The sequence below is a fragment of the Adiantum capillus-veneris genome, chromosome 17 (genome assembly GCF_014529385.1).
Source record: "Adiantum capillus-veneris isolate H3 chromosome 17, ASM1452938v2, whole genome shotgun sequence".
NCBI classification, from domain to species: domain Eukaryota; kingdom Viridiplantae; phylum Streptophyta; class Polypodiopsida; order Polypodiales; family Pteridaceae; genus Adiantum; species Adiantum capillus-veneris.
Window position 1 is genome coordinate 148,077,291 of NC_140947.1, and position 144,179 is coordinate 148,221,469.

The window sequence follows — 144,179 nt, forward strand, 5'->3', positions numbered from 1 at the left end:
GGTGGACAAGTGTATTGGCAGAAAAATCCTTCATACAATTATGTACCTTTATGGTAGACATGCTCACAGAGCACAGGGCAAATGAACCTAGGATGCTCCTTATTACCATTTATGGTTCTTCCAAAGAGATTAAAACGATTTTGGGTCTTCTAAAGCCTAAATTTGAAGATGATAAGTCCCCTTCACAAAAAAAACCCTGTTGACCGCTGGGTCAACAACACAACATAACTCAAGTTTCGTATCAAAGTCTTATCTTTTGCGAGTTATGAAATGCTGCGGATTATGGCTATAAACGTCATTTGTAATGAGTAGTTATTCTAGTTTCAGAAGCCGGGGTGCAATGGCACTTCCAGATTGTAAATACAAAGCCATTTGACCCTTTCAACCCCATTTTTGGTTAAACCTAAGGTAGCCTTAGTATATAAGGTACCTAGGTCATTTTGTAAAAGGAGTCTTTTTTCATAATCAAAACTTTAGCGCTGCCGTCTACTGTGTGTGAGGGAGAAAGAGAGTGAGCGTGAGCTTTATCCTCTTGCTACACCCGGCTCGCTCAACACATTCGAGATCCGAATGCACCATTGTTGTAGGCTCGAGGAGAGCTACGCGACAACGCCAAGCATTCCACGCGAGACGAAGCGCACATGCCGACGCATCTACTAGCTATTTGTGACCGTAAGTGTATCAAACAATGTCTGTTTTCTGCGTGCTAGTAGTCTATAGAATCGTGGTGACATAAGCTACGCATAGGTACTCATAAATTTCAGTTTTCGGCACTTTCAAAATTCTGCTATGTCATCCTACGCGTTTTCCGTAGATGGGTTTAGAGTGAGGGTTTTGAGTGTAGAAGCTTAGGGACAGGTGTATCCTAGTGAGGGGATGGTGTTCCTTAAGTTTCGTATGAATCTGGCATGATTAGGTGAGTTACCTTCCGTATGTGTGTATGTGGCTAGGTGGTGTAGTTGAGAGTAGTGAGGTTCTTGATTGTGGTTTAGTTGGCCTTCCTGAGTGTTGCATGTGTAGGATAGTCTCAGCTTGACAAGCTAAAGAGATTTCCTCCGTGTGCCTATCGTGTCATTTGTGTCCTCGATTGACATTATGTTGATCTAGGTAGTGTTTGCATGCACTTCATGGGTGTGTGAGTCGCTCCCCCAACATTGGTGCCGTTGCCGGGGACACAAGGACCTAAGTAGGTTTCCTATTACCACTCGTGTGATGGTTGCTTGATTTAGTTTCGGCTAAAGAAAGCGTTTTTCTTAAGTGGATCCGGAAGAGGATATTCCGCAATCAAGTGGATAGCCAGGAAGCGTGTGTCTTGCTGAGGGTCTGCGACTAGATAGGTTTAGTTAGGATCTGTGGATTAGAGTAGTTGTTGGTGGTCGAGTGATTTGTGAGGTGATAAAAGCGTTTACTAGTTCACGTGTGGCAGTGAAGCGTTTTTCTACTCATAGATGCAAAACCCCATATGATTTGTAGGAGTAGCTTTAGGTAAGTGATCTGATTCTGATCTAGAGCTATTCATCACTGAATTATTTGCTAAAGTGCTTGATTGCATTTGAAATCACGGAAAAGTGTGCTTTTGAGGGTAAAAATGCATTAAACAAGCTTTTGTGGATATTTTTTTATGACTGACTGATGTTGTGCATATAAAAGAGCATTTGCAAGGGTTCTGTGAAGAAAACCTACAATTTTTTAAACCTGCAAGGGGGTTTTGAAGACCAAATTTGAAAATTCTGACTGCACCAGTGGGTTCAGAGGGTAGGTTTTACCCTAGTAACATATTGACTTAAGTGTTTTTTCCTATTTTTGTTGACCAAAAGCCAAAAGGTGGAGTCAAAAAACGTAAAATTTCAGAAAAGGCTTAAATTGAGTGATTTTTGCATGTATTTTCAATTGTGAAGCATACTTGCACTTGCTGAGAGCATAAGGAAGCATCAGGGACACTCCAGTCTGAAAAAATAAGCAATAGACATCCTACGTGTAGGATGTCTACAGGGTGATCTGGTGAAAATTTTGAAATTCTGAGTTGACCAATGTGTTCAGAAGGTAGTTTTTACCCTATTTTCACCTAGAAAGGGGAACTTGACCATATCTTGATAGGATAAGACCAAAAGACGAAAATTGCCAGACATCCTACCCAAATTGTGTCCAAGGCCTAATTTTGAGACCAAACCATAGGATGACTTCAAAGGCATGTTCTAAATGTTGTATTGAGTGCATGTGATAAATTTCATCTCATTTGGGTCAGTGAAAGGAAGATTGAACAGACTTTACCATTTTTGAGTGAAAAAGGCAAGGATAGCTAGTTTTGGGGTCTTTTGACATCCAAATTAAAATCTAAGCATAGCATTGGGTTGCTGACATCAAGGGGAAGCTGTGGCTCAAGTTTGGGGCAATTCTTGATTTAGCACTCCAAATCAACCTCTGAGCATACCACAGTGATCAGCACCTTAAGGAGAGTCTGTGGTTCAAATTTTGGGCAATTCTGTCTCCAACTTGATTTAGAGGCCAAATTCAAACTGTGACCATGCCATGTTGTCATATAGCCTTAGATAAGCCTCCTAGGCAAATTTGGTCCAATTTGGAGTTGATTTGACTGGTGAATTCATCAGAACGGACATCAGGATTTTGGAACAGATTCTTGATCATTTGACCAACCCATAGGTGTCAGAATCAAAAAGTAAAAATAGCTGTGAGCTTAGCACATCAAGGGGAAGCTACAGTGCAAGTTTGAGCTGAAACAGAGCAAAAAGACATCCTACGCGTCTCCAGGGTCATAAAGTGGTCAAAATTCTATTGTAGCCATAAAGGGAGGTTCTAAGTGTCTCAAGGATTCCATAACTTTTTTCAAAAGTGAATTTGGACCTAGTTTGGCCTATTAACCAAGCAAAGACAAGAATTGTCAGACATCCTACTCTTGGAGTGCACTAGAAGCTTAAGCAGCCCAAATCTTGACCTATTGGCATCCAAATTCAATTTTAAGCATAGCATTGGGTTGTTGAGCACTAGGAGAATCTTGGGATCAAGTTTGGACAAAATCTGAGCAGTTAGACATCCTACGCGTAGGATGTCTCCAGCTTGATTTAGGACTCCAAACCAACCTATGAGCACACCACTGTGATCAGCACATCAAGGAGAAGCCGGGGTGAAAATTTCAAGTCATTCTGAGCAAAAAGACATCCTACGCGTAGGATGTCTCAAGGCCATGTTTAGATCCAAATGAAATTCTGAGTATACCATTGTGTTGCTGGACTCAAGGGGAGTCTCTGGACCAAATTTAGTTAAATTCTGAGCATATAGACATCCTACGCGTAGGATGTCTCTTGGCCAGTTTTAGGGTCCAACTGTACTTTTGACCATACAGGAGTGTTCACAGTGTCATAGAGATCCCAAATCTTTTTTCAAAATTGAATTTGGACTCATTTTGACCATTCTAAACTGCAATTCACTGTTTTGGCCATAACTTTCACAAACGGTATCAGATCAGAAAAGTTTTTATATCAAAACGTAGACTGAGAGCGACTCTACAGATCTTAGAGCGACTCTACTTTGAAAAAAACGTCGTTTGAGGCCTCAAAATACATCCACAAGTTAGGGGTGTCTGAAAGCGACAATTTGCGAGAATTGTGACGAAACGGTTGAGGTTTTGGACATAGTTTCGACTTTTCCCTAGCCAAAGAACTTGAACACAGTGGACTAAGTCTACTTGAACCAAGCAAAAGCTCTTAAGCCCAGAAATCATGTCTACCCTAGATTCAAACGCAGCTTACACAAGCTTGGAGATCCCGACGATAGAGGAATATCCTCCCACAATGGATCTTCCAAACTTGCAATTGATAAAGATCCATCTTGTTGAGAGAGTTTGGATGATTGGTCATGAGAGTGAAGGACTATATAGATACATTGACGACAATGAGGTCAATCTTTATAGGTGCTCAGATCCATACCTAGAAGAGATAACGTATTACAAGCTCTTATATGTCTACACATACGGAGTCGATTGTCACTGGAGATCTATAGTTGTCCACAAGTATGGACGAGAATACACAGTTGTAGAAAGCACAAATCCACAGACTGTACTAGAAAGAGGTGGATATTTGGTCAATGAAGGACCACAAATGTCTCCACCAAACACGAGAATTCCTATAGGAATTCCAAGAAGAGAGCCACCAGGATTCCCTTCAAGAGCGATAACGAGAGAAGGATTGGGAGAGTCTGTGGTTAGACTTGTAGACAAACGACGAGTTAGACCATCCCAAGTCCATAAATGGGTAAACAGAAAATACTCCGGAGATAAAGATCCGAGAGATCACGTAACAGCTTTTAGAAGAGTGATTAGAGCAGAGGAAGTTTTAGATTTTGTGACATAGTTTGCGGGATTTGGATTGACTCTAGAAGATGATGCAGCTACATGGTTCGACTCGGTGGAAAAATGGGATTTTGAGACCCTAGATGAGCTGTTTGAGGAGTTTATTTGAAGAATTCTTGCCAAAAGGCATTGCTCACAACACGGTCTCGCAAATCCATAGATTCAAACAGAAAGAGAATGAATCAGTACGCAAAGCATCATTACGGCTCAAGAGATATGTTAAGCTCTGTCCGAGAGCAGAATTACCTACGCAAGCACGACTGATGCTGATCTTTATCCAGGGAATGAGACATGCGGGCCTTCAGAAGGATCTGCATATGATAAGGAGGATGACGCTAAACGAGTTGATCAAAGAAGCTCTTTATCTAGTGGATAATTGTGAGGCATACAAAGAAAAGGACTTAAAGAATCAAGGAGATGACACATCCTCTCAGCACAGTGTTTCACAGATAAGTGAGTCCATTGCCAAGCCAACGGCACCTATTGATCAAGAAAAGCTTATCGACGACTTGGTCAAGAGGTTGATTCCTCTTGTAAGGTCTGATTCGGGAGAGCAGAAGTCGTGTGAAATTGAGAGAAAATGGACGAACCATACGGGGGAAGAGTGCTATTATAGCATGGAAAATGCTAGGGAGAGGTATGTACAACCTGTTCTAGAAGCACCTACTCCACCTAGATACATTACGGGGAATGCGCCAGGACCAGTAGGAGTTTTAAGGCCACAGCTTGTCTTAGGACAACAACCTTCGCTGCTAGGTGCTAGAATGCAGGTAGACATGAGATACATGCCAATGATGGAAACATCAAATAAACCAACGCCAATACCAGCTACAATGTGGTATAGCAACCAAAGTGAGTACTACCCTTCGGAGCAACAAAATGTGAGAGAAACACATGGAGTGGTGAGGCCGGTACAACCTCCACCTCTTGGGTTTCAGTCAAAAGAAAGAAGGTATGAAATGGACGAAAGGACATTGCGATTCATTGCAAATAGCGGCTTATCTAGGTCAAAGCTTGCTTATAGCCAAGAGGAAATGCTAAAAGAATCTCCTCAACCAGAGACAGATTGTCACAAAATGTGAGAGAAACACATGGAGTGGTGAGGCCGGTACAACCTCCACCTCCTGGGTTTCAGTCGAAAGAAAGAAGGTATGAAATGGACAAAAGGACATTGCAATTCATTGCAAATAGCGGCTTATCTAGGTCAAAGCTTGCTTATAGCCAAGAGGAAATGCTAAAAGAATCTCCTCAACCAGAGACAGATTGTCACAAAAGTCGTGACAACCACTTGGTCAAACATTGTCCTCATACGGAGATCACTGAAGTAAATGCCGTCTTGAGTGTGGCATCACTCACTTGATCCCCGATTGCCCGAAAAAACCAAACCAAATCAAAAAAATCACGACAAATGTATTAGGGATTGTTCAGCTACCTAGTAGCTCAAAAAATGAAAATGTCGTACCAGTTCAAGTGGTTACGAGAGCACAAGCTCAAAGGAAAGCTGATGAGAATCCAGAGACAAAGAACACGTAAAGTGACACGAATCCAAAGATAGATGATGGACCAAAGACAGACGCACCTAGTCAGAAACCAAGAGCAAACGAAATAGTTGGAAAGCTAGAAAGACTAGGATGAAAGCACGCAGGGAACGAGAGCAAAAATCCCTAGCTGAGAAGCTTACCAAAGCTAAGGAGAAGATAAAACAACATGAGGAAAAGGAGGCACCTTCTCTTACACAGATGGTTAAACCTCTAGAAGAACCATCCACGGATGAGAAACCGAGAAGTGCTAGTTCAGGAGGATCTGTGTTGGCAGAGAAGGTTAATGAAACATTAGATGCCCTCTTGAAAGCCTATGATGTGAGGCTCAAAAAAAACTGAACCCAAGAACATAGGTGGATGACATATCCCTATACGGAACTAGAAAAGCAAAGGTTTGAAATGTGCCAGAAAATGATTCAAACACCCCAAGCTTTACTAGAACCACCAGTTGCAAAACCTGAGGATGTGATCCGTGTCATGCCTACACAAGTAATCCCACCAAACCAAGAACTAAAAGAGCCAGATTCTAGTCATGAGCACAGACCAAACCTCAAAGATCTAGCATTAGAACCAGGGATAGTACTGAATACCACGGATAACTCTTCCGAGGGATTTCACCAAGCTATACCTGAGGATTGTAAAGAGATAGATGGTCTTGACGAATTGTGGAAACAAGTCAGAGAGGCCAATGAAGCCGATGACCTAAGAAGACGAGTAGACAAGACTGGTGATGAACGAGGAGTGTTTCGACCCCCAATAGAGGAATTTGAGACTGGATCTCAAATGAATCTAGATGTGCGATCGTATTGGGGAGACAAAGGATCTTTACACTCTATGGATAGTCAACCCCATTCTCTAAGAACACTACCGTCCTACATGGGAGAGTACGAGACCAAGTCAGATGTGGTTGCAGTCCCATCACAGAGACTGTCTCCCAACAAGGCCATCGATTCAAAGGGGCTAGTAGATATTCTATCTACCCCAATCACCTGTACAATAATGTTAGCCGAGTTGCTCAGAATAAGACCAAACATGTGGGCTAATGTGGGTAAATGTCTAGAGAAATTTGGTGTAAAAACCCAAAGGACTCAAATTGAGGAAGGCATCAAAGAGCTTGAAATGCCTCAACTAAATACTAGGCCAGTTCCATTAAACAAGGTAGGAGAGTATTACGAGGGAGAAGATGGAAACACCACACTTCCTTTGGAATTCAATGGTGTAAAAACCATGGCAATCCTTGACAGTGGAGCTGGTGTGGCCATTGCAACCAAAGAGGTTTGGAAAAAATGGGAAAAACCTGCCTTGATATCCACACGAATGACCCTGCAGCTTGCAGACGGACACAAGGAAAGCCCCTAGGACTGCTAGAAAAATTACTTGTTACTTCTTGTGACATTGAATATGAACACACTTTTGTTGTTGTTGACTTTGGCAAGAAGAACAACTATGACATTATTCTGGGAAGACCATTCATGCGACAATTGAAAATGGTCCAAGATTTGGGTTATGACCATGTATACCTGAGACATATGGAAACCATAACAAAGGTAAACTTGAGGGACCATAGCTATAGGGATGTGATGAGAACACCGGTTGAGGAGTTTGATTCCGCCACAGTAGCAGGATCAGAACTTCCAGCTTGGTTAGGTAAGCCTAAAGAACTGTGGATGTGTGGAGCTTCACAATGTGGTAGCTTGAAACGTGAGGAATGTATCCTAGAGCGGGTTATAGAGGATAAGGACTATATCCCAGAACCATTTCCTAAAGAAGAGTTAAAGCCTTTTGGATGGGAACACATCTTGGCTACTCTGGATGTGTGCGCCGTGGAGGATGCTCCCACAACAAAGTTTTGTGATGAAAATGGCTATGATGTCATTCCTTATTTTGCAGTGAGTGTAATCCAGGAAAACGAAGAGAACCAGACATCAACAAGATCTCGACATAAGGAGCCAACAAAGAAATGTGGAGAATAAAAAGATGAAGAAGACAACGAGTTCTATGACTCTGTAGAACACTTCGAGCTTCAAGAAGATCAACGACCCGGGAATCAATGTCATCGCTACACGAATAAAGTGCATCAAAAGTGGATTCCAAAGTCCTCGGTGAAGACAGCCACCACAAGCATCCTCATACATGGCTCCTAATAAGGATGCAAAGACTCAGCTAGGAGGAATACGACCAGAGCAACGAGCTAACAATGCTCTAATCAACGGGCTAGAAAAGTCCTCCAAGAAACTACCACCCACGAGCAAACAGACGATAACTTTCCACTACCAACCAAAAAATCAAGGGAAAGTACAAGAAGTCAACCTTGCTGAGGATAGTAGCGATAGTAATGAATCTTACGACATCCCCTATCATCAACTCAGGCCATCACTATCACCAACCCCTTCAGCAACAACCATGACAGGTCAAAAGAACAGGACAACAAGTCAAAGCCAAAAAGCTCGACAAATCTAAATACCAAAAAGCCAGATCGGCCAAAAACAGATATGGATCAAGAAGACAAAGATCTCTAATGACAAATCACAAGATCCAACACCAAAACAAAAACAAGGAAAGTGTGCACGAACGGGTAAGAATATCACAAAGTCGCAAGCTTTCACAACTCAGGTTTGGGCTCCAAAGAAGTTGATTCAAGCACAAAAAAGTCAGGAATTCATTTGGATTCCAAAACAACCACAATATCAACTTTCAAATCCTGAATCCCGTCCCCAACCAAGCGTACAAGGGCTGAAGCAAAGACCACTGTTGACTCACACAACAAAAAGGTGGATCCCAAAGAAGTCTCTTCAAACACAAACGAAGCACGCGCAAGTATGGGTTCCCAAATGAGAGCCAGCAACAAAACAGCCAATAATCGCAAAGAAATGGGTTCCAAAGAAGAACAACAAAACTGTTGTCAGTGCATCGCCGCTTGAATTCTTACAATTCTTCCTACGATTACAGTACAGTTAGAAGAGAGCAAGTCGCTTCAATCAAGCAACGATACAGGAGCTTCAAAGACCATTACATTGCTTATAATAGGAAGCCTCGCCAACAAATGCCAATAAGCAAATTGCTTATACCCACATCTTGCACAACATAAATCTTTTCCATGCATTGACTGTGTATGCATAATAGCGCTACATTACAAGGCCTGCATAGGCACAACTTTTAATTGCCCAAGCACAACACATACCCTTTGCGATACCCTGTCATAAAGGATGACTCCAAATAGGAAGGGGGGAGGCATTCTGAATGCGGACCTAACATTATGACTATTAGAGGGCAATGTTTTGTGATATGCATTGAATTTTTACGTTTTATTGTGATAATTTTTTGACGAAATTTAGAGTATATGCCCTCATAGTAGTCTTACAGAGGAGTATGGGGACAAAATCCATATATGAGCCCCTAGGGACATGTGTATAGTGTACATAGCATTTAGATTTCTATTTGAATGATTTTTCTTTTGTTAAGTTTTTTTTAAAGATTTTCTTTGTTTATTATTAAGAAAAAATAAAAAAATCCATAATCCACATGAAGAAAAGACTGATGAGAGGCATGAGCACTACAAAGAGAAGAAGGTACAGGAAAACGATGAAACTTCACGAAGTATGTCTCAGCAGCCACTAAACAGCCGAAGAACTTGTCACAAAGCAGTGTCAACAGGCAACCGACAAGTCATAAAAGTCAGAGTCTAGTAGCTAAGCCACAAAATGAGTGAGGTGTTAGTCCCAAAGCTTCAAGTAATATTCTCTGTGGTCTAAGCGTCTTAGCTATTCTAGGTACTGCTCAAGCTGGAAGAGTTGAGCATATTTACGTTGTGTCGCTCATGTTGGTATAGGTGAGCAAAAGAGTCGAAGTCTAAATACTTAAGTCTGGTGAAGTGAAGGAGAAGGTTTAAAAGACACTCACGTACTGAGCACAGTGAGATACGAGTGGAGAAACTTCTACATCGAAAACCCTTCTTGGAAAGGTGGAAGCTATTGAGACATCTTTTGATGTCACATGTGCTACATTTATTCCTCGAAACACCCATCATCTCCTTCTTTCACATTGCATGCTTTTGGTGACAAATTTCTCATATGCATATAGAGTGTCCCATAATTGGCACTTGCATCAGGCACTCTTTCCATGTTTCACCCAAGCACTCACCTTTCATGAACATGTACTTCACGTTCAACTGCTCAACTCCAATAAGAGCATATACCAAAGGCATTTTTTTCTCACCAGGTTTTTTCCCTTTGGTCATCCAGGTTTTAGACCCTAATCTAAAGACACCTATCACCATCCTCTTGTACATATTCCTTCTACATCAACAATAAGGAAATGCTACTCAAATCAATTGACAAATGAATTGGAGCACCAATTTCAGATCATAGCATACTTCTCCTCAATGGCGAGTCGAAGAATGGCCTACAATGACAAAGCTGCAGACAACACTAACAACATGATTGCACAGGAACAAAGAAGTCCCCAATGAAGAAGAGCAGACATAAAGTAATCAGAGGATCTCAAAAGATGAATTTTTATGATGATAGATGTCCTCTCTAATGGATCATAGTTCTTGTTGTGGTTCGACAAAGTTACAAGCAGTGCAACAGATGAAGCCAAAACGACAGCAAAGACCACATCGCCATCGACAATCAGGTCATGTCGGGGACGACATGAACGTGGAAGGGGGGAGTGTTGACCGCTGGGTCAACAACACAACATAACTCAAGTGACATACCAAAGTCTTATCTTTTGCGAGTTATGAAATGATGCAGATTATGGCTATAAACGTCATTTGTAATGAGTAGTTATTCTAGTTTCAGAAGCCGGGGTGCAATGGCACTTCTAGATTGTAAATACAAAGCCATTTGACCCTTTCAACCCCATTTTTGGTTAAACCTAACGTAGACTTAGTATATAAGGTACCTAGGTTATTTTATAAAAGGAGACTTTTTTCATAATCAAAACTTTAGCGCTGCCGTCTACTATGTGTGAGAGAGAAAGAGAGTGAGCGTGAGCTTTATCCTCTTGCTACACCCGGCTCGCTCAACACATTGGAGATCCTACTGCACCATTGTTGTAGGCTCGAGGAGAGCTACGCGACAACGCCAAGCATTCCACGCAAGACGAAGCGCACACGCCTACGCATCTACGAGCTATTTGTGGCCGTAAGTGTATCAAACGATGTCTGTTTTCTGTGTGCTAGTAGTCTATAGAATCATGGAGACATAAACTATGCATAGGTACTCATAAATTTCAGTTTCGGGCACTTTCAAAATTCTGCTCTGTCATCCTACGTGTTTTTCGCAGATGGGTTTAGAGTGAGGGTTTTGAGTGTAGAAGCTTAGGGACGGGTGTATCCTAGTGAGGGGATGGTGTTCCTTAAGTTTCGTACGAATCTGGCATGATTAGGTGAGTTACCTTCCGTATGTGTGTATGTGGCTAGGTGGTGTAGTTGAGAGCAGTGAGGTTCTTGATTGTGGTTTAGTTGGCCTTCCTGAGTGTTGCATGTGTATGATGGTCTCAGCCTGACAAGCTAAAGAGATTTCCTCCGTGTGCCTATCGTGTCATCTGTGTCCTCGATTGACATTATGTTGATCTAGGTAGTGTTTGCATGCACTTCATGGGTGTGTGAGTCGCTCCCCCAACAGACCCAACACACATTTAACTCCTAACTCCTCGTTTACTTCCTTTCTTACCCCCTCATCTTCAGCTGACTCTAGTTTTGAAAAAGGAAAATCTAGAAACTTTGCAAGAGGAAGGGGTCGTGGGTTACCTATTAAACATCTTTTGGACATGTGACCTTGCAGGTAGAGGTCAATGAGGTCAAGAGGCATTTTTTTACCAAGCAAGACAAGAAATTGTAGTGGAATTTTCATTCATTGTCATTTCATTGATAGAATTTTGGATCTTTTTTCACCAAGATTATTTTTTGTTGAATGCTTTGATTTGGTGTATGGAAATCACTCTGTGATTGAGAGTGTTGTGTTTGGATGGAAATATTCTGATCCTATTAAAAGTTTTTGTGTACTCGAATGAATTTTTGAGGCTTGAACCTAATATGGGTGTAAATGTGAGAATTTGACCTCATACTACAAGGATTTTGGAAAATTGGGATCACGTGTATGTACAACAAACTTAACTATTATAAAGGAATCTTCTCTTCGAGGGTTGCTTGGAATGGGTCTGAATCACATTCCTATGGAGCCTTTAAATCCTCGAATGGCATTATCTGCACTATTGGATTGTCTGGCTGACTTGGCGTTAAAGCTCCAACTGAAGAAACTGATCCTACCGGATCTTGCTGAAAAGCTTAAAACGGTCTTTTTTCAAAGGGTTAGTCTTTTTCCAGTTAAATGGCTCCACATGGAAACAACTTGGGTCACTCCAAAAATTATGCAATACTGCCATGCTCTGACTCGTGATTGGTTTATAGTCGGCCTCGATAAGGCTGCCAACACTGTCTCTGTTATCTATAAAAAACTTGCATATGAAGCTGCCCAGGTAAGGCTGAGTGGTGGTAATGAATTTGAAAAGGCAAGTGAATCACTAGCAAATGTTGTTTTCGCTTTACTAAAGGATTTGAACAATATGGGATACAAAGAAACGTCAAGTAAGCTTCTCGTTTTGTTCCCTACTTTTATAAAACACAAACAAAGTTTTCGTTGGATTTCAAATGCATCGAAAGGTAGTTTTACTTGTGTTACAAAAGATGTTTCTTCCTGCCGTAATCTAGTCATGACAGAGGTTTGCAAACCGTAAAAGATTCAGTGGTATTGATTGTTGTACAATTTGGCTAGCTAAGAATTCATCGGAGGTTTTTATCAACCTACCTACGAAAATCTATTGCATCTTCACGGCTGATATTAACCAATGTTAAGAAAACATTCCTCTCTCAAGTAATGACGGCCTTCTGGGAGTGCTCCATGAGCTTATCAACCTGGCTTTTGCTAACGAAAGGACACAAGGATATGAAAATATCTCAATGGTTAAAAGGCCTTGCTTGGTTAAAACATCAACTAAAAAGCCACCGCTGAGCTTTAACAAAGTAACTCAATTGTGGTTATTAAATGGATATTCCAAAATTGCTTTGTTCAATTAGGGCCAAACTGTTATAGACAAAAGATGGGCATACTTATGGGATTCTCCTGCTCACCAATACTGTGAAATCTATACTTATTATTTTTTTAATACAAATGGCTATGTTCAAAACTAAAGCGCTATGAGGAGACCAAACGGCTTTTGGTCTTCAATAACATGTTTAGATTCATGGATGATTTACTTAGTGTTTACAATCCGACCTTCAAAGACTACCTGGCAGAGATCTACCCACCTTGCTTCATGATAGAATCAACCTCACTAGAGGAGTTGGTGCTTGATGATAAAACTATTGTTAAATAAACTTGCTTTTCAGACATGGAAATTCTAATTCATTCACCCTTTATTGGACAATACACTACACCCTTTATTGGACAATACACTACACCCTTCTTTTGGAAGTGGGATAATTTGATGCTTAATCTTGTCGAATTCGTTAAGAGAAAAAGTAACATACCTATCAAAAATGTGCATAATACCTGCTTAGGTATTCTGTCTCTTATTATATACCCGTCTTTGGATAAATTTTTTGCCTTTGAAGAAATTAACAAACTAATAGACAAGTTTTGTAATAATGGATTTCTCAAGAATGAACTTATTGGCAAAGGAGTTGCTTGCGTTTAGATGGGAAGATGACTCATTACATTACCTATACGACCCTATTTAAAGTGAGGTTTTTCCCTCACTTAGCAGACCTATATACTTTCAGTTTGGAGTTTGTGTTATATTGCATGCATACTTTGAGTGGCTATAATATGTGTGGGATACACTATGGCAAGGGGAAAGAAAAGCTAAAGACATTGGAGGTTCATCTCTGGCTTTGTCTCAGGTGGGAGTTTTTTTCTTGGTGTAAAGATATTGAAGTTGATACTTTTTACATGATAAGTGATGACATGGTTGTCTTCTCTAAATGTAAGTGGTTGTGAGCTTGTGGCATGAGTATGCATGAGAAGTTGGGTGCCTACTCTTTTTTGGCAATGGTTGTTCATGATAGGGAGATTGCAATTGCTCGTAAATACCTAAGGGGGGTGGATCCTCAGTTGGTTGAATGTATCTTGTTGGGACTCTGTTGATTGAATGTTGGGTTCTGTAGTTGGGCTTGCTAGAAATAGCATTGCACTACTTAACGAGGGGATATTTGATATCATGCATCTTTCAGGTTGGTTATGCGAAGGAATTCCTTTTGCTTCATGTACATAGCTTTTTTTTTTTAGTGACCCTAATTTCCTGAGTTTTTTCCTTACCGGTGGCTGCCTTGGTATGGTATGATGTTGTAGGCCAGTATTTGGCTCCCACTTTGGCTGGTATGTGTTAACCTATTTCTAATAACTATGACTCCCTTTTGCTCTCTGGCTAGGAATCAACTTGGATTTATGCGGAGGGATCACTTGACTTAATTAAATATGCACTTTTTGCCAATGTGTTGTTGAAGGGTTGTTGATCTTGTATAGACCGATTACCATGGGTTGTGATGCCTGCTAGTTTTGGTAGACATGGTTCAGCTGTAATTACATTTGTCTGACATTGAATGGTTGTAACAAACAATGCTTTAATATATTGTTTGATATCGTTTTTATGGAAGCCTAATGCAATTTAGCTAACTGGTGATATTTTGGACCCGTGGAAAGATATGGCTAATGTGATATGGTATGTTTGGTTACCTACACTTTGCAGGATTTAGTAGGTTTACTTAATTTCCTAATAGAACTTCCTTCAGAAAAAATCTACAAAATTTGAGCTAGTTGTGTTGACTTTAGTGAGGAGTTGACTGATCTAGTTGAGTTGGTGTTGGTGAGTACTTGGTTGATGATGTTTTTTGGATACTGTATCTTATAGGAGTAGTCTATGCATGATACTTTGTAGAAATGTAGTATATCTCCAACTAGAGTAATATGGCTACTGCCTGTGCAATCTCCTCCTCGAGTAATACTCACAAATATTGCCTTATACTACGTTATCTACTTGTGATTGTTGCACGGTTAATGGGTCCATGTACATGGGTTGTTCTGGCGTATTTCAAAAGACTAATGGGGGGTTGCTTAGTCTCTAGTATTCTACAAGTGGTCAGAGGGATCCATATCAAAGAATATACACGAGCAGCCTGAGGGAGTGATATGTTTATATGAATGCATGTTATTCGATTGATACGTATGTTAGGTGTGGTACATAACGATCTCAGCTAATTGTATCCTACTTTAATATATATGATGAATGCTTACATTGTCTATTTGTTGGGATCACAAGTTCCTTCGACTTTCATTGGAATCCGGCATAAACTTGTTGGAGTTGTTCTCTCTCTCTCTCTCTCTCTCTCTCTCTCTCTCTCTCTCTCTCTCTCTCTCTCTCTCTCACTCACTCACACACACACACACACACACACACACAAACTAAAAGAGAATTCATGGTCAAATGAAAAAAGTACAAAATTTCTTGACAATCTAATCTTAAAAGAAATCCAATAAGAACGGATGCAAAAAACAACAAAGAGAGAACTCATGGCCAAATGAAAGAGTGCGTAACTTTCTCAACAGTATAATCTTAAAATAAATTCAATAAGATCTTTGAAGAAATGACTTTATCATCATCTCATGTATAGAAAACTGAACTTAGCAACCAAAATAAAATTATTATAAAATCTTAAAAGAATTATATCGTGCTATCATGCTTGTTTTTAGAGAACCAATAGAAATCACTTAAACTCATATCAAATATATCATCATCTTGATTTGAGAGGAGACCTCAAATAAAAAACTCATCATCATTTGAAACTTAGAAAAAAATCCCCCCTCCCTCTCCCCCCACATAGTCCTTCCTTCGGCAAGCCAAAAAGGGCTCCTCAATTTGCATCTAATGAAGATAGCCGAGCATTCTTGAACTTGTAAGTATTCACCCATGTCAAAAAAATTCATAACACCACATGCCTTCAAGAACATCTAATGAAGATAGCCAAGCATACTTGACCTTGCAAATATTCATCCACGTCAAATTTTTGCATAACACCACATGCCTTCAAGATGAAAACATAGGTGATTGATTGCATTTGGAGGGAATCCCTCACTTTGCATAGAATTGATTATACTCACAATAACTGATGAATAAAGAAAATTATACAGACAAGGGAGGGAAGAATTGAGAATCGAAAGGATTATGTAATTAGAGATGGGAGCCCAAATTTAACTACAAGAGGGTACCATAGCATATTAGTGCATTAGGTTTGCAATCTTGGTATATATGATGGTTATATTTGATGAGCATGCACTATCAATTCAAGATACGGTCTCCCACCATGAAGTAGGTAGGGATACATGGAGAGCGAATCATACCTACTTCAACCTCTTTCTTCAGTTTTGGACGCACACCAAGAAGATGTTCCTCCCGTGTAAGTTTCATTGGACTAGTGTTCACTCGGCATGCTAGACGAGAGTTGCTACTCTCATGCAAGTATCCTCAAACGAGTTCTCACCTAAAATGCCAATCGAGAATGGTTCTCTTTGCCAAAAGTACCAGTCAACTTCAGTTGCTTCGGCACATATTAGAAAGTTTCTTGAATTTCAGAATTGAGGATACAGTAGATGTATGGGCACACTCGTTGCATTAGAGCTTGAACCTCATGACCGCCCCGGAGCAAAAGATTAGTGGTATTGCTTTTCTTGAGCAAAAATTAGTGATCACAAATACTTGAAATATGCCAAAGAACAAAAAAGAATTATCCACTTGCCTGCCAACCAGCTATCGAAAATAGCCAAAACACATACGAAATACAAAAATGATGTGTGAGTGAAATTAGAAAGGTTGTGAGCGTTAAAGAATGGTGCTTTTGGAAGACCTATAATCAAGAAACAAAAGAGAATTATCCCAAATGTATAAGATATCAAAACACTCATCTCTCAAACTTAACAACTTCCATGAGATGCTCCACAGATAGAATCATGATCCTTTTCTCAAAAATCAGCCTATAGTTTTCAAATTATCTATAAAATAGACTCAAATTATCTCTTAAATGGACTAAAAGTCCACAATTCACAACAACCATTCCCTTTTCAAAAAATGAGCACAAAAAACTTGGAATTAGGAAGCAATCAAAGAGACATTTTTTTTCTACATAACAAGATGAGCATTTCGCCCTCAATTTCTCATTTAAAAGTGCTTAAAACCTGTGCGCAAAAAGGGGGCTCATCATTCATCAAAACCAAACTTTTTCTATGGACCCCAGACATGCTTAATGGTAGAAGCATATTAACATGCTATGCTTTTAATGCTAGTTCACATGTGCCAACAAGCATATCTTGTTACCCTAATTTTTGGCATGTCAATCACTATTATAGAAATTATATTTATATTCCCCTAAAGTGAAAGTGCAATTTAAAAAAATTGACACCATTAGTGAATGTTGTGCATATTGAATAACGAGTTTCATTGTTCTTTGAAGCTGTTTGGCACGAGCGTTAGAGATGCACAGGGCGCTATAGAGAGGTGGGGTGATGAAGCAAAAAGGCAAGGGAGTGTGGTGCTCGTAGGCAAGCTGGTGTTGAGAAGGAGTTGCAAACTCTATAACAGAGTAACGATGTGGATGCATGGCAAAAAATGGAGCTGGAAGTCACAATACACAATGAAAGACGCCATAGAGGTTTGGGGTTTCCTCATAGTGAAGACGAGCCCATTGATAGTGACAGAGACATAACATCTCAACTAGTAAGTGTTTGTAACTTTCATATCTTCACTTTATGTTTGGTACATTTGCTCAGGTTACCCATATACTTACCATGCTCATTTTGTCTTTGTTTTGTAGGTTGAGGTGGACATTTCAAAATCCACTCAACCATGCACTTGGGACCATCCTCTTCCAAGAGAACAAGCTTGGTCCTAGGACCAAGCATTCAACCTTTCAAAGACTTTTGACCAACAATAATTTTCCTTTGGATCAAGGATCCAACCATATCCTTGGGACAAAGACCTTGGGACCAACCATGTCCACCCTTTGCATTCATGCATGTCCTTAGCACCAAGCTGGTATAAGAAGTCACCAATTTTGGCACTCAACTATGCTCCCACTACAAATGGTACACAATTCAAGGTAGATGGATTGTCATACAACAACCCATGTGAGCGATTGGTAGATTCATCATACATTTGCATTCTTAGAACCACACTCACATGCTTGTCTTGCTTGCATACGCTCCTGTTGTTCGCTTCCTTGATTTTCTCTAGTTTCCTACACATGAGCTCCTCTGCCTAAACCTGTTGTTTTGCACGATTGCAAAGGCCCTATGAGCTTCAATTCAAGCTTGCTTCCCAAACCTGCCTGCTACCCGCTCGATCAAATCTCTGTCTGTAGCTTGAGCTTGGCCTTGATATCACCCGGTATAGGTTGCCTCTCGATGCCTTTGCCTGATTCAAAACCCTTCAAATGTTGCCCTCATGCGACTTGCATATGCAATTCCCCACCTGCTATGGTTGCCCCGATTTGACTCGCGATACCCATACTTGTTGGCAAGCTAACACACTCTGTGTGTGTGTGTGTGTGTGTGTGTGTGTGTGTGTGTGTGTGTGTGTGTGTGTGTGTGTGTGTGTGTGTGTGTGTGTGTGTGTGTGTGTGTGTGTGTGTGTGTGTGTGTGTGTGTGTGTGTGTGTGTGTGTGTGTGTTTCAATAACATAATAACATATACACCAACGATCTTTGACAAGATACAAAAGACACCTAGCTACTATGTCAGTGAACAAGGTGTATAAATCCAATTCATAAAATAGAAAAGGTCTTATACAAAGTAGAAGAGAGAACTAAGAGCCTCTCAGTAGGGTGAAGAAACACAAGTCCGCCTTCTTCATCCAAAAAGCAAACTTTGACAACCAGAGTTGAGAAGGTAACCCTCACCTGCATCCATAGAAACAATACAACACGTAGTTAGCATTGGGACCGTATGCAGGTGATGTGTGGGTATCCCACATGTTATAGATGTCACCCAACTAGATTGCAGTCAAAGTTTTTATTAAAAAATCATCATTGTACCAAAGTTTCAAATGCACAAGTGAGAAGAAATCAACAAAGTTTAACTGTTCATTCCATGGAAAGTTGGTGGAATATTCTTAGCTTTACATGCCCTAAAGAGAAAGGGTCGGAGCCGAGTTTTAGGGACCATCTTTGCCCGAAAGTGGGCAACATATTCTTGTTTCTTAATCTTGCAAAGTTTGGCATTAATGGCAGCTACTTTTACCGGATCAGTGATGGTACTCATACGTGCCGTCAATCTAAACCTTGGTGTCTCCTAAAGCACGCAGATAAGTAAGTCAAATAAGTGTACTATCATTAGAGAACAAAGGGAACACCAGCAGTATAAGCACCCTTATAAGCATTTGTGAGGCTTCCAACAGAGTTTTATTGAAAAATAATTCTACTATAGCTGAAAGCATATTCAGCATATATAGAGATCACCACACCTTGTAGCAAGTTAAGTGTCTCTAAACCACTATTATATCTTAGTATGATCACAATGAGACCTATGTATGCATCAGTATCCAAGACTAGCAACAATAAGCCTAAAATGCATATGAAATTATCATTCCAATTACCCAGCAAGCTATCAAAGGTTTCAAGAGTTTACCAACCAATTTTAACACCAAACCATAAGGTAAACACAATTTCAGCAGCCTAGTTCTCGGCCAAAAATACAAGGAAATAAGCCTAGCATATCAATACCATAAGCTCAGCACCTATATGTATATCTTATGATGCAAATATAACATAAAAAATGTAAAAGAAATTGATATATGAAGTATTGCTACAACATCAAAGGAGGCCAACAAACGAGCCAGTGGAATTGAAAAACACTAGTAAAGAGCTCCTTTTAGTGTTTAAATCATCACAAAGGCATCAGTCACAAGGCTGATGTCAGGAGAACAACCTAATAAGCCAATCATTGGTTAGTCACAGAGAACATAACACTAAGCAACAGCACTTGTAAGATTCATAACCTGTCCAGGGACAACAAAGTATACCAACCACTATCCAGTATGTTCCAATGTATCCACAATAAACCAAGTAGCAGCCAAAAAATCCAATCTGATGTGTCACCATAGAAGTTCCACTTGCATAAAAAAGATTGCCGTTGTTACAGTATCTACAGGGCTATAACCAAACCCTTCACCATCAAACTAGGCACCACACATCAGAGAATAGATCATCCAACCATCCAATAGCCACCAAAGGCTAGATGGCAGTGAGAGATTTTGGCAGCAAAACAATATGATATACTCATCCATATAGCAATTAGACAGCTAGAGTTTATGAGAGAAATTCACAGCCATATAATGCAGGTTATTTCCAAGCTAAAGTCCCATACAATATCAGAACAGTATGAGCAACCAAGAACCATGGCTTCATAATGACAGAACCAATTAGCATAGTCCTTTTAAGCCATAAAAGTAAAAAAAGGTACATCTTCCATCAGATTCAGAACTTCAGCTATCTGAGATTGAGTTGGAGTTGATAACTCTACAATGGCCTGCTTGTCCTTTCCTTTAGCCATTTTCTTATAACACAGTGAACCTTCTCTCTATATGACAAGATACATACACAAGCAGATGCAAAGGTAGCAATGCTAAGTGAGTCTGAAGACTCACCAGTTATATAGAGGAAGACCATTCACTAGAGAGCATCCCTTTCTGCTCCATGGGTCCGCAGTTGTGAATGGCTCGCCGTCTCAGAGCCACCTCCGCATCAGTATTGTCGGGTGGAGCCCAAACAAGCAAATGTGTAATGTGCATCAGACAAACACGCCGCGAGAGCCCGGCATGGCAGAGAGTCCACACCCAAATGCAAGTGGCCACCAACCCTTCAGTGGCTAATAAAAACTTAAAAAGACCCCACCAAACCCAATAGAAGAAAGTATCTAATTTTAAAGGTAGTGACTGAGGGAACCCCAAATGGGCTGAGTACAAAGGATCAAGTAAGTAGGTTCAGTTTCAGAGTAGCCGAAATGAGAAAAGGGAGTCAAATTGACTCATACATCTTCCACATGGAATTCACCAAGATTATGCCAACAAAGGGTAGTTTTAACCCTACTTAGATAAAGTGAACCTTTAGGTTGGAACTAGGGGTTTAGTAGCATTCAATGTTCCAAAGAGACCTTATTACAAATCAAATCAATCTTACCTCATTTACAGGGGAAAGAAGTAAAACCAAAAGACTTAGACAGAACCAGAGGATGGTTTTTCCAAGGGAGGCTCTTTTAGGGGTCTAACTAGAGCATCAGAACCAACTGTAAGGAGACCAAGCATAGGTAGAACAATTGAATTAGAGTAGAAGTGCCTCAGTGGAAGTAAGTGTGGGATTTCATTAGCCAAACCCACTAAATGAGCAACCAAGAGTGTGTGTGTGTGTGTGTGTGTGTGTGTGTGTGTGTGTGTGTGTGTGTGTGTGTGTGTGTGTGTTTCAATAACAATATAACATATCCACCAAAGAATCCTTTCAAATTACAAAAGACACTAGAAACTATGCAATGAAAAGGAGGTATAATTCCCATTCATAGTACAGAACAGTCTTATACACAAATGCTGAAATAAAGAGCTAGAAGATATAATAGTCCGTATCTTCAAGCCAAGGAACTTTGAAAACCATAGTTGAGAAGGTAACCCTCACCTGCACCCATGGAAACAACACAACATTTAGTTAGCATTGGTATCGTATGCAGGTGAGGCATGGGTATCCCACATGTTATAGATGTCACCCAACTAGATTGCTTTCAAAGATAAATAATAAGAAAGGTCAAGCTAATCATATATTCATAGATGAAATCATTTACAAGGGAAAAAACGATACGAAGCCCCTTGTGCTTTACAAGCTCTCATGAGATAAAGTTCAGCAGAAGAAGTTATTCAAGTGCCTCTACCGGCATATACATGAGGGATACTCACAACCATCACATAGTTCGGACAGCATTCCATTTCAATGCCAAAAGTCACATGAGAATGAGTTGGAGCAGCCAACTCCACAATAGCTTGCTTCTCATTGCCCTTTGCCATAGATCCGACATTTAACACTACACCTTTGCAGGTAAAATCCTCACAATCCTAATGTACATACACTTCTCCCAAATGCACACACCACTAATGCTAAGTAAGTATGTAAAGCTCACCTTTTTATAGGTTTTGGAGCAAGTGGCCACCTTCCTTCTTAGCCGTATGGCGTGCTCGGCTTCAAGAGGGGGATGGTGTAGCAGCACACAAAAAAACATAGGAATTTCAGAAATTCTCCTACACATAAATTGCAAGGTTGAAGCAATCCATATGTATAGGGTTTCCATGGCTAGAGGGTTATACCTTTGCTTAGCCATGATGGGAGGGAGAGCAAAACGACAAAGAGAGGGTGTGAGAGATCTTTGAGAGCATATGAAGGCAAAAAAAAAACTCTATATTCAATTGATTGAACCCTTACATATATAGACTGCTAGGCTAACAATAGATGTTGCTTTTCTCCCATAAAAACTTCCACAAAAGGGTGGCGTATATCAATGATTTGTTATGGCCATTTCCCACAGATTAGATCAAATAGGGCTTGAACCCAATAATCCCCCCCTCAACCCCAAACCACTGACAATGGGATTTGAAATAGACCATGAAAGAGTTCAATAGACCACCTCAAACAATAAATAGAAGCACACCCCTTGATAAGACCATCGGTGTGTGTACTTCCCTCGAACAACAATCAGAGTGGAAACAACAAGAACTCAAACCAAACAAACAAATGGGAGGTCTTACTAACTTTTATTGTGTGGTAGTGTCTATAACTATACAAATTTATTGGACAATAATCGAAAATAAAGAAAACTAAAACAAACATGACATGAAAAAAAAAACATTTTTTTGAACGCTACATACATTGATGTACCAGCTTGTTGTAGCAAACCTTCAATTTTTGTGCTCTTCATCTTGAGAACCGACTCTAAATGTTTCTTCTAATCTTCTTTCAAAAGCTCTGAGTAACATTAGATTCCAATACGTGGAGTTAATGAGAGAGGTCTCCAGTAGCAACACAAAATAGACATGTAATCACTACATGCACGTCTATATACTTGATTTTGTAGAAGAAATCAACAATTTGGTGTCATGAGATGAGAACCAAATCACCAGTGTTGGCCAATTTGACGGTCAAAATTTGTCGTTTGTAGTGTTGTAACATACAGTAATAAGCGTATGCAAATCCTTAATTGCAATTGATTACGATACCACTTGTTGGGGTTTCCATGACCACCACCATCCAGCCTTTTGAGATGTTGCATAAACAAGCTCACCCACCGTCGACTGGCTGCAGCATTTCAACATGCAAGAGAACCTTTGTCGTTGCCACTACGTAATGAGGCACCCAATAGCAACGTTTTGAAATGTCCTCGCTGGCCTTGGGTGACTGCAACATTTTAAAAAGTTCATTCACAGAGGTCCTTGCCACCCTTGTCATCGTCGTATTTTAGAACTCCTAGGCTTGCTAAGGAAGACATCTTGATAAGCTCCCCTTATTGCCTCGGTGCTCTAATACCACTGTAGAGTTTCCACAACTATGGAGGGCGACACCTTTGCTTAGCCATGGTGGGAGGGAGAGTAGACTGACGGAGAGAGGCCGGGAGAGAGTTTCATTGAAGGCCAAAAAAACTACATGCTATATTCAATTGATTGAACCCTTACAAATATATAGATTGGCTAAGCTAAAAATAGCCACTGCTGTACTTCCACGCAAACTTCCACAAAAGGGTGGCCTATATCTATGCTTTTTTATGGCCATTTCCCACATGTTAGATCAAATAGGGCTTGAACCCAACAATGTGTTCTCTTGAAATCGGGGTTTCAAGCAAGGCATGCATGCCTCTTGGTTGAAGCAGCACAAGTTTTATGTTGCCAATATTGTTATGTGCTAAAGTCACCGATCAAGGGATTCTGGACATTCGACAAGACAAGTCAAGCATGGGCAAAGGCCATCAGCCACTTCGCATGTACAACCATACAAATATTGGAGCACGGGATTGGAAATAATTGCACGGCGGGATTCAAGTCAATTGGTTCAACTCCACAGACTATTGAAGAGCTGAGCTAAGCTTGTGGAGAAGCTAAACACTTGAGCAACAACTTCGATAACGGAAATTGCATACAGCAAGGCCAATTGAATCCCATAGCTTTCCTTTTTCCATATGCAAGCAACCCACTTGAAATCAAGCAAAGGCTACGAGCTGACACAGAGGTGCAAAGGCAAGAAAATTTTGGACAGGCAAAGATCAAGTCCAAGAATTCAAGCAAATTGGATTGAACAAGGTTTCATTATTTTGTAAACTCTCAGTTTTCTCTTTCTAAATTTTTCCAAATTTTATAGTAATGGAATATGGATTTCCAAAAGGAAGTCTACACATGGACTTAAAATGCATGACAAAGGTCAGCAAGCCCACATCCAATAGAGGCAGTGGAAAACCTCATTGGTCAACAAGATCAGAGGTTATCAAGTTTATTTATTTATACCTCAATAGTGAGTTTCTTTCGTAGACAAAGGATCCACACTTTTTGCACTTAGTAGGGCTATTTGTACAGATGTTTCCTGACACTTTTGAGGCCTAATCATTTTTCCTTTACCTTTGTTAGGATACACACATTGCATGTGATCATGTTCGGGGGCTATGGAGCAAGGCTCCATACGAAGCTGCTCAAGCGCAAGACTTGTGCATTAAGTGGCCATAGATTTTATTGAACTTTAACCGCATTCAAGTCTTAGTCAACCAAGTACATTGCATTATCTGTATTTTTTTTGAAATTGCAAGTTTTGCAGGACAGTCTAAAGCATTAAAAGGTTTCACAACCTTTGAATGTCAAGTTAGCAAAGATAGCAAACCAAGGTTGCGTATAATATGGCTATCATGGCTTGGCCCTTGAGAGTTTTATCATGCATGGCATGTGAATGTCTGATGACATTCTCTAAAGCACTGCTTTAGTTTTATGAATATGGAATGGTAGCTTCCAAAGTTTGAAATATGCTATCAACATACTGACTTAGGGGCTTTACAAATGTATATGAACATTCATCAATTGGTGCCGGCATGAACCAAGCCAAGGGGCTCACAAGGTACATAAGCCGAGCTATAGGTATATCAGAATCCACAGCTATAAGCCGATTTGGTACTTGTTACAGCATTGCAAGGATTAATCCATGTGAAATTCATTCTCAAGCTAGCATTTGCTTCTGGATCTTGAGACATAGACTATGAGTCTATAAAAGGAGACAGGTTGGGTGGAGAATAGCATGCATAGTTCCCCCTAATCTTTCATTTGCATACTTCAAGGCCTTGTTATTTTCCTTTTTAGATTTCTTCACAATTTTTGCAAATGCATATTTAGGCTTGGTAGGTGATGACTAGCCTTACCCTTTCTCCTATGGTTTGTAGTTGTTTGTAGCTAATGCAAGATCTTCAACAAGATATTAGACTAACATCAATTATCGTAACAAAATGGGGACTTGAAAATCCATCCAAATTACACATTTATACTTTATGTAAGAGAAACAAATTGTGTAGAAACTATAGTGACAAAAGGGGTACTAGAGAAATTAAGCATAGTATAAATTCATATTTTGTGTATATTAGTCTACATATTACTTGTTCACCGTAGATAAACTTCAAAACTCTGCAGAATGAACCACAAAAACGTAACATTAAGCATGTGTTGCATAAGGTAGGCCCATAATGCATGGTTGATTCTAGGGTGAATGCATAGCATGGTGGTAGAAAAATACCTATTTAAGATATCACTAAAGGTAGCTAGTAATGGTTAGAAAGAAATCTTACCTAGACCCCTTGAAATTTGACTATTGATTTTCTAAAGAAGGTAGTGATGTTCCCTCTGGTTTTGGAGTGGTGGATGCCACCAACCTCGTGTGTGTGTGTGTGTGTGTGTGTGTGTGTGTGTGTGTGTGTGTGTGTGTGTGTGTGTGTGTGTGTGTGTGTGTGTGTGTGTGTGTGTGTGTGTGTGTGCGCGTGCGTGTGTGTGTGTCACAAATTTTTGTGTATGTGTCTTTGTAATCCAATTTAATGATACTACCAACCCTCTGTAGATTATGGGGAGCCTTTGATCTTCATACTTGTTGACAAGGAAGAACAAGTTTTCAACGAACATAATGCAATGGAGAAGACATGCATCAAACAATATGAACCAAAGAGGAAGAGAGAATATATAACAAAAGTTACAAAGACAAGGCTACATTAATTGTCTGATATAGTCAACGTGGACAGTGTATCTAGATGCTTTGAGAAAAAAAGACATTTGGGATAGCATGATGTTCCCAGATGAGTTCACATATTTTTTCAACTTTCTTTCTATGTAGAAGTTCATGAATGGTGTTTTCATAAATGATGTTAGAGAAAATGAAGTAATCATATCAAGAGTATAATCTCGCTTAAGAGTGATACAACCAAGGTTTTCTATCGACTTATTTATAAAGATCGAGCATTCTTATGTTGATGAATTCCATGGCTAACAATGCTAAGGTTCCACCACTAAGAATTTAATTAACATCTTGAGCTTTAATATGCCCGTGTTATCGCTAAATAAATTATAAGTGGGTCACCAATACATGAGTGGCCCCTAACAAGAAGGATGTACACAAAAAACACATTGGAGGGAAATTGCAACAGAAACATGTTGTTCAACATCTTGAGATGTCACAAGTAACTTCTCCATGAGCGAATGCAAGTCGACTAAATTCTTGCTATGTTCATCTTTATGTCAGAAGAATGATGTATGTAGTCCCTTTATATTCAATACCTAACTAACGCAACAAGTAATTTTAATTTAGTAACCTTCTTATTATCTAGCTATTCTCTTGGCCTACTTTCTTGTAGTTACACCTCTTGGCTATCTTATGAAACTACATAGATGATGGTAATCATTGGCAGCTCTAGTTTCCTCCTTCGAAACTCCTCTTTTTGTGGACTTGATCTTGCCTTTCAAGTACGCAATTATTGACTAAAAAATATGAATCAAAGTTAAAAGAGTGAAAAAAAATGTTTTTGCACAATTAGTGTTAATTAAGTTAGCCACTAAATGAGCAAGACACATGTGTCTTACTAAACCTTGTGCTAAAGGCCATAGTTAATAGGCTTCCACTCAAGCTAAAAGAGTTTAGCACATGTATGTCATGTTGCTCATGTTGGCATAGGCATAAGAGTCAAAATCTATTACCTATATCAGTGGATTAGCATATATTCCTACACCCACGCAATGTGCCGCAGTAATATGAGAGCATGTATTCATGACTAAAGGTGCCAATTTGTAAAGCCTTTCTATTTTGCTTTCATACCAACATGGTGGATTTATTCAAACATTGTCGTGGTTTTGGGACTTGTTTTTTTACTACCTCCTCTACCCCAAGCAAGCCAAATTCCAAACTTGAGATAGTACGAATTTCCATCCATTTTCTTGGCATCTCAGAATTCTCAACAAGAGTATATCACTAATGTACCTTAATAACATTCCATATGCCTAAATTGGAAGTACTACTACATACATGTATACTGAAGGTACTTTTCCATGGATTTTTCCCTTGGGTTATCCCAAGTATTCAAGGCTCTAGTCTAGTTCCATATTTTTACCCAGCGGTTTAAACTTCTATGCATTCCTCCCTTATAACAAATGAACATGAGCATTTTACAATATTGATACAAGAAAAAATGCTTCCAATCCAACATTTCATGCAAATCAATGAACAATGTGCACCTCAAAACATTTCACATTGGTAGGAACCACTCAAATCTCAAGTTGCACAACTTTAGGGGGTTTTGTTCATTGACAAAGGGGATCATTTTATCATAAAGACATGTTATATGAGGAGTTTTATAGAATCCTTCAAACAAAAAGTATAATCTAGTTTTGTTAATAGTGCACCCCTCAAGGTCTAGTGCCATAGCTCTACCCTCTACCTTCTTTTCGTTTCAAAAGAACTAGGGGTGCCTACTAGATTTACCGCTAGTTTAATACTATTAGGTCTCCCCAACCTCAAAAAATTAAAAATTCTTTCAAAACATAATAAGTGCATAAGTGACGGGTGAGTTTAGGAAATGAAAAGACACATGAAGATGGAAAGTTAAAAGACGAATGAAGAAGGAAAGTAAAAAGACCTTTTGTGTCCATATAAAAAAGTGTTTCTCTGTTCTTTCATGTTTCCTTTAACGTTTTCTTCTAAGTTTTCTTTAGCGTTTTCCTCTCTCTCTCTCTCTCTCTCTCTCTCTCTCTCTCTCTTTGTTGTATTCATCTTTCTTAGATAATATTGTTGCAAATCTATGTACTTCGTCATTGCCTATCATTACGTGCTATAGATTAACGCGTGATTTATTTTTTTTGAGTGGAATCTTTGAATTAGTAATACCTTTTATTTTTGTTTGAAGCCATTAGTATGGTACACACCCCCACTAATGTTACATAATTTTACAAGTTTTCAAGACTCTTGTGACAAGAATACCATACACAATTTCCTTACATACGTCGTAAAGAGAGTAAAGCATGTTACTTTGTTTGAAGACATTAGTTATAATGCATTCCAAAATCCAAATTATGATGGGTCAAATCTGATGATTCATTAAAGTTTTGCTCTTATACTTAGTGTCATTAGCTAGAATAGCCACAACCAGTTTGTGAATATCAATAAATTACAGCTAGCCCCCTTGACAAGCACACAATTTGGGCATATCTATAATTTCATGTACATGGGTTGTGAGGGATATTTTTGCAGAAGTCTTTTGTCTTATAACTGACAGATTAAAGCCCCAAAAATATAATTTACTTTAGTTAATCCTATTTTATTAACATATATTGAGCCTTTATTTTGATAGGAGAATAAATTCCACGATATCTATCCTATAGCTTTACAAAATAACAAGTGGGCGGAATTAGAGCAAGCCACATGCAATCACGATTGCACAAGATAGCAAAAGAAAAAGGTTTCCCTCTTTCTCCCACCCTCCTCATCAATCGCTGCACGCATCTCTCTCTCTCCCCCTCTCTCTCTCTCTCCTTCCTGCCATGTCTGTGCACTGAGCTGCAAGATTGCTCAAAGCAATAGAGCCCTCTGTCGTCCCCTTTCTCAGCGCGCTCCTCGCAATGCCTTTGTCCGAATGGAGACGGACGTCTTCATCTTCGTTAGAATAATCTTTCTCCCTACCTAGTCTTTTCCCACAGTGCACACACATGGCACCCCTCTTTCTCTCCTTCCTACCTCCACGTCTCACCACCTCCTTTATTCCCCCCTAAAGCCAAGGAAGAATCTGTGTAGATTCCTCTTAATAAGCCTTAAAACAAAAATTGGCAGGCCTACTTTGATCTTCCTAGTTGGCAACAGTGTAGGTGTAGAGAGATTATACCTTGTTAAATCTTCTGGTCAAAGGTTGATACAAAGGTTCCACGTGGGGCTTTTGTAATCTTGAAGATTAGCATTCTTTCCCGACTTTGCAGAGCCTGGAGACGCTGCCTGGTTTTTCGTACCTTGATTCTGATGTACAACCTTGGCAAGTTTAGGAGACCACATTCACAGTGCGCACGAGCGTGTGCGCACACAGAGAGAGAGAGAGAGAGAGAGAGAGAGAGAGAGAGAGAGAGAGAGAGATTCCTGCCTTTCTGAGAATTCTAGCAGAAATCTGAATCCTACTTTCTTGCTTTTGGTGGAATTGGTCATGGTCAATTTATATTTGTAGATTGCACTTGATTTTACCTTGTCAACGGGGCTTTCCGATAGGGATGGACTTGGGCTCCTTCTTGAGCTCAAAGTATGCAGCGCACGATAACTGTTCGCTTGCTTTGTCTGCTATTCACAACAAGATTAGAAGAGTGAATCGTTATGAAAGTATCCGATTGAGCGTCTACATAATGGCAAGGTCAAACCACACCATTCTTGCCCTCTTAATTTCTAAAGAAAACTCTGCTCTTGACCGTCACAACTGCGTAATTTTACTCCTTGCTAGTGCATTAGTCGAACCAAAACAGCAATTACCTGAAATTCTCTGTATGTAAAAGATTGACCCTGACATGGAATGGATTGTCCTGGGAAGCGGGAGGTGCTAGAAAGTCCTCCATTGCTACTCCGCTTAAGGTCGTTCTTTGCATATCACCAAGGAAGAAAGGATTCACAAACCGCAACAAAACTTTAACACTACTTGTTCTAGAAATAATTAAGGGGGCTCTTGAAAATGCATGGCAAACTGAGCGATTTCCGTGCTTGAGATCGAGATGGGTTCAACACGTCAGTCTGAACCCATCTGCCACAACTTTGCATGGCCCGTGCTTTAGATTGAGTTCGCTCACAGATGGGTTCAACACGTCAGTCTGAACCTCTTCATTAAACTTCAATTTACGATATCAAGGTAATTAAATGCCAAAGCAAGCTTTGGGGCAGGATTAAGATTAGTACCTTCGTGAACGTTCTGAGAGAAGCTCTATTGGATGGAACCTTGCTGAAGGAAGTTGTGAGTAATTTGATGCTACCCTATTGTCATTTCGTTTGTCAATGCCCATATTTCTCGATGCACAAACACATGCACACCAACAAGCATACATGCTTATCCTCTCACAGATGAATGCCCACAGTACCTCACATACAAATAAGCTAAAGCCTCAAAACATAACGTTTTGTGCAAGTAGATTTTTAATGGTTTAAGATGCACATCCCTTCCCTCCCTCTTAGCCTCTATAGATATGCCTTCATCCCATCCCTCACAGCTAACAATGCAAGCTTTAATTCTTAAGCAGGAAGATAGACAAGTACGTATAAAGAGCCACTATGCACAAGTATCTCCCAGTACACTATTCCAAAGAGTAACACATTGCAAACATGTGTCCCTCCAAGTTCCCTTCTTCAAAGAAATTCCTGAGTGCACTAAATTTGTTCCTCCCTGAGTCTCCCTTTTCTCCTTCACTCCTGCCTCAATCCCTCTTCCAATCAGCTTATGCAGGCTACAGAAGAAGCACAGGTTTTTTGACAAAAGCTTGCTGAGGGCTTTTCTGGACCAACCCTACAATTTACCGTAAAGTCTATAGCTATCTTCTCCAGCATTGCTTTCCTTGTAGGCCAGTTTGGTACACTCCAAGAAAGCAGCAATATAATCTGCAACACCAAAAGAACTTCTTAACTAAAGCCACTTCCAGCTTTTCAGTTGAATACAACCATCTGTGTTCTCCTTCCACAAAGTTGAAACTCATGATTTTCCCTCGACGTTAGTCGATTACAAGGAAAATTCAAATTTTTTATTGCATTCACAGCACATTTTTGTAAATTTAATACTTAGCAACTTACCTTCTTATCAACAGCGCACAAAACGGAATTCTCCGCCACCGCACTTACAAAAGAATTGCCGAACTTTGATGAGATTAGAGGTTCCAGCAAACGCAACTCGATTAATTCCTCGCACCTTGGCATCACATATAACAAGCTTGATATTGCCTCTTGTGCCTCTAGCGAGCACTCTTTCCTACAAAGAAAAGATTCCACAAAGCAAGCATATGCTTTACATCCGCATGAAATAACAACTCAATAAAACAATTCCCTTGTACCATTCGAAATCCATTGACTGGCCTGTAAGAAGATATCTCAATGTTTGTGTGTCCCTATTGAGTTTCATCCCTGTGTTGTAGGAAACGCCATCCCCAAGGCTGGAAACGGCGTTTCTGCGTTTCCAGGCAGGGGAGGCCTTTCGATGTTGTGTGAAACGGGGGGAAACGCCAGTTGATTGCTGGCTCGTATCAAAATTTTAATATTTCAACCTATTCAAGTATTCAAGTTGCTACTTTAGCCTACAGGTGGCATTTCTATTTGAAACTAATAGAACTGGGTATGTATGGGCAAGCATGCCTTCTCTTTTTTTTTTTGAGAAGAAAAGGAGCTTTATTCTGTGTACTTTGGACCTCTTGGATGCTCGACAGGCCGATCTCCAAGAGAAAAACTACACAGGACTAAAGCCCAAGAGCCTAAAGGCTATATGTACCATAGTTACCCGGAACGCGGAACGCGGAACGGCGACGGGATCCCCGCGGAACGGGGGAACAGCTAGGGGTCCGGAACGGGAACGGCGCGGAACGGGAGGTTAAAAAACACCCAAATAGTGCATTTTTTAGCTCCTTGTGTTTAAATACAAGGAGTATTAGAGTGCTTTGACTCTAATACTCACAAAAAACTCGTTTTGAAGACCATTCAACCTTGCTATGACTAGATGAAGATGAGAGAGAGAGAGAGAGAGCTTGAGAGAGTGAGAGGGAGAGACTCGAGAGAGTGAGAGGGAGAGGGAGAGATTTGAGAGAGTGGGAGGGAGAGGAAGAGAGCTTGAAGGCTTGAAGGCTTGAAGCCTTGACCCTTGAGAGAGTGAGTCTTGAGAGGGAGAGATCTTGAGAGTGTGAGAGGGAGAGAGCTTGACCCTTGAGGATTAGCTTGTGGAGAGAAAGGGGGAGGGGGGTGCATTTTATGAGTCCTTGAGGCCTTGCACACTTCAAAAAGAAGCCCAAACATTTACTTCAATTTTTTCAATTTTTGCCAAATTTGTTTGTAGCCGTTGGTTGTTCCAGGGGCATTCCGGAACATTCCGGGGGCGTTCCGGAACGTTCCGGAATGGCCATTCCGGTTTGCACTGGCCACCTGGAACGTCAGACGTTCCGGGACGTTTCGGAACGTTCGGGAAGGGAACTGCCCCCCGGAACGCCGGAACGGAGGCTAGGGGGCGTTCCTCGCTAACTCTGATATGTACATGATGTGTGTGTGTGTGTGTGTGTGTGTGTGTGTGTGTGTGTGTGTGTGTGTATGTGTGTGTGTGTGTGTGTGTGTGTGTGTGTGTGTGTGTGTGTGTGAGAGAGAGAGAGAGAGAGAGAGAGAGAGAGAGAGAGCAAAAATGGGGTTTTTAGCCCTTTGCATTACATAAAATGCACCATAGGTCCATATACAAGAGATATGGGAAAACCCTTATAGATATACAACGAGATCATGGGCAATAATCCCAAAACAAGCCATAGGATACACCTGGGGATAAAGACACTCTAATCAGGAAGTGAAATGTAGCTACCTGGGTTGTGATTGGACTACACAAATCTGCCCAAAGCTCTGTCCACCTCAAGCGATGTAGCAACAACCACAACATCGAGCGCTGTGTATCTTACTGATATAAAGCATCCACTACAAAAATTTCTTGTAGCAGCTCACAAAAGCGAAGGGACTCTGAAAGCCCTAGGCTGTGCCTCCAAAATCATCTGCATCCGGTACCCCGAAAAAGGATGCAGATCTACACCACATCCATATTGTGAGAGAGGCAGGAGGGACCCAATCATCGTCCACCACAAAAGCCAAGGGAAGGCAAGATGCACATCTGTCTGACCAAACCAACTTCCCAGAGGCCCTACTAAACTGACTCTCAAACAAATCTGCAACCTATCTAATATCCATGAAGTGGTTGGCATCAACCATTGTCTGCTCCTGAATGGTTTCATAAACAACCTCCTCCCTTGTACAAACAGATCCCTCATGTAAAACCTGCACTCTGAATCTGATCATGGGAGCAGTCTCTGGACCAAGAAAAATGTGACGTCCTCCTGACAACTGCATGAAAAAAATGTCAACACATAGTGGCCCATTCCTTAAACCATGGACCAACCACAAAGAATTGTGTAGGCAAGATCTCAAATAGGACATCTGCTGGTGATGCTAAACCTGTTGATTAGTCAAAATCCTCTACAAACTGAGGAGAATCACTCTCCTGCTCACCCTCATTATTCCCTACTGTAAGTAAGAGGCACCTACCACTGAATCTTCAAGGGATCCAAAGCCTATTGAATTGACCTATCTTGGGGCAACTCACGCTGCTCCTAAATTGCCACCGACTGCTAGTCCTCATGCTCAATCCCTCTGTCCAGCTGCTTTAAAACATCCTCTCGTGGCAACTTCTCCTCGGGGAGTCTATCTAGACTCTAGGGGCTGCTCTGCCTTATCCAACCTCTGTCTCACTAGCCGTCTATAAACAAGGATAGGCTATGCCTACCCCTACCTGTCTTTGCCTTTGTCTTTGTCTCTGTCTTTGTCTTTGTCTTTGTCTTTGTATCTGATCAACATTGTGTTGCTGCTGAGCACTCTACTGCTGCTGACTCTCACTGGTGTAGATCTCAGTTGGGTCTGCTATGGCTATGAGCTCTCTCTCTCTCTCTCTCTCTCTCTCTCTCTCTCTCTCTCTCTCTCTCTCTCTCTCTCGGGCGAGGGCAGCCTTGTGGGGGGGCGTTAATGTGCCCCTCCCTGTGCTCAAGCTACAACCTCCCCCAGCCCTTCCTGCCTAGCCAACCACAGCCACTTTTGCCAACGTGCAGATCCGACACTCATGGCGATCGATTTCAGACCCCCCCCTCCCTGTGCTCAAGCTACAACCTCCCCCAGCCCTTCCTGCCTAGCCAACCACAGCCACTTTTGCCAACGTGCAGATCCGACACTCATGGCGATCGATTTCAGACCCCTCGTTGCCGACTTAAGCGCCCAGCCTATCGATTTCAGACTCCTCGCTGCTGACTTCAACGCCCGTTGCTCTCTACTCCGTGGGCTACCTGCTACTTACTGAGTTAAATCCCCCGTCACAACCACGTTGAAGTTCATGGTGAAACCCTACAGATCGTGTCACAAACACTCATCCAATCTTTTGAAGGATTGAGAACTCCAAGAGTCATTCAGCCTCAATGTCTTCCTTTGGCACTCCGATCTCACGCAAGAGCTTCCTCGCGGTGGCTGCAGCACTAAGAAAGGATCCCTTCGCTCACCAAGAAGCAAGAATTACCGCCCTCAAGGCTCAAATACAGGAACTCATTAAAGAGAATGAGAAACTCAAGCAACACTTGCTTAAGCTAGAGGAGACGATGGAAGTAGAGAGCCAAGCTCTACTTGCAAAATCCCACGAAGTTAAAGCCTCGTCACGTGCGCACTGCAATTGCGCCACGTGGACAAGCTTCTGCTATAGTCTAGCGTCAATCTTAGTTTAGCTTAGGACTAGCCTAGTAGCCTAGCACTTTGTGAGCCTCTAGCAAGACGTGCATGTCCAGGCAGGTCATAGTTGCATACCCTCTCTTGCACAGTGCAAGTCATTTTAGCATTTAGGCGTGTGAACAGTCTCTTAAGTTATAATATTTAGCCCATTTTCATCGAGGTCGTGGGGCTAGATTTATGCATTGCTCGACCCAGATTTGCTCGAGTATATACACCTGGGGGTCTCTCCTCTAAAGGCAAGAAGAAGCAGAACCAGCAGCACCCGTAGCACCAGCACCAGAAGGACCTGGCCCTTAGCCTAATCGCCAACGTTACCACCTCAGCACTCCAGCATTTTCCTCATCAGCACCTCAGCGATTTCAGCCCTTTCACCCAGCAGATTCAGCACTTCAGATAAGCATTTTCAGCCTGCTACACCAACGTTTTTAGCATTAGCATCAGTTTCAGCATCATCAGATTTCAGTCTTGTCGCATCTAGTAGCAGATCTCAATCTTTTTTTTTCCGAGAAAAAGATCCTTCTATTAGTTAATGAAACTGCCAGAGGGCTACAACAATCATAAGGGGGAGACTCTCCCAATGAAAAACAACATATGTACAATGAGGCTAAATCAAGAGATGGGAGGAGGGAAAAGTCACACGGGTGGATGGTAGTGCCATCTCAGCACACCCTGGACCATGGTGAAGAAAGGCCGAGGGTGCCAAAGTCGAAGAAAAGCCTCTCTACGCTCCCGCATGCACCTGGAGTCTCTCGAACTGTCCTCTGAGAGTATGGACCAGCTCTAGCCAAAGATCATGAACACTCTCTGCTGGTGTACAAGGCGAGCTTCACAGATGCGGAAGCAGCGGGCCCGCCAAATGAACCAGAGTGTCAGGCCGCAGATGAGCTCCCAACACTCCTCTCTCTCACTGCACCACTCCTGTGGAGTAAGCTTTGTAGCAGACCGGAGTGAAGGTTGACCCCCCTGCATCGCTATCATCCTGTTGGTAGAGGATAGCTCAAACTGAAGTGCCGGGCCCGTGAGAGTGGACCAAGCAGCTGCCCCCCAAGTGTACTGCCGTGCCGTGGAAAGAGCTGGCATCAACCAAAGGACACGAAGCCAAACCTGTTGTGCCAAAGGACAATCCCAAAGACAATGGCGCTAACTCTCCACAAGATGGTCACAAGCTGCGCATGCTGTCGAGAGACCACTATGTACAAGCCAGCTCCCAACTTCTGTAGCTCGATGTGCAACCAGCCAAGTGACTCGCCGCGGTTGTCTGAAGTCCCACAACCTCGCCCAGAAAGCTGACAAGAACTCAGCTGTGAGACCCTCCTCCTGCCAATGAGGTGCTGCAGCAGGACGAGCCTCTCTCCGTGCTACTAGTATGTTTGACGTCCCAGTCAAACAGTGTACTGAAAGAAAGGGAAACCTGGATGGTTGGCTGAGAAGAAAGGGTCCTTCCAAAACCACTCTCCAGGATCCCACTGCACTCGTGCCAGTGGACAACACTCCCAAGCCCACAGCCTCCAGTGGCCAGTCTCAAGAGCTGATGGGTCGGGATCTATGACACAAGTCCTACCACAGATGCCCACAACTCGGATCCTCTGAAAACAGAACTTTGCCACCTGTGGGGCCTCTACTGAGACTCGATGTAAACGACCCTCACCCTATAGCTCAAAAAACAGGGAGGGTACAGTCTCTGAGAAAGCCCGAACTGCGATGAGAACCTCCAGTCGCGTCAAGGCCCCCATTCATCTGGGTGCGGGTGATGCTGACTCGAGAGGTGTGAGCCACGCAGCTGGTACTGTCTCTGTGATGTCCTGACACATGCACTGCACCCCTCTCATGCCCTGTAACTAATGCTCTGAAGATCCTCTGATAAGCCTGAAAGCTGTCGCCAGTCACCTAAATTGCGTGCTGGACCCTCTGCCATGGGACCCCAAGAAACATGAGGCCTACTACCAATCAAGTGGCCTCTCTGAGTGCTAACGATGGGGTTCCAAACAAGGGACTGTTTCAGGCGCTCCTCCGTGCAAGTAGGCTGATGCTGCTCCAGGCCTCTCCGCAGCTGCTCCCAGGAGCGGAGCAAACTCACAGCGAAACGGTCCTCCAGTCTCCTGCTCAAGCCAGCTCTGCATATCTCTATGAAAATCCATCTGGTCGAAGGTCGCCAGGGGCCTCCATCCTGAGGCACCCTAGCACTAAGCCGCTGAAGCAAAAAATCCTTCCAGGGCTCCTCCCTTGGAAGTAATCCTCTGACAACAAACTTCCCAAGAAGGGCTCTAGTCTGCTGTGCTGGGTCTATGATCTCCAACCCTCCCTGAGAACAAGGAAGAGTGATGACCTGTCAGGCCACTTTGGCCCGGGCTATCTGAGTGTCACGCCCTGACCAAAGGAAGTTCCTCATCAGCCTCTCTACCTGGCTGATGTAGGAACTCGAAAAGATCCAACAAGAAGTGATGTACCACATAGCAGCCAACAATACATGGTTGGCCACTACAACTCTGTCTACCACAGAAAGTCGTGCAGAACTCCAATGTAACAACTTCCTCCTCATGGACAGAAGGAGGGGAGCAATCTACTGCTCAGGAGACAAGTCCAAGCCAACCTGACAGCCCAAGTATCGAACTGCAGTCCTTGGGGGCATCCATCTGAAGCCCTCACCTGACAGCCAAATCAGGCGTAGAAGCACTACCAACCGAGAAAGCCACTGTCTTTCTCCAGTTGATCAGTGCATCTGATGCACAACAAAAGGTCTCAAGAGCCTGCTCTCACTTGTGAAGGTTGGCCTCCTGGCCCTCCAAGTACAAGGCTGAGTCATCTGCAAACTCAGCATCCAGTAGCTCATCTCCCCGAATAGGGAGCGCTGAGCCACGTAACCAACCTGCTGTGAAACCAAAAACCTGCTCATCGCCTCAGGATAGAACAAAAAGAGGAAGGGGGCAAGAGGACAGCCTTGTCTGACCGAACGTGTGAGCATGAAACGATCTCCTCTACCACTTGACAAAAGTACGTGACTATGTGCTTGTCTGTAAAGAGCTAACACACCTCTGATCCATGCATCTGAGAAGCCCATCCTACGTAGAGTGCCCTCCAAAAAGTCTCAGTCAACTCTATCGTAGGCCTTCTCAAAATCGAGAAGAAGTATCACCAGATCCTCACCACGGAGGCACACAAGGGCAGAATCCTCCCAAAAAGTAAAGATGTTGTCAAGGATACTACGCTCCTTGCCTTCTGCGTCCCATGTATGATACTCTCTAGAAGAAGCTGAATCCTCAAACTCAGAGCCTTGGCGAGAATTTTGTAGGTTGAGTTGATGATGGTGATGGGCCGTCACTGTCGAATCTCATCCAAGGAGCCACCCTCCTTGGGAATGAGATAAATCAAGCCCTCACTCATGCTGTTAGGCATCTCTCCTGTGTGTAGGATGTACTGAAAAGCGCTGCAGAGATCTGAGCCAAGCAAGTCCCAGTACTCTAAGAAAAAGCTGGGAGTCAAACCATCCTCACCCGGACAGCTACCACGGGGAAGTGCACTAGGGCCGGGTGGAGCTCCTCTAGCTGAAGAGGCAGCTCAAGCCTCTGGCGTCTCCTCAGTCACAAGACAAGGCATTTGTGCGCACACTTGCTCTCTGCATGCATCATGATGCTCTGACTGATACTCTGCTGACAGCAGGTCACAGTAAAAGTCGATGGCAATTGCACACATGTCCTTTGGCTTTAAAGCAACTGACTTGTCAGGCCTCCTCACCCGGCTGACCCTGGCATGCGCATATCGGGGCCCCACTCTCTCAAAGAAAGCCCATGTCACTCTGTCACCCACTTGGGTCCACTGAGATGCCTGTCGATGGAAAGCAAACTCCCGGTGCCTCTCCTTTGTGTTGGCAAGCTCTTGACGAGCCTACTGCAACTACTCCTCCAACCAAGGACTGTTTGGATGCTGCTCCTGCATCCTCTGCAAGGAAGCAACGCCCTGTCAGAGACGCTCCTGCTCCTCTCTCGCTGCAGCCAGGCGGACCGTAGACTCTTGGAGAAATAGCCGACTAAGCTGAGCAAGTCCAGAGGCCACTTTGTCAGGAGGAGATTCCTACATGTCTAAGCCCTCTGTCCAAAGAGCCACCACTCGCTCTCTGAGCTAGTAAGACCCTCTCAGGGATGCGAAGCATCGTGCTCCCCCTCCTCTGTCTATCTGTCACTGCGAGGATCACTGGTGCATGGTTCGAAAAAGAAGTCCCACCTAGAATGCAAACTGACCCACCCAGGTCACAGAAATGGTCACTAGTATAGAAGTGATCTATCCGAGATAGATTCACTCCTCCCACTCTGCAGTCCGAATGAGAGAAGGCCAGGCTATCTGGAGGCCTCACAAAGCTAGAATGTTGCCACACATCTGAAACCCGCAAAGTCATACATAACCTCTCCCAAGCTGCCAACTCAACTCCATGCACAGTAGTATGGCTACCTCCAATCCTGTCAGAGGATTGGAGGTCACCCCCAATGCACCATTGCTCTGCCTGCGGCAAAGACTCTACAATATGGGACCAAAACTCTGCACGTGCACTCACCACATTGGGCACGTAGATGTTCAGGAAGCCCATGAGGCAACCCTAAACCTGCATAGTAATCCACTGAGCCCTGCCTGGCACAATAATCCCTCTGCCTACAATGGCCTGCTGCAAAGAATCCCCAATAGTCATACATACCCCACCCTGGATGCCTCCAGGTCAAGATGCAGCGGACCAAAACGTCTCATAGCGACCACGCAAAATCTGACCACACCGTCTAATGCGACTCTCACACAGATGATGCTCCTGTGGCATAAGAATGTCAATCTCACCACCCACAAGGCATCTCTGAAGCTCCTGACGCAGCCGGCCCCTCTGACGTTAACATTGGGGCCCTCCTAATCCCGGCACATTCCATGAAATGATTCTCATGGAGTCAGTGGGAGAAAACAGATGCTTCCACAGCAACCAACCTTGCTATCTTTGAGGCCGGTTTGGATGGGGAGTAAGCCACATCCGAACGACCTCTAGACAAGCGCGAAAGAAGTGATTGTCCCGCCCAAGCCCAAGATTAGCGTGCAGCCCGAAGGGCTACATCCTCTGTCTAAGAATCCTCATCTACAAATACATAACAAGGAGGGCTCTGAGTGTCAGCAAACAAATGCACCACAATGTGCCTGCAACCAGCTGCATCCGGAGGCGTCACGCTAAACTTGGCAAGAGGGACCCGTCAGCTCAAGTTATGGGCTTGGGAGAGCCGCCCTCTGCTGCGAGTGCAATGGGACTTGGGGGAGTGGTTTTGGTGGGATCCTTTTACTCCAGCCCATCACCCGGGGACCCCCTTTTTTCAGTACACAGCACGACTAGGACATCACATACTAGCAACGCGGAGAGGCTCATCCTGCTACAACAGACCATTGGCAAGAGGAGAGTCTCACAACTGAGTTCTTGGTAGATATTTGGGAACGCCTGTGGGACAATAGACAACCGAGAAGAGTCACTATGTCATCAAGCTACTGCAGTTGGGAGTTGGTTAGTGCACAGTGGTCACTATGCGATTTGTTTAGTCTATGGCCATCCACTTGAGACACAGTGTCACTTTCTATGGGACTACCCCATGGTGCAGTAGGTTTGGCTTTAGGTTCTTCGGTTGATGCCTACACTATCCACAGCTAGCCAGTACACTTGGGGTGTTGTAGCCAGGTCCACCCTCATGGGCCAGCACTTCATTTTGAGATGGCTTTAGTCAGCAGGGTGATTGTGATACACGAGGGCCGGCCTACACTCCAACCGGCCACAAAGCTTGTACCTCAGGAGTCCAGTAGAAATAGAGAGTGTTGTTGGTAGCTCATCTGCAGCCTCACACTTTGGTTCATCTAGAGAGCCCAATGCTTCCGCATCTTCGAGGCTTGACCCGTCCCACCAGCGGAAACTACACATGACATCTAGCTGGAGCTAACCCATACACTCAAGGGACAGTTTGAGAGACTTCAGGGCAACTCCGACTGCATGCAAGAGCGCCGTGAGGCCTTCTTGCAACTTTGGCGACGAGGGCCCTTCTTCATCAAGGTTCATGGGGCGCCTAGATGGGAGTACCGCCCACCAGTGTGGTTGTTTCCTCCTCCCATTTCTTGATTTAGCCATCATTGTACATATCTTTTCATTGGGAGATTTTGATGTAGCTCTCTCTAGTGGGGACAAGTTGTAGCCCATTGGACAGTTTTCTTAACTAGATTTGTTTCTTGCAAAAAAAAAGGCAGTAGTTAAAATTACCAGCGCCCCAATCTTTTGTTCGCGCTATGGGACACATTGCCCTAAAAACCCGCCGTAAAATAGGTGCCACATCAGCCCTAAAATCTAGGATGTTCCACCGCATTTCGTTGGCTGTCTCACGTCATCAATCCATACGATGGTGCCATGCCTCACTAGAAATCACTTTCTTTCTCTTCTCTTCTACGGAGGGTGTAACTAAGTGAAGACTTTGTAAATAATTAATTTATTTACGACCAAAGAATTATCTAATTAGTTGTGTGCACACCAGAATAGACCTAGCAGTTCTAAGGCCTCAGGTGAGCCTAAATGCGGGCCACAACACCTCAGAGGGACCTTAGCAGAAATTACCCTGAAGCCCTAGTGATTGGGAAATCGGGTCTTCAGAAAGGGGTAAGCAGTAGCCTCAGATTTTAGGCTCGGGAAAAATACGCGCGTCAATACAAGCACATGAATGAGATGGGGTCCTTAGAACAGTGACCCTAAGGCTAATAAAGCCTTAGGGTAAGTTTCGTTAAATTAAATTTAACGGTCCGTGCCCGGGCAGGCGGCCGAACAAGTGTGAACAGGTAAAGGCGGTGCAGTGCAAGTGCGGCATTGCGCCGACAGACCTTTGGTGTTCTCATAAAAGAATCATTGGTAGCATTTGTTAGTTAGTTGCACATTTTTAATTAATGAGCTAGAAGTTTTTAAAGTCAAAAGTTGAATGGTTTTTAAGTTTTTAAAGTAAGTGTGCCAAGTGGCACACTTACCAATGCAAACTAACTCTCTCTCACTCTCACTCTCACCCTCTCTCTCTTCCTAGCGCCCCCTCTCCCTGATGGCTATTTAGGAGCCCCCCTCCCCCATTTTCAGGGCTGGCAGTGCACCTACCCCCCCTAATGTGAGCGTGCTCTACACGGTGGAGCCCTCCATTGAAGCTTGAGAGCAGCCCCTTGCGACATATGTGGTAGCCTTGTGCTCCCATTGTCAAGAACAAGGGATCTCACAGTCATAGACACCTTCTGGTGAAGTTTCATCGCGAGAAGCTGCCGTAAACGCTCTCTTAGCAGAGTGCGGCTGCTGTAATTCTCTGTTTTCAGCCCCTAATCACCTCGATTAGGGCTGTTTTCAGCAGATCAGCCATAGAAATTCTCTTCTCTCTCCTTATCCTAAGTCTACATCAAGTTTGGCGCGATTCCATCGCGAAGAAGACCTCTGTTTCGGCATAGGGGTGTGCACAGGTAAGAATTTCAGGTTATGTGCAGAAAATTACAGCAAGCATGTGCGTGTGCATTTTGCTTGTTTCTCTTTTGTGTTCGATGCATGAATGAATGAGCATGAAGGCAACACATAACGGAAGATGGACTCTCCTCTGTGAGAGCTTCCGATGAGCTGTTTTGGAAGATAGACTCTCTTTTCGAGAGCTTCCAACCAGTCTCGCAGAAGATGGGAAATCCCCTAAGCAGAAAGAAAGTGGAAACACTTTCTCAGTCAGTAGTCAGAACAGAACAGAAGAAAGAATAGAGGACGGGCGTATGCCCTGTTCCTGTGCTTGTAAAGATTCTTCCTTAGTAATAAAGATATTCTCTTTATGGGGGGGGACCAGCCCATCTTCTGGTCCCCAATGGAGTGTCAAGTTTTCTCTCTCCCTCTAATTCTCTTGAGTATTTGAAGTGCAATTAAACGTCAGTTTACGCTTCCGTATTTTTGTGACAGTGGTATCAGAGCAAGGTCCTCTCTCTCTTCCTGAAGGGATTGACGACTCTTGGCAGACTGCAGAAATGGGAGGACGCGAGATAGAGTTCTCTCTCCTTCAAAAGCAGGTGGAAGAGTTGGAGAAAGCTCTCTCCCATCCAGAAGTCCAAAAGATTCTCCATACTCTTGAAAAAGGGAAGGAGAAAATGCCGATGGGGTCGGGAGAAATCCCGCAGAACCCAAAGGCGCCACAACCAAGGAAAGATCCTCTGATTGGAACCTCCCACATGCACGAGAGGCAGAAGAAACCTCCAGAACGTCATGTGCGGTTTAATCCAAAAGTTCAAAAGCAGGATCCCCCTCATTCCCCTCAGTTCTCTTTCATGAAGGATCTGGAAGACATAGTTTCTCCGGAAGACATGTTTCTCGACGATCCGTCGCAGCAAGAAGTACATTCAAGGGAAAGGACTCCTGTCCCCAAGGAGTCTAAGCATAGAAAGAAGGAGCACCATAAGAAGAAGCACCACAGGCAGAAAACATTCAAGTCGGGAGATAGAGATGTGAAATTCGACACCTACAATGGACGGCGTGATAATGACAAAGCTTTGGCTTTCATCCGCCAATTTGAAGTTGCATTTGCTGAAGGGAATTTTAAAGAAAGATCCAAGCTTCGCCATGTTAGTTTGTACCTGAAAGGCACCGCCAGCAATTGGTGGTTAACCCTTATCCTGGAAGATCGCAAACCCCAAGATTGGACCGCTTTCAAGAAGGAGTTCTACGCACAGTTCCTTCCTCCAGACTATGAGGAAGAGGTAAAGAAAGAATGGGATCGACTTTCACAGTCAGAGAACGAAACTGTTCCACGCTATGTGGATAGGTTTTGGGACGTTCTCTTGAAAGTCACTCCATTCAAGAAGATTGACGATTCGGAGAAGATGCGCAAGTTTGAAGCAGGTTTGCATGAAGCCTTGCAAAAGGCTATGAAGCTTTACCCTCGAGGTAACTTGCAGATACTTATGGAATCAGCCCGCATAGCTGATGGAATACATGACAAGGGTACTCCTAGGAAGATGGAGCAAAGCACTTACCATGCCAAGCAGAAGGCTCTCCATGAGCAGCCTACCTCTTCTACTTCTTCTCAAAAGAAGAAAAGAACCACCTCCGAAGCAGAAGCAAAGCCAAATCAGCCCAAGAAAGGGAGATATCTCTCTCCTGCTGAGTTGCGAACCTACATTAGTGAAGGAAGATGCTTCAAGTGCGGACAAGTTGGTCATATGAAGGGTGACTGTCCAACCAAACCTCCACAACCACCCTCTTCCAATGCAGTCCCAGATGTACAGAGAAATACAATCAAGGATGGAAAAGAAAGAGCTCTTCTCAAAGCATGGGGTAGTATCAACAACCAGCGGGCTCTTATTTTGTTTGACCCTGGTAGTACAGACAACTTCATCTCTACCAAGCTAGCTGACGACCTGAACTTGCAGCCCAATCGTTTTGGAGTCTCTATTCAAGCGTAATCTGCTTTCAAAGGACAGAACTCAAACTCTACTCCAATCATAGGGAAGTTGAATCTAAAGGTCGACGACTACAAGGATCAAGAGTCTTTCTTACTAGCTTCACTTGAAGGATGCGATGTTATCTTGGGAATGCCTTGGCACTACAAGATGCATCCCATTCCTGACTATGTTCAGAAAACCTTATCTTTTGCTCATGAAGGAAAGGAGTATCTTGTACTTGCAGATGCAGGTGATTGGCATATTCCTATCGCCAATCACATTGCCATCAAGAAAGAAATGAAAAAGTGTGTTCCTCATGATGTGCATAAGACTTCATTTAGAACAACCTTCGGGTTGTATGAATTTCTAGTGATGCCTTTTGGGCTCACTAATGCACCAGCTACATTCAACAGAATGATGGATAGAATCTTCCACTCATACAGAAGCTTTACAGGCGTTTTCTTTGATGACGTCTTAATCTTCTCAGAGACGGATGACGAACACTATAAGCATCTCGCCTTAGTGTTTGAAGAATTACACAAACACAAATTATTTGTGAATGCTAAGAAGAGTGAGTTCTTTCTAAAAGAAATCCACTATTTAGGCCATATAGTATCTCACAACCAGGTGAGAATAGACCCTGATAAGATTCAAGCAGTTGTAGAATGGCTTACGCCAACTACAGTACATGATGTACAAAGTTTCCTTGGCCTCTGTTCTTATTATCGGCGTTTCATTCGAGCTTTTGCCGCGATAGCAGGTCCCCTCCATGACCTGACAAAGAAGCGGATTCCATTCCATTGGGGGTCTAGACAAAAACAAGCTTTCGAAAAGCTTAAGTATCTACTCAATCACGGACCTGTTCTCACCGTCCCTGATCTTCGCAAACCTTTCGAGGTATACTGAGATGCATCTGGAGATTGTGTAGGAGCAGTTTTGAACCAAGAGGGTCACGCGATAGCCTATGAAAGTCGGCGCCTTAAAGATGCAGAGTTGCATGCCTCCATATACGAAAAAGAGCTAATGGCAGTCATTCATGCTCTTTCCATTTGGAAACACTATCTATTAGGAGCTGATTTTATTATCAAGACAGATCATCAAAGTCTTCGCTACTTTCTCACACAGAGAAAGTTATCAGAAAAGCAGATGAGATGGGTCAACTTTCTTTCAATGTTTCATTTTCAGATTTTACACACTTCTGGAACAAAGAATGCATTTGCAGATGCTCTCTCCAGGCGTCCAAAGATCAATGCACTAACAACAATTTATCATGAGGAACTAGAATCTCTCAGCGAGATGTATCCTCAAGATCCAGACTTCGCCACAATTTGGGCAGATCTTCAAGCTGGTCACTCAAAGCCACCTTATTCTATCAGGGATAATACACTCTATCGTCAACAAGCAATATGCATAGCTCAGCCCTTACAACAAAAGGTGATGGATGAAGCACATAATTCTCCTTATGCCGGGCATCGGGGAATTGCTTCCACCACTAGTGCCCTCGAAAGGTATTTCTTTTGGCCAACACTCCGTGCGGACATTGAAAAATATGTACGTGAGTGTTTAGTATGCCAAAAGGTAAAATATGACAGACATAAAGTTTATGGCAAGCTTCAGCCGCTCCCTGTGCCTAACACGCCATGGGAAAGTATTGCCATGGATTTTATTACGGATCTTCCTCGATCCAAGAATGGAAATGATGCAATCTGGACTATAGTAGACAGATTCAGTAAGCAAGCCCATTTTCTTCCAGTAAAGAAGACGATCAAAGCTGATCACATGGCTAGAATATTTCTAGCTCAGATTTTTAAACACCATGGATTGCCAAAGACTATTGTCAGCGATAGAGATCCCCGCATGACTAGTCTATTTTGGCAGGCATTGTTTGAAAACTTGGGAACTAAGCTTGATTTTTCATCAGCTTATCACCCTCAAACAGATGGTCAAAGCGAAGTCGCTAATGCCACTGTTTTAGATCTCCTCAAGTGCTATGTTTCGGAACAACAATCCGAATGGGAACAGTACTTACCAATAGTTGAGTTTGCGTATAATAATACCATACATTCCTCAACTGGTAAAGCCCCCTTCGAAATTATTTACGGGAAGCCACTCTTACTTCCTATTATGGTGACCAAAGAAAACATCTTCGCCGCAGATGAATTTGTGCGCAATATTGATATTGCCCATCAACAAGTAAAGCAAGCGATTCTTCGTACTCAAGAGCAACAGAAGAGAAAAGCAGACAAGCACAGAAGGAATCTCAATCTTAAAAAAGGACAATATGTCCTACTTCGGTTTGAGAAAGCTAGATTGAAAAAGCAGGTCGGCATAGGGTAAGTTGTCAAACTTTCCCATAGATTTTACGGCCCTTTCAAAATTACAGATAAAGTCAATGATGTGACTTTCAGATTGGATTTGCCTTCTAACTGGCGCATCCACAATGCTTTTCATGTCAGTCTCCTCCGACCATATGTTGGACCTCCTCCAGTGGCGCCCGTACAAGAAGATCCTCCAGAAGTCGAAGAGACTGAGGAAATCCTTCAACCTGAATAGATAATACACCACTCGGAGAGACAACTCAAGTCGGGGAGTCTACATTGGAAGTATTTAGTCAAGTTCAAGAATTACACTCCTTTAGATGCAAAGTGGATGATTGAGTCCGATCTCAAGGACTACCCTGACATCTTGCACAGTTATGTTGACGCTCTACAGTTGAGGTCAACTGTTTAGAACCAAGAGGGATGTAACTAAGTCAGACTTTGTAAATAATTAATTTATTTACGAGAAAAGAATTATCTAATTAGTTGTGTGCACACCAGAATAGACCTAGCAGTTCTAAGGCCTCAGGTGAGCCTAAATGCGGGTCACAACACCTCACAGGGACCTTAGCAGAAATTACCCTGAAGCCCTAGTGATTGGGAAATCGGGTCTTCAGAAAGAGGTAAGCAGTAGCCTCAGATTTTAGGCTCGGAAAAAATATGCGCGTCAGTACAAGCACATGAATGAGATGGGGTCCTTAGAACAGTGACCCTAAGGCTAATAAAGCCTTAGGATAAGTTTCGTTAAATTAAATTTAACGGTCCGTGCCCGAGCAGACGGCCGGACAAGTGTGAACAGGTAAAGGCGGTGCAGTGCAAGTGCGGCATTGCGCCGACAGACCTTTGGTGTTCTCATAAAAGAATCATTGGTAGCATTTGTTAGTTAGTTGCACATTTTTAATTAATGAGCTAGAAGTTTTTAAAGTCAAAAGTTGAATGGTTTTTAAGTTTTTAAAGTAAGTGTGCCAAGTGGCACACTTACCAATGCAAACTAACTCTCTCTCACTCTCTCTCTCACCCTCTCTCTCTTCCTAGCGCCCCCTCTCCCTGATGGCTATTTAGGAGCCCCCCTCCCCCATTTTCAGGGCTGGCAGTGCACCTACCCCCCCTAATGTGAGCGTGCTCTACGCGGTGGAGCCCTCCATTGAAGCTTGAGAGCAGCCCCTTGCGACATATGTGGTAGCCTTGTGCTCCCATTGTCAAGAACAAGGGATCTCACAGTCATAGACACCTTCTGGTGAAGTTTCATCGCGAGAAGCTGCCGTAAACGCTCTCTTAGCAGAGTGCGGCTGCTGTAATTCTCTGTTTTCAGCCCCTAATCACCTCGATTAGGGCTGTTTTCAGCAGATCAGCCATAGAAATTCTCTTCTCTCTCCTTATCCTAAGTCTACATCAAGTTTGGCGCGATTCCATCGCGAAGAAGACCTCTGTTTCGGCATAGGGGTGTGCACAGGTAAGAATTTCAGGTTATGTGCAGAAAATTACAGCAAGCATGTGCGTGTGCATTTTGCTTGTTTCTCTTTTGTGTTCGATGCATGAATGAATGAGCATGAAGGCAACACATAACGGAAGATGGACTCTCCTCTGTGAGAGCTTCCGATGAGCTGTTTTGGAAGATAGACTCTCTTTTCGAGAGCTTCCAACCAGTCTCGCAGAAGATGGGAAATCCCCTAAGCAGAAAGAAAGTGGAAACACTTTCTCAGTCAGTAGTCAGAACAGAACAGAAGAAAGAATAGAGGACGGGCGTATGCCCCGTTCCTGTGCTTGTAAAGATTCTCCCTTAGTAATAAAGATATTCTCTTTATGGGGGGGGACCAGCCCATCTTCTGGTCCCCAATGGAGTGTCAAGTTTTCTCTCTCCCTCTAATTCTCTTGAGTATTTGAAGTGCAATTAAACGTCAGTTTACGCTTCCGTATTTTTGTGACAGAGGGCATAGGCACGTCATCACTTTGTGACAAACATTGGACAACTCAAACCATGCACTAGCACAAAGACACGTCACTTAACAAGCATAATCACATTCACACAACTATCGCTATTGAGATTTTAGACGTGCACTGTGATTATTATAACTTATTTAGCCATCACATCTAGATTGCACTCATCTCTCATTGTTGCCTTGTTGCACTATATCTTGTCACTCCACATTGACATCAACAAGATACAATGCTACAGACATTTCACCTTTGACACATACTCAAACAAAACAACAATTGTAAGGGTACATGAATCATTCAGTTATTAAGGAATTCCAAACCGCAATCCCGCATATTATGGCCAAATTTTTAAGAACGTATCATAAAGCCACTCAGCAAAGTACTATCAGCAATTCATCACCTCTAAAATCTTAAGAGAGAAATTGATTGACTCTTTTCTTTTCTAGGCAATCTGCGACGAAGGAGTGGAGTGGCCATTGGCTCCCCTCTTGTGCAGCACGCACCGCACCAGATTCAACCCGTTGATTCGACGTACACTTTTGGAATAGTTAGAGCTAAACCAAAAGCCTCAAGGTAAAGCTCTGGCATTTGAGGAGTGTCTGCCAGGTCCTCCATCCACTTTACATCGTCAGATGATTCTTAAACTTGATCAAATATTTGCGGACTAGCTTTCCCTTCACTTTCCTTGCCTTGTGTGCCAGGACTTGCTCAGGTATAAGAATCTCCTTGTTTTCTTCTACCTCTCATTGCTCCTTGGCAAGTTTCACAAGTTTCAAGGTTTCGGAGTTCCAAATCCATGAAACGGGTTGCAAAAGTCTTTTAAGGTTTACTATGATGCTTATGGTTTCTTCTACCTTTGGTTGCTCCTTAAGAGAGCACGAGTATTGAAGTTACCATACTTCCAAACACCATCAAGCCCACTCTGAGTTTTGAGAAGATAAAAAATAAAGTCCATTGATATAATTTCCCATGGTCGATCGGAATTCAATAAAGGCTTGAAAGGTCCTATCACTTTTTGTATGTCATACTACACTTTCCGACATACCAAACAAGTACGCACAAACTCATCTACATCATTCTTGAGCTTTGATCAATAGAAGTATCTCTCAACACCCTTAGGTGTCACCTCTATGCCTCTGTTCCAACAAAAGGAATATTGTGACACTTCATTAACACCTTTTGCCATAGACCACAAGTGACACACAACATGTCCTTTTGCATCACAAATCCTTCTTTCAAAGAGTACCCTAAAACCGTCTCCCCACTCCGTATCGAAGATCTCATCAAAATCCGGGTCTGTAGCATACTGCTCTCCCATTTCATCAAAGTCCCAATGATGCACTAAAGGGGGATATTTGTAGCTTGCAAGACAACGCATCTACCACTACATTCTTCTTTCCCTTGAGATATACTATCTAGAAATGAAATTTCCATAAAATCTTTGCCCATCTCATATGTTTCTCTAAAAGCTTATTCTGGGACAAGAAATATCTCAAACTCTTATGAACCGTATAAATTGTAGAATGCGTACCGAGCAAGTAATGCCTCCACCGAGTCAAAGAGAGTACGAATGCTAAGAGCTCCTTTTCATATATCTGAGAGAGAGAGAGAGAGAGAGAGAGAGAGAGAGAGAGAGAGAGAGAGAGACGAGCTACTAACCCCTCACAATTTTCTATGTCTATTAGGTGGTTGATCGCCTGCTCACAGTATTGCTGAATCAGAATGTATGCAAGGTACAATTTCTGTCCTCTTGAAGCTAAAGCAACCTGCAAAAAAGATTTAAGTACTTCCTTTTTAGTCCATGTAGCCTGCTTATCTAATGACTTCTTGCTTGTGCATTGTCTTCAAGCACATTATCTTTAAAGGTCCCATTTAAAGCAGGGTGCAGTTGCCAAAAATAAGACCAGATGGCTAGATTGTGACACATTTAGTGTCTGCCAGTCTAGGTAGCAATGCACTTCATTGACTAGTCATATTTAGCATTCTCATACAAGACTGTCACAAACAACTCGAGACCAAACGTGCAAATAACATTACATGTTCGCCAAAGCAGCACAATCAGCTTTCTATTCATTTAAAGAGGTATTATAAAGCAAAGTATTAGGGTGGGGCGGGGGGGGGGGGGGGGGGGGGGGGGAGGGGGGGATGTTCATAGCTCTTCATACACTACTCCAATCACCAATCTGCCTCCGCAAATATTCTTTAGAGAGTCGAATAAAAATTCTTATGGAGCCATACTGCAACTCATCAACTACACGCACCATAATTTGGTCATCTATGAGCATTTAGTGTTGTACTTGTTTCTGTACCAGATGGAAAACTGCAGTAATATTTGACATGACGAGACATCAGATACTTTCTACACCACATGGAAAATACAATAACATAAACTTCAAATAGAATAGAAAAGAGTAGCTTGGCAACGCACAAACAACTATAAATATAGTGAAAATGAAGGTAAAAACAAAGCGTGAGAGAAAGAGAAAAAGAGAAGACAAGCCTTGAAGATGCACACATGGAGATCCTTGATTTGGGTTGGTCCTTGCTTCACATGAATTCTTGAGGATCGTGCGGTTCTTGAGTTCTTGAGGTTCTTGAGGTTGCGATTTGCGTTTGAGAAGGCTTTTCTCTTACCCAAACTCAACTCCTTCCTACGGGTGCGCCCCTTGGCGGCCTTGCGCTCACACCAAGGTTGCATTTTTCCACCTCACATCGATTGGCCTACCGCTAAGTGCAAGGTCCGCTCTCAATGAGTGGAAAAGAGGAGCGAGGGGAGGCTGGACAAGCCCTTCTTTCTTGGGTTACCTGCCGCTCTTCAAAAACACAGATTAGGGATCGACACGCCCAAGTGGTCTTGGGTTACCTGCGACCACAACAAGCAAAAAAAAAAGTATGGCTCTGTGTGCCACGTGGACATGCTTCATCGACTTTCAGAGCCAATTTTCCCCTTCTTCCTAGATAGGGATGTCTAGTATCCTAGGAGGATTAGTACCAACAATTTTGTGAGCCTGTTCACAGGACCTGCATGTCCGCACAAGTCCATTAGATTAGGTTTACAAGTTTGCAACCCTCTTGCATAAATGGTTTGTATACGCGTTTTGACAGATGTTATTACACTACGGTAGGCATCTGGCATGACGAGAATGTAGTTCTAGGTTAGAGGAATCCAACGTGCCAGACCGCGCCGCGCGTCAATCAGATTCCCAGGTGGGCGGATGTGCGACATTTGCACCCAAATTTGGACCCCCCTGGACCTATTTTTAATAAATCATTTTGATGATTTATTTGTTGGAATTGGTGGACGGTTTGCCCGACCCAGATAATAACCAAATACTTAAGCAGTAAGAGCCTGGCCTTTTGAGGCAAGTGAAGAAGCGCAAGTGGGAGAAATCAGCCAACGTTTTCCAGATCTGCAGCCATCGCCATCAGCCAAGTTGCAATCAGCAAGCGTTTTTCCCTCCACTCAGCCCTGGCGTTTTGGACAGCAGCCAACGACTAGCGTTTTTTGCTTTTCAGCCCTAGTGCGAGTGCAACCAACAGATCAGTCCAGCGTTTTCAGAATTCAGCCCACTTCCTCGCGACGGACGGGCTTGGATCTGCAATCCGCGTGTTTCCCGTTGCGGTCCAGTACTTCGGCAGCCCATCGAGCCTCCCCTCTGCCATTCTCTCACCGGCATCGAGTGCTCCATTGCTGTCCATCATCGACCTCGTCGAGATCTGCGTTTTCAGTCCATCATACTTCTCACAACGGGAGTACAAATCAGCCCGTGGTTGTCATCCGCAATTCCCACATCGAGAAGGATCCAAGGTGTATCAAATCAGCCCCGGAGGTGCCTCTTCCCAAGGAGTTACTGCAGTGATTTGTCATTGTCAAGCCAGTAGAGTCTGCATTGAGGTATTGCATTGTATATACATTCCATTTACGCAATCTACAGCAAATACCACATAGGTAACGGTGTGGGGACCCTTGAGAGGGTTGGTTGGGACCCCTTCGGGTATTGCTCTTCTCTTCTCTCTCTTTCTCTCTCCCTCTACACATCTCTATTGCATTCTCTCAACCCCTCTCTTCAGGGGAACATAAAAGGAACATTCATTGAAGCATAAAGCATTCACTAATGCAAGGAAAGAAGTTGAAGGATTTGTGGAAGTGTAAAACTAGATCTTCACCATATTCAATTCCGCTACACCTGACAAATTATGTGGTTCTTTGTGCTTCTTTCCTCGACTGATGATATCGAACACTGCCAAAGAGCTCTGATACCAATGTAATGTGCAGCGGAAGTGAATGATGGTGTAAGCTCAGGATGAGTGATCAATGAGTGCTCAAGGTTCCTTTCACTTAGCTAAAGGAAGAGCCTTAGAGAGAGAATGTGCAATGACCAAAACAAAGAGAGCGTGGGAAACTGTGAGTGCAAAGTGCATGAGAGTGCTAGAGAGAGAGAGAGAAGACACGACACCTGATGGGGTCCCAAACCCCGCACCCTTCTCTATTGCTAGAGAGGTATTTGCTTTAGATACAAGGTCTGATACAATGCTTCTAGATGCTGTGGTACTTGACAACGACGACGAAGATGTCGACGACGGCTAAGGGCTGAAAACGACAAACGCTGAGGCTGATGCTGGCTGAAAACTGATCGCTGGTTTAGGGCTGAATCTACAACTCTGCCAGTGGCGACGACGACGACGACGACGACGACGAAAAAATGCTGGTGGCTGAAATATGACGGCGAGGGCTGATTTTGAAGATTTTCGGTGAGTAACTGGTGCGGGAAATGGGTGGATCTGCAAGGCTAAACGGCTGAAACCGTTGGGGATCTGGCGTTTTGCACAAGGCTGAAAACATTGGGCTGATCCTTGCAAAAATGCTAGGGCTGATGCTGAGAAAATGCCAGAGGTGTTGGTCCTGTGGTGCACTGCTTGCCTGTGCTCCTTGGTCTTCTGACTGTGTCTTCTACCTCCAAATGGCACCCCCTGGCCTCCTTATATAGCTGCAGCAAGCTGGGTCGAGCAGCCCTATAAATCCCCCACGATTTGGTAGACAAAAAGTCACTTATTAATAAATAAGTGCCAGATAAGAGGTAGGTCATATGCAATTGCAAAAAGGGGTTCATGCGGTAAAATATGCTCATGCTGGGTACTGGGTATTGATGCTAATGACATGGGTTGTGCCATCAGAGGGTATGCAGCTACTCTAAGTGGCTGGACATGCACGTCTTGCGTACACGCTCACAAGGGTGCCAGAACACTTCCTAAGCCACCTAAACCCTAGAAGTAGGTATAGCTTGTCCACATGCACATAGGGTTCGATGTGCACTTGACATTCCTATTCTTCGCAGTCCGAGTTTACCGATGGTGTGATTTTCTTTGAGTCTTGAGTTCCATGAGATTCAGGTAATCAATTACAGAGGAAGCAGTTTCACTCCAAGTTGTCTCACATTTCTTTTTGGTGTGGTACTCATTTTCTTTTCCCAAGATTGAGCAGGAGAGGGACTTCCTATTTTGGGAAGAGTTCTCGGCTTCAGCTCTTGAGCTTTCAGTGACAATGTTTGCTCTATTCCGACATGGGTTGCGACAGTTGTTACCTCAGAGCATACTTTTGAGGATACTTCTCTTCAGAGGGAGCTTCCAAGTTATTATCTTCGGTTGACTTCCGATGCTCCATTCGGCGGAGTACCATGCATGGTGTCTTCCGGTCTTGGTTTCCTTACCCATTTCTTGCAGCTTAGGATGGTGTGCTTAAAGCCCACAGTGCAGTTAGTATCTTCACGGATGTTCTTCTTTAGCCATTTCGGTGGTTGCCTCGTCTTCGGATTTGTGCTGTGACAGTTGCTCTTCTCAATGCATCCAAGTAGTAGTTCCTATGCCTCGTCTTCTAGATTGACCCCTGGAGACTATACCATTCAGGACACACCTACTTCCCTTATCCTTAGACTAGCACGTTATTTCGTACAGGTGGATAGTGGTCCTTCTCGTACTAGGAACCAATTACAATTAGCTCGAGGATTCTTTATAGTGGGGAGATAGTTTTCTTGATTCTCCCAAGTCTGGTTCCACGTTCCATAGGTATATTTTCCGTTAGGATTCCCCTCCCTTGGTGATCCACTTACACACGCAGAGACTGTTCGAGATTTATGACAATTATCCGTGGTTCGGTGTTCTCCCTTCAGAGGGGGATGTGGAGCCAGTCTGGGAGTCAGTGTTCGAGACTACTTCCTTGCATGTGCAACGGACATGCATGGAGTTTTTGTGGCTCCATGTGCAATGGACAAGATTGACAATCTAGTTGGTGGCTTTCTAGCACACCTTGTTCTTCTCTTATAAAGCTTGGGAGCAAGGTCCCTTGATCTTGCCATGTTAGATACAATCTTAGTATTGATGTGTATTTCTTTCTGCTGGATGTTTATTCCCAATTCACTCTGAGAGTGGGGTGACATTTTCTCGGGTGGTGTTCCAGACAGATGAAGATCAGTTCCGATGAAGCTCCTCTAGATACAGTTTGCAGTTAATCATTTTACATGGTGGTTGGTGCAATTCTTTGGTTCTTCCTCATCGGACATATAATTCCTTAGTAGCCTTGGTTATCCCTTTCCTTGGACTTCCCCTAGCAGCTTGGAGATTCAAGCATGTGGTATATGACCGGAGGTACAGTTTTCCGACTCTTTCCTCGAAGGTGGATCACTTTAGAGTTGGGAAATGATCCGGATACTCGTATTTACCCTCAGTATTGATGCATTCTATTGGAGCGGTCAACAGCTATACCTTTTGCAAATGCTGGTTGTGCGACTAGTGAGTCTGTTGGCTTGAGGAGATTCTTAATAGAGCTGGATTTATTTTCAGCAGACAGCATTTTACTTCCCGGACGTCTTTCAAGGGTAGCACTTGGATTGTATGTACTACAAGATACTCTCACTGCGGAGTTTGTAGCAGATATCCTCGTCCACGAAACCCTCTCTTTACAACTGCAGATTGTTCACTCCAACTTCTAGGTCCGACTTCCTTTCCAGGAGCTGAGAGGGGGTGTTAAGAGTTCCTACATCTCTCTTGGTTCATCCAGTTGTCACAGGGACAGGCACCACGTGCCAACGAAAAAGAACAGAATGAACAACTTTAAGCACTTCAAATAACAACTGAACTGAAAGAGATGCACAACACGAGATGGGGAGTGGGCGGAGTTCCACCCCAAGAGAACACTGACCCCTAACACTGACGCCTCTTTCGGTATTTCTTTATTATTGCTGATTCGCAAAGTACAACAACCGGGGAGCGCCTCCTTTGCAATCTACCCGGTGAAGAGTTCTGGAGAGGGTCCCCAAGGCTCATATTTAAAGGCCCAAAGCCTAAAAGCATCAAATATGAAAAGATGCCCCCAAAAAAAACACTTTCATAAAATTTTGAGATTTCCCTAAAAATTCGCCGCGAATTTTGGAATGTCTGTACATGTGTCACGTTATAATATTTTGAGGTTATAAACTTGTCTCGCTTCATTTCGGTCACTTTCGGGCGCTTTAAACAAGTTTTCTTTGACTTTTAGGGTTCTTAGGTCCCTCGGCCGCTGATCTGTGAGTTGGTCGGGGATTCCTTCTGTTTCTTCTTCTTCTTCTAGGTTTTAGGCCCCTCGGCCAAGATCTATTCCATTGGTCGAAACTTGCTGGGAACTCTTCTTTAAAAATAGGCCACTCAGCACGGCTTTATAAGTTGGTAAAACATCTTTTGCTTCTTTTGCTGCTGCTTTTTAGGGTTTAGGCCTCTCGGCAGGGATCTGCAAGTTGGCTCCGTTCTTTAGTGGTTTGACACGTCAGCAATTTGTGACACCAGTTGGTCCAAGTTTCTCCCAGGACAGGTGCTAGGGAGTGAGGGCTGTTTTGTGGCTGTGCCCGGCCAGTGTGAGGTAGGTTTCTCATGTCGGGTTGTGTCTAGCCATGTTTGGCCCTGGGTTTTGGCTCTGTTCCATGGCCATTAGGCTCCTACAAGCAAGAGGTATTTACTATTTTCCCCAGCCTTGCCGGTGTTTTTTCCCTAGAGTCCACAAGGCCTTTTGGTGCCATTTCTCCTATTTTCTCCCATTTCCCAGGTCGTGGGGTCTGGTGGACAATTGGCCGACCTAGTCATATGGAGGTATATAGGTGAGGGCAGGGCACTACGAGAGGAATATAGTGCACATGCTTTGGGGTCAAAAGGCAGCCCTAGGAGGGGCAGTGGGCAGAGGGTGCATTCAGCCCTAGCGTTTTTCCCATGCAGCCCTAGCGTTTTTCTCTCCCAACAGTGGGACAGCACCACAGACGTGCAGTGGGGCAGCACCACAGACATTCCTTCCTTGCGTTTTCTCCTCAGGGCAGCCAGAGCATCTCCAATGCAGGCATAGGAGAGCAGAGGATTCCTTTTTCCTCTAGAGGGCAGCCATACAACAGCATCCTTGAGCCTTGATTCCTCTCTCTCCACATCCACCTTGTTTCCGAGAGGAGATGCAATTCGGTATAGCCCATGATGGGACCGTGTCAGTAGTCTTGTGCGGGAGCAGTTGGCAATGTCAGCAGCAATCGCAATTGTGTGTACCTCGGGTCTATCCATTGGGCATGTCAATTCTCTGTCGGACCACCCTTGGTCACTTGTATGAGCAGATTGTTATCAGCATGGAGTGAAACCGGCCCGTAGGGCAATAGACTTTGGCTTTCACCCAAAACTTTACTTTAGACTTTAGGACACACAGAAACTTTGCAAATAAAACCTGTGACTGGAATTAACACTTCAAATGAACACGGCCTGGAAGCTAGAGTGCTCCAAGCAGACGCCGACAACCAGTTGGCCTCAAAAACTCGCACCCCTTTCGGTATTTCTTTATTCTTATTGCAAAAACCGATCCGAACACTTTCACCTAACTCTCAGCAAGCTGCCCAAACTTGTCCATGGCTGTAATTGCAGGTTTTTGACCCAATTTCGCCAGCATAACGGCGCAAAACCCCTGTAGGTCAAAAGTACACGTCAAGGACACTTTCCCTTGCGGTTTGGAAGCTTTCCAGTGAGCTGCAAGTCAATTTCAACGTGCTGTAATTCCCTGTTTTGTCACTGTCAGATGTGCAAAGCCCTGTTTACGCATCCGAAGGCTTTCCCGAGGCTCCCCTGGCATTGCCCTGCGGTTTAGGTGCAAAACCCTAAACCTGCAGAAAAACACAGCAGGCTGTAATTCTCTGTTTTGAATCGTTTTGGGCGGAGCAAGCATGCCTATGCGTGTCTCAGGTGCTCCTGCACGCAATGGGACAATTCCCCTTTGAAACGGACGAGTTTTCACGCGAGAAAACTCTTCGTTTTCGCAATCCCTCGCGATGGAGTTGTGCATACCTGTGGGGGATTAGCAATTAGCTAATCCGGTTCCTGGCTCTTGCCTTGGCAAACGCGCATAAAACCCCAGAACTATACATGGTCATCTGAGAAGCTCAACTAGTGGGGCATTACTATATGTGCGAAGGGGAGAGAGAGATGCGCGAGAGTAAATAGTCACGCTAGATAGAGCAAGGGAGAAGGCAAGCTTTCCATTAAAGCTGTGATCACTTGCACCCACTACTCACACACACACACACACACACACACACACACACACACACACTGTAGCACACTATGGAGCAAAAAACAGCCCCCTCTCTCAAAATAGGCACCCCCAGCTGGGATGAGCTTAACAAGTGTACCTGGAGCTACCAAGTGTCCAGTTTGCCTCTTTTGAATTAATTTCCTAGTACCCACCAACTTATAAGTGTAGTGACGGGCCTAAATGACTTTAAATTGAGCCTAGACACCCTTTTACTGCTCGGATTCTAGTGACGATTGGCCGGATCATCTCGTGGTGACCTGCCCTTCCCAACTGCAGGTGAAACTCTCGGCCGTCGGCTGTTTCACACTGGCCACACAATGTCTGGCCATTTATGACTTCAAAAAGACAATCCCAAGAATTAAATAAAAATAATCGGAAAGAAACCAACAACTAAGGTTAGCAGTTGCCACGCCCTCGTGACATACCCCCCTCTTGAAATCACAAACGTCCTCGATTGCATGCCATATATACATGCCATTGATGATCTTGTGTTGTTAGCACCCTTTTATCATCGCATGTACCCGCAAGAAAGGTCATAACACATAAATATGAATGACTTAATGAGACCTTCACTTTTGTCATTCCATCTATGATAGAAGTGAGCATAATATCTTTAACACTTGAAGAGCGATGCACACTTCTATTGCGTTGAATCCGTATGTACATTTGATGTGCTAGCTCTATCATTACCCCTCCTTTAAACACATTGGGTTGGGGCATACGTGGGCTGTAACCCAAAGGCCTCAAGGTAAAGTTGCAATACATTCGGTGACTCTAGCAATTCAGACTCTTTCATCCACTTTGCATCCATAGGTGGATAGTTCTTGAACTTCACCAAATACCGTCTTGCAACTTTTTTTTAACTTTTCTTTCTTTTGGCATGTGCTCCAAAATACTTGGATGAATCTTCAGCTTTCTCTTCTCTTTCAGACTCCTGGGAAGCTTCAGGGGTCGCTTTTGCAAAGGACCTCTTTACTGGTCTTTTCTTTGACATACCCCCTTTCGCGTTGCCCTAAAACCCACTGTCTTCTCCCTTCAACAAGGTATGACTAGTGTTGGCAACTTCCATAAGTTGAATAAGGGTAGCCACTTTGTTCTTTGTACAGTAATTTCTGAGCCCTTTAGGCAGCCCACAACAATACTTCTCAATCTGCTCTGTCAATGGCACAAACCTGTAGGAGGTTACTGAGAGCAACACTTTACAGAACTTCCGATTGTACTCCTTCAAGCTCTTGCAAGTAGCGGCAGTAAGTTGGTGCCAATTCGTCATGACATTGGCTTCAAATTCATTTGATAGCCATGCATTTGCAAACATTTTCTTGAAACCCTGATGAGGCTAGGACTGAAGTCGATGGCGATCATGGCTGAAAACGCTGGTGAGAAAACGCCAAGGCTGGATGGTGTTGTAGGTGTTGCTTGGTACTTCTACTGCCCTGGGACTTCTGCCTTCTCCAAGCGTCCAAAGTCTGCCTTCATAGGTGCATAAGGCTGGGTCGAGCAGCCTCCAAATCAGCCCCCACGACCACGGGAAAATGAAGAGTCACTTAATAAATAAATGCAAGCTAAGAGGCGATTCACACACGGAAATGCGGTACTGTGCAAGAGAGGGTATGCAAACTATGACCGGCCTGGACATGCACGTCCTGCTAGAGGATCACAAAGGTGCCAGGCTAGGTCCTAAGCTAAGACTGATGCTAGACTGTAGCAGAAGCTTGTCAACGTAGCGGAAGTGTAAGGTGCAACGGAATGAATGTTTGCGCTTTGCTCAAGATGAGTGCTCCGAACTGTGCTCAAGGTTCCTTTTGTTCTTATGGAAGGTAGAGCCTTCCGTTTTTAATGAGAGAATGTTATGATCACAACCAAAGTGAATGGACACTGTGCGTGCAAGTGTATGAGACTGAGAGATAGAGAGAGAAGAGAGATACGACACCAGAGACGTTGTAAAACCCTCCTCCGAAGGCCCCACTCTCGTCGGTGAGAGTGGTCTACTTATGATTGCAGAATCTGGTACAACGGTATGCATGAGACTGATGCAAGTCTAGGCTATGTCGACGATGACGACGGTGATGGCGACACCGACCTAAGGGCTGAAATCTGCAATCTTTTATCTACTGTCCAAAAACGCTATGGGCTGAAATCTGCTACAATCCAAAAACACTGATTTTGGGGCTGTTTCTATAGGTCTTTGTGGCTGAAAATCTGCAGGTTTAGGGCTGGAAACTGAGGTTCTTAAGGGAAGAAAGCTGATGGTCTTTCTGGGCTGAATCCTCATGAAAACACCAGGGCTGCAATCTGTCAAAAAAGCTAGGCTGATGGGAACAAAAACGCTAGGTATGCTGGTCTCTACTGGTGATCCTTGCTGATGCAAAACGCTAGGCAAGGCTTGATGCGGTGAAGATCTCCTTGATGAGAAAACGCTAGGGAGATGGGAGTTCTTGCTTGGAGGGGGAAACCGCCAAGGGGTCTTGTTGAGAAGTTGCCTGCTGAGCTTGGCTCCTGTTGCCTCTACTGCCGTTTAGTGCTAGTATAGGTTTGCTTATATACAAACTTACTCAATTTGCCCTACCTACTTTCCAACAAAAGTCACTTAAAAATAATAAGCAAAAAATGTCAAAAATAGGTAAAATAGGCTAAATGCAATGGAAAATTCCCCTGAAGGATTCTAATGGATTCTGATGGGAATGCTTATGATCATGCGGTGTGCAACCAGAGGATATGCATCTACATCAAGTGATTGGGCATGCATGGTCTACGAATAGACTCACAAAAGTGCCAGATCATTTCTAATCTAGACTGATTGGACTGACTGAACCCTTGTCGTGTTGTAGCTTGTCCACGGACACATAGGGTTGGATGTGTCACATGACATCCCCTCCTTTTCAAAGTGAGGTACTGGTACCGAACTGTATGGCGTCGAGGGAGATCGCCAATAACATCCGGAATCCTGGAAGGGACTCTTCGTTGGCCCACTCTAATGTGTGGCTCGTGCGATAATTGGAACTTCATAAAGGTATGCAACGCTTGCTTCTTTGGGACGCGCCGAAAGCAGCAGTTTTCTGTGGCTCCTTCGATGCTTCAACTTCGTCTAGAGTCATGCTTCTTTCTTCGTCAAGAATCTCCATGGCTGAAAATTCCTGAAACCACTTCCAACACAACAACAAGAACATACCTATTCTATGTAAAGTGAATGGAAAAACTCGTCTTCTTCAAAGACTGTGCAAGCAATGTAGATGAACCAATACACGGAGTGACAAACCGTTCATCAAACATATACAAACAATAAGATCGAATCTTTCTCTTATGATCTAGAGCAATCAACTGTGGCAATTCACAACGGAAATGCCCATGCTTGGTGCTCATACTTTCATGTGCTCGTACTACAACTGTGTCGTGCCAAGGAAGAGACATGGAATGTGACGTCCTTGAATGCATACTTTTCAGCTTTTCATGAACAATCCGTATACATTCGTGCTCATTCATGAGTGAAACGTGCTCAACGTACAATATGTCATGCCTGGGAAAAGGGATCACATAAAGACGCTGACTAAAATACAGGAAACGATCACGAATGAAACACTCGAACAATGTGTGTGTATCAATCATGCGAACACATAATACTTCCTGTGAGGGTTCTTTGGACCTAGGCTCGAAAGCCAAGATCGGTTCTTCCTGAATGATCTAATCGTCCTGTGGGGGTTCTTTGGACCTCGACTCGAAAGCCAAGATCGGTTCGTGATTGATCGAATCTACAACGAGGTTAGCTTTGCTAGAAAAAGCATCCACGAACACATCATCCTTGTGAACAATCACATCATCTTCATGCAAATCATCATGCTTGTGAGAAATCACATCTTGATCATGCAAATCATTGTCATTCAAATCATCATGCTCATCATTTTCAATCAACTCATCATGCTTCTCATAATCATGCAAATCCTGTGTGTCATCCTTTGGAGAAGAAGAGACTAAGAGAGTCTCCTTTTCCCGAATCTCTTGCATCTGGGCCTGAACTTGAGAAAAGAGTCGCAAGAACTCTTTTATGTGTTGGTCGCTCTTTTCTTTGATGGCTTTGTTCTCGCGATCAAATTCTGCTTGTCTTGCTTTGTTCTCGCGATCAAATTTGGCTTGCCTTTCTTTTTCTTCCAAGTCATACTGACGCTCTATGGCGTCCTTTCTTGCATCGTATTCACGATCTATGGCGGCCCATCTTTCTTCGTAGTCACGATCTACGGCTGCCCTTCTTTCTTCGTGTTCTAACTTCCTGTCCATAAACAACTGCGGCAACTCCTTCATAGGAGTTAGTGCAATCCTTGTCGTAGATGGAGAAGCGTCAGAAAAATTCTTCTGGTGGGGAAAATTCTTCTTCGCCTCTCTCATGCTCATCACCTCCGAGCGAAGTATCCATTCCGCTTTGAGTGATAACCATTCTGAAGTCGTGGGTTCTTATGGATTCTTGTGGTCTTGGGTTCTTAAGTTCACTAGGAACTTGGGTTCTTGCGGCCCTTGAGGTTCTTGAGGTTTTCTTTTGCTTGCAATCTGTGTTTGAGAAGGATCTTCTCTTCACCCGAGTTCTACTCTTTTCCGCGGGCGCACCCCTTGGCGGCCTTGCGCTCACACCAAGGTTGCTTTTTTCCACCTCACGTCGATTAGCCGGCTGCTAAGTGCACAGTCCGCTCTCAATGAGTGAAAAGAGACACAAGGGGAGGCTGGACAAGCCCTTCTTTCCTCAGATTCCTGTCACTCTTCAAAAACACGATTAGGAATCGACACGCCCAAGCGAACTTGGGTTCGTGCGACCTCAACAAGCAAAAAAAAATTATGTGATTCTTGTGGTTCTTTCCTTGAGTGATACAGAACACTGCCAAAGCTCTGATACCAATGTTAGGTACAGCGGAATGAATGTTTGCGCTTTTGCTCAAGATGAGTGCTCCGAACTGTGCTCAAGGTTTCTTTTGTTCTTATGGAAGGTAGAGCCTTCCGTTCTTAATGAGAGAATACTATGATCACAAACAAAGTGAATGGACATTGTGCATGCAAGTGTATGAGACTGAGAGATAGAGACAGAAGAGAGATACGACACCAGAGACGTTGTAAAACCCTCCTCCGAAGGCCCCACTCTTGTCGGTGAGAGTGGTCTACTTATGATTGCACAATCTGGTACAAACGGTATGCATGAGATTGATGCAACTCTAGGCTATGTCGACGATGACGACAGGAATGGCGACACCGACCTAAGGGCTGAAATCTACAATCTTTTATTTGCTGTCCAAAAACGCTATGGGCTGAAATCTGCTACAATCCAAAAACGCTGATTTTGGGGCTATTTCTATAGGTAAAGCTTTGTCGCTGAAAATCTGCAGGTTTAGGGCTAGAAACTGAGGTTCTTAAAGGCTGAAAATTGATGGTCTTTCTGGGCTGAATCTGCTATTCTTTAGGGGCTGAATCCTCATGAAAACGCCAGGGCTGCAATCTGTCAAAAACGCTAGGCTGATGGGAACAAAAACGCTAGGTATGCTGGTCTCTGTTGGTGATCCTTGCTGATGCAAAACGCTAGGCAAGGCTTGATGCAGTGAAGGTCTCCTTGATGAGAAAACGCTAGGGAGATGGGAGTTCTTGCTTGGAGGGGGAAACCGCCAAGGGGTCTTGTTGAGAAGTTGCCTGCTGAGCTTGGCTCCTGTTGCCTCTTCTGCCGTTTAGTGCTAGTCTAGGTTTGCTTATATACAAACTTACTCAATTTGCCCTACCTACTTTCCAACAAAAGTCACTTAAAAATAATAAGTGAAAATGTCAAAAATAGGTAAAATAGGCTAAATGCACTGGAAAATTCCCCTGAAGGATTCTGATGGATTATGATGGGAATGCCTATGATCATGCGGTGTGCGAACAGAGGATATGCATCTACACTAAGTGATTGGGCATGCACGGTCTACGAATAGACTCACAAAAGTGCAAAATCACTTCTAATCTAGATTGATTGGACTGACTGAACCCTTGTCGTGTTGTAGCTTGTCCACAGACACATAGAGTTGGATGTGTCACATGACAGTGAGTGAAGTGCGCACGTGACAGTTGGTGGGAACTCTTCTTTAATAAACTGCCCCACTCGGCGAGGTTATGTAAGTTGGTGGGAACTCCTGCTTCTTCTTCAACAGCTTCTAGGGTTTAGGCCCCTCAGCCGAGATCTGCAAGTCATGTTACGAGACTGGGCACCCTCCTGTTGTAGTCGTTAACTGCAATTGGGATAGCTGGGCGTAATGGTTAATTATGTGCTGTCTATTTATTTTACTAATTGAGTTGATGATGATTTTGTAGAGTGGAATGCGGGGAGTTGATGAAGAGGCGACGACAATTATTCTTGGCCATTTTATAGTTGCACAGTATCTTAGAATCTCATTTCAATAAGCCACTATGGCTCTGTAAATATTTGTAGTGGGAACTCCCCTTATGGGTCATGCAAGAACTAATGAGCTTCACTCATTTACAAAAGTGAAGGCTCAGGTCTTCGATGGCTTGACAGATCTTTGGTGACTTGACAAGTCAACCGTGTGTGACATCCCCCATTCTTGAAAGAAGTAATCATCCGCGATTACAGTATATCTGCAAAACAACTCAAAAGAAATTTCCTGAGGGTCATTCTAAGGGACAGTCCAAGGGACAATCAGTTTTCTCATTCCAGATCGAAGCTCTTGATATTCCGGCTTAGCAAAATTAGCCATCACACCCAGACCACGTTGATCTATAACAAGTGTCTTGATGCGCTAAAATTACATACCCAGGCAATCTCACCCATGAGGAATATTTGGTGGTTGGCACATCACAATGCAACACAAATGCTCGCATATGCATTAGCTCGTCCTTCTGCATCACGATAATGGTACGCTTCCGAGTTCATGATGTGGAAACGGCTTTTCCATGGTATCCTTGTGTGGTCACTGGAAGCGCATCGATGAGAGGTACCACCTTCTCGGTCCGACCGGTGGCTAACTTGGCTTCAATTTCTCATCCCTCTGCATCATAATAAAAGTCCATCTGCTTCAAGAATTCTGGATGGATGAAGTTCTATGTAGCTCCGAAGTCAAAGAAGATTAGGGCTTTTAAGCCGTTGAATTTGCCATAAGCTTTGCACAATTCGTTTATACTCTCAAGGTTTATGCCATAAATATCAAGTACTACTCCAATAGCGGGTCTAGCTCTCTTAGCCGGAGGTGGTCCTTGGGATCTTTTAGCCATTGGAGCGAAAGGTTGCTCTGAAGACGTCGAGGCTGGTTGGAGACATGTATTGAATGTATGCCCTATTTGAAAACATTCGAAACATCAACCTTCTTGTAACACTGCTCGTTGACGCTGTGTAAGACGAGGCCTTTGAGGTTGGGTTTCACGAGACTCCCAAGGATTTGTTCGTTGTTGCCGGAATTCTGGTTAGTGACTGGAGTTACTTCTCTGGTAAACTCCAACTTTCCTTTCATCAATTTGTAGCCGACCGTGGCATGGTCCATAAGCTCTTGCATGGTTGAGACTTGCTTGGACAAACAATAGCCTTGTAATGGTGATGGCAATCCAATGGTGTGCCGCTCGCACTGGTCCTCCAAGGGAATGAACTTAAAGGACACTGGAAGGTAGACGTCGAAAAGCCTTTGGTTGTAGTCGTCCATGGTCTCTATGGCAAGCATTTTAAGTTGCCCCATTTTGACAAGATATGGAATTCAAAGAGAGAAGTCATGTAACTGCATGCAAATATTGTCTTGAAAGCTTGCCAGGTCCATGGAGCATGCGGTTGCGTTGCAATTGAGCTCCACCACTACATAGCATTATCTTTAAGAAATACACTGCTCAAGAAATCATGGATTCTTCTGAATAGTTCCTCGAAGCATAGAGTGGCTAAGGGTGGAGTGGCTAGTAAGTCCGGGACAGGGATACGAATATTCTTTGATAGCTTGCTCTGTCTGCTCTTGAAGGACCGATATGCTTTGAGAAAAGCACACGCCTAAAGCTCTAATACCACTGTAACGAGACGCGCACCACGTGCCAACACAAAAGACCAGACGAGACGACTTTGAGTACTTCAAATAACAACTGAACTGAGAGTGTACGACACACGAGATGGGGTGCTAGGTGCAGCGGAATGATGTTTGCGCTTTGCTCAAGATGAGTGCTCCGAACTGTACTCAAGGTTCCTTTTGTTCTTATGGAAGGGATAGCCTTCCGTTCTTAATGAGAGAATGCTATGATCACAAACAAAGTGAATGGTCACTGTGTGTGAAAGTGTATGAGACTGAGAGGGAGAGAGAGAGAAGAGAGATATGACACCAGAGTAGTAAAACCCTCCTCCGAAGGCCCCACTCTCGTCGGCGAGAGTGGTCTACTTACGATTGCACAATCTGGTACAAATGGAATGCATGGGACTGATGCAAGTCTAGGCTATGTTGACGACGACAACGGGGATGACGAGGTCGACACTAGGGCTGAAATCTGCAATCTTTCTAATGCTGTCCAAAAACGCTATGGGCTGGAATCTGCGACTAGTCCAAAAATGCTGTTTTGGGGGCTGTTTTCGGTGGTCGCTGAAATTCTGCAGGTTTAGGGCTGAAAACTGAGGTCTTTCCGGGCTGAATCTGCTACTCCTTTTAGGGCTGATCTTGATGGTTTTCCTACTGCTGAAATCGATGCATGCTGTGGCTGAAAACGCTACAATCTGCAAACGCTGTGACAATCCAAAAATGCTAGACTGATTTGTTTTCCAAAAACGCTAGCTCTTGTGGGATGCTGCGGGAGGATCTGATGCAAAAACGCCAAGGATGAGGCTTGCTGGCGGTTGTGTAGATGCTGAAAACGCTAGACAATGGCTGATGCAGAAAACGCTAGCATGGGGGGGAATCTACTGCTTGAGGGAAGGTCCACCAAGGGGTCTTGCTGAGAAGTTGCCTACTGAGCTTGGCTCCTGTTGCCTCTTCTACCATTTAGTGCTAGTCTAGGTTTGCTTATATACAACTTACTCAATTTACCCTACCTACTTTCCAACAAAAGTCACTTAAAAATAATAAGTGAAAAATGTCAAAAATAGGTAAAATAGGCTAAATGCACTGAAAAATTCCCCTGACTGATTCTAATGGATTCTGATGGGAATGCTTATGATCATGCTATGTGCAACCAAAGGATATGCATCTACACTAAGTGACTGGGCATGCACGGTCTACGAATAGACTCACAAAAGTGCCAGATCAATTAAAATCTAGACTGATTGGACTGACTGAACCTTTGTCATGCTATAGCTTGTCCACGGACACAGAGTTGGATGTGTCACGTAACATCCCCTCCTTTTCAAAGTGAGGTATTGGTACCGAATTGTATGGCGTCGAGGGAGATCGCCAATAGCATCCGGAATCCTAAAAGGGACTCTTCGCCGGCCCACTTTGATATGTGGGTCGCGCGGTACTTGAACTTCATAAAGGTCCGCAACGCTTGCTTCTTTGGGCCGCACCGAAGGCGACACAAAGTCTTTTATGGCTCCTTCAATGCTTCAACTCCGTCTAGAGTCATGCTTCTTTCTTCTTCAAGAATCTCCATGGCTGAAAATTCCTGAAACCATTTCCAACACAAAACCATGAACATACCATTCTATGTAAAGTGAATGAAAAAAATCTTATATTCGCTAAAGACTGTGTATGCAATGTAGATGAACATAGAGACGGAGTGATAAACCGTTCACCACGCATATGCAAACAATGAGATCGAATCTTTCTCTTTTGATCTAGAGCAATCAACTGTGGCAATTCACAATGGAAATGCCCATGCTTAGTGCTCATACTTTTATGTGCTCTTTCTACAAATGTGTCATGCCAAGGAAGAGACATGGAATGTGACTTCCTTGAATGCATACTTTTCAGCTTCTCATGAAAAATCCGCATTCATTTGTGCTCATTCATGAGTGAAACATACTCAAAGTACAATATGTCATGCCTAGGAAAAGGGATCACATAAAGACGCTGATTAAAATACAGGAAACGATCACAAATGAAACACTCGAACAATCCGTGCGTATCAATCATGCGAACACATAATACTTCCTGTGAGGGTTCTTGAATCTTTGGACCTAGGCTCGAGAGCCAAGATCGGTTCTTCCTGAAGGGGTTCTTTCTGAGGGGGTTCTTTAGACCTCGACTCGAAAGCCAAGATCGGTTCTTCGTGACTGATAGAACCTACAACGAGATTAGCTTCGCTAGAAAAAGCATCCACTAACACATCATCCTTGTGAACAATCACATCATCTTCATGCAAATCATCATGCTTGTGAGAAATCACATCTTGATCATGCAAATCATCATGCTTGTCATTGTCATCCAAATCATCATGCTCAATCATTATCATTCAAATCATCATGCAAATCATCATCATGCTTCTCATAATCATGCAAATCCTGTGTGTCATGCTTTGGAGAAGAAGAGACTGAGAGAGTCTCATTTTCCCGAATCTCTCGCATCTGTGCCTGCATTTGAGAAAAGAGTCGCAACATCTCTTTCATTCTTGCTTTGGTCTCGCGATCAAATCTTGCTTGACGTTCTTTTTCTTCCAAGTCGTACTGACGATCTATGGCTGCCATTTCTTCTACGTAGGCCTTTCTTTCTGCTTCTCTTTGTTGGTCCAACTCCTCCATAGGAGTTAGCGCAATCCTTGACGTAGATGGGGAAGGGGGAGGGTCCGAAAAACCTCATGGTGGGGAAAATTCTTCTTCGCCTCTCTCATCTCATCACCTCCAAGCGAAGTATCCATTCCGCTTCGAGTGATGACCATTCTAAAGTCGTTGGTTCTTGTGGTCTTGGGTTCTTAAGTTCACGAGGAACTTGGGTTCTTGGGGGTCTTGGTTCTTGAGGTTTTCTTTCGCTTGTAAACCGCGTTTGAGAAGGATCTTCTCTTCACCCGCGTTCTACTCCTTTCTGCGGACACACCCCTTGGCGGCCTTGCGCTCACACCAAGTTTTCTTTTTTCCACCTCACGTCAATTGGCTGGCCGCTAAGTGCACGGTCCGCTCTCAATGAGTGAAAAGAGACACAAGGGGAGGCTGGACAAGCCCTTCTTTCCTGAGATTCTTGTCACTCTTTAAAAACACAATTAGGAATCGACACGCCCAAGCGAACTTGGGTTCGTGCGACCTCAACAAGCAAAAAAAAACTTGTGATTCTTGTGGTTCTTTCCTTGAGTGATACAGAACATTGCCAAAGCTTTGATACCAATGTTAGGTACAGCGGAATGAATGTTTGCGCTTTGCTCAAGATGAGTGCTCCGAACTGTGCTCAAGGTTCCTTTTGTTCTTATGGCAGGGAGAGCCTTCCGTTCTTAATGAGAGAATGCTATGATCACAAACAAAGTGAATGGACACTGTGTGTGAAAGTGTATGAGACTGAGAGATAGAGAGAGAAGAGAGATACGACACCACAGACATAGTAAAACCCTCCTCCGAAGGCCCCACTCTCGTCGGCGAGAGTGGACTACTTATGATTGCACAATCTGGTACAAATGGAATGCATGGGACTGATGCAAGTCTAGGCTATGTTGACGACGACGACGGGGATGACGAGGCTGACGCTAGGGTTGAAATCTACAATCTTTCTACTGCTGTCCAAAAACGCTATGGGCTGAAATCTGCGACTAGTCCAAAAACGCTGATTTAGGGGCTGTTTTCGGTGGGTCTTTGTCGCTGAAATTCTGCAGGTTTAGGGCTGAAAACTGAGATTCATTAAGGCTGAAAACTGAGGTCTTTCCGACTGAATCTGCTACTCCTTTTAGAGCTGATCTTGATGGTTTTCCTACTGCTGAAATCGATGCATGTTGTGGCTGAAAACGCTGCAATCTGCAAACGCTGTGGCAATCCAAAAAAGCTAGACTGATGTGTTTTCCAAAAATGCTAGCTCCTGTGGGATGCTGCGGGAGGATCTGATGCAAAAACACCAAGGCTGAGGCTTGCTGGCGGTTGTGCAGATGCTGAAAACGCTAGACAATGGCTGATGCTCAAAACGATAGCATGGGGGGAATCTGCTGCTTGGAGGGAAGGTCCACCAAGGGGTCTTGCTGAGAAGTTGTCTGCTGAGCTTGGCTCATGTTGCCTCTTCTGCCATTTAGTGCTAGTCTAGATTTGCTTATATACAAACTTACTCAATTTGCCCTACCTACTTTCCAACAAAAGTCACTTAAAAATAATAAGTGAAAAATGTCAAAAATAGGTAAAATAGGCTAAATGCACTGGAAAATTCCACTGAGTGATTCTGATGGATTCTTATGGGAATGCTTATGATCGTGTTGTGTGCAACCACAGGATATGCATCTACACTAAGTGACTGGGCATGCACGGTCTACGAATAGACTCACAAAAGTGCCAGATTACTTCTAAATCTAAACTGACTGGACTGACTGAACCCTTGTCATGTTGTAGCTTGTCCACGGACACATAGGGTTGGATGTGTCACGTGACACGGGGAGTGGTTGTGTTCCACCCCAAGAGAGCACTGGCCCCAAACCCTCGTGCCCCTTTTAGTATTTCTTTATGTTGCTACAACACAACACAAGCCGGTACTCTGTCCTTTGCACTCATAGGCAAAAACGTGCCAGAGAATGAGCTCATGGCATATATTTAAAGGCCCTTGACCTTGGAAAAGCAGTACATGAAAATCATCTGGTCTAAAAGCACCCAGGCTCCCAAAAGCTAGCGCTGGGAAGTTGTCCATACAATCTACTACATCAGCAGCAATCAAGGCAGAATGCAAAAATCCGTACAATGACACGTCAACAATCAGCGCAGAATGCGGAAATCCGTATAGTCTGTCGGCGTGAATTGCGAAATCTGTCCATACAACCTTTTCGTCATCTCCTTTACGTTGAATACCTTTGAGTGTGTGTTGGCTTATTTATTTTAATGTTTTTAAAGTACTAGGGACTTGGGCCCCATCGGACGGGGTCCCATAAGTTGGTGGAAACTCTTCTTTGATAAATTGCCCCACTCGACGCGGTTATGTAAGTTGAAGGAAACTCCTTTTTCTTCTTCTCCAGCTTCTAGGGTTTAGGCTCCTCGGTCGAGATCTGCAAGTCGGCTAAAGTCTTCAGTGGCTTGATACGTCAAGAGTCTGTGACATCCCCTTGAGCATCATTGATCCCTCTATTTAATTTTACTCCCCCCTTTACATGTATGTTTATCTTATCCTAATCCCTAGATTTTTTCCCTTAGCTATGTTTCCTCGGAAGATCTTGAGGTGTTTTTTCACCTACGGTTGTAACTTGTTATTTGGCTTCAGTCTTGTTTTGTAACTAAGCAATTTTTTCTTTATGTAAATATCAAGGGTACTCTCCGAGAGAGAGAGAGAGAGAGAGAGAGAGAGTTCTATTATCGTCCTCGGAGGTCAAATATGACCAATGGGACCAAATGAACATGTCACGTGGTGTGAGTGGAGGTCATAAGTGACTCGATGCTCAAAAATGGCTGAAATGAGCGTCGCAATAGAGAGTTCATATCGTGGTAGGGAGAGGCAGGTATGTAGGAAAAACTCATGGCTGAATATATGGGGAAAAGAGGACCTAATGTGTTCAAAAGCTGAGCACTCAAGTAGTGTGTGGTACTCACTCTCTCGCAGTTGACGAGGGTATAAGGTGCAAAGTCAATGAGACTCCTCGCCAGTGCCATAACGTCCTATCTCACAGCGTAGAGAATGGGAGCTAAGACGAATGGAGGCAATGGTGCGGATCGTACTCAACGGGATGGGCTCAAGGATGTAGGGATGGGTTCGGTTACCTCGTTCAGAGAAAAAGAGAGATTTGTAGTTTGCGACAATATGTGTGGTGTAATGACTGAAGCAAGAACCTTCGAATTTCTCCCAAGCCGTGATACATTAGCGTTGTAAGAAGGCCTCATTAACTTGGGAGTCGATCGACACATCCTTGACCAAGTGACATGCATCCCATCTTCCAAACCATTCCTTGATGTCAAGCATCCACCCCGAACTTAATATTTTGCTCTTGCATGTCTTTTGGACCTTTCAACTTGCTTCATACGCAATTCTAGGAAGTCGATACAAAGGGCTACGTTGTGTCCTAAGCATGTACTCCACAACCCTTTGCATGCCCAAGACCTCAATGGGAAGCGATCCGGACTCAAGAAGTAAGAGCATGTAGGGTGTTTGTATCTTGACTTGGAGAAAGTTGGTGAGAAAATGCTTTTGGACATTCTCAAACTCTTTCCAAGTAGACTTCCCGATGCTACCACCCCACACCTCCACTTCATAAAGAAACACCAATGTCACCAATGTGTAAAAGAGGTACTTCTTAAGAGCCCAACACTTGATCTCTCCAGCATTGCACATGTTCTCAAATGCATAATAAGCCCTCTTTCCGGCTTCCAAGCGACACATCGCGCAATCCTTTTATTTATGATTGGATGGAACCTCAAGGCCAAGGTACTTGAAGCTATCTACCACTTCAAGTTGCTCATTGTTGTATACAATACATGGATTTTCGTCATTGAGGGTCTTTATAAGCATAACCTTGGTTTTGGATATATTCACAATCAGCCCGCTATATAGACAAAAGCGTTCCAAGACACTCATAAGCTTTTGTGCATCTTCTAATGTATGTGCCAAGAGCACTACATCATCGACATAAAGCAAAAGCATGATCACCGCATTTCCAACCTTAACCTCTTCTATGTCTTCTTGTTGTATAAAATCAAGAACCATGCATTCCAATTTATCAATGAGTAGCCCAAAGAGAGTTGGGGAAAGTGGACAGCCTTGTTTGACACCAATGGTGATTGCAAAAAATTTTGAAATTCCATCTCCCATACGTAGTCGACATATCACTTTTTGGTAGATGCGAAAGACTGCATGCATAAATTCTCTCGACACTTGAAGGCTTTGCATACATCTCCAAAGATTTCCTCGCGGTGCCATGTCAAAAGCTTTCTTGGAATCCATAAAGCAAAAATACAACTTTTTTTCTTTCAATCGAGACGCTTCTATAAGAACTCGAAGAGTGACAAAGTGATCAATAGTGCTATGATGCTTTCGAAAACCTGCTTGGCCAAGCGCACGTTTGTCATTCTTTCCAGCCCATTCACTTATCTTCATCTCCATGATACATCCAAATAGCTTTGCCATCAAAGAACCAACCATTATAGTGCGATAGTTGTTCACATTGTTTACATCTCCTCCTTTGTGCAAAGGTTTGATCCAATTTGCACTCCAATCATCAGGCATGCCATACTGAAGTGCAAGGCTAAACATATCGCGTATCCAATATCTTGTTCTCTTGCTTGTCCATTTAATCATTTCAGCCTTGATACCTTAAAGGTCCCCTGCCTTGCGAGTAGCAAGTTTCTCAAGCGCGCGGCTTACATCCTCAATGGTAAAGGAAGGAGGCATAAACGCAAGGAAGCTACAACCACTCCATCTTATCAACATTGGGTTGCTCATAGAGGTTCTTGCAATGCGTATACATATCCTCAAGAGTCAAGTCACCAAAACTCTCAACACGCTTGCCTTTTAGATTTTGCCAAAACTTGCCACATGCATTCCATGTCAAGCCATTTCTTCTCGGTGCTACTCTTCTTAGACCTTTTGCAAGACATGTTTCACCGAAAAGCATTCCTTCGCATAAGAGAAAATTACTTCTTTGAAAACTTTCCACTTGCATTCTAATGTTGGACTCTCTTTATGCTCTGTCATGCTTAACATTTGGTCCACCATATCAACATATATAAGTGCTCGTTTGAAGTCTAGACGTAGGTACAAATGATTCACATCATAATTGGAGGCTACATTCTCGGGTCTTTTACCACACTTGAGGTCAATACATAATATCTTGTGATCCAATTCCGGATTTCATTCACCAAGTATAAAGCATTCTAGAGTGGCTTCCGAAAACAACATATAGTCAATCACACTATCACCATTGTGATTTCTACATGTAAAGTCATTGGTGCCTTGCCATAGAGATACAACATTTACAATGAGCATTCCGATACTATTGCACATATGTAAAAGTGATTTTCCATAGTGATTTAATTCTTTTGCATCATTAGAACTTCGATTATACATGTATGAGTCATCCATTCTTCTTGAGACATGCGGCATGTCGACTTGTGTGTCGTGTTGTAACGTATTTATGCGAGCATTCATGTCTCCAAAGACAATGACTTCACCTTGGTCCTTGTAATGAGCAATGTCTTCCTCTAGTTCAACAAAGGGCTGATCTCTATCCATATCCAAGCGAGCATAAAAGTTGAAGTCATAGTGAGGAATGTAGCAACCAGCCATAAACATGACTTGACCATTTGGTGGCTGATTTTCAGCCATAAGTAACGTTTATGTTTATCTTCTTTGACAATGAACACATTTTTCAAACCTTTTTTGGTCATACATGCTATGCCTCCTTTGCCTCTACATTGCTTTGCATTTTTGGCCCACATCAAAGAATATACATCGTATTTGTCAAAATCCAAGAATTCACTGTGCATCATGCTCCCATGTTTCAACAAGAAGTATCATATCGGAGTCATTAGTAAGGTCATTAATGCCAATTCCCCCATTCTATAGATACCCGTTATAATTCCAAAAGCTTATTCGCAAGCGTGAGTTGGTCTCATAGATCATGTGTCCCTATTTGTTGGGTGGACTTGCATCCTCCTCAAGTGACTTTTTTTCTTAAGATCACACCTTCACCTTCTTGCTTCTTTCCTCGTATGCTTTGCGACGTACATTTTGTTGCATAAGAGTACGATCCTTATATACATTACAACTCGTTCCTTTGAGATAGATCCAACTATTGTCAAGGATGATCTTTCTCTTTACCTCATCAGCCATGGTACATACAATAGGTCTTTCTCTCGAGCGAGGGACTCCTTGTTTTCCAACTCGATGTGCACCATAAGCCATGATTCCAAACATGCAAAAGTATGTAGCAAAAAACTCTTCAATAGCAACCGCATACTTTCCTCCTTGATTCCACGAATGACAATGTTCTTTGAGTGTTTTTGCCGTTCTTGCAATTCTTGAGTGTCACGTTCTCTACATTCTTTGCTTGGACAACGTCTTACATGATAGGAGATGTAGAAACCACATTATGCTTACATATATCAACCCATGATTTGGATACATTTTTCATCTCACATACATCGTGTCATATTGTATCTATTGTTTCCTCTTTCAATACATGATCACTCTCAACTTTACTCAAGCGCTCTTTCAATACATTCATGTCAACAAGAGAGCGCTTACATTCTTGAACTTCATTCTCAAGATGTATCAAGCGTGTTGTTTGCATTTTAAGAATCTTTTTGAGGTACTCATTCTCCACAACAAGAACTCTTAAAGTACCATTCTCCATTGCAAGTGTGTGTAGCTCTTCACCTTGCTTGTTGACGATTTTTTGTAATGAGACCAAGTAAGCCATGATCATTGCTTCTGTTGTTGTAGACGATGTGGTTGGATTAGCATCCAGATTCCTTGGAGATTTTGCATCATTCTCCATAACGAGTGTGGATTTTTCACCCTTGCGAGATTTGTCCGACATTGCTTTCAAGTTAGCAACAAAAATACAAAGTTTTGACAGTTTTTCCAATTCTGAGATGTTACAACAAAGTCTTTCATTGCTCAAAAAAAAAAGTCTTTACATCAATGTGTAGAGGGCTTCGTACTCTTCGATTGAGACTATAGATCACCTAAATTATAGTTCAAATGAAAGAGTTATGATCAAAAGAGTGAACTGCTATCTACTAGGTCAAAATACGGCTGAGAGAGAGAGAGAGAGAGAGAGAGAGAGAGAGAGAGAGAGAGAGAGAGCATTGGTCAAGAAGAAGAGAAGAGAATTCTGTAACATTAAAGGAGGCTGGAGCAATGCCACAAGATCTATTCAGACAAGTTCTACTTCAAGCAAAAAGAACAATCTTCCACACCACATCCATTTCTAGCACACATCGACCTTAAGTACAAAGTATTCCCTTCATTTCACAATGGAAAAGGCTTTAACGTGCCACACAAAAACAATCCTACATCTACCTATGTTCATAAAGAGCTAAATTATAGCAATGCAGCCTACATGCTTATGGTCTTATATGGATAAAAGATTTATCTCAACTCCTCTTTTTCGCATCAAGTCTCTGTGAGATTATACCGGCTTCAATATCCTCATTTGACAATATATGTGGACTAAGCATTTCTATATCCCCTAAGATTATGCCGGCTTCTATATCCTCATTTGACAATATATGTGGACTAAGGACTTCTATATCCTCATTCAACAATATGTATGGGCTAAGGACTGGCAGTATCAAAACTAAAATGCCAGTAATGGTGCTAGGATTCTGTTTAGACAAGGAGCAATTGCCTGCTTTTTTACTTCTTAACAAGGATAAGGTGGAGAAGGGGTTCAACTTCTCATCTGCTCGGTGGAGGAGGCCAATGTAAAGGAATTCAGTAGCCTCAGCACGAAGCTGCGCAATTGCCTGCTTTTCTACTTCTTAACACGGAAAAGGTGGAGAAGGGGTTCACCTTCTCATCTGCTCGGTGGAGGAGGCCAATGTAAAGGTATTCAGCAGCCTCGGCGCGAAGCTGCGCGACTTCTCGTTCAACCTGTTTGCGAAGAGCAACACATCGGGCGAGCGTCTGTCCAAGTAGGCTTCTCCTGCATACACGTTGCAAGACGCTCGCACCTCCCACATACATATTACGTACATAATGCAAGCGCGCACAACGTAAGCATTACCACTGTGCCGCTGGGAAATCATGGCGGTGCCCCCACCGCAAAAACAGAGATTTCGTCAGTCTTAAGCGCTGTGTGCTGCTCCCGCAGCGGGTCGCACATCTCTTCATCAATGCAGGACTTGGCACGATGAGAAGTCCCTTTGAATCATTAAGGAACTTTTATTTTTGCGTTTTAACTTGGGGTGTAAAAAAGAAAAACATTCATTGGTGGATAAGTTACAACTACGGGACTTGCAGTCTTGCAGGGGCCGAGAACCTAGGAGCTGCTCAAATATAGTTATTTTTGCAGCGTCTATTGCAAAGCGCGCTGGAACTTTAGCCCATTTTTGCAAACGTTATGGGGGTTAGAGTGCTTCAACAAGCCCCTGTAACCATTGCATACACACCACGACACATAACCATTGCACACACACCCCGAGACCATAACCTTTACTAGCCCGAACCCCCATAGCCCCTGCAACTATTGGGCGGGATGGGGCTCCTAGTGGTCACTCATTGAGGCAAAACGCTATCAAGAAAATGGTAAAGCATCGTGATCTTGAGAGTCAAAGAGAGAGAGAGAGAGAGAGAGAGAGAGATGGAGAGTAACTTATAGCAGCCTTCTAATTATTATACTCCTCTTGCGTCCATAATGCAATGTTACCATGATGTGTCATACTAGGTTCCCCCCCACACGGAGGAAGGTAATCGTAATAAGAGAGGGATGGGACTGATGTGACGTGCCTTGTCTCACACGCGTGCATCTGGGTTGGGGGTAATACCTTTGTTTTGCAAGGTGCAGTTAGTGGAGGAGGCAAGGGGTAACTCAAAACAGTTATCGCCCTTCGTGTGGAGGTCTTTAAGGTCCAATCACCTCGTGTTACGCACACGTGCACACACGTCCTACCCTACCTACACCTATGGATACGTCTCTTGCTCCCCCAGCAGCTCAAACCCAAACATTCCTGAGTTTATCTTACAAGATTCCTTCTCTTGTGGTCTATGGCGAGCCTTTGACAAGGTACATTTTTTTTTCATGAGGGATGGGAACAGAGTGAGCTTTAGAGAGAGCTTTTTTTGAGACTTTCTGTCAAATGTTATTTACAGTGAAAATGCTTCCTTAAGAGCCTACTGGAGAGATCTTTTAGGAGGGATCTTTTTTCATTGTTTTTTTATTTCAAGAGAGCCTCAAATGGTACAATAATTAGCTTTGGTTGACAAATTAATCTCTCTCTCTCTCTCTCTCTCTCTCTCTCTCTCTCTCTCTCTCTCTCTCTCTCTCTCAATATATATATATATAAATATATATCCGGAAAATTTGTCGACCATTGTCTCTACAACCTCTCAACATAATGCCCTCTATGTTTGGTAAATAAGATTTTCTTTAGTCAACACCATTTAGTTAAAAAACAATCAAATACAAGCCACCATCATGTACGCGAAATAATTTTTTAAAATTTCTCAAAAAAGAATTACAATGTTAAAAAAAAGTTTCCTGGGGGCCAAGAGATTCTTGGGATACAATTAGTACACTTCACTCTTTACTCAAGTGGTACGACAACAATTGAACAGTCGAAGTAGATCCTCATGTGTTAGCTTGCTCTAATGGATAAACATATTTTGGTTCGCATCTAAGCCAAAGTAGCAAAGAAAGATAAAGTAAATATTCTTGCAAGTCATGTATGGTTTTCTCTATGCTACTCGCTCTGCAAAGTCTCCACATGTACACATCGGGCTACCGATATGAATCTCATACCTCTCGCCTTCAAACCTATGAGCTAGTTGTTTCTACCACGAATTTCTCATGCATGTTTGTTTCAACAATAGTGTGCTACACAATTTGAGCTTCCATGGTTACAGTTGAGTCAATTCTCTTGGAGTCTTGAATTGAAACTCCTTGTCGATAGCGCGCATTGTGTGTTTCCTTAATTGCAATCTTCTTTATTGTGAACCCTCCTGAGTCCAAATTTTGCAACTTAGAAGCAATCAAGTTTGTTTCCTTTTCCACTAGCCATATGTTGGGTACTCTAGCCGGGCATTGAGTGATTGTGTTACAAATATGCCACGTGTGATCCACACTATCATTGCAGAACCACATGAATTGTGTCTTTGAACCTTTACCATGAGCAATCTCTGTCCCACTTTCCCAAGTTTTGATACCCCAAAAGGATGGTGCAAGAGTGCTTATACCTGTGTTTTTTATGTTCTTTTTGCATTTTTCGGCTCTAGACCCTAGCCACCCTTGACATTGACCTATACTACCCCTTGGTATATGACAAATTACCCACATTGTCTTGTGGATGTCGGTCTCCTCAAACACCAGTGCACCCTCCTATTCATTGCCTTCTTGATTGGCCACCCTAACAGCTACCTCCACGATTAAGTGGAATGTTTTGTGTCAGAAACTCAAGTCAATGTGAAGCATTTTCTTCCTCATAGTTGACATGCCTAGCCTTTTTCCACTTCATAGGTATTGTAATATTATCCCCTTCAACTGTTGGTTGTTGATAGGGACGTGTACCTCCGAGTTGATCCTCAATCTCTCTTGCCAATAGTTATATACTCATCATCTAGTGGGCGTCTCCCTAAAAGTGATCTTTGTCTTTCATGTTGAATAGAGTGAGGCTTAAACTGCATGATGTGTTTTAAGATTTAGCTTTTGAAAATCCTCAAAATACTGACAAACTATGGTATTGGAGATTATTGCGAATAGTAATGGTGGTTGTATTCAGATTGCACATTTCAGTTTAGAAAATACAGAGAAAGAAACAAAAGATGCCTTGTTGAGCATTGTCAAGCCACACATTGTCGAGAAATGCCTTTGTCCATTTTGTGATGGGGAGATCTGTGAGTCTGCATTGAATGCATCGATTTTATTTCAACTGCCAATAATCTTTACTCAAGTGGTACGACAACAATTGAACAGTCGAAGTAGATCCTCATGTGTTAGCTTGCTCTAATGGATAAACATATTTTGGTTCGCATCTAAGCCAAAGTAGCAAAGAAAGATAAAGTAAATATTCTTGCAAGTCATGTATGGTTTTCTCTATGCTACTCGCTCTGCAAAGTCTCCACATGTACACATCGGGCTACCGATATGAATCTCATACCTCTCGCCTTCAAACCTATGAGCTAGTTGTTTCTACCACGAATTTCTCATGCATGTTTGTTTCAACAATAGTGTGCTACACAATTTGAGCTTCCATGTTACAGTTGAGTCAATTCTCTTGGAGTCTTGAATTGAAACTCCTTGTCGATAGCGCGCATTGTGTGTTTCCTTAATTGCAATCTTCTTTATTGTGAACCCTCCTGAGTCCAAATTTTGCAACTTAGAAGCAATCAAGTTTGTTTCCTTTTCCACTAGCCATATGTTGGGTACTCTAGCCGGGCATTGAGTGATTGTGTTACAAATATGCCACGTGTGATCCACACTATCATTGCAGAACCACATGAATTGTGTCTTTGAACCTTTACCATGAGCAATCTTTGTCCCACTTTCCCAAGTTTTGATACCCCAAAAGGATGGTGCAAGAGTGCTTATACCTGTGTTTTTTATGTTCTTTTTGCATTTTTCGGCTCTAGACCCTAGCCACCCTTGACATTGACCTATACTACCCCTTGGTATATGACAAATTACCCACATTGTCTTGTGGATGTCGGTCTCCTCAAACACCAGTGCACCCTCCTATTCATTGCCTTCTTGATTGGCCACCCTAACAGCTACCTCCACGATTAAGTGGAATGTTTTGTGTCAGAAACTCAGGTCAATGTGAAGCATTTTCTTCCTCATAGTTGACATGCCTAGCCTTTTTCCACTTCATAGGTATTGTAATATTATCCCCTTCAACTGTTGGTTGTTGATAGGGACGTGTACCTCCGAGTTGATCCTCAATCTCTCTTGCCAATAGTTATATACTCATCATCTAGTGGGCGTCTCCCTAAAAGTGATCTTTGTCTTTCATGTTGAATAGAGTGAGGCTTAAACTGCATGATGTGTTTTAAGATTTAGCTTTTGAAAATCCTCAAAATACTGACAAACTATGGTATTGGAGATTATTGCGAATAGTAATGGTGGTTGTATTCAGATTGCACATTTCAGTTTAGAAAATACAGAGAAAGAAACAAAAGATGCCTTGTTGAGCATTGTCAAGCCACACATTGTCGAGAAATGCCTTTGTCCATTTTGTGATGGGGAGATCTGTGAGTCTGCATTGAATGCATCGATTTTATTTCAACTGCCAATAATCCTGTGCATGGACTTTCATAATTTGAGGTACCAAAGTGGAACAAAATGGAAGTATGCCAGTTCGGATGACTCATTCGACTCGCATATGCAACGGTCAAAGACAAAGGCGTGTTTATGGTTGTCTATCAAGATGATAACTATGCCATGGTTCATGTCAACTCGGGTGTTGTCGGATGGCATGAGGACCGCACAAACATAGTGGTTTGCAAGACATCAATATGCAAGAAACAGACCAGGATTGTGCGCTCTTTGTTAGTATTCGTAATGAGGAAAGAGCTTCCATCACTAACCCAAGCCATAGAGTTTCCACAAGACGACAATTGGTTTGATACACTGGAAGAGGACGATTGGACAAAATAGGAAGATGGCACATTGTTAAGAGGTATAATTTGACATTTTGAAACTAGGAAATAGTATCACAACAATGTTTTGCAAGAGTATGGAATGTGGGCATGGCTTTGTTTGGAAATTGCTAGCACAGTACACAAACGAGCATGACATTGTGGTGCAATACGAAGGAGACTCTAGGGCATTGGCATTGCCGGGAGCTAGATGGGTCAAATGGTTACAATATTTGAGGACAACGAGGAATTTACCACCAAACTTTGTTCCATTTTGGATCTACAAGTCCTTCGCCTCACAGAGATGCAGGAGCGTGGGAAGAGGCATGCGGAGGAGACGGATCCTACAACAGGGGAGGCATCGTTGGTGGGATAGAAGCCAAGCATCATAGAGTTAGAATGACCAGCCCATGCTTTATAGTAGGAATGTTAGCCTAAGCCCAACAACATGTAAAATGAGAACTTTTTGTAACCCAATGCAAACGGCCAATTTTTACTTGTGATGTAATGGAGATATATTTTTGTCATATTATCTACATTTGCAATTAGTTGGGTTTCTAGTCTTCAAATAAGCTTGTTGAAAATGCTCAGAAAGAGAGGGTGGGGAAGAGATAAAGGGAGGGAGAAATTTAGACAGGACAGAGAGAGAGAGAGAGAGAGAGGGTGGGAGGGAGAGATTGCTCAACTTCCTAAACTGGTACAAACAAGTGGTAGATTTTGTTGAATTGGTATTATAGATGCACATAGCTAGATAGACATAAATTTAGGAAAAAAAACGGTTTGTAACAAATAAGGGGGAGAGTCAAGATAATGAGGAGAGCACCTCTAGAGAGCTTTACAGAATTATTAATTTGAGCAAGCTTTTTTAAGAGAGATTTTTCAAGTTAATAATATGGGGCGAGCTTTTTGGAGATATCCTTTTTGAATAGTTTACCATTTGGTTCAATATCCAAAAAAAAGCTCTCTCTAAAGCTCGCTACAAATGCTCACTCGATATCTCACCTATGCCTCCTTCTCCTATTAGCATAGTCCCTTTGTAATGCCAGTGATCCACCATGCAGCATCCGGCCCATGAACTATGAGACTCAAATTTTATGCAATCAAATATCTATTTTCCAAGTGTTTGACAGTTGGTGTATGCTTGTATCTAAGCACTCAAAAGGTTTATCATGCTTGTGAGGTGTGCCTGTGTGCTCTTTATTGTGCATCATAGCTTGGATGTAAGCTTCCTTGTTGCAATGTAATTGATATTCTTGTTTGATCCTTTCAAAGCAGTGCATCTTGGATAAGGTTGGGAAGAGTGATACAAAAAGGGACCAAATACTTATGTTGCTACAATCTAATGCAAGCTCATTCACTAATTCTCTCTCTCTCTCTCTCTCTCTCTCTCTCTCTCTCTCTCTCTCTCTCTCTCTCTCTCTCTCTCTCTCTCTCTCTCTCTCTCTCTCTCTCTCTCTCTCTCTCTCTCTCTCTCTCTCTCTCTCTCTCTCTCTCTCTCTCTGTGAATCTTAATGATGTTCACGTAGGTGGGCCTCTTGATCTATTGCATGTGTTTCTTAACACAATCGTCTAACATTCTAACTGACATGAATCATTAGGGAGCTGACCAGTTGATTGCTCAAAGTGGAAGCATCACATTTCATACTGCTTGGTTAAGCCCAAGTGTTCTCCCGTGTGAGGATCAGCAAGTGTCTCAATTGTGGACAAGTAGAGGGCTAGACATGGTGTGTGCCCATGACTAAAGGGGGATTCAATAGGTAGCAAGGGTGTAGGGATGTTCCCAATGACAAAGGCATGGGAGAGTATGTGGAACTAATTTCCATGATGATGTTGAGGCATTCAACATATAGGAGTTCGATCCATGACCAATTGGGTCAGTAACAACGTTAGAGTCATAGAAGAAATTCGTGGGTGTGGGCATTGGTCTTGACATCCAGACGAAGGACAAATCGTATGTTGATGAAGCCAAATTTTGAGATGTGCAAAGCAAGGACTTCATAGTAGTGGATCCAACTTCTGAGACGTGCCATAAGCAACGGCTTCATAGTAGTGGAACTACTGCACTTAGTTGCATTTTAAGAGTATTGAAGGGATTCAAAGGTTTTAACAACGAGAATCACACTTGTTGGGGAGGATGATGAGGGAGGGATGAAGTTGTTGCCAGGGTAGCATGTCTAATTTTCAAAGGAGCAGTCCATGGGGATGTGGGAAGGTGAGGCTAGGAGGTGGTAATTGGAAACATTCAACCCTTCCTTGCAATTGTGGAAGGCTCTAATCAAGGGCTCGTATTTCATGACATGCTTGCGATTATGAGGGGTGGATTGTGAAGATTGCTTAAGTGCCCATTCAAACATGGATCAAAGGCTCAAGCATCCACATCTTACACGTGGTCTGTTGCACCAGTGATTGACAGGTTTCTTCCTTAGACGAGAGAGTCAAGTGCTTGATCTCAAAATTTATTGAAGGTTCTGCTTCTACTGAGGCTTTGTTCACTTGCCCATTTAAGGGGGTCAGAGGCATCCTGCGGAGGGGAAATAGGTAGGTTGTTATGTGATGTAGAAAATAGAGTAGCTTGCTCGCTTAGTTGATGGCATGAGTCAAGGGTTGCTTGTGCAAGGCTGGTGCTCAAAGGAAGCCAATGTTCAGGGTGCTTAAAGAAGGTTAAATCCAAGCATGGGGCAACAAGATCCTCCATTAACTTAGCCGGATACCATGTAGAAGTCTTATTTCTAGCTTGAATGTGCATTTTTCGTATGCACTAATTTCATTGTGGTTCATCATGAATTTGCATCTGCAAACAATGGAAGCTTATTCAATCAGCGAAATGGAACTCGAACAAAAGCCCTCATGGCTCCCTTGATGACAACTTATCTAGCATGGTGGAGTGTGAGCTTATGGGTAGCCATGCCCTCACTCTTGAAAGGATTCATCTATGGGAGAAGAAAGGATTCACTCTTGAAAGGATTCATCTATGGGAGAAGAAATTGTTTTATGGAGTGAAAATAAGAATTCCATGCCCTCAACTACTCTCTATATCCCTCAAGGTGGGTTTAAATCGTGATGTCACGTTATTTAGGAATATGTGGTGTAGGTTGCAGAGACCTTGAGGAGAGAATACCAAAAGAAGTGCAATTTGTTGAGGTAGTAGAAGGCGAAGTGAGAGGATGCAAGCATCATTGATAAGACACGATTTTCCATGAATCATGACCATTCTCAAATGCTTGTTGCCTGCCAAGTGATTGAGTCCACCTCTGTGGCCATTATAAAAGTGTGTGATGACAAGTTCTACCCTCAGCTAGTGGAGCTCTCCGAAGGGTATGTATGCTATCATTTATGTGCTAGCTCTCCTTCAAGGCCTATCCCCTTTATTGTGGTGAATATGATCTTGCCTTGGATTAAGGGCCTAATTAGATTGCGGTGTTGTGATGATTACCTTTGGGTTGTAGATTATAGATGAAAAATATCATAAATTTGTATTTGGTTTGCTTAGTTATGGATGGGATGTCTTGCATTTGGTCGATTTTGGCATTAGTTTTCACTCATGTAGTTGTAACATGGCAAGGAGTGCATTGTGTGATATGGATTATTATATTGATGTACATGTGGAGGATGATGCACGAGTGCCATGTACTCCAAAGCAAGTGGTGCTGCAATTCAAAAGCTTAGAGTTGACGTGGGTCACTGAGGAGGCCACCTCGTAGTACCACCACCATGCCACAATAGTGCTAGAGAAGGAGCTCAATAGTTGGCATGAGTTTTTCTGCAAACTTGCGTGCTCTCATCGTGACTACATTATGGCCCTCAAAGGCTGGGCCCATCTTGGCCTCTTGCACATTGGGGATGTTAATGATCTTCCCAATAAAGAGAACCTCCATGTTACTGTGCAAATGAATACTTCTTAGTACCATTTCCCTTGCAATGAAAGCTCCTACTCTGTCGATTGTTTCTCTATGAGAGAAGTGGCAAAAGGCTCTTGATTGCTTACCTGGTAAGGTTGCATCTGAAGCTATCAAGAGCTAGGTTGTTGTTGTTGTTCATGCTCTTATAGTTCAGCAATTTGATGAACATAAGCAAAAGAGTAAATTTGAGAGGCTAAGCAAGAATCTGGATAAGAAGACTCAAAGCCTTCACCTGGAAGAGAGGAAGCAAGTGGAAGTGGCTGCTTGTACACCCCCACATGTCTCCACAAGTGATGAAAGTTGAGCACGAATTCAGGGTGCACAAGTGATAAGTACCCTACATTTTCATCGATGATTTTGGCAAAGTATCCATTGAAAGAGAATAAGACTATAAAGGAGGCTTTGAGAAAGAAATTGGAGAGCTAGAGTGTGAAGCATAACAAATGTGTTGCTAATACAAGAATGCTTACTATCAACTATTTGCAGACAAGTTAAACACTAGTGTGCCCACATAATGTTTATCTTGGACGCTACCATGCATGTAGATGTGGTGAAATCAAGCTTTGATAGATTCAGTAAATATTTGTTTTTTTAATAGTCTTTGTCAACCTCCCAATATCCCTATCATGAATACATGTTTTTTATTCTGTTGATCAAATATTGGCCATGGGTTTCTATATCGTCAAAAAGTGGCAAAGAAGTGCGAGAGGCTCCATAGAGGTGGCACCATAAGTTTGTGAAATTCTATGATGTTAGACATGCAGCATTAGCATTGCACATATTGGAGGGTGTGGAGTAAGAAGGAAAGAAATGGAAGATTGAGTTTAGTAGGCCAAGTGGGAATACAAAAAGCATGGTGCAATCGTGAGCATTGTGCCATGAATGGCATCATCACAATCATCACTCATAATATTTTGATAATCGATCATTGTGGTGGAAAGTTTAAGACGACAAGAGCTCAACAATCACTCCCCTCATGTTGCTACTTGCTTTGAGGCCGCTATTTTGTGCCACAGAGGATTTCAACAAGAGCCCTCTTCAACTCTGCAAAGTTGTTGCCTTCTTCTTCTCTTGTAGTGCTACTAATGACGTTGTGTTGTGTTTCTTTTTCCCTTGAGCTATTTGTAATCAGAGTGAATGAGCAACCACCCATGAAAAGGAGAGAACTTTTGCATCTTTTTTCCATCACTACAACAACTACTGATGCGTTTGAGTTGCAAATATTTACTCTATGATATTTTGGATGCTTGACCTGCTATTTGATTGCGACCACTATAGCTTCACATGTTGTGTGTAACTAGATGCTATCACAATTTCTCTAGAGAGCAGTTTGAAAGTGACCTAGCACATTCTAGACTATGTGTAACCAAATGCTATCGCAAGTTTGCTAGAGAGCAGTTCATAGGTGACCTAGCCCATTGTAGGCTACGTAACTAGATGCTATCACAATATCGCTAGAGAGCAGTTTGCGAGTGAGCTAGCCCATTCTCTTTCTATTTGTCTTGTCCGTTCTGCAACAAAAAGGAGAACAATGGTTTTCTCGCTACCATCACATAGCATAACAAGCACTGGTCTACGACTTCACTACACTACTAACATATTTGCTGCCATTTGATTGTTCTAAATGATTGCATTGTTCAACCTTCATGCTCTACAGTTTCATTGCACTTGCACAACACTACCCTAGCAACATAGGCTTTTGAAGCCCTTTGATGGTAGCATTGTGACTTCATCTACAATAGTGGTTGAGAGCACAAGATCATTTGTAATCTAGCATCATCAAATCAACAAGCCATATTTGAGTAATTAGACTTTACCTCGGGTCGTGCATGTTTTAACAGCATTCTTCAGTGGTGCTTGTGACCTTCAAGTTTTTTAGTGCATGTGAGAGGATCAAGGAGGTGAGTGCTTCCGTGTCCTTACATTGTATAATTTTCATAGAGCAAGCACTTTGCAAGCACGACAATGGAATCTGATGCAATGGATTGGTACAATATGAAGTTCCTCTTTCATGACACTTTTCATGACACTCAAGAAGCTTTTTAAAAGAGGGAGCTTGCCTACATTTTGACAAGAAGTTTACCACTAATGAGTTGGAGAATCCTCATTAATGCAAACAACAATGTTCCTATGTTCTGGTAATCTACCTATTAAGCATGTTGTTTGTGCAACTGCTAAAATTGTTCCAATATTCAAGGCTGCTTAATTGGCTGTATGCTCAAATCAAAGTTCCACAATCAAGGATTGTTAATGAAGCATACACATGAACATGGAAAATAATACCCTTAGAAGGATCGACTTCATACTAGTGGCATCCTTGAGAGACTGAAAATTGGCCTCGCATTCTAGGGTCCATATAAATTTAACTCCCTTCTGGGTTAATTCATATTTTGAAATGGCCTTTGTTGTGAGCATATGAATAAACCTTCAATAAAAGTTGATGTACCCCAAGCATTAACTCAATTCAGACACGTTCATTAGTATTCTAGCTTGCTTGACACTTCTGGATCTTGTCTTTGGTGATCTCTATGTTATTTTTGAACACAATATGTCCCAATAGCTACCCCTTTTAGACCATGTATATTGATCTAAAAAATTCAAACAGATTCTTTTCTCTCTACATCTCTCAAATACCATCTCCAAAAATAGGAGAGCATGTCTTCAAATGAGAAAATTGTGAAATCATCCATAAATATTACCAAAAATTTGTGCAAAAACTCATTGAAGATCTCCATCATACATCGTTGAAAGGTGGCCGGAGCATTAGATAAGTCAAATGGAATTAGTAAAGCATGAAAGCTCCCCATTCAATGATGAGCATTGTTTTAGCACGATCTTCTGGTGCTATTTCCAGCTGGTTGTATCCACTATACCCATCCATGAAACTATACATTTCATGCCTTGCTATCTCATCTAACATCATATATGTGAATGGCAAAGGAAATGGATCTTCAATTTTCTGAGCATTTTTCTTCCTATAAACCATATAGACCCTTAGTTTCCCATTCTTTTTTGGAACTACCACTATAGGAAACAAGTGGTCGCTACTTGCCACCTCAGGTATTTGATGCTCCCATGCAAAAACATCTCGATACTTGTGAAACAACTGCCTGAATTTTTCCTTAATTTTTGATTTAGATGTTTATTGAGTTTTACCATTTTAGGATTTGATTTTGAACCTAGATTCCACTCCTCTATTTCTTGGTTGTATGATAGTAACTGGTTTGCCAATGATTCAACTTTCTTCTTTGTACTTATGCCTATCACATATTCATTGACATAATTATCCATGTCAATTGAGTCCCCCTCTTGATAAGATGGTACCTTATTATGCCCAGTATTATCCATGTGCTCTTCATCTGGCCTGGCCTCTTTAGTAGCCTGGCTTTACTGTTCTCTAGACGGCCTACCATCTAGATTCATTAGTCTTTCACCTAGATTTGACTTAGTGAAGTTGTTTGGATACTATTGTCTTTGCCGTTCTGCCCTTTTGCGATGTAGAAGCACTACATTTAAATCTATCTCAACTATGAAAGTTATATTCATTGATGTTAACATTCTTTTGATCTTCTTGGTTCCATATTTTCTACATAGCTCTTATGGCTGCATTGCCCTTCTCCAATTTCTTGTATTGTTTGTCTTTATCTAAATTATTTTAATGGGCCCTTGTATTGTTACTTTGGCCTGCATAGTTGTGTATGACTCCTGCACTCTTGAGCCACGGCCTTCCCAATCTCATGTTGTATGCCATGTGAAAATCTGATAGACGACTCACCTGGACTATATCATGGTCTACCATTTTGATTTTGTAAGGAATGGGTTTCATTTCTTGAATTCCCAATCTTTGTCTGACATGCTCCCCTAGAATGTTGACCCCAATACCACCATCCAATATGACTCTCGATAGTGGTTCCCATTGTTTCTTGATCTTATAGTCAATCTGGATGATTGATACTTCATTATAGACAGGTCCATTGCAACTGCATTTGACTCTTTCTTCCTTTATGTCTTCATAAAACTCGCATCCCAGGTGACATTCTTTAGATGTCATCTAGTTCAATAGTCAACCTCTAGATTCACTCACAGAGCATGACATAAGTCTAGTCATGTTCATTTCTAAAGCTACTATTTGAGCTCAATGATCTGGATCGTTGTCCTCGTGCCATGCCTTTGTTGGCCTCTTACATCTCTAATGGATCCCTTTGTGAGGAATCACATTGTTGCTTCTGAACATTTTTTGTTCCCGTATCCAATTTATCAGCCTTTGCTGCGTCCACCTTGACTTGTCGGAAATCCTTCTTTAAGTGCTTCTCTTAGCCCTTTGCTAGTTAAAAAACTTCTTTCCCAGCATTGTCCCTACCAGATTCTTTATCTGAGGTTTCCTTCTCTAGAGCCTATGAACCCTTCGACAAAGTCGCTGAATGGTTCTGGCATGTAAGCATTTTTTTAGCATCTTCTTTGCCGAATCCTCCATGATCTTAGCCGCTAGTGTCCTCTGCTCTTGTCGTTCATCTACCTCTTTGGCCTTTTTGTTGGCCTTCAAGATAGCCCTTTGCTTCTCCCACTTCTCTTCACATTCCTTGTTTGATTGGACGGCTCATCTGATAGCTCCTCAATGACAACTCCAACACTCTTGGTGATCACACGCACTGAAACTGGCTATGCCATCTTACCTTTGGCCACTTCAACTTTTACATTGTCTAGCCACTGAGCTATAAAGCATCAATATTTATTGCAAGTATAGCAATTGAAGTTACATCGAGTAAAATCAGTTCTACCCTAATCTCTACCAACAAAATTTTAATCACATTCTCTTCTTGCCATGTTGTTGGTACTTGCCCCATTATCCATATTCTTTGGCATTCTCTCTTGCTTCACTGGCTTTGGATTCATTAGAGCTATCATGGACACATCCTTGCCTTCTTTAAAATGGTGCATTCTTTACTTCACTAATGTCCAATTGCTTTACAATAGGTACATTGGCAACCCTCATCCAACCTATGCTCTTTCAATCTACATTTTGTACATTAGGTCTCTATCTTCCCATTGCAGCTTTGGTCTTGGATATTTTAGAGATTTACTTGGATAGTTGCTCAATCTTCTTCATCTAAGATCCCTTCTTATTCTTGGATTGATCCTCTCGCTCACTGTTTGAGGAACTGGAGTTGGTACTTGACGCCTCAATGGATGATTCACTATCACTTGAACTCCCTCTACCTTTGCGTCCCTTCTCCTTCTTGGCATGCTGCTCCAATTTTAGAGCTCTCTACACCAGATCATTGAATTTCCTAGTTGGCGTCGGTACCTCTTGCTCCCATAGTTTCTTACTTTTGAATCCACTAAAAAACCATGCTCGCATTATTTTCTCTGATGATGGTTCATTCAAGTGCTTGGTTAACTCCTTGATCTTCTCCACATAACTTCTAACAGACAACTTACCCTGCTTGATTTTATCTAGCTCGCAGAGGATATCTTCATCCACACGATTCTCATTGTACTCTAGTAGAAATGCCTTTTTCAACTTGCTATAGGCACAAAGCTTGCATGTTGGATAGTGGTAATCCCACTTCCTTGCTGCATCCTCTAGAGTTTGTGGGAAGTATTCTCCTCAATCATCTTCATCAATATCCTTTAGGTCATCATATCGTTCAAAGGCTTGAATATGTACGTCTAGATCGTCCTTTTTACTACATTTGAATGTTGGAAAAGCATTTTTTAGATCACTAAATTGTCACACATACTTGGATCTATGATGATCTGATTCTCTTTGCTTGTGTCTCTTTTCCTTGTGGTTTTATTTCTTTTCTCTATTTCTGTGCTTGTTGTTATGATCTGTATGAGCCTCCCAACTGTCATTATAATAATCATTGGTTTCTATGACAATATCATGTTCCTCCCTCTTATTGCCTTTTGTCTGTGATGAGTGTGCGACCTTTCTCTTCTATTATGCCTACTAGCATCACTTCCATGAGTATGTACTTTTGCTTTGCCCTTTTGCTCTGAATAACGAGACCCATGGGAATGAGAGCAGCTCTCAACTCTCTTTGAATGACATCTCCTTGATTTACTAAATGTTGAGAATCCTTTGCCCGACAATCTCTTCTCCCTGGATTGGCATCAGTTTCCTCATTCTAAGAACATGGTTCGCCATCAAAGCTCTACTTTGACTCTTTAACAACTATGTTGATGTGGTCCTTGCCCTCAACAAACGCTATAGTGGGCCTTCTTCCTCTTGATGAATGTCTTGGCACCATTGGGAATAGTTGATTGACTTTGAATTATTGTCATGTAGCTTGTAATGGTGGTGACTAGGTTGACCGCCTCCTAGCTGTAGAGTTGGAAAAGCGAAGTTCAATTGTAGTGCCCATTTGGCCGGACCTATGTGGATGACATGCCACACTTATATAAAGCATTTAGGATGAGGGACATTCCTCATTATCTCACACGCTAGGTGGTGAGCTTGGTATCTACCTCCTTGTGGTGGAATACCTATAGTGGTATTACAACAATGTAATGTTGGTATCAGAGCTTGGGTCACCATGTGTGAACGGGCTTGCATAACCTTAATCCAATGATCATTGGCTTAAGGGGATTTTGGGGTGGGATAAGGTATCTGGTGTTGTGAGGAAGGAGAAGCTACATAGAGCTCAAGCATCATAGCTCAAGGGGAGAGGGGTCTTTTTCTCTCGCACATTCTCTCTCTCTCTCTCTCTCTCTCTCTCTCTCTCTCTCTCTCTCTCTCTCACACACACACACACACACACACACACACACACACCAACAATTGACTTTCTCTCTCTTTCGACTATTGTCAACATGACTCCCACTCATCAATTTCTCGCTTAGCACGAACGGCCCCCCACTTGTTGTTTGTTTGCATCCTGCAGGTGTGCTACTTGCCACCATGCACCACTGCTCACTTGTACTGCACCCTTCTTGCTGCCTGTACCACCCTACACTATCATCCTCTTGCTAACAATCCATCTACAGGCTTGCCATCGGATGCCTGTCACACCGGTCATTGCCGATCGCCTGTCGTTGCTCGTCGCCAACCGTCGTCCACCTACTACTACTTGCCATTGTTGTTCTCCTGTGCTGATCTCCCTCGTTGCCACCATTCAGAAGCTCAATCGATTTGGCTCTCCTCATGCTATTCATCGAAGCAGCAAGGCTTAAAATTCATTTTTTTAAAAGCTTATGTTTTTCCTTATTACTTTAAGAGGCCAATCTCGCAAGGCATTTACATCTACACTCAAGGCGATTGGGAGAAATTGGGCCATGAAATGGAGCAGTCACCTGCTCAAATGGACAAAAATGACAACACGAAGACAACGCGTAGACGTTCCTCATTGATTGTACGTGTGATCGAATGCCACAATGTGCCCCCATCAATTTCTCGTCATTCAATCACCTAGATCGATTTTGGCTATATTGGTTTGGATTTCTTAGCACAGACTCCCGCAGTGGATTTTGTGACTCACTGTCGACTCCTATGCCAAATCGCTACTCGAGAGGGGGGTGATTATTTTACTTCTTTCTCATTTTTAAAGCATTGTGTGAGAAAATATTCATTTTTTTGTGTGTTTATTTTTCAAAACCATAAAATAAAAATGTATGTGTGTTGTATAGTGTCCCCACTGCCCTCTACCTCTCTAGGCTTTTTGAGTTTGTTATCATTGGCTAAAGGCTTAACCCCGATTGAGCTATCTAGCCATAGATGACAGGTTCTTTCTAGCTTGAGAGGACATTTGCCGATCACTTCACGTGAGCCACCAATGCCCTCCATAAATGTAGACCCTACCATTGGACCCGGGGAGCTCGTAGAGGTTGGTGACCTTGATGACCCACTTTTGGATGATGAGCCAAATTTTATGGAGATTGACATTGCCTTGGGGGACGATGAAAAACCCTTGGATGATGATGACGAGGAGCATGACCTGGCCATCCTGTTGATATCCTGACAAAGATGGAACTCTTTAGTAGGATATTCATATATTGCAATGCAAAATTGACCACCCTAGAAAAAATGTAGGGTGATGTAGTCATAATTCTTTAGAGCATCTCCACACGTCTAGACGCATTGAAAACCACTTCAATTGTCTCTCTTCTTCCTTGTTATAGGAGGATACCCACAACATGAGTGAGTGTAGCCTCATTTGTAGTTATGCGAGTCCAAACCGATGCACTTCTGGGGCATTGTGTAGAGAAATCCTCATCTCTAATCAAGAATTTCTAATTGCCTAGATTTGGAAGCGAGGAAAGAGAGCAGAACAAAGATTTTGTGAACATGTTCCTAGAAAATTGGTTAGAGGCTCATGTGCTGCACAAGCACTCTCATAGAGGCTAACTTCTTGCTGATTGACAAGGCATACAAGTGTGGGATGAGCTTGACCACTTATCTTGCCATTTGGGCAGAGCTCAAAGATTTTGTGAACATGTTCCTAGCAAAGTGGTCAGAGGTTGATGTGCTGCAGAAGCATTCTAGTTGTGTGCAACCCATAGAGGCTAACTTCTTGTGATTGACAAGGCATACAAGTGTGGGATGAGCTTGACAACTTATCTTGCCATTTGGGCAGAGTTCAAAGGATTTTTTCAAAGGAGTTCTTGCCAGGCAGTAGTGAAGAAGAGAGAAACTAGAAGTTATGGGTCAAGTGTTCAATGGAGAACAAGTCCCTAGCTCAGAAATCTCAAACTATAGAGAAATAGTAAAGTTAGAAGAAATTGATGCATTCCAAACTTTGCGGGGCTTCAAGAGGGGCCTCACAAATGATTATCTTGACTACATCGAGCCTCTTCAACTGAAAGATTTATCTAAGGGGACCAAATATGCACAAATCTATGATGACATCAAGCATCATGGTGCACGGGGGATGGGGCAGGTAGGGCTGGGGATAAAGAAAAAAGGGGCCAGGGTTCAAGAGAAAGGGGTTGTGTAGTGAGGGGTAGGGGGAGAGGACTGACCAGGGAGGTCGGAATGGTTTCCGGCTCAAAAATCGCAACCATTTAAAAAGAAAAGAGAGTAAAGAGAGAGCTATGTTGAAGCATGAAGGAAAAATTAATGCTTTAGTTGCAATGAGGTAGGGCACACCAAGGGAAAATGCCCAAAGCTGAAAGCTAGCACTAGTGGCAGTGAGCCTAAGAGAGATGGTAAATCCTCTAGGCAGTTGCACATGGTGCAGAGGCTTCCTCTCGATTTCAGAGAGTTCAGGGAGGTGATGATATGTCATTGTGATTATCGTCATGCTTGTTAAGTGACACCAGCTATATGACAACCTAGCATAGGTCCTCATGACATGGTGCACATGTATGACACCATAGGTGGCCATGGAGTCATTGTTTTCATAGACGATGGATTCTAGCCATATTTTCTTAAACTACTCATTGGTTAAGGTTGATCGAGATTGTGAGCGATTGTGAGTACATTATTGACTTGGCCAATGGTTATGACAAGATGGTATGGAATATTGTAGTCTTGGGAGTCTACTAGCCATGCATGACTACAAGGCTTTGCTTCACTTTCAAGTCATGTACTTGGCTAGACAAGACATGTACAAGAATAGAGTGGTTGTACAACTTGGGCCCTAGTCTAGTGAGGAGTTCTTTGCACAACATGCTACAACTTGAGCATGGTGGTAGGGTCATCACCCTACAAGGTGACTGTAGTGTCCCCTCTTGTCCTTCTCATCTCTTCTATGGAGCTACATAGAGCATCCTACAGAGGCAAGATTGTAGAGGTATTTGCTTGTTAGCCTCTTTTAAATTCTATTGTTTTAAATGGCAGTAATAAAAGAGTTTCCATAGTTGAAACTGTAAGTAATGTTTGTGTATACAAACACACTAGCGATGACCTTGGACGAGATCCACGATTCGAGAACCCTGCATGGCATGCATGCGACTTTAAAACAAAAAAATCAAAGGCAAAAGAGGCCTTCTACAAACAAGTACGTAGATGCTTTAATGAATTTGTTAGAGGAGTTTCAGAATGTATTTCCTTGTGATTTATTGGATGGTTTGCCACCATCTTGGAAGGTAGAACATGGTATCAATATTGTTTTAGGTTCAAAACCTATAAGTAAGAAGTGGAAAAATAGTTAACGAAATACTTTAAAAAAAGTTTTATGAGGCCTAGGTCTAGTCCATAGGCATCACTTATTCTTTTGGTTGAGGAGAAGGACAAATTTATGCAGATGTGCATAGATTAGACTCTGAATCAGATAATAATTAAGAACAAGAACCTAATACTACGTACAAATGAGTTGTTTGATCAACTCTTTGGGTCAAAGTATTTTTTAAAGATAGACCTGGGATTTGGTTATCATCAAGTTAGAATTAGACTAGAAGATGTTGAGAAAATAGTATTTAGGACCCGTTTTGGGCATTTTGAGTTCTTGGTTATGCCACTTGGGGTAATCGATCCACCAACAACATTTATGATGCTTATGGAAAACATTTTATGTCCATACTCAGGAAAATTCATAGTAGTTCTACTCTATAGTAAATCTCAAAAAGAATAAGTCCATTTATGTTTAGTGTTCAAGCTATTGAAAGAACATAAATTATTTGCGAAGAAAAGCAAACGTGATTTCTTTAAAACCGAGATTCATTATCTAGGTCACATTATATTCGCAAAGGAAATGCGGATGGAAGTTGAGAAAGTGGAAGCTATTCTCAGGTGGCCAACACCAAAAAATCTTAAAGAACTATAGATTTTTCTTAGTATGTTGGGGTTTTACTGACAGTACATGAAGGAATACACAAAGATCAAAGTCCCACTGAAAAATCAGTTTAGGTCAACAAGTAAGAGTATAAGTTGGAAGTCCAATAGAAAAGCTTTGAAAAGCTTCAAGTGGCTATAGCACGTGCACCTATGTTGACTACAATGGATCCAAATGAGCCATTTGTCTTGGAGACATATGAAAGTAATGAGGCCATTGGAGCCATGGTTATGCAAAAGGGACGCCCAACTGCATTTGAGAGTAAAAAGTTAGATCATGTCAAGCGTAACTACTCGGCCTACGAGTGAGAGTTACTAGCTAGAGTACATGCACTTAAAAAGTGGAGACACTATTCATATGGTGCCATTTTTGAGGTTCAAATGGACCATTAAAGTCTAAAATGGCTTTCAAGTTAGAATGAATTGAAGGGTAGAAAAGTTTGATGGACAAAGATTCTACAGGAGTTTGACCCTTATATATATTACCAAAGAGGTAAATATAACATAGTGGCGGATGCACTTAGTCACAAGCCGCAAATTAATGAATTAAGCATCACAACCTTCAAGAATGAGATCTTGGAGTTACTATGTGGCTTATGTGTGCATGATCCATCCTTTACAGAGGTCTAATGTGATGTGCACAATCGCACTACTTCGCAGACACAACCATCTCCCTCATCGACACATAGTGCTAGTCCAGAGAGACAAGCCTATGTGCGATGAACAAGGAAGCAAGAGTTAGTACAAAGAGAATAACTAAGACTTCTGAATATATTTTGGGGTCATAGAGCTCTAACACAGACCCTTCATCACCTTTTGACAATTACCACTTCAAAGGGGGGTGATAAACTTCATCGAGGGGAGAAGTATATACTAGCTACTCCATTAACGATGGGTACTTACTCTACAAGGCTAGAGTGTGCGTACCAACTATTAGTGACTTTTGGGCCTGCATCCTTAAATAAAGTCATAGTAGTCCATCTCGGGATTGAAAAGATGTATATGCACTAGTTAAAAGACAATTCTATTGGCCTATTTTGTTTGAGGACACCCAAACTTATGTGCTGAAATGCAATAAGTGTTAGGTTAGTAAACATGAATGTCTCAAGGTTTCGGGACTACTCTATCCTTTGGAGGTTCCTAAAGGGAAATGGAAAAGCATTTCCATGGACTTCATTACCAGCTAAAATGCAATAAGTGTTAGGTCAGTTAACATGAAGGTCCTAAGGTTTGGGGACTACTCTATCCTTTGGAGGTTCCTCAAGGGAAATGGAAAAGCACTTCCATGGACTTCATTATGAGTATAGCCAAGACTAGTTGAGGGAATGACTCAATGTAAGTGGTAGTGGATAGGTTAATCAAAATGCCAAAGTTTATTGCCATGAAGAAAATTATTAAAACTCCAGAGTTGGCAAAACTCTTTATTGAACATCTCTACAAGCTATATGGCCTACCCTCATATATAGTATCAGATAGAGATAGGATTTGAAGGGAAGTCTTCAAAAAGCTGAATACTACTCTGAGCATGAGTACACCATATCATTCACAATATCATGGTCAAACCAAAAGGGTTAACCAAATCCTAGAGGACATGTTGCGTTCTTATGTAAGTAAGAAGCAATCTAACTAGAAAGAGGACTTACCCATTTTGGATTTTGCTTACAATAGTTCCAAACGTTCAACAACTGGTTTTACACCATTCATGTTGATGTATGGTTTCTTCTACTCAAGATCTCCTATAATTGTAGGCCTAGAAGATTCAATCTAACAAGGATTTCCGTGAAGATATGAATGATATGTTGAGGCAAAAAATGAATGCATTTGTAGTGCACAGGATCATGAAAAGATGTATGCTGATAAAGGACGAAGAAAAGTTGCCTTTGTAGAAGGTGATTTTGTATTCCTAAAGGTTTTTGCAAAGTCAAAAACCATGAAAATGGGAAAGTGCGACAAACTTCCTCCTAGATACTATGGTCCCTTCAAAGTTATTAAAAATATTGGGGATGTAGCATATAAACTTGAGTTACTAGAGAGTTATGAAGTTCACCTTGTCGTCCATGTTAGTAAACTAAAGAAATCAATTCATGATTTGGAGAATGTAAATTCTCTAGAGAATTTGGTTGACTTGATAGAGCCACCAAAGGTATCACATGAACCAAAAAGGATTCTAGGGTATCAAGATAGACAAACCTGTCATAAAGTATACTGAGAGATACTAGGTACGTGGACAGACTTAGACAAAGAAGCGACAACTTGGGAATGTCGTAGTGCAATTTCCAAAAGATTTTTCCATGTTTTTTTTGAAGACAAAAAAACTTCAGAAGGGGGGATAATGTCAAGTAGCCTTTCATGGTGGTGACTAGATCAACCGCCTTTTGGCCATAGAGTCAGGGAAGGTAGAGGTTTGGGAGAACGCTTGATCGTAGTGCCCGAGCAGCCGACGGATCTATGTGGACAATGACCACACTTCTGTATAGGGTCTAGGATGAGGTGCATTCCTCATTATCTTACAGCATGAGTGGTGAGCATGGTGACCTAAAATCCTTGTGGCAGAATACCTGTATTGGTATTACAACGATGTAATATTTCTAAGTAGGAGATTGGTTCCTGCCAATTGCTTTAGTTCACCGTTGTGATCATCAAAATGGAATGAGCTAGTCATTTGTTGGTTTAGAGTATTAAAGTCAAATGTCAGATATGAGGTTAGATAGAAGGAATAAAACCAGACTTTATATGACCAAATGGAAAGATAAGACATACAATTGAAGTGAACTATGAGAATAGAATTAGATGGTGGACATTGTGACAACTAGAATTGAGATATTGAGATTACCGTGTTAGAAGTACAAATGATATTTCACTGAGTGCTAGATTACAAGAAGGTACAAGAGTTCTAAAGACTTATGGATACAATAGAGCTTTGCTCAAGACCAACTGATTGAAGATAGATCTCCAAAATGAAAGTAGCGAGTCTTATTTATAGGTACCTATACCGGGTTTTGACTGATTCGGCCGTATAGTTATCGATCGATAAATACTAGATCTACTATTGGTAATTTTAGAATGTACAAGTCACTTCTAGAGATGGTTCTTCCAACCATCTAAAACTCATGATATATTTTCAAGGGTATTGTACGCAAGAGTGAGTACTAACTTATGTAGGGTTTGTTTTGTGTTTGCCTCACTACAATTATAGTTCATTGTGGTGATACTAAAATCAAAACCCTCTCGTACATTCATCACTACCCACTAATCTCTTTCCATTTTTTAATGAACAAGTCCCTCTTTCCCACTTGGTTTGACATTTTGGTGGCATGTTATCAACATCATGACTTGCAAGATATACACATACATTCTCTCTCCTTAAAATGCATGTGTCCTGATTTTATCATTTTTATTCTAGAGGCCCACGGGCTCATTCTTGAAACAAATTAATCAAATATCAAAAGGGCATGCCATGGAAGCTTGGTAGTGGAAAGGTCGGTGTGCTTGTTCCAATATTCTACATGAAGCTAATGTTATATTCTATTATATGGAGGAAATTAATGTGACTAATCCATGGGAAGGGAATAGGTATGGTTGGTGATGGGATCACAACCACCATCTAGGTAACAATGTTTACAAGGTTGCAAAGATATCACACTAAGTTTCTCCAATTAGTCATGTTTGAGGCAACAAGATGCTGCCTTTGAAAGAAAATGATAGGCAGGGAGCAAGAAAAACATTTTTCCTAATCGAAGAATACAAGAGAACACTTAAAAGTAATCTGGTTTTTAGGGAAAAATTTGAAGCATATGTCGGTGTTTACACTAAAGCTTGTAAAATTTTGTCGGTTTTCTTCAAGGCAAGCTCAAAATCTAGCCAAGATTTTGCAATTTGAGCTAGTTAAAAATACACTAAGCCTAGTTTTTGGTGAACACTTGTAGGGAGAGTTGTTTGTGGGTTTTTTTTTTTTTTTTTTTGGGGGGGGGGGGGGGGGGGGGGGGGGGGGACACATAGGAAATTCCTATGGTGGATATGGAGATAGCGTGTAGATAGTGGAATGGTCATACCAAAAAGAGTAATTTTTTCATAAATTGTACTAGGTCAAAATCTAGCCAAGATTTTGCAATTTGAGCTAGTAAAAAATACACTAAACCCTAGTTTTTGGTGAACAATTGCAGGGAGAATTTTTTGTGGGTTTTTTTTTTTGGGGGGGGGGGGGGGAGGGGGACACATAGGCAATTCCTATGGTGGATATGGAGATAGCGCATAGATAGTGGAATGGTCATACCAAAAAGAGTATTTTTTTCATAAATTGTACCTAGTGAATCTATTGACCACAAAAGGTTTGTAAGGTGTTGTTGCATTCCATAAGATGCACACAAATTACAAAGCTTTTTATAATGATGTTTTGCTAGCTACGCATCTATGTTGAAATAATCACCAATGACAATAACATTGTGGAAATTGCTAATATTTCAGGGAAGAGCAAATGAAGCATTTCAAAGAGAGAAGAGATTGGCCAAGGATGTGCATAGTAAATTGTGGCTAATTTATGTTTTTGACCTTCTTGGTTGTGAGATCAACAAACAATATTTTGATTTTGTTGGTTTGTTTGATGGTATATGATATGTGCATGAAGGTTTCATTGCAGTAAATTGCTATTGCATGAGTTCCATTTGAAAAGACAAGTTTAAACGCATTCAATGAGATTGTTTCTCTTGCTTATAATCTTGTTTATTGCAGGCACAAGATGTCGGATGATATCAAGGGCATGTTAGCAAGAATATTTTGGGCGACGTACCTATGCAAAGATGCCATGTTTAATGATTCAGTGATCATGTGTGTTCTTTTTGCCACCATCATGTCTCTTTGCAAGCAATGCCATGATGCCTCTTGCCATAGCCGTCGAGATTCTTGCTAGACAATGCTAACAACTTTGATATGCTTTTGTTCAAGCTTTTCAAGTAAGTATAGGCTGTTTGGGTCTTTAATTCATGAGAGGATAGTGTAAACCAAACCATAGCCATCTATGTTGCGTGGACTAAATGCAAGGCTTGTCATTGTAAAGCCTTGAGACCTATGGATGGATCTTACTAATGCAGGATGGATAATAAATTGTTTCCTTGTTACAAAAGAGCATTTTTCCTATTTGAAATCCTTGGTTGTTCTTTGCAATCTTTGTATCTTGTTTTTTTTCCCAATTTTAGGCAAATAAGATTATATCCAAATATAATCTTTAGCATGGTTTGAAGACATTCCCATGAACTCTCCTTATGATTAAAAAGGCCATCGACACTGTTGTGATTTCTAACACACAACTCTATTGTCACATTTAGACATAGCTGGAGTATTGCATGAAATCCACATGTTGATTGGGGAACTTATTATATTTGCATAGTCCTTCCGCAATTTAGTGACTTAATGTCAATGTCTATTTGCTTTCCTACTTAGATTCTATTAAGAATAGAAATGTAGCCAAGATTCACGTTGGCACATGGTGATCTTAAGTTCATAGCATTTTGTTATGGATTGCCAATAGCCAAAATCAATGTCTTGTAGCAAGTGTGGTTGCTCTATGAAAATCCATGCATCTTACACATGGATTATTTAATGCAAATAATCGCACATTATTACTTCAAGGGCACTGAAGGGCTTATCACATGTGTTTGATACATCACAATTGACTATCTACCAAATCAAGGTTCTCAAACTGACCAAGGAAACTTCATAAAAAAACAACCAAGCATAGTTCTTTGTAGTGTGTTGACAACATGTTTAGCTTCTCTATTGATAACAATGTTGGTGCTGTTGTCAACAATGGTAAGTGTAAAGCCATGTAAATAGTGGTGGCCCCTATATTGAAAGTTTCTTTACCTGTGTAATCCATTAGCAAGGCAATAGGGGCATTGCCATGCTATTGGGAATCTCTAGTACAGTGCCATAAGAGACCTTACACTATCAGCAACAAAGTCAATGTGCACCTCACAATCATTGTATCAAGATTCCAAGAGGACCATTGTATTAGCCTCAAGGAGTTCTATGAGTGGATATCAACTTTGCAAGCATTTTGCAAAATTTGAGTATCAACTCCCATGACCTTCCAAGTGACATCTTTAATTACAAGTGTTGTTTCACAGATCCAATTGTTGAGTCAGTGTCCTGATGCTTAGGAGTGCCTGTTAGGTGCGAAAAACTTCACATTTAGTGACCTGTAATTTGTATATGTAGAAAATCGTGATTTTTTTCCACATTGCAAATTTAAGATTTTAGGGTCTAGGACTGTTTTTGACCTTGCAAGGATAGTACCTAATAAGTTTGGTGTTTGGCATTGATTTGCTATTGGTTCTGCATGTTGATGCGTGAATGGATTATAGGGAGAATAACCAGGCTTTTTGTGGATAGAGCGCACATAGACAATTTTAATGGAGTGTATTGTGTACAAACAAGAGATTGACAACCTCTTGGCATGCCTACATTCCCTAATCAAGTCACCTGCTTCCTGGGATTGATATTATAGTCTTGGGTATATCTCTTTATGGATATGTGATAGGTGATGATAGAGACCCCCCCCTCCCCCCCCCCCCCCCCCCCCCCCCCCCCCCCCTCCCCAAAGACACTGGCATCTTTGTTGGGGAGCGGAGTACCTAAACTAGTGTGGAAACATACAAAACAAGCAGATTTTCTTGAGTTAGACTAGCTAGATAAGGTAGATTAAGAGTAGAGATCGAGGTATCCTTGGTCTTTGTGGTTTCAAAGGTGAGTTTGTCACCATAAAACTGATAAAGAAATAGAGTAGAGTATTGAGAGTAAGTGTGAGGCTTGGTGCATAGCTTTATTGGTTATAAGAGCAACGAAGTTTGAATTAGGCTAAAAAATGCGAGAAAACGTAAATTTTAGAGTTTTGTGTAGTAAGTTGTTGATTTATATTGTTTTGTATGTTCTTTTCATTTGTCATAGGAATAGGATAAGTAGAACAATTTTGACAAGTACTCTTATCATTTTGGATCTAAATTAAGCTTGAGAAATCATCATTACAGTTTTGAATCCAGAGTACGGTGAATGTGCAAGAAGAGAAACGTATCATTGCAAGTTGTAATTGAGGGTATATATTATATGCACATGAGTGTATGAGTGCACAACATCAAACAGAATAAGAAGTGCCTCTGTCCCAGATTATGAAGTGCCTCTATCCCAAATTTTGGCATCAAAGTATAATGGATCAAGGGATCCCCATGCACCATATCACATTGTTTAAATAGGAGTTGAGAGCAGAACTTGCCACAAATTTCCACATTCAATTTGAAGGTTTTGGGTTTTGGAAGAAGGCATTGGCCTTACATGGTTCGAGCCTTTGAAAAAGGAAGACTGTGGGAACATAGAAGCGCTATTGCAAGACTTCGTGCTGTGACGTATGCGTATTCAAACCAATGCCCGGAAGAGGACACCTTAGTGCTGATAGAATCTTATTAGAAAGAGGAAAGCTATGGGTATCACCATGCATACAATCCTAGCCCAATGATCATGGAGCCGTATGACCATGAGAATATTGCTTCATCCTCTAGTAATTCTCAGTCAAGAATAAGTAGCATATCTCAAAGTGAAGGTTTACTTTGAGTCGTGGAACACTAATGCTTGTAGCTAATCAAGGAGAGGCTAGACAAAATGCATATCCCTAGAGGCCATATGCCTAGAAATCGAGACACCAGAGAACCCTAAGACCTTGTTTCAAGTGTAAGGAGACCATTCAATGATCACCAACCAAGATAATGCTACAAACAATATCCCTAATGTGAATGGTAATGCTATGCAAGCAGTAGGAAATGCTTCGCATGGACATTGTAGTGATTGTGGACAAAAATATTTGTACCATGATTTTCCTCAGCGCCCATATAAGAAAGGAAAATCATTGGTGAACATTATAGAGGTCATACCCTCTTCAAGTGATTCAAATTCAAAAGTAAAAGTGCCATTGAAAGTGATAATGAGAGTGCAAACGAGATAGAAAGCGATAAGTGAGAAAGGTAGTGACGACTCTAACAAATCCATGAATGTAAAGCTAGCAAGGAAGGCTACAAGAGATAGAGCTAGAGCCTAGTATCATTATAAGTTAAAGGCTATTATAGCTAAGTTTTCACAAGCTCAAGAGCACTACAACAATCAAAAAGATCTTTATAAAGTGTGATGCTAAAAGAAATACCCAAAGCTGAACAAAATTTAAGCGGATTAGAGCCAAAAGATGCTAGTTCAGGAGACTGAACAAAATTTGAGAGTGGATTAGAGCCAAAAGATGCTAGTTCAGTCTTAGTGGGTAGACAACTCAAGCCTTTGGAAGAAATTCTAAAGGTGTATGAAGCAAGAGTAGAGAACCGCCACAGTCAACAAAGCATAGAGGGATGACTTATCCTTATGTGGAGTTGAAAAACCTAAGGTTGGAGATGTATAAAAAGTTGATTGAGATTACTCAGGTGCTTATGAAACCTCCACAAGCTATGTTAGCTTAGGATATGATATACCTCAACCACCTGCAAACTCTAAAGAAGAAAACGACAAAAAGGAAGTGGATTTGAGGGACACACTTGTGCTAGAACCTGTGAAGAAAGCTGAGATTTCAGTTGACGATGAGTTTCACAAAACGAGCTGAAATGAGAGATATGAGAAAGAAGGTAATTACGGATCCAAGATCCTTAAAAAATGGAGAAGGCGCATACATGCGGAGAAGGAGCATATGAATAAGTGGTAGAGAACACAAATGATGAATTTGTTTACCATATACCTCCTACTATGCCACAAGTTAATGGTAATTGGCCTTAATTGAAAAAAAATGGTAGTATGTATTGATCAAAGAAACTCATGGATGCTGCATGCGAGCACTGACCTCAAAATTGAAAGACATAGAGCTATCAAAAGGGATCAACCATCCATGTTATTAGGCTAACCCACTAATCGACAAAAGCAAGTCACTAGGCATAGGTCCAATTTGGATTAGCTGAACCCTATTGGTAGCTACAAAGGCAAGACTCTAGACACACATTTAGGCATTCACATAATGATTTGAATGTAACATTCATCCTTGAGTACACTGTTGGGGGTTCATCGTAGCATCGGCCTAATCGCAACCCCATCGCAACCCACAACCAACAAAATTATCAATCTGTGGCATGATAACTCGGCTAGGGCTTAGAGGTATAAATGTCATTAGATGCATCAAAACAAAGGATTCAAGGGATCCTTCTACCCATCATAGAGAGAATCCATGGAAAGGGTTCCTCTATCTAATCAAACACGCAATCCTCATTATTAATCACTTTACACATAATTATGCGATTGAAATTAGCCTTCCCATCAATCACCCTAATGAAAAAGTTTAATCACACACATACACTATCATGCAATTAACTTGCCTACTCTGCATTAGTGTGACCATTTTGGCCCATCCTCTCAATGCTACTATGCATGCACACACACTAATTACACACTTTGTAGAGAGAGAAAGAGAAGGAAGGGACAAGGAAGGCATTGCCCTCACACACCATGGCCAATGGTGTGGATAGAAGAGATATAATTAAAAAGGGATTAGAGATCTAGAATCACACTACTACCAACAAGAGCCTAGTGGAGCTATTTGAAATTGACCTTTTCTTGACTTCTTGGGAAGAGGAGAGCAAAATTTGAGCCTAAAATGGAGCAAGAATACAAGGAGGGGGATGAGAGAGAACACCCACACACTCACTCAAGGCAAGCTTGGTACAAAGAAAGAAAAAGGGAAACTTGTCATGTTCCTCCTCATGTTGCACTCATGGTGTGCCTGAAGCCTATTGGTTGGCCACCCAAGGGGTCCAATAATAATTTAGAAGATTTAATTAATTGTTTTTGCATTTATCAAGTCCTATCTCTCAAAGGGAAAAGGGGGAAACTTGTCCCAAGACTAGTATTGGTGTAAGACTCCTGCTTGTGATTGGCTAGGTCTGAGGGGTCCAATGAGCTTCAAGCATGAGCTACAAGGGGGGGGGTCGACCAAAGCAAGTAGGGGGCTTGAGGGGTATACTCTCCCACACACACACACCCTCATTATGTGAAGTACAAAGTGCAAGAGCTCCCTCTCCTTCTCTAAGCAAGTAGAGAGGTTGAGAGCCTGCACCAACACTCTTGGCTATGGAATGCAAATCCAACCAAGAGCCATGCTTCAATGCTTAAACTTGCCATCTTCTCCATCTTTATTACTATGCTATTATGTATGCTAGCAAGAGGAGTGATGATAAGTGAGTAACTAATTCTTTCTCTTATAAAATGTTTCTTCTTCGTCTGCCCTACCCTCATTCCCTGCTAGCTCTCTCCACCTTTGGAGGTGTTTGAGGTCTTGGGACTGAGGCTTGGGATAGTTAATGCTTTCTTCAAAGTTTATGTTATGCTCATGATGCATGAAGCTTTCCATCTTCATTGCATCAGCTAGGTCACAAGGAACACAAAGATTGTATTGTAGCAAGTCTCTCTTGATGGGAGAATCATAATACAAATGCCTATTGGAGGGAGGACCGGCTCCACACAAATCCGGTCCTCAATTGTTGTCATGTTCTCTAAATTCTATCTCTTGAAAAATTATTGTTCATGCCCAGTTAATTGAATGCTATGTTTATGTTGCTAACTTCAATTATGTTCACCTGCTATGCTCACAAAGTAAGTTCTGAAAAGTACTCTCTCTTATTTCCGCTACTCTCAAGTTAATAGGCCAATTCGATTACAGTCTATGAGCATTTAATTCTCCTCTTATTTACTCTCTTGATTAGGATCCTCTTCTTGCATGTTCTCTTGAATCCATGCCTCAATGCACAACCAAGTTTAGATCCATCGGATTGACATTATGTTCTTTAGTTTGAGCTATGCTACAACGGCCCAACATTGGCATTATTGTTGAGGATGCTTATGATGTAAAGGCAAGTGCATGTACTTTTTGAATGAACATGAGGGTGTGCTTCACTACATTGTAAGACTCACACATCTTTCATACTTTTTTTCTCCCTCTCCACATTGACCTCTTCTAGTGCTTGTTGTTGCACTTGTACCTTTGTGTTGGCTTCAATTTGTCTTTATAAATTTGAGCAGATGCTTGCAACATCTTCTTTCTCTCTCTTTAGAGTGTCTTGGAGCCTCTCTTTCTCTACCTGTAGACCATTGGCTTGTAGCTTTAGTCATTTATCTCCATGTTGGATTTTTGTGTTTTGGCCTTGGCATCCTCCACATCCTGTATTCACAGTGCACTAGTTACCTTTTCGCACCTAAACTAGAGTTCAATTATCTCCAGGTGTTCTTTGAGATCAAAGTCCCTAGGAATTCTTTTCGTTGTCACTGTATCTTCTTGTGTGAGAGGTGGTAATTCTCTTATTTCTTGTGTTTCCCTTTGTGGAGAGGTTTTAATAACTTGATTAGTCTTTAGAGGATCTTCTTTGCTTTGCTCTTTGGGGTGTCTTGGCCATTTCTCATTGCGGTTTTGATCTTCTCTGCCAGTCTAAGTCTCTTTCTTCTCTTGTTGTTGGTCTATGGGAGGAGGGGATGGTGGTTTTGGAGAAACATGTTGCTCCGTCTCCTCGACATCTTTGGTGGTTGTAGCCGTGCCTTTTTTATTTTCTTTGTGATGTGATTGCTGGCTATGAGGAGAGTCCGAGTGTGATTCTAAATCCATCATCTTCTATCTTTGGAATCTTTCTCTTCCCTTTGGCCAGCTTTCCTTTTTAGAACATAGTGGATTCTTTAGCGTCTAAATCATGCCAACCTAACATCTACCCGGGCCTTTTTTTCCTTGTCCTCTTTCTTTTTGAGCTTTTTGTCTAGCTCTACATCATCTTCACCTAATGCTGGTGCTCCTGCTCAGTATCTTCCACTTTCTTTTTGTCCTTAGCTAGCTTTTCCAACCTCTCCTCCCTTAGTCTTTGGGCTTATTCAATGGAGTGTTGTGCCTCAAATTTTGGAATCTAATCTATTTGTTGTGTTCTCTTTCTGATCAATGATACTTCCACATTTTCCCCTTCAAATGACTACTATTCATATGGGACATCTTCTTTCCCTTTGATTTCACCTTGGAGATCAAAGTCTTGACTCGGTGGCCTCACTGTCAGGAATTTGTGATCTAGAGCTTTGACCTCTTGTTCTTCTCTTTGTTAGAGTGGTTGATGAGCTCCTCACTGTCCTCACTGCATGCTTGACCTTGTGTAGTAGATTGAGCTAAGAGTCAGCCTCAAGAAAATCATCGATCATTCCCAAAAGGCTTGGTAAGCATAGGCCCTGCATTCATGTATGTCTTGTTCTTGTTGTTGCCTTTTAGGTTTGCTTCCACTAATTCCCCAAGGTATAACTTCCCAGACCATTTGACTCGTCTTCTTTTTGCTAACCCTATGGACATCACCATTGCCACATGGAGTATTGGCTCTATATATCGGTGTAGATTTTGGACCTTTAAGTGTTGTGAGATCAATTGCAAGGGAATTTTATTTTTGAGTATATGAGGTTCTTGTAGGTAAGATTATACCCTTGTTGCTTTATGAAGGCTTTGCCATTATCTATGGCCTTCATCTTGTGTAGCAGGTTGCAGCTTCCTACTGGTAGGTGAAGAGCCTGATATATCAAATCACTGATAATCTTGACTCTTACTGTAGCTCCACCTTTGTCGATTAAGGTGGCTTCTCCATTGTACAGAATAGAACTCATGAGCTTGCGTGCCCTCTGGAAGTTTGTCCCCCATGGAGGTAGCTTAAAAAAATTGTCAAGCTAGAGGCTCCTTGCACTGTTTAGGACTATTGGTTTCATATGCAATGTCCATAGCTCCTTTGGAAAGATAATGGTATCATACTAGAGGGATTGAGTAAATCTAGGAGGAGGTACATTCGAGCCAAAGCATAAAGCTACATGATAATTGAAGACCATCTCTACAAGCATAGAAAGGATAACCATTTGCAAATATGTACCACAAAAAGCAAATGTATACCAATTCTTGAGCAAGCTCATGCCAGACATGTAGGCATACATTTTTTTTGCAAATAAAATTGTGAAGGAAATTCTTGTTGTTGCAGGAATTTGGTGGCCTACCTTGCTTATGGAACTAAAAGATTTATGAAGAGTTGTGATGAATGCCAATGTACCAAATCATGATAAGGCAAGACGAAATGCCATTACGACCTATGATGGGGGCAATGGATTTTTCTAGTCGGGGAATTGACTTTGTCGTGCCTATCACATCCCTTGTATGTAGAGCGCATGCTCAATATATCATTGTGGCCACATAATGTCTAACCAAATGGATCAAAGCCAAAGGGACACAAAGAAATGGTGCAAGAATGATAGCACGGTTCTTGTACAACAATGTCTCTACAAGATATGGGCTACATATTAAAATAGTGAGTGACAAAGGGACTCACTTCATAAACAAAATGATTGAATTCTTGTTGAAAGAGTTCATGGTAATTCAATGTAAATCAATAACATAACACCCTTAAGCAAACAAACAAGTAGAGAGCAAAGACCAAATTCTATGCACAATGCTCACAAAAATAGTAAATGAATTAAGAACAGACTGGAAACAAAAGTTACATTTAGCTCTTTGGGTGTATCAAGTTGTTCACAAAATAAAAATAGGAACAACAACTTTCAATATGGTGGTCGTGCTTAATGCCATACTATCCATAAAATTCTTGATTCCTACACTTTGAGTAGCCAAGGACTTAGAGTGGATAGGAATAAACTGTTAGAAAACATAAACAAGCTAGAAAAGCTAGATGAACTATATGTACAAGCTATTGCTTCCATTTACATCCAAAAATGGCTCATGAAAAAATTCCATGATCAACATGTGATTAGCAAGATGTTTAAAAAGGGGGACTATGTATTAGTCTATACCTTACTCCAGAAAATTTAAAAAGTGAGGTAATGGCCCATTTATGATAAAAAACATATAATGTAATGGTGCCATAAAATTACAACATTAAAGAGAGAAGAGATGCCCAAGTGGATTAGTGGTTGCAGGTTGAAGAAATATCATCTACTATTGACTAAAAAATGATAAAAAAGATTCATATAGCAGTAGAATGAGGCAAAACACTCAAGCTATTCAAGCACGGGTTCAGGAGGAAGTGAAGTTACGAATTTTAAAGCGTAGACAATGACATAGTCCCAATTCAACAACTTGCAACGCCACCTCTTCCTATCAAAGCGATTCAGATAGAGCCAAATTTTCTTGGAGGTATGGATGTACGCACCCATATACAACTGGCGAATGGAGAAACTGAGTAAGCACTTGTTGATACTGGAGTGTGACTAAATGCCATGAAGTACCAACATACCTAAAGATGTCAGGTGTACATTCAAGTGGAGCTCAAAATAGCCAACAAAGGCACTATGGTCAATTTACGTCAAGCCAATGTGTCAATCAATATAGATGGCCATCAATGGCCATACCAGTTCATTGATGCCCATTTGAGTGGAGCTCAAAATAGCAAACAAAGGCATGGTGGTAAATTTAGGTCAAGCTAATGTGTCAATCAATTTAGATGGCCATCAATGCACACACCAATTCCATGTAATGGCAGATACTGATCTTAATGAAGAAATCATCTTGGGTGTTTCATAGATGTGCATGTACAAAGCTCTTCTAATTGGCAAGCGAAAACCTTAAAATTCAACCTTAATGGAACTACTTATGTCACTCCCTTAGCACAAACTGATCACATTTGGGACATACAGCCCATTACTACCAAATCACAATAGGCAGTGCATCCTAAACTCATGCGGCATTCTAGTAGACAACAAATCAGGCAAGTATGGATGAAGAAGTCCATCATGGCAGACCAACCACCAAAGCAGATATGGTTACCAAAGCCACAAGTTTTGTAGGGGCCTTCCATCTCAAAGGAGCACAAACCAAAAACATCCCCAACCTACAAATAAGTTATACTTGATAGTGGTAACCCAAACCATTAGGCAAAATTTGGACTCACAAAGGGGCCCTTTAAGGAGTTTGACTTTACCTCTCTCTACCGAAATGGGCGCATGGATAAATTTTTGCAAACAAACTCCAAAGTTGGCGGAGGTTTGACAGTTAGAATGTCCTCTTCAAGCTCTATCCTACTGATATATAGCACGCCACGAGATTCCTCATATTTTAGAAGATTCTTTTTTTGATTCACCTATGATGTGACAACTCTGTCGGAATCTAAGTGAATCAAAAAACTAATCTTCTAAAATATGAGGAATCTCATGGCGTGCTATATATCAGTAGATAGAGCTTGAAGAGGACATTCTAACTGCTGTCAAACCTCCGCCAACTTTGGACTTTGTTTGCAAAAATTTATCCATGCGCCCGTTTTGGTAGAGAGAGGTAAAGTCAAACTCCTTAAAGGGCCCCTTTGTGAGTCCAAATTTTGCCTAATGAGTGGACCAAATCTATACCAACCCAACCCAAGTATAAGTGGGTTCCAAAGCACAAATCAGAGCCCAAACCACAACCTCCCAAAACCACTTGGCAATGGAGACCCAAGCATATAATGCAACAAAAAGCTCATCTATGTCTCCGCCCAAAACACAAGTTGGTACCAAAGCAGCCACCAACCACAGACATCAAGACATTGCTACTAGCCAAACCAACAATCAAGGATAGAGCATGCCATCTTCAAAAGCTTTCATTTGGACAATGTAGTCTAGATGGGCCTCACCAGTGAAAGCCACTGAACAATCCATTCAGTATCCACATCTTGCATAGCGTAATGTTAATCCCATGCATCTCTTCCCTTGGAATAATAGGGCCTCATTACATGGCCTTCCATAGACACACTGCTCACGCCCATGCACAATGCACACACCTTCGTTTGGGATGACTCAAAATGGGAAGGGGGGAGTAGTAATAGCTTTGGCAGCCTATCACCAGGTATTAAGTGTCAAGAATTTATGTACAAAGAGGTGTTGTTTTGCTTAAATTTTTGCTTTTTAGTTGATTTTTGTCAAGATTTATCTCTTATCAGGTGGAATAATAAGGTGTATCAACAATTTTCAACAAACATGATGCATAGAGTGAAACTATCTATATATGCGTGTATAAAATATTTTGGCTAATTTTTGGCCAAATAATAATAATTTTCTTTAGCTTTTAAGATAATAAGGATAAAATCAATAAAGTGAGCGAAAAATGTCAAAATTAAGCTCTAAAAGCAAACGCCAGATCAACAAAGCAAGAGCTTCAAGCATGCCAAGTTTGGAATAATTTGGCACAAATAAATTTTTGGGCCAACTTACAATGGATCAAAATTGTAAAATCAAGGTAAATTAGCAACCGGGCATCCAAATGATGAGCTGTCTGAGCCATAGGTGATATACTATGAGAAATTGGGGCAAGCAAGGTAAAATGCACTTATCACTCTGCGTAGGTTGGACACATATAGGCAAAATGGGGCAAATTAAAGCTCATTTCCAATTTTCAGAGCCAGAGAGAGAGAGAGAGAGAGAGAGAGAGAGAGAGAGAGAGAGAGAGAGAGAGAGAGAGAGAGAGAGAGAGAGAGAGAGAGAGAGAGAGAGAGAGAGAGAGAGAGAGAGAGAGAGAGAGAGAGAGAGAGAGAGAGAGAGAGCTGCACAACCATGTTTTTGTCAGCCGCAAGTACTCAAAGCCACCACATCCCACTAGATTCAATAGGTATGCTCCTCTACTATTCACAGAAAAATGTATATAGCTCACAATGTACAAAAAACACCAAATCGATCACACGGAAAAAAAAAACCGATTGTTTGCAAATTAACATGGGTTATAAGGAGCATCAAATTTTGTCCAAACACAAAAAGATTTCACCAGGGAACTTTGAAGCAGGACAAAACCCAACCATGTAATCACAATACAATTTTGGGGTGAAACATGGATCGCAATCTATGTTCCTCCACCTCCAAATCCAGAGAGATTTCACCAAAAGACACCCCCTAGCTGTGCATATACACTGATGTGATTACAATTGCAAAATTTTTCCCAACATGGATCGCAATCCATGTACCCTACAATGCCAAAATCTTGCAAAAATTTGACCAACAGCAAGATCTCAGCTTGGGGATATCACCATGAAATTTTGGGCAAAAATGGAGTTCAATATAGACCCTAAAACCCCAAAATTTGGAAAGCTAGTCTGCAAATGGTCATTTTAACCTAGGCAACGAAAATTTGATCCAAACTTTAAAATAGTGTGACCAATTAGGGGACTTGTCAGAAAACTTCCCCTCAAGTTTTGTAATTTGGCTCCAAAACATGGATCTCGATCCATGTACCTAAGAGACAAGTTTGATAGAGTCAAAGTGCATAGTGTTTGTAGGGTTGAAGGCTATCAAGCTATCAAGAAATGAATGCAAGATTTTTTCAATTCTAGCAGTTGTGCAATTGCAAAGTAGTCAATACAAAGTTAGTGCATCTTTCAAAAACAAAGAAAAATGAAATTGGTGTGCTTATATGATTTAAAAGGGATCTAAAAATGCTTATCAAGTGGGCAGAACTTCCCAGCTTAGTTAGAAGGGTCAAACATACTAAAATTGGACACTTAGTTAGCCATGAACTTCAACCTCAAAGCTTCAGATCAATCAAATTCAACATACTCTAGCCACATGGATCAATCCAACTTGGCCCCATGAAACTAATATGGCAAAGCCGGAAAAAAACTACGCCATAGAGTGGGAAATTCGATATACTTAGAAAAAACAAATCCAAATTTGAAAAGATTTCACTAGTGTGCTAGGATAGGCTATGGGAACATGTCCTCAAAGTTTCATCTCCAGATGTGACCAAACATGGATTGCAACCTTTTCCACATTTCCAAATTAAAATCTAGCCATCAGCTTCCAAATGTTCAAAAAATCCCAACCCTGAATTTCCAAGCCATCTGGACATCAAAACCCTTGCAAAGATGCCAAAATTCTCTAAGTGTGTGGAAAATTTTCAAATTTTGGCTTAGATCCCAAATCAATGATCGAAATCACAAAAGTTTTGAACTATAGCATCCCCATAACATACCAAATCAGATGGTGCAAGCAGATCTTCAAAATGTCTTCTAACATGGATTGTGATCCATGTACCTATAACAATTTGACCTAGTGCCTATTGTTGTCCTAGTCATAGAGGTGAAGTTTGGTCAAATTTAGAATTGTTTTGCATCAACTTATGCTCATTTTTCATTTTATGGTCAATAATTTTGACTTCTTTTACAACAATAGTTTCATTTTCACTTTTTTATGTTGTCCTTGCATCCTTATGTAGATGCTTGCTACTTTTGAGGCTAGGGAGTAAAATTTTGAACTCAATAGAGAAATAAAGGGTAAAAAGCATGACATTCCTTCATAATATCAGTCTACTAAAGAAGACAAAGACATCACCATCCCCTTGGCTCAAAACTTGTGTCTATTCATTCATGAAATGAGCTTTAAGTAACTCTACAGCCTTGCACCACTGGATGTGGGATAATTCCACTCTTCTCTCCTTGACTCACACTATAGGACAAAGCTGACACTTTACAATTCTCCCCTTGAGGTTTGGAATAGGAAGGAACTAAATAAAACTAACATCTTTGGAACACTCCAATCCATGAGAAAAAAAAACATCTCCAATCTAGGAGACCATCCCCAATCTAGAAGACAAACTACCTCTAATCCAAGAGACACTCAAACACCTCCCCTTAAATAGATGTATAAAGCTGAGACCAAGCTAGTCCAAGCTATCTTCAAACAAATACAAATGAAAGGGAAATGCCAAGACAAAAGTTAGAGAATGTCATCATAGACTAGAAGGCTATTGCCACCTTCTTCTTCATTTTCATCTTTGTCTTGTTCTGCCAAATAGACTTTGGGCCTTGGATTTTTGTTGGTGCTTCCTCTGTCCCTTTTTAAACACTTGGAAGGGAGGTGACCCTTCTTCCCACAAATGTTGCAAGTCTTTGATGCTAGACAATCCTTTGCTATGCGCCCTTCTTTGCCACACTTGAAACAAGTTTTGTTACTAGAGCCAATTGCAAAAGCTCCTCCCCCTAAAGAAGCATTCCTCCCTTGCTTATTCTCCTCGCACATCAAAGAGTTGATGACATATTGAAAATTTGGTGTTCGATCCTTCTCCTCAATGGTGGTCATGATCTGGTCAAAGCTAGATGGTAAGGGTGCTAGAAGAACCATGATTTTGTCCTCCTCTGGTACTGCAATGTTTAGATAAGCTAGTTGTGTGGTCATGCTTTTGAGGCGATTGACCAAGCTTGCAATATCTTTGTTATGTTCCATTTGAAATTTGTATAGATCTTTCTTTAAGCCTACTTTGATTTTCTTTTTCCTAGCTCCAAAGTTTTTTCTAGTGTTTCCCATATAGCTGATGAGGTATCACAATCATCAATAAAGTGTACATAATTGTCATGTAGTGCATTGATTATGATTCCTAATGCCTGCTCGTCCTTGGCTTGATTTTGTGCACTCATAGCTCGTGTTAGAACTTGTGCACGAGTAGTAGATGTCGGATCAGTGAGTGATGGCTTGACTATTCTCCACAATTTCTTTTTCATTAAGTACCCTTTCAACTTGGTTTCCAAGTATGAAAGCCCTCGACGTTAAATTTCCCAAGCCCTTTCTCTTCCATTGGGCTAATAGAGGGGTCTTAGCTTAGGAGACTCTCCTAGCTAGTCTCTACCTCTTTACATGAGCTCTTGAAAAAGTATATTTTCAAGTTATTGTGCTTGGATGCAAGATTTTGAAATTTTGAATGAGGAAGAGTGTAAGAGAAAATTTCTTTGAATTTTGTGAAGCTCCTCTTCACCGGGGTGAAGACACTCTTCACACAAATTGTCTTCTTTGATTGCTTGGAAAACCTTGCCTTCCAGTTTTGTCATAATAACGAATATCTAATTCTCCTAAATGATTTTCTCATATTAAACTGATCATTTAATATGGGGAAGTACCAGGGGGGGAAAAAGGTAGAATATTGGTTAAGCTGGCAGACCGGCCATAGTAGGGATTCAAAGGAGGAAAAATAGGGATCCAAAGGGGGGGCCATCTGCAAAAGAGCAATGTGCAACAATGGGCTTTAAAGACCCTAAGGTTCAGCCCATTAAGACTTCCAAAATGCTAAGGTTCCAAAAATCAAAGGTTGTGTCCAATGGTCAAGCTTATAAAAATTTGATGCTTTGTGTGTACAAAAAAGTCTTCATGATTCCTACATAGGAGGGGGCAAGCCCTGTAAGTAGGGGATGAGAGAGAAACACACACACACACACACACACACACACACACACACACACACACACACACACACACACACACACACACACACACACACACACACACACACACACAAGCTTCATTTACACATAGGGATTGAGGGAGACATGTCATTCCCTAGCCTAGATGCCCACAAGGTGCACTCAAATCCTATTGGATGGCCATGGAGGTGGACCAACAAGAATTAGGCTAGAGTAAATCTAGTTTAATTAATTTAAAAACACTTAATAAAAGAACAAATAAGAATTAAGCTCTCTAGAAGACTATTGGACAATCTCCCAAGGGGTCGAATGAGCATTCAACAGCCCAATGGCTTGCTTGATTCCTATTGGCCAGAAGACAAAGGGGTCCAATGAGGGTTTAGTTACATTAATCAATTACCTAAAGCTCTCACAAAAGGAGAAAGGGGGACACATGTCAGAAGGCTATCACTTATGCTACTTAGTTCTCATTGGCTAAGCTTGGAGAGGTCCAATTGGAGAGGTCCAATTAGGTGTCAGCATGAGTAATTTGCATGAGGGGTCGCGACCAAGCGAGAGAGGGGGGATGAATTTCTCAAGGCATTATTCCACACACACCCACACTAGCTCATGTGTGAAGAAAGAAGTCTCTCTCTCTCTCTCCCTCTCTCTCTCTCTCTCTCTCTCTCTCTCTCTCTCTCTCTCCTTCTCCTTCTCAAGCTTTAATGAAAAGCTTATCACCTACTCCAAGCTTGAAGGGAGGCCTACACCAACAACTCTTGGGTTTATGATGCAAATTCAACCAAGAGCCAAGATTCAATGCATGCTCATTTCCTATACCATGCTAATTACTAAGCTATACTATGCTAATATGAGTGATTATGTGAGGAGATGTACATCTTTCTTGTAAGACTACTCCTTCTGCCTCTCAATCTACTCTCATACCCCGCTAGCTCTCACCATCTTTAAAGGTGTGTGAGGTCTTGGGTCTGAGACCGTGAGGGATTTGATGTTGTGTTTTATAAGTGTTTTGCTTAGTGCTTGAAGCTTCCATCTTCATTGCACTAGCTAGTTACTGAAGGAACACAAAGGATTGTATTGTAAAATGTCTCTCTTGATGGGGAAAACCTATAATACAAAGCCTTTTGGAGGGGGGATCGGCTCCATGTAAATCCAGTCCTCAATTGTTGTCAATAGCTTAATTTCTCTCTCTTTTGAAGTATTGTTCATGCCTATCTAACTAGTTGTTATGAATTTTGTTGCTCTCTCCACTGAAGCACTCTTGGTATGCTCATTAGGAACCTATTCTAATGAAATTCTCACTATGTTCATGTTATTTTCCGCTCCACACAAGTTACTAGGCCATTAAATGTTACATTTGTATTAGATCACAAGGTTTCTCTTTTCTTGCTCCTCAAGCTAGCTATAAATCACAAATGGTTAACTCTACTAGGTGAGCTTCTCGGCCTATGGAGGAGCTAAGCCGCAATGAAGGGCAATCTCCATATTTATTCCTCTTCATCTCTAATCAACCCAGTCACACACACTAATCAACCCAATCACACACACTACGATTGCAAGACGCACACAACACTAATCCTATCATGCAACACACTTATCACAAGCACACACACATAGATCTATCGAGCACCACACTCCAATCAAACCTACATGCACACACAAGAAAAAGAGGGCAATCACACAAGATTAGAGAGGGATTAACCACTAATTAGTTAAGATCTAGCTAATCTAAGCATCATAGGCAACCATAAGAAGCATGCAAGAGGCATAGTGAGAGAGAATGAATCATTGATTAGTGTTAATCAAGTCTCATGAGCAAGGAGAAGCTCAAGGACTCCATAGCCACATACCTCAAGAGCTCTCACCAAAGAGTGCTCTCAACAAATGACTTGAGAACCCTAATTTCTTTTACACACTGCCTTATATACCTAGGTTAAAAATATGCAATGTCCGGGTGCCCAAGGCCTTTAGGGCTCACCACTTACTGAATCTGCAACCTAGGCACAATAAGTGACCTATTCTTTACAACTTGGAACTCCCATTGAGCCCATAACACATTAGAAAGATTACAATGGCTTGAAATAAATTGGGAATTTACAATACGTGACCATTTTGGGAAAATGTGGAAAATGTGTAATTCCAATCTTTACTACTTCTTTGCATTCATCCTCAATGTGCATTCGTACGTCTTCAATCTTTAGCAGCTTTTGTTAACTGACGTTGACTCAGTTGACATTCCCCCCTTCCTATTTTAGTGCCCGTCCTCGGGCACTGTCAAAAAGTGTCCGTGGAGTCAAGGGAAGGTTTTGATTGGTTGTTGATGGTCTGATTGTCTTCATTTGTCATTGAATTTGTTGATGAGGTTCAATCTGGTACAACATCTTCATTGGTCCAAATATGTCTGGTTTGTGAGAGATGATGTTGCATTTGTCCGTTGTAATAGCATAATGATGAGGGTGGTGTTTATTTAGGAAAAGTATGTACAAGGGAAGTAGAATGATGAGGTTCTAAATTAGGGTCTAATACCTGGATGACCAAAGGGAAAAAACCTAGTGGGAAAAAAGTGACTTTGGGATAAGCGCATTATTGGAGTACTTATTAGCGTGGGAAATATTAATAAAGTACTCAAGCGATTATTTGCTCATAGATATGGAATTAAAGAGGTAGCAAGTATGAAAGGGTAGCATGATGGAACATTGGTTTGCTTGTTGTAGTCCACTCAAGGTGCATAGGTGGAAGCAAAAAAGAGTGTCTAATGCATATGTCTAATGATGGGACATCCTATTTATGCATACACAGAAATGCATGGAAAACAATATTCTGTGCAAGAAAGATTTTGAGGGGTTCTTCAAAAATATGGTGTAGCTATACACCATATGACATGGATTTGCAAGCTGGCACCCCTTTAAGAATGGTTTTCGTTGACGAGGATATGTGCTCTCATATTACTGTGCACTGTGCGTGAGTGTTGGACTCTACGACACTCCACCAATTGTAAGTTAATAGACTTCGACTCTTATGCTCATCTCATCCAGCATGAGCAACATGACGTTAGATATGCTCAACTCTTTCAGCTTGAGAATAAGCCTAATAACTACGACTCTTAGCACATAGTTTAATATGAATTGAAGCTTTGGGACTAATGCTTTGCTCATTTTATGGCTCAGCATCCCGACTCTGACTATGCCAAAGAGTGTTTTTTGCACCCTGGCGACTTGACTTTTTACATTCTTGAGCTTACCACAAACATTTCTTCAGGTAAAAGTATGCTTGAATCCTCAAAAAGAGGATCAGTGAAGGATCAAGCTAGAATTGAAGGTTTCTTTTGCCATACCTGTTTTATCATCTTTGAATCTGCAATCGCGTCGGTTGGGTCATCCTTCTTTGACTGTGAAGACTCCATTATCTGTTTGATTTCCAATTAGGCCTGTTGTTAGGAGTCTTTGATGTTGTTGTAGGCCTCTGTGGGCTGTCGGCATCTGGCTTAGGAGACTTAGGAATCCAAATCTCTTGATGGCTTTTGTATCTCCTTTGTTGACGTTGCTTTGCTCTAGGTCTTGTTGATTTCTTGAGATCTTCATGCAGGTTTGGTGTAGTTGCAATTGGCTTGTGATTGACCGGTAGCCAAACCTTTGTATACCTTATGTAGAATCCTTTTCCAAGAGGAAGATTCTTTGAGATCCATCTTTTTTCTACCTCTTGCGGGCTGTGGTTGACTTTAGCATCTTTCAATGTTGTTCTCTTGTATACCTGCTTCTTAGGTATCCTAGGATATTGTCGATGTTGATACCTTGTCGGCCTTCTTTCTTGGGAGGGAGTTGACATTACTTCATATGCTCTAACCTGCGGTTTTGGTACCCATATATGTCTGTTACCTTGATAATACGCCTGTTATTTTAGGCTCCATTGTGATGCTATCCATCCCATGTGTTTGTCTTTCTGTGTTGATTTCTCGTCCTTAATCCAAACCAGATCATTGACTTTGACTAAAATTCTTTGAACAAACACTTGCTTGACTTTCCTTTGCTTTCTTGAGTACTTTGGCTGATATATCTTTGCTTTTTTGGGTGTCTCCTTAAAGTTTTTAGTTGGTTCAGCAATTGACTTGAAGTTTTGAAAGCTTGACTCGCTTGAAGAAGCTGATCCATGAAGGATCTTTGATGTAGAGGCATATGCTCTCACAACTTCTTTGCTAGTCGGTGGAAGGTCCACTTTAGCTTTACCTTTGTCTGCTGATTCGACTGGCACTATCTGATTGATCTTTGGGCTTCCTATTTCTTCTTGGTTGTCTACAACTCCATTCTTCTTAGCTTTTGGCTTTGGTGGCATTCTCTGATCAATAGCTATTGTGGTTGCCCTTCGGTCTGTTTGATTTGCACTTGTTGTTGCTTGATCTGCTTCTAGCTCTTCTGAAGTTCTGATTGATGGAGATGAATCATCTGCAATAAGATCTGCTTTGATATCGGTCTCCATTTTAACTGTGCTTGAGGACTTTGTGCTGTCATCCATGGGTGACCAGTCTTGGTCTTCATTCTTTGTTGTCTGTGATGACTCAGTCATGTTTGAACTTTGTATCTCTAGCATCTCCTGGGCCATTGGCATTCCCATGATGATGTCGTCTTGCATATATTTTGTTGTGATCACATGCAATTGAGCTATGATGATCTGTGAACTTACTTCAATGGTAGTGGAAATGATTCCCCAACATTCTGCTCGTTTGGTTCCAGATATGCTCACAAATTCAGGAGCATCTTCCAGGTGTGGTTGGCCACATCTTTTCCAAGTGCGAAAGCACATGAGGTTCTTGTTTAAGTGAAAATCTAGCTTTACTTCTCTTGACAGCTTTTCTTCGTTTTCATTATTCATTAACAATGTTGCACTTGATCATCTTAGGATTTGTGTCTGAATTGACTACTTTTGTTGTGGCAACATCCTTTGGTTGAACTTTTTCTTCAACTTCTTTGCTTCGACCACCTGCTTCACTTGATGTTGACTCCTTTGGCTCTAGTATTGCACCTTTTGCTTGCAATTGTTGAGCATTGTCCACCTGCATCTGAGTAACCTTTGACCTTAAAAGATCCACTGTACTTTATGGCAGAATCTGTCTCTTTGGCGAAGATTTTGGTGGTGACCTTTGTGTAGCTTTCTGGACTTTAGCTTTCATTGATTTTGACTTTTCTATCACCTATTCTGGCAGCTTGAGGCTTTGCATCATCTTCATATAGTCTTTGAATTTAGTCTTACCATCCATAGGGATTTGTACAAGGTCATGATCTTGCTGATATTCGTTACCATGTGCATCTTCATATGCATATGTGAGCTTGATCACATGTAACTATTTGAACACTATGGGCTTTGTCGGCTTTCGAATTTGACTTGTGGAGATCAGCTAAAACTTTTGTCCCTGATAATCTTCATATAAGCATTTTTCTGCAGATTCTGATGGAATCTAGGCCAATTGGAAACTTCCAACAACCATATGATCTTTCAATGGCTTTTGATTTGAAGAGGTATGTTGGCTAGAAGCTCTAGGGCTTCTTACTGGTGTAGCATTTCCTAGTACATGAGCTGAGCTTGATGGATTTACAGCTCCCCCCTTCCTAGGGTGATCACTATAGGCTGCTTCATTGTAAGAGTTCAAAATTGTTTGGCTTTGATTTAGGTTCACCTTTTGGGTTTGTGAAGGTACACCTTGGGTAGCATTGTTGATATTTGGCATCTGCAAACCTTCTACATAGTTTCCTGTGTATCTTTGTAAACATGACAAATGATTCCCCAAGTTAAGCTGTAGATAGCATTATCTTTGCCCTGATATTGTCTATCCCGTGGGTCTCCTACGATATGAGCTTCTGTGGTTTTAGGACCCAATGCATCATAGATGCTATAGATGCTAGACTCTTGTCTATATCTATGACTTTGGTCAAAATATATGCTCTTTTGGTCACAACATCAAAGCTTGATTTTTGATGGAGGAGAGTTTGGCTCTGAACAAATTACTGGGTTCACTCGAGTAATATCCTTCATCTCCAGAGAGGATGGGCTATAGTAGATTCTTTCCTCTGAAATGAACCATCCTTTTTGATCTATCACACTGGACGCACCTCTATGAGCTGGTATGTGGGTCGTTCAAACACAGGTTGATCTTTTTTGTACAATTTCCCTTTTTGGTCTACATAGTGTGCATATGAATTATGGGTGCCATACAAAGCTAACATCATTCTGTCTTATGTGTCTCTTAGACTCGTGAATGATTGCACACTTGTGTCAGTGGATGCAAAATCATTTGCAAATTTAACAGTCTTTTCATCCTTTGGTGATATCTCGACACCTTTACTAAATTCATGCAAGAATTTGTTGTTCAAAGAATCAATTTTAAGCTTTTCAGGTGTCCGTGTATCTTTATGCTCATTTTGAACTTGTAGTGCAATTACTTGTGCTTCTAATGGTAATGCAGAATCATCCGATTGCATTAAAAGTGACAAGTTAGTTGCACTTAAATCGAGATTTGCATTTCCAATTTGCTTTGTACCTTGCTTGGCAGTTGATGTATCCCTGTTGTCTGGAATTCTTGGACAATCTTCAGAAAAGTGTCCACCTTTTCGTCCACAATCTGAGCAATACGCCATGAATGGTGGTATTTTAGTGTGCTCTGTCATGTCAAGCTCTAGCTGAGAAGTTTCAGCTTCTGTGCTAGTCAAGTTGTTGACATCTTCTTTCAAAACTTTGAGCATCAAGCTGTAGATTGCTCCGTCTTGACCTTTGTACCGTCTTTGGCTTGGTTCTCCAATTAGATTGGCTTCAATTGGTTGATATGTTGGATCTTGCAATTCTGGTTCTTGGTTATAGATCTAACCACTGTAATCCATGTACAATGACCCTGATTGCATATGCACCAAATGTATGCTTTGCTGGCTTGTGCAGATTTCTAGATAACCACTTGGATTAATTTTTTGCACCTCTATCTGCACTTCATCTTTAAGCTTGCAATACCTGGCTCCACTGAAGTCTATGAACATCTTGGAGTTCTCTGAATCTGGCTTCACTCTGATCAATAGGATCTTGGCTCCTCTGCTACTGTTGCTACTCATAAGATACCTATGGCCTTCTATATCTGTGTACAAGACTTTGTCTTTATTGTAGCCATATAGATGCAAAATTTGCTATGTTGCAGTTGTGCATGTGTTGCCATTACTACTAGTTTGGTGGGTTGTACTTGAACTCACAGCTCGATTTGAGTCCATGTTGGCTCAATCTGTAAAAAGTGTCAATTGGCAAATTCTGGTATTGATTATCAAAATTTATCCTGCTCAGTTTTGATAAAACTGCTTGTGGCAAAGCACTTTTGCAGTTGGCTGCTCTTCAGATTCGCAAGAGTTGATTAACCCTAGCTCGACAGTGTTAAAATTAATTGCAACCTTTTGAAATGATGAAAAACTGGGCCTTTAAAAGATTAATCTGCAATCCACCGTGATCTATGTCTGTTCGTCCAATTGGAAGTTAGTTTGCAATGCAATTACTTGCACAATCCAATTTCTAACATGCAGAATTTTAAAAATTTGACAGCCGCTTAATCGGCTGTGAGTTGGTCGATTTCTCGCTTTTTTTGCCTGTTTGCTTGATTTCTTTCTGGCCGCTGTTTTTGATTGGTACTCGCTTTGTGGTGCACTTTTCCGGCTTTGCTTTTCAGCTTTTGATTTGCTCGTTTTGGTGTTGTTTGCTCAACGTATGATTTTTTTGCTTTTCTGGGTTTTTTTGACACTTCCTGGCTTTTTCAGAGTTTTTTTGGCACTTTCGGCGACTTTCTTTTTGTTTTTCTAAATTTTTTATAAAATTTTGAATTTTCTTAAATTTTTGGTATTTTTATGATTTTTTGGAAAATTTTGATTTTTTATGATTTTTTTTGAGAATTTTAGATTTTTTTTCATTTATTTTGATTTTTTTGGACGATTTTGGATGTTTTGTAAGTTTTTTACTATTTTTTTATTTTTTTATTTTTGAATTTTTTGTGAATTGTTATGAATTTTTTACAAATTTTTATGATTTTTTTGGTCGTGTGATTTATCTTTGAGTGTTTTTTATTTTTTTGTAATTTATTTGTGAATTTTTGGATTTTTTGTTGATTTTTCTATGTGTTTTCCATTTTTTATGCTTTATTTCTGTAAAGTTTTGATTTTTTAAATTTTTAATGAGGTTTTTAAATTTTTTTTTGTGAATTTTCTATGTTTTTTGTAATTTTTTGATGTTTCTTTTGATTTTTTAAAATTTTTTTTCCTTGTTTATTGGATTTTTTCTTACTTTATTGGATTTTTGAATTTTTTATCTTTTAATTGTTTTTTTGATTTTTATTTTTATGAATTCTTAAAACTCTTTTATGTTTTTTGAATTTATTGGAATTTTTGAATTTTTTATCTTTTAATTGTTTTTTTGATTTTTATTTTTATGAATTCTTAAAACTCTTTTATGTTTTTTGAATTTATTGGATTTTTGATTTGTTTTTTATTTTTATGAATGCTTAAAGCTCTTTTATGTTTTTTGAATTTATTGGAATTTTTGAATTTTTTATCTTTTAATTGTTTTTTTGATTTTTATTCTTTTTTTTGTGATTTATTAGATTTTTATAAATTTTATTATCTTTAAAAAAAATAAAATAAATTTTTATGTTTTTCTATTAGCTAATCTACCCAGCAGTGAGTACTCACTTACCTTAGTCTTACCTGCCTACCGGCCGCGTTGATTGGATGCTGACAGCGCCGAAACGCGCGTGAAAACCAGAAGGGCGCGCGCAGCCTGGCAGGGTGTACGGCGCGTAGGTGTGCCTATGATGGCGGGTACGCAGCCGTGGACGCAGCAGGAAATGACGTGGCAGGCGCTACGAGAGAGGGCAGGGAAAAGGGCGTGATAGCCTGGCCGAAGCGAAAGCAAGAGAGAGGCAGAGAGAGAGAGAGAGAGTTGCACGCAGGTTGAGGCCAGGCCCCGGGCTACACGACAATGGGAGAGGGGGTGTGTCACGTGTGTGTGTGTAAGAGGGAGAAAAAGGGCGAGAGAGAGAGAGAGAGTGGGAGAGTTAAGAGAGAGAGTAAGAGGGGAGAGAGAGGATGGGTTAGAGAAATGGGAGGGGGTTAGGGTAAGAAAAATGCTTTTTTCTAACCGAAGAAAATAAAGGCAACTTGAATTTCCACCGGTTTTTAGGTCAAAATTTGAAGCTTTTGTCGGTAATTACACAAAAACTTGTGAGAATTTTCCCATTTTCTTTAAGGCAAAGCTCGAAATCTAACCGGGATTTTGGGATTTCCATTGGTTAAAATACATTGGACCCAGTTTTTTTAACACTGTGCATTGCAGGGCGAGAGAGGGGAAGTGTGACGGCAAGAGCGAGAAAAAGAGAGTAGGGGAAGAGTGTGTGTGTAGAGAGGGGTTCACGCAGGGGAGAGAAAGAAGAAGAAGAGAGTTTTAACGTCGCAGAAAACTATCCCCAGGGATCGTAAAAATCTATCCGACTCGGAGATTTTTATGCGCCGCAAGGCACAGCGGGAGCTGAACCCAGTTTTCCTTTTTTTATTTTTATTTTTTATTTTTTGTTTCCAAAAATAGGCCGAAAACTCAAAAAATCCCCATAAAATCTCAAAATTTGCCAGAAAAGTCCAAAAAATTCCCAAAAAATTCTAAGAATCGTAGAAAATCATCAACATTCACAACAGAGCATTTTCGATACGCAAAAGCACATCGAAAATAGCAGATTTTACCAAAAATGCGATTTACGACACAAACATCAACCCGACTTCCGAAAATAGCAAAACGTTAAAAACTCGACCATGGAGGCCACAAATGTGAACAAAATGATGCCGTAAATTCGCACACACGAAATAGCTCGTAAAGATCGCAAAATCAAATTTTTATGGAATTATCCAAAAATTAATGCAAAAAATTACCAAAAAATTGCAGAAATTATCTGAAAAATATCCAAAAAATTCTACAAATTCTCCACACATTGGGAAATGGTGCAGCCAAATAAAATTGCACAAAATTACATCAATTCAATTGCCAATAATTTTATCAATCAAATCAAGACTAAGCAATTAAACCGGCAAAATTACCGACAAAAATAGGTCAAAAATTGATGCAATTAGATTGTGTAAATCTCTGTTTTGAGCACAAAAATGCAGCATTTCATCATTACACACATCATTTATGCATTCAAAACATTGAATTAACCATGCAAATTACACACTTTTTTAAGCACACACACACTAAAAAATTGCTAGTTTTTACCAATCTTTAGGTGCGCACACAAAAGGGTTAAATTTGTCAGATTTGCAATGTGACTTCACAAATCAATAGTTAGGCATGTGCACAACACATATCAATCATCACAATTGAAAAATCACAATGCACACATTGATTTCTAAGTGCTCAAACATGGGCAAAATAGTGCACACACACCTAAAATTAACATGCACACACTCAATTAAAATGCACACACACTTGAAATTAGTGCACACACACCTAAAATTGATCATTCAAGCATGCAATTAACTCGATGAGGCATCCAATTAGCAACACACATTCATCAATTAGCAATTGAAACTTATCAAATTCATGCGCCGCCAATTCTTAAAAATTTCGGCATTACGGCGGCGTGAAAATGAAAAATCGCAAAATTTTCCATCCCTAACATCAACATTGTATTGCATCAACATAGCATAGCATTACATTGCATCATATTACATTGCATCATGGTGGGATTTCTACACAATTCTACACATCTCTAGATTCTAGGGAGGTTGAGAATACCACCTTAATTATCTTTCCGTTAAAGCTCAATTGAATGGTCGAATGCTCCAATTGTTCATAGCACATTAGTGAATTAGCAAAAATTAGTCAAATTAGCAAGGGGTTAGTGAAAAATTAGAGTGTGTAAATACACAATTGGCAAGATATGGTCGCACATTAGGGAATTATGAACACAATACTTCATGCACACACATTCAAAATCCACAAAAACATAAACACACAAGTGAAATTAGTAGTGAAATTAGTGAGGGAACGCATTCGATTATGCCACAATTACACTAGCGTAGGCCATCGTCCCTGGCAACGGCGCCAAATGTTGTGGGTCCCATCGTTGCAATAGCTCCAATGACCAACAAAATTATCAATCCGGAGGGATGAGCTACCCGGTTAGGGCATGGAAACACTCACATGGTTAGTGAGGTAATCATGGCAACACAAATGGTTAACTCTACGAGGTGAGCTTCTCGGCCTATGAAGGAGCTAAGACGCAATGAAGGGCAATCTCCATACTCATTCCTCTTCACCTCTACTCAACCCAATCACACACACTACGATTGCAAGACGCACACAACCCTAATCCTATCATGCAACACACTAATTGCAAGCACATACACATAGTCTATCGAGCACCACACTCCAATCAAACCTACATGCACACACAAGCAAAAGAGGTCAATCACACAAGATTAGAGACGGATTAACCACTAATTAGTTAAGATCTAGCTAATCTAAGCATCATAGGCAATCATAAGAAGCATGCGAGAGGCATAGTGAGAGAGAATGAATCATTGATTAGTGTTAATCAAGTCTCATGAGCAAGGAGAAGCTCAAGGACTCCATAGCCACACACCCCAAGAGCTCTCACCAAAGAGTGCTCTCAACAAATGACTTGAGAACCCTAATTTCTTTTACACACTGCCTTATATACCTAGGTTAAAAATATGCAATGTCCGGGCGCCCAAGGCTTTTAGGGATCACCACTTACTGAATCTGCAACCTAGGCACATAAGTGACCTATTCTTTACAACTTGGAACTCCCATCGAGCCCGTAACACATTAGAAATATTACAATGGCTTGAAATAAATCGGGAATTTACAATACGTGACCATTTTGGGAAAACGTGGAAAATGTATAATTCCAATCTTTACTGCTTCTTTGCATTCATCCTCAATGTGCATTCGTGCGTCTTCAGTCTTTAGCAGCTTCTGTTAACTGACGTTGACTCAGTTAACATATAGCTTTGATTTTGCTGAGGAGTAGGCTACTAATAATGCCCCTATGCTTGTTAACTACCTTGTTTCTAGGCTTCAACAAGCCATGGGTAATCCATCCCTCCAAAGTGCAACGATAGCTTCGTGCTCATGGGATTCTCCAAGCTCCCCACCATGACAAGAGAGTATCTAAAGAAGCCTCCTTGCGAGACTTCCAAAAGAGGCCTCTCTCCGACTCGGGAAGAAGAAGAGCATCCATACAAAGGGCTCAAAAATTTGCTTCTTGATGACACGTCTCCTTCCCAAAGGAGAACTCAAGAGCCCCCACCAAAGGAACGAGAAAGAAGTGAGTCTCCTGCCACCTCGACGGAGATGGCTCCATGAAGACGGTAGGCAAAATGCTCTCCAGCACCTCCTAAACGGAGAAGACCATCACACACCTCTCCACACCATAATTCAAAGAGGGATGATAAAAAGCAAGAGAAGAAAAAGGCGAGAAAGAGGTCACCCTCTTCTCCATTTTGTTCATCCTCAAAGTGATGGTGCAGACAAAGAGGACAAAGGCAAGAAAGAGGTCACCCTCTTCTCCATCTTCCTCAAATGCTTCATCTTTTGAAGAAAGCGATAGTGCAACTTTTGAACCATAAAAAAGAAGAGGCCATAGGAAATCCTATGCCGCGTGGAGAGGTTGTCCAAGCTCAAGAAGTTCAAAGAGGGAGGAAAGAGCATCTCTTTTCTTACCTACGATGGCACCTTTCATGCTATAGACAAAGTCTTGGCCTTTATCCAACAATTTGATGTGGTGTTTGGAGATGAGGGCTTCATGGAGTCCTCTAAGCTACACCATGTAGCTATACATTTTCAAAATTCTGCCAAGCAATGGTGGTCTAGCCTATGTGCAAACGGTGAAGCTCTACGAACATGGAAAGCTTTAAAAGCTTCCATTATGAAGCAATTTTAGGCCACCAATGCCAAAGACAAAGTACTCATGGAATGTCCAAGCTTAAAGTTCTCTCCCTACGAATCCATAGTTTTGGGATTTACATCTCAAAGCCACTGTCTTCAAAAAGATGGATTTTGGAGAGCAAAAACAAAAATTTTATGCAGGCTTAACTGAAGAAATGGTGGAGTATGTCAACTTCCAAATTCCACACACCATATCTGAGATTATACACCATACTATGGTGGCTTCTCAAATCAATTTCCAAATCGAGGCTAAGAGAAATCTTAAGCCCACGGAAAACAAGGGTTCCAATGAGCCTAAGGGGAAGGAAAATGTCCAAAAGGTCTCCTAAGGGAAATTCCAATAACAATAAAGCTAAAGAGAAGGGAGTTTACAAACGCAAAAATAAACTCTCACCTGAAGAGCTTGAGTGTTATCGCAAGGATAACCGCCGTTTCAAGTGCGGTGAGCAAGGGCATGTGTACCGTGCTTGTCCCCAAAAGAACACCCGCCATGAGCCTCCTAAAGCTACCTTGGTTGAAATCCAAGAAGAGGAAGCTCACCACAAAGGATCTCCTCTATGCCATGATTGGGGAATGGTAAGAGAACATGATGCTTTTATTCTCTTTGACCCTGGCTCTACTCACAATTTCATAACCACAGAGTTGGCCACCAAACTAGGCATCGAAGCCTATGAGATGGGAGATGTCTTACCCACAGATGGTCCTTTCAAGGGGCAAGAAGCTACCTTGGTTGAAATCCAAGAAGAGGAAGCTCACCACAAAGGATCTCCTCTATGCCATGATTGGGGAATGGTAAGAGAACATGATGCTTTTATTCTCTTTGACCCTGGCTCTACTCACAATTTCATAACCACAGAGTTGGCCACCAAACTAGGCATCGAAGCCTATGAGATGGGAGATGTCTTACCCACAGATGGTCCTTTCAAGGGGCAAGAAGCTTCAGTCACTCCCTTAATTGGAAAATTGAGGCTCCATGTCCAAAGCTATGTGGACAAAGAGGACTTCTTTATCTCTCCTCTCAAGCACGAGGATGTAATCCTAGGGGCACCATGGTTTGATCGCATGGCTGCCAATGTTAAATTCCCTGAAAGGAAAATATACTTTAAATACAGGGAAAAAGATATGTACATAGATGCTAAGGAAATGGGTAACACCATTCCTGTTGTACATATGCAAGCTTTCAATAAGTCAATAAAGAGCTCTATTGACGTGTACATGATTTTTGTTAAAGATTCTCAAAATGATCCTAATGCTTTAGCAAAAGAAAATATAAACAATCACAAGGAATTAGAGTTATCCAATTTTCTCAAGGGGTTTCAAGATGTCTTTATTAACGACATCCCTTGTGAACTACCTCCTAAACAAGGCAATGATGACCATGCAATTGAACTCCTTCCAGGAAGTTCACCACTTAATAAACCTCCTTATAGAGTTTCTCAAGCTCAACAAGAGGAGATTATGCGGCAAGTGCATGAGTTAGTTGAGAAGGGCATGGTTAGGCCTAGCTCATTTCCATTTTGCTCACCCATGTTATTAGTGCAAAAGAAAGACGGCACATATCGCATGTGTGTCGACTATAGAGCACTAAATAGGATCACTATCAAGAATATGTTTCTTGTTCCATAGGTAGAAGACCTATTTAATAAGCTACAAGGGTCCACCTACTTCAGTAGGATTGACCTAAAAAGTGGCTACCATCAAATAAGGATAGTTGATCAAGGTATTGTAAAGACCGCATTTCGCACTATGTTTGGTCTTTATGAATACATTGTCATGCATTTTGGATTGACCAATGCACCGGCCACATTCAATAGCTTGATGGAGAAGCTATTCAGGCCTCATCGAACCTTTACTGGAGTGTTCTTTGATGATATTATCATCTACTCTAATTCATTAGATGAACACAAGCAACACCTCCATGTAATATTTCAAGTCTTAAGAGAGAATAAACTTTATGTTAATTGAAAGAAAAGCGAGTTTTTCTTACAAGAGATTTAGTATTTAGGTCACATTATCTCTCAAGATGGCATCCAAATGGATCCATCAAAGTTAGAGGGAATAAAAGGATGGCCTAAACCAAGGAATCTTCATGAACTAAGAAGCTTTATAGGTATGTGTGCATACTATAGACCTTCATAGAAAAATTCTCACTAATAGTAGGACCATTACATGGTCCTGCTATTAGTGAGGACCATTACATGACCTAACAAAGAAAAACGTTAGGTATACATGGTCTTCCAAGGAGAACAATGCTTTCAAAAAGCTTATCTCTCATTCTGCGCTTACACTATCGGATCTCTCAAAGCCATTTGAGGTCCAATGTGACGCTTGTAGTGATTTCCTTGGAGTTGTTTTGTTCCAAGATGGGCATGCAATAGCCTATGAAGGTTGAAGGTTCGACCCTATTGAGCAAGCTCTAGGCATATATGAAAAGGAACTCCTCGCAGTTCTAGATGCCTTAGACTCATGGAAGCACTATTTATTGGGGACTCCTTTCATTCTGCGGACGGATCACCAAAGCCTTTAGTACTTCATGACGCAGACCAAGCTCTCCGACAAACAAGCAAATTTCCTTTTCATATTGCTCACATTGCTGGCAAGCATAATTAAGTAGCCGATGCACTCTCAAGATGACCGAGAGTGAATGCGGTTTCCATAGCATCTTACAATGATCTATCTTCTATGATAGATGAGTATGCTATTGATCTTGATTTTAGTGATGTGATTTCAGTCCTTGCACTAGGGAAGAAATAGGAACCATTTACTTTACAAGATGGTTATCTTCTCTAAGGCAATAGGCTATGTGTTACTAACTCACTACGTGGGTGAGAAAGTAATGTATGAATCTCATGATCCTCCTTATGCGGGACATAGAGGGATTCAGTCTACCCTAAAAGGGATTGAAACATATTTCTATTGGCCTACCATGAAAGCAAACATACAAGAGTATGTTTCTAAACGTGTGGTATGCCAAAAGACAAAGTTTGATAGAGGGAAGCAGCCTGGATTGCTTCAACCTTTGCCAATCCCTAATTCACCATGGGAGAGCATATCCATGGATTTTATCTTTGAATTGCCTTAGCCTATCCATGGGAATACTGGAATATGGACGATAGTAGACATGTTCAGTAAACAAGCTCATTTTATACCTGTAAAAAAGACTATCAAAGCCCATCAAATGGCAAGCCTCTTCATTTCACAAATCTTCAAGTACATAGTGTCCATAGTGTCAGATAGAGATCCTAGAATGACTAGTAATATCTGGAAGGGTCTCTTTGAGAATTTAGGGACAAGGCTAAATTTCGTCTGTTTGGCGGGAACGGAGAAAGTCGCAATTTGTCTCTTCCGCCTGTTGCATGTGCCTATCAACCAATAGTTGTTGAAAGGATTTCGTTGCAAAAGGGAAAAGGACAAATAACCAAGAAGGAATTTGAGACGAAACCCTTGGCACAGCAATCGCGCCTATATAAACTACTAAAAAAATCATAGCGAAGAAGTCGAGATTTAATAAGATAAGTAAACCTGAAGTATTATAGGAAACTCCTTCTACAGGAATAGCAATGGATCGGGCAAGGGATTAAGTTCTCAAGGACAGGCGCAAGGCTACAAGGAATCTAACACGTGGGCAGCAGATCAAATCGCAATGGTAGTGGCTTGCCGCTGCTGAAACGCTAGCCCTGGAAGAACCGAAGCTCTAAAAAAAGGTCGGCACGCGTAAATCGACTAACTGCTTCTCTCCGGACGAATCCAAAAAAACAAATTAAACGACTATTCTTTCAAAAGCTCTTTTTCGGCCTATCACCCGCAAACGGATGGCCAAAGTGAAATAGCTACCTAAAAATTCTTGATCTACTAAAAGCCTATGTAATGAAAGTAGATCAAAGGTCCCAATGGGAGAAGTACTTACCCTTAGTGAAGTATGCCTACAATAACACTGTACATAATTCCACGGGAAAAGCACCTTTTGAGGTAATTGAGGGAAGATAAAAAAGTCCCCTGCTACTCAAAGTACATGGGAAGATCTTCGCTGCAGATGAGTATAGCCGAGACCTACAAGAATCTTTCCAAAAGATTAAGGATGCTATCTCTATCCTATAGCAAAGGAAAAAGGCTACTGCTGATAAGCACAGAAGAGCCCAAGACTTTAAAGAAAATGATTGGGTCTTACTTAAATTTCCCAAGGCTCTATTAAGGCACACGACGGGCAAGAATCCTACGGGACATCAAAAGTACTATACTAAGTTAGCAAAAAGGTACTATGGTCCCTTCCAAATTTTTAGACTAATCAATGAGATGGCCTACCAACTCAAGTTGCGTAGGCATTGACTCATACACAATGCTTTTCATGTGAGCCTACTAAAGCCTTACAAAGGAGAGCCACCTCAAGAACCCCAACTATTGAAGACCCACCGGAAATCGAGGACCAAGAAGAGGTGCTGCAGCCCGAGTCCATTCTCCGACATGATAAAAAGGTATTGAGAGGCGGTAAGACTATCCGATAATATCTTATTAACTTTAAGAATTATCCTTTTGAAGATGCTAGATGGATGCAAGGCATACAATTAAAGGATAACCTGAACCTTGTCAATGCTTACAATGCTTCCCTAGAGTAAGAAAATGTACAAATGTTTAAAATGAACATAGTTTTTGTCTTACAAGACTCTCTTTTTCTTTATTGTGCACAAATGTGAAGTAGTATGCATGCTTAGAATCAAGTTTGCGGAGACGACGTCTCCCAAACACCAAGTAGATATTGTCACTCTACTATGGAAGATTGATAGGACTAATGTGAAAACATGCTTGCGGTAGCTTAGGATCTCAAGCACCAAATGGACTAGTCATCCATTCTGGAATAATGTCGTAGGGTAAGATAGGGATCCTCTACCCGCTAGAAAAAGGACCAATGAATAGGGTTTATCTTCTCTACCCCATAATCGAGGACGAATATGATTTCAAGAGAGAGGTAATGTCATAAAAACTAACATCTAATTCTTCTAAATGAGTTTCTCATGTTAAACTGATCATTTAATATGGGGAAGTACCAGGGGAGAAGAAGCCAGAATATTGGTTAAGCTCGTAGACCAGCCCCACAGTAGGGATCCAAAGGAGGGAAAATAGGGATCCAAAGGGGGGGCCATTTGCAAAAGAGCAATGTGCAACAAGGGGCTTTAAAGACCCTAAGGTTCAGCCCATTAAGACTTCCAAAATTCTAAGGTTCCAAAAATCAAAGGTTGTCTCCAATGGTCAAGCTTATAAAAATTGGATGCTTTGTGTGTGTACAAAAAAGTCTTTATGATTCCTACATACGAGGGGGCGAGCATTGTAAGTAGGGGATGAGAGAGAAACACACACACACACACACACACACACACACACAAACACACACACACACACACACACACACACACACACACACTCACAAGCTTCCTTTACACATAGGGATTTAGGGACACATGTCAGCTCCCTAGCCCAGATGCCCACAAGGTGCACTCAAATCCTATTGGATGGCCATGGAGGTCGACCAATGAGAATTATGCTAGAGAATATCTAGTTTAATTAATTTAAAAACACTTAATAAAAGAACCAATAAGAATTAAGCTCTCTAGAAGACTATTGGACAGTCTCCCAAGGGGTCCAATGAGCATTCAACAGCCCAATGGCTTGCCTGATTCCTATTGGCCAGAAGACAAAGGGGTCCAATGAGAGTTTAGTTGCATTAATGAATTACCTAACACTCTCACAAAAGGGAAAAGGGGGACACATGTCAGAAGGCTATCACTTATGCTACTTACTTCTCATTGGCTAAGCTTGGAGAAGTCCAATGGGTGTCGGCATGAGTAATTTGCATGAGGGGTCGACCAAGAGAGAGATGGGGGCTGAATTTCCCAAGGCATTATTCCACACACACTCACACTAGCTCATGTGTGAAGAAAGAAGTCTCTCTCTCTCCAAGATTTAATGGAAAGATTATCACCTACTCCAAGCTTGTGAGAAGGGAGGCCTACACCAACAACTCATGGCTTTGTGATGAAAATCCAACCAAGAGACAAGCTTCAATGCATGCTCATCTCCTCTACCATGCTAATTACTAAGCTATGCTATGATAATATGAGTGATTATGTGAGGAGATGTACATCTTTCTCATAAGACTACTCCTTCTTCCTCTCAATCTACTCTCATACCCCGCTAGCTCTCACCATGTTTGAATGCGTGTGAGGTCTTAGGTCTGAGACCATGAGGGAATTGATGTTGTGTTTTATAAGTGTTTTGCTTAGTGCTTGAAGATTCCATATTCATTGCACTAGCTAGTTACTGAAGTAACACAGAGAATTGTATTGTAAAATGTCTCTCTTGATGGGGGAAAGCTATAATACAAAGCCTTTTGGAGGGGGGACCGGCTCCATGTAAATCCGGTCCTCAAATGTTGTCAATAGCTTAATTTCTCTCTCTTTTGAAGTATTGTTCATGCCTATATAACTAGGTGTTATGCTTTTTGTTGCTCTCTCCACCCAAGCACTCTTGTTATGCTCATTAGGAACCTATTCTAATGAAATGTGCACTATGTTCATGTTATTTTCCGCTACACACAAGTTACTAGGCCATTAAATGTTACAAGTTTTCTTTTGAATCTTGCTGAAGCTTTGATGAAAAATTGTTTATGCTCTTCGAGCTTGAAGCTTAATGCTACAATTGATGGAGCCTTGGGAAACTTTGGATATTTGGTGATGTGGGACTACCTGCTTAACAGGCACCACTTGAATCCTTGGGGAGTGACCCCCTGGGAAGGTGCCCCTTGAGGGATTGAATGCTTGGGGTGCTTGGGTGCACCAGTGCCGTGGGAAGGCCCCCCCCGCAGGGGCGGACCCAAAAAAGCTTTCAAATGCAACACATTGCCTTGGTAGAGTCCACGGCCGGTTGGGCTTTTGCGCTTTGGCATGGGAACGACCACCTGGCGGACTCAAAAAGTGCAAAAGTTGCACCTCACCGTGTGGATGAAATCTGCCCTATGCGGTAGTTGACCCCACGACCCCACCTCACCAATGACGACTTTACCAAGTTGATCTAGCCAACAAGCCTCATGGACTTGCTTGTAAATAGTTCCAAAAATAGTGTGGATAACCTATTTTTGGTAGAGAGAAACCTCTCTCTCTCTCTCTCACACACACACACACAATGCACACACCTGTTTTTAGCATAAAATTGGGAATGGGGATGAGAGAGCTCCAGGGCTCAGAATGCAGAGGTTGGGGGCTCGTCGGAGAGATTGCGTCGAGCAATTCAAGATGATGTGAATATTATTAGGTGATTGCAAAGGCGGATATATTAATTGAAGGTGCAAAATAGGAGAGAATAATAATAAAAAACTAGAAAAGCAATAATGGGTGCTAATCTTCTCCCTAATCAAGTCTACCTAACCATGGAGGGTAGTGGCCTCTTGGTTGTGCCAAGGATATGCCCTCACATAGATAGATTAGGACTAAATTAGTGAGGGATGCAAATAGCTAGGGAAATGCTTATGGACCTAATAATGATTAAGAAATATTAGTCACTCTAATAGAGATGCTAACCACTAACACACCAAGGTGTAACAACAAAACCTATCTAGAAAACCATGGTGCTCTAAAACCACTTGATGGGAATGGGATCCTGCTAGCTAGGGTGGATGAAAGAGAAACATCGTACACACAAGTGAGTATGTGTGGCTAGATTATCACTCAAGCAAATTAGGTTCCAAGATCAATTAACTTGGACTCATAAACACGATCTTGAGTATTTGCTAAGCCATCACAAGGTCACCATGAACAAGGGAGATGTAATGCAATATAGACTTGCGTTCATTCATTCATGAAATGAGCTTTAAGTAGCTCTACACCTTGCACCACTGCATGTGGGATAATTCCACTCTTCTCTCCTTGACTCACACTTTAGGACAAAGATCACACTTTACAATCGGGACCGCCCAAACCATACTGGATGTCCGTGATACTTTGCATGAGTGGTGGTAAGCACCATTCACCCACTCTTGCAAAGTAACACAGCCATCGGATATGGTGGGTGGCCAAGGGCCTTATTATGTGGTGCTAAAGCTATGTGCTAAAATGGGAGATATGGTTCGTACAACCCATTTCAGCTCTTCTATCATGGATTAGGATATGATCATCTGGTATGGTCAAGGGTCTTTGGCCATGTACATGGGTATTTATATGGTTGTCTATATTTTCATCTATATGATTAGCTTTATGGCTATATGTGGACCTTTATATGGTCATCTACATTGGTATCCTTTATATATGTGGACCTTTAGCTTAATGGCCATATATGGTCGTCTAGTTTGTCATCTATATGGATTAGCGAATGATTGCCTATAATATGGTTGTCTCTATGAATATCTACATGGACATTTATATATTCCTCTACATTGGCATCCATATGGTCATCTCAATATAGTGCTATCCTTTTGCCATAGACAACATGTCCATGATAGTCTATATGGTCAGTTCTATGCTAGTCTATATGCTTAGCTAGATGATCTTCTACATAGGCATACATATAGTCATCTATATGGTTTCTTATATGATTTCTCCAAGCCCTTTTAAATGGTTCTTTGTATGGTTAGCTAGATTTTTATCTATAAGGACTTTTAGATTATTTCCTATATCATCATCTTTATTGTCGCATATATGGTCAACCAGATTGATGTCTACTTGGACAACTAGCTCATCATCTATATGGACAACTAGATTTTCATCAAGTGAAATCTAAAAAGAAAAATATTTCTTTATCTCTCCTTCTCTCTCTCTCTCTCTATTTTTTTTGCTAGGGGGATCCAGGGAGGGGTGGTGGCTTATATTTATAAAGAAAACTCTTTCTTTATCTCTACTTCTCTCTCTCTCTCTCTCTCTCTCTCTCTCTCTCTCTCTCTCTCTCACTTTCTATTTTTGCCGCCAAGGGGATCCAAGGGGAGGTAGGGCTTGCGAAGGTTGGAAATATATGCATTTTTGGATATGGATTTGTATATAATTTTACAAAAAATGGGATGATATTTATCATATGGTGGAGGGACTCTTATACACATTGTATGAGGAGAGAGAGAAAGAGAGGGAGAAAGAGTCTCAATAGAGACAAGGAGTAACATAGATTTGATCCAGACATTCTCTGAGTTGTAAGCTCAGTAATATTTTGGTCGAAAAATTCCATGCATGCATGTGGGTCCATGTTCAATCATCTCTACAAGTCTCACCTCTCTTTGTCTCTACATGCTTGAAATAAGGTTCATCCATGTAACTCGTGGAGTTACGTGGACCCTCCAGAGCTTGGTGCCACGTGGAGGGTCCATGCAACTCAATAAGTTACATGGATCAGCCATGTGGCATTGAGCTTGGTGCCATGCGGTATGGCCATGGAACTCATTGAGTTATGTGGACATTTCGCATGGCATCAAGCTTGGCCACATAGCTCGTCGAGTTACGTGGACACTCCACTTGGCACAGAGTGCAGTGCCATGTGGGACATCCATGTAACTTGATGAGTTACATGGAGGAAACCACCTCGCATCATTTGGAGGCTTGGAAGGCACATTTCTTGATGAGATATGCGGCTCAAATCACATTGTAAGTGTCACACTTGGAGGGAACTGTGAAAAGTGGGTACGCCTGATCATACATACACCCAATTACATTTACTTGTCAATTTGTGTTTTGACACTCTCAACTTCAATTCAATTTTTGAGGGTCTTTTACTAAAAATTTAGACAAATGGAAAAGCAACATGGAGAACAATGCAATGGTGTTTTTGGTCAAAACTTGTTCATCTACTCATGCTCTTTGATTTGAGTCCTAAGTTGTAGAAAATAGAGTTTGTAGTAGAAAGTTATGAAATTTTCAAACAAATTTAGTGTATTACTATTCATATTGTGACTGCCAATCCGAAGTATCACGTAACTCTATTTTGATGACTCTTTTATTATTGACGTCTTCTTTCACTTGTTTTTTTGGGTACTGTCTTGTCATCTTTGAGCTTTCATCAATCATCTGTCTTTCGTTTACTATTGGGAAAGTACGACCAAAATAATTCTCTCTCATCCTCAATTGAGGCCTTAATCATATATGGTCTGCAAATTTTATGATCTTATCTTATATGTCTTCTTGCAACCAACGGATATGGCTATGACTATTCTTGTCAATGGTTTTCCTTCTTGCCAACATTTTGTTCTTCTTTTTCAAAGGCAAGGATTTCTTGGTTGGAAAGCAAAGATGTTGTTAATTTTTTAAGGCGATGAACTCTCTGACATTGTTCTTGGAAAGCATGTATGTCCATCTCACCTTGTTGATCCGGCAACATTCTAATCACTAAAGGACATGTATTTGAAGAGTGGCATCTTGCATATATAAATTAGAAGCGGCATGATAAAGTAGCTCATGGGTACATTCTTTATGGTCTTAGTGGTTCTCTTTTGCTTGATGTGGTTGAACTTCCTACTTTCCACGATGTATGGAAGTATCTTATTGCAAACTTTTGAAAGAAATCTGTTACAAAAATACTTTATTTGAGAGGTTTTCTGAACAAGTTACAACATGAAGTTGGCACTACTATGATGAAAAATGTTGTCTTTCAAATATTTTATTAATCAACTTACTGTTGTCAATGATCCTGTTCCACAAAAGCAATTAATTTCACTTGTTCTTCATACAGTGAAGGACTCTTCCTATGAGAATAGTGCTCTCATTCTTTCTACAAGGACGCTCTAGATTTTGACCAAACCTACATATCTTTGATTGAATACTCTCAACATCAAGAACGGTGTAATGCTGGTCATGATGCATCTATGATTTCACAATAGAAGAGTGAGTCACAATAGTTGGAAGGTGCTTTTTATGTTTAAAGGCATCCGTTTCAAAGAGGGAACTGCAGAGGTGGTCGCCACAGTAATAGTTTCTCTCGTCTCAAATTTTCTAATAATAATTTTTCTTACTACAAGATGATTGCTAGGTAAGTTGATATGGTGAAGAACACGATATTATCACTAAACAACCACGTTTATCTAGAGATTCTTTTTCTTCTTGTGGGCAATCTGATCATCCCACTCCCATGTGCTTTAAGTGGCAATTCCTTTAGATAGAATACTTCATGTATGTAATGATTCACTTTCTATTGTTAATTCTAGTGATATAGGAAATATGACATATCAATCTAAGTGGTTACATGAATATATCCACTACCTATTAAGTGTGTTGTTTATCTTGCTAATAATATGACTTGTCAAGTAAAGGGTATTGAAAATTTATATCTTGGTACCTGATCTTGTTTGAGGGATGCTACATGTTCCAAATCTTCAATGTAATCTTTTTTTAATTGCAAGACTCGTTGATCTTGGTATGATTGTTGAATTTGATTATACCAAATGCCTTATTGAGAAAGATGGATAGACTATTATGATTGCTTCTTGAAATAGTAATCTATTTGAACTCTCTCTTAATGATGTTGTAGCAAATGTTTTCACTGCTCCATGTGATCATGATTGCAAGGCATGTCATCATCGCTTTATTCATGTTGAATTTTCAAAATTACTTGATCTTCATCATCGTGATCTTGTTCATGGCATGGATCTTAAAGCTCATCCCTAGATGGAAATCTATGAGTTTTGTGCTCTTGGGAAACAAATCGCAAACCTTTTTCTCTCTCAAATACAATTCATTCTCATGATATATTGGATTTTGTTCATAAGGTATATATGAACCTCTACCTTCATTGAGATCACAACATTGTTACTTCATTATGTTTATTGATGATTGGTCATACTATACCAATGTTTTTATGCTAAGACAAACATATGAGACCTTATCTATTTTCAAACAATTTCACAAAAGATTGTAGAACTTCAAACTAGTCGTCATCTCAAGATATTTTGTAGTGACAATGCAAGCAAATATGTTTCTTGAGAGTTTGTGAGATATTGTGCTAACAATGGTATTCATCATGAACACACTATTCCATATTCGCCTCAATAGAACGATGTTGCTAAACGAAAGAAACATGCTATTCTCAATGATGTAAGATGTTTGCTGATTCATTCTAGATTATCTCATGTTTTTTTGGACTGAAGCTTATTTGACAATAGTATTTATTCAAAATCATCTTCCTACTACTGCTCCTTCTGGTAATATACCCATCAGAGCATGGACATGTGAAATTTCTTCCGTATCATATTTTTTGAAACTTTGGATGTATTGCTTATATTCATGCTCACAAAGAAACATGAACAAAGCTTGATATCCTGGTCTTAAATTTATTTTCATTGTATAATCTGACACTTCCCAAGGCTACAAATTCTATGACCCTTCCTCCAAGAAAGTTATCGTGAATTGTGATGCTACTTTTACTGAATAGCTAATTTGAGGCTCATGGTCCATGGATGATGCTGATGATATTGAATCTTTGCTTTAGGCTTTTCCATTTCTTGTAGATGATGAATCTCTTCCTAAAGAGCAGATTTCCTCTTCACAACGATCGATTTCAAACGCTACCAATGCTGGTGTTGAAATTTTTGCCTATTGATTTGAACATGGTTCTTGTCATCTTTATGATGATGATATCGTTAATTTTTTCTCTACCTTTGAAGATCCTATCACTTATGGTAAAGTGATCTCTTCTCCACAAAAGGATCAATGCCAAGATTCTATGAAAGTGGAGTATGATTCTCTTATCTCTAAAGGTACATGGATATCGATTGAATTGCCTCCTAGTTGTACAACTATCTAGTGTAAGTGGATGTATTAAACATAACTTAAAGCAGATGGATCTTTTGACAAATTCAAGGCATGTTTAGTTTCCAAAGGTTATTCTCAAGTTGCTGGTGCTGATTATCAAGAGACCTTTTTACAAGTTGTTTGCATTACAAGTGTTTGAGTCTTATTGGCATTTGCTGTTCAATTTGCTTTACAAACTCACCAAATGGATGTGCGAACTGCTTTTCTAAATGGTGATTTTAATGAATAAATTTATATGGCACAACCAAAAGGGTGTGTTATTTTGGGTAAGGAAGACAATTTTAAACAAGCTCAAGTTTGATCTTTTTCACACATCCACGGATTTATCTCTTGCTCTTTAGATCCCAACTTTATATATAAAATGCCAAGTGGTAGTTTTGTGATCCTTGCTCTTTATGTGGATGATACCATCCTTGTTTCCAATGATTTGGGATTTATTCAGCAAGTCAAGAAGTTGTTGTCTTCAGTATTTCATATGGTGGATCTTGGAGAGCTTCACTCGTGTCTTGGCATTCAGATTCAAAGAAATTGCACGCAAGATATTTTATTACTTTGACAATCAAAGTTTATTGCATATACTATTTAAAAATTTGGTTTGGAACTTGCACATTTGAACAAGACAAGGAAAAAATACTCCTTGTCTTGCAAGTTCTAGGAAAAACACTTCTGAAAGTGGCAGTTAGCTTGTTACAAATCAACCTTATACTAGCTTGATCAGCTGTTTGTTGCTAATTATCTTGGGAAACATCTTGCATGTCCTTGTCTTAAGAATTGGTATGCAAAAAATGTGTTTTGAAATAATCAAAAGACACTACAAATTTTTGATTTGGTATATCAGCAACAATGGACATCAGACTCTATGCAATCTCTCTCTCTTTTGGTTTACAAGGCTGTAAATTGGAAAAAATTGCATTTATCTATGCAATCTCCTAGTGAAAATTGCTTCTTCATCAATGCTTGTCTTGTTTCTTGGACCAACAAGAAACAACATTGTGTTGCCGTTTCTACCACAGTGTCTGAATATGTTGCCACATCACTTGCAGCTTGTGAGATGATCTGGCCTTGAAAAATGTTGGTTGATATTGTTCATTCTCCTCTTTCTAGCATGCCCTTATAGTGTGATAAACAGAGTTCTATTAGTCTTGCAAAAGAATACATTCAACGTAACAAGTCAAAGCATATAATTATTGTGCATTATTAACTTATGTCCAATATAAAGTACATAGAGGCACTATCATGATTGAACATTGTCCATGTGACGAGGTAAATGTAGATATTCTTACCAAAGGATTAAACAAGTCATGCTTCATCCTCTTGTGCTCGGAGCTTGGAGTTGCTTCAGTCTCACTCTTTCTAAATTAGCCTCTCTACTCTTTTGGTAGCTTTGTATATATGACATTGTATAGGTACCATACACTATGCACACTCTATATTTGCACAATGTGACCTCTTGGTCACTTGTATATTTGTACATAGATACAAAATTCACTTTCATATCATTATTTTTGTTTTATATTTTCACATTGCATAGGGGCTTGGGTTTTTCCCTTGTACTCCCCAAGGGTTTTTTCATCCAAAGTTAGATACTTTTGTTTAAGCGGGGTTGTTGGAGATATATATGGCTCACTCTACTCAACTTGGTCTCACCTATATATATGTATCTTGTCCTCAATATAAATCAGTCTTTGGGAGTTTACATGGTGTGTCTCATGTCTTGTCTCTCTCCCTCTCTCTCTTTATCTCTACATCTCAACACCATGGTCAATCTTGCCACCAACAAAGTGAAGGAAGTCAAAGCAAAGGCCCCGCAAGCCCACTCAACAAAACTTGCAAAGGTGCAGACATGTATGAAAATAGAGCTTCAAGAACAACGACTTTAAAAAGAAAATGTTGTGAAGATCTGCATTGGTAAGCTACCCCAAGCATGGGAAGTTTCCAAGAACGGCTTCCTAGAGCAAATCAACTTCCTCAATGAGACCCTGAAACAAGTCAAGCTGGACTTCAACATGATAGATTGTATCACCTTGAGAGGCCCTAACAAGCC

General features: G+C 41.4%; 1 protein-coding gene and 1 pseudogene across 1 annotated transcript; one reads left to right on the forward strand and one right to left on the reverse strand.

Annotated features, from left to right (window-relative positions):
* Positions 1-21,473: 21,473 nt before the first annotated feature.
* Positions 21,474-77,131, reverse strand: LOC147438299 (uncharacterized). The gene is made up of 10 exons (XM_086487588.1): positions 77,000-77,131; positions 76,786-76,918; positions 50,338-50,444; positions 31,289-31,463; positions 31,019-31,099; positions 30,407-30,481; positions 29,990-30,094; positions 29,711-29,800; positions 29,364-29,491; positions 21,474-21,619 (listed from the first exon to the last, which is right to left on the reverse strand). The coding sequence occupies exons 1-9, from the start codon at positions 77,104-77,106 to the stop codon at positions 29,381-29,383; spliced, it is 984 nt and encodes a 327-aa protein (XP_086343714.1). The 5' UTR covers positions 77,107-77,131; the 3' UTR covers positions 21,474-21,619; positions 29,364-29,380.
* A 4,644-nt stretch (positions 77,132-81,775) lies between these two features.
* On the forward strand, positions 81,776-85,958 carry LOC147438300 (protein ALTERED PHOSPHATE STARVATION RESPONSE 1-like; annotated as a pseudogene).
* The last annotated feature ends 58,221 nt before the right edge of the window (positions 85,959-144,179 follow it).

Excerpts from the sequence above, each read along its gene's own strand:
- LOC147438299 (XM_086487588.1), bottom strand. The coding sequence starts at position 77,106 with ATGAAGAGATGTGCGACCCGCTGCGGGAGCAGCACACAGCGCTTAAGA. Across the intron at positions 50,445-76,785 it reads TCCACCGAGCAGATGAGAAG|GTTGCTTTAGCTTCAAGAGG; the intron begins GTGAACCCCTTC and ends TCTTTTTTGCAG. Across the intron at positions 31,100-31,288 it reads TGTGCGCTGTTGATAAGAAG|ATTATATTGCTGCTTTCTTG; the intron begins GTAAGTTGCTAA and ends TTGGTGTTGCAG.